The sequence below is a fragment of the Scyliorhinus canicula genome, chromosome 13 (assembly GCF_902713615.1).
Source record: "Scyliorhinus canicula chromosome 13, sScyCan1.1, whole genome shotgun sequence".
Classification (NCBI taxonomy): Eukaryota; Metazoa; Chordata; class Chondrichthyes; order Carcharhiniformes; family Scyliorhinidae; genus Scyliorhinus; species Scyliorhinus canicula.
Window position 1 is genome coordinate 83,266,149 of NC_052158.1, and position 121,930 is coordinate 83,388,078.

Sequence of the window (121,930 nt, forward strand, 5' to 3'; positions counted from 1 at the left end):
TTCTGGTTGACCGCCTCAAGGGTGGGTCAGGAGCCGCCTGTTCTGGAACGGGCTGGACTGTGTCAGACTCAGAGGGTGGCAGAGTGAAAGGGAGATCTGCAAAGTCCGTGATGGGGCCGTCGTGATGGCGAGGCAGGGCCTGATGATCTCGTGGTGAGCGAGGAAGGAGTCATAGTGCCTGCCTATTTCTGCGCAGAAGAGAGCCGTCCGGTAGATAAACCAAGAATGAAGGGGGGGGGGCACTTGTCTGAGCACCACAGCGGTGGCGGACCAGCCACCATCTGGAAGCTTTCCACGGACGTCGTCATTGGGAGCCAGATCAGGGAGATCCTTGGCACGGGGGTTGGAGGCCAATTTGTGTTGGGCCCGAGACAGCTGCATTCAGCGAAGGACCGGAACGTTGTCCAAGTCCGGGACATGAATGGCCGGCACCGTCGTCATTAGCATGCGATTCATGAGTAATTGAGCTGGTGACAGGCCGGTGGACAAAGTGGTGGAGTGGTAGGCAAGCAAGGCAAGGTAAAAATCAGAACCTGCATCGGCAGCCTTGCACAGGAGTCGTTTTCGATGTGCACCCCCTTTTCTGTTTTACCGTTGGATTGGGGGTAATGGGGACTGGACGTAACACGTGTGAAGTTGTACTGTTTGGCAAAATTGGACCACTCCTGACTGGCAAAACACGGGCCATTGTCGGACATGACCGTGAGCGGGATGCCACGTCGAGCGAAGGTTTCCTTACATGCACGAAAGACCGCTGTTGAAGTGAGGTTGTGCAACCTTACTACCTCCGGGTAGTTCGAGAAATAGTCCACAATGAGGACGTAGTCCCAGCCAAGCGCATGGAACAGGTCGATGCCCACTTTGGTCCGGGGGACGTGACCAGCTCATGGGGTTGCAAGGTTTTCCTTGGCTGAGCAGGCTGGAATCGCTGGCATGTTGGTCAGTTGAGCACGGCGTTAGCTATGTCCTTATTGATTCCAGGCCAGTACACTGCCTCACGGGCCTGTCGGAGGCATTTCTCCACTCCTAGGTGGCCCTCATGGAGCTGCTCAAGGACAAGGTTGCGCATGCTGTGCGGGATGACAATACGGTCCAGCTTGAGTAGGATTCCATCTACCACCGCCAGGTCATCTTTAACATTATAGAATTGAGGGCATTGGTCCTTGAGCCACCCATCTGTTAGGTGGCACATGGCACGTTGGAGCAGGGGATCGTTGGCAGTCTCACGACGAATCTGGATGAGTCGTTCATCCGTGGCGGGCAGATTGGATGCAGCGAATGCCACATGAGCATCAACCTGGCACAATAAGCCCGCTGGGTCACAGGGTGTGGTGACAGACCGGGAGAGGGCGTCAGCGACGATGAGCTCCTTGCCCAGGGTGTAGACAAGTTTGAAGTCGTAACGCCTGAGCTTAAGGAGAATGCGCTACAGGCGCGGCGTCATGTCGTTAAGGTCTTTTTGAATGATATTGACCAGCGGTCTGTGGTCTGTCTCGACTATGAACTTTGGGAGTCCATAGACATAGTCATGGAATTTAACGACTCTGGTAAGAAGGCCCAGGTGGGCGTCATTGCATGTGACGCGTATGCGACAGGAGCCCATGATGAGGCATCATCACGTTGAAGGAGCACTGCTCCAATGCCGGACTGACTGCCATCCGTGGAAACCTTTGTTTCTTTGGCCGGATCAAAAAATGCCAACACCGGGGCCTTGGTCAGATTCGCCCTGAGTTCCCGCCATTCTTGTTTGTGGGCGGGAGCCATTGGAACTCTGTTGTCTTCTTGACCAGGTACCTGAGAGCCGTGGTGTGGGAGGCGAGGTTAGGGATGAATTTCCCCAGAAAATTGACCATGCCCAAGAAACGGAGGACTGCCTTCTTGTCCTCCGGTGTCTTCATAGCCTTAATGGCAGATACCTCGTCAGCATCCGGCTGCTCGCCAAACTGTGAGATGTGGTCTCCGAGGAATTTAATTTCAGTTTGACCAAAGGAGCATTTGGCCCTGTTGAGGCGGAGGCCATGCTCATAGATTCATCAGAAGACGTGTTGGAGGCGATCAATGTGCTCCTGTGGGGTGGTAGACCAGACGATTATGTCGTCCACATAGACGCGAACCCCTTCGATAACTTCCATCATCTGTTTCATAATCCTGTGGAACACTTCCGATGCAGAGATGATGCCAAACGGCATCTGGTTATAACAATACCGACCAAATGGGGTGTTAAAGGTGCAGAGCTTCCGACTGGATGCGTCGAGTTGGATCTGCCAGAACCCCTTGGATGGGTCTAGCTTGGTGAAAAATTTGGCGCGAGCCATCTCACAGGTGAGTTCTTCGCTCTTTGGAACGGGATAGTGTTCCCTCATAATATTGCGGTTGAGGTCCTTGGGATCAATACTAATTCGTAATTCGCCAGATGGCTTTTTCACGCATACCATGGAGCTGACCCAGTCATTCGGTTCCGTAACTTTTGAAATTACGCCCTGGTCCTGGAGGTCCTGCAGCTGCTGCTTGAGGCGGTCCTTGAGGGGTGCTGGGACCCTGCGAGGTGCGTGCACCACAGGCGTGGCATTTGGTTTTAACAAGATTTTATAAGTGTATGGGAGTGTGCCCATGCCCTCGAATACACCGCGGTATCGGTTGATGATGGCGTTCAGCTGTGTCCTAAAGTCACCATCCTGAAATGCGGAAGCATCAGCGGGTGACAGGGAGTGAATCCTTTGGACAAGGTTTAGGAGTTTGCATGCTTGCACACCAAGCAGGGAGGCTTTAGAGGATCCCAATATTTCGAATGGCAGGTTAGCCTTTAACGCCCGGTGCGACACTTCAAGCTGGCAAGAGCCACTGGCAGCAATGGCATTACCATTATAGTCCAGAAGCTGGCAGGCTGATGGCAGAATGGTAGGCTTGACATGGAGGCTTTCGAGGTCAGACCGCGCAATGCGATTGGCTGAAGCGCCGGTGTCCAGGTCGAATCGGATGCGGGATCGGTTGACCGTGAGGGTGGCACACCATTCGTCGTCTGGATCAATGCTGAATATTGGGAGAGACTTGACTTTTGTCTTCGGGGGCATCTTGTGTTTGGTAATGATGCCCACCTGAGATGGTTCTGTAGGGTCCTCGGTGTCAAGGTCCGGAATCAGGTCAGAGTTGGACTCAGTGACTGGTGGCTGGATGGCTCGTACATCCCTGCGTGGCTGGTTGGAGCGACGAGAGGTAGTAGGTTCAGCAGACCTGCATAAGGCAGCATCGGGCCAAGCTTGCCACATTGGAGACAGCGTCGGCATTTTGCAGGACATTGCTGCTTTAAGTGGGCAGAGCCACAGTTGCCGCACATCGTGACGTCAGAACGCTCGGTGCGCCACCGCGCATTCGCGGTGCGGTCGTACATGGTGCGCGCCTGTGCAGTGCGATCTTCGGCATCGCCGTTCCCTCGGTCAGTGCGCGCATGCGCGGGAGCTCGTGAAAAGTGCGCAAGATGGCCGCCCTCATCCAGGCTGAGGCCCTGGAGTTGCTTGATTGCTTGCACCCGCTCTGCCTCGTGGGGACCTTGCCGCGCCGTTTCAGCCGGTTGAATGTGCGAGTATCGGTTAGTGGCGTGTTCATACAGAACGCAGGTCTCGATGGCTATCGCAAGGGTGAGCTGTTTAACCTTGAGGAGCTGCTGGCGTAGGGGGTCCGACTGTACATCGAAAATGATCTGGTCACGTATCATCGAGTTGGAGGTGGATCCGTAATTACAGGGCTGCGCAAGGATGTGAAGGTGGGTGAGAAAAGATTGAAAAGGTTCATCCTTACCCTGCAAACGCTGTTGGAAGACATAGTGCTCAAAACTTTCATTTACCTCGATGTCACAGTGACTGTCGAATTTGAGGAGGACCGTCTTGAATTTGGACTTGTCTTCACCTTCAGCAAAAATGAGAGAGTTGAAGATATGAATGGCGTGGTCCCCGGCCATGGAGAGGAAGAGAGCAATCTTCCTGGCATCTGAAGCAGCTTCCAGGTCTGTGGCTTCAAGGAAAGCTGGAATCGTTGTTTAAAGATTTTCCAGTTGGCACCGAGGTTGCCGGTGATGCGGAGCGGCAGTGGGGGGCGGACACTGTCCATACTGCAGGATGGCTGATTGCTGGCCGAAGGCAGATCACTTGAAGGTAGGTCTATTAAATTCTAACATCACGTACTGGTACCATGATGCGTTGGGTACTCTGGATCTGTGGAAACTGCATTTACCTTAGCAGTAACATAGACTTGCATTAGTACAACTCTATTTTATTAACTAAGAGCTGTTAAACATAGTTGCACTGTGGGTCGACACTATGTTAGATTAACTGAAGACCTATGCCTAACCTGACCAGTCTAAACTGTTAACCCATGGTGAAGGTTTGTGCTGCTGACTGCGGACTCTATCCATCTCAGAGGCTGCATCCCGAATGAGCAGGAAACCTAGTGCCCTCTGGCTTTATAGAGAGCGTGCCCTAACTGGTGATTGGCTGCTGTGTTGTGTGTGTTGATTGGTCTTGCAGTGTGTCAGTCAGTGGGTGTCTCTGCAACATCATATACTGATGTGTATATTATGACAGAGCCTATTTAAATTGAATAAATGGTGCTTAATTCCAGTTCATGGTGTACTGATACATGAGCAGAATTGAGTTGTGTACACGGGGAAAGCAGAGCACATGGACAACATGTTAGGAAGGTGCAATGGCACCACCTTGAAAGAATAGTATGACAAGCAAACATTCACTTGGATCTTAGTCAATGTTTCCTCTAAACACTGTAATCATTGGGCGTGCAGAAATTCAAATGTTCCCATGCAAGCAAAGTGAAGCATTACCATAAATGGTCCTAGAATGTGTTCAGCAATGACTATTGGAAACAAGACTTCCCGGGTCTTCCAAATATTAACTATATGTCACTATGTTCAGGGACAGATAAACATGAGGTTCCTTTGAGAACCATCTTTCTCTGAGTTCCACTGACATACGATCTGATATCACTGATGATGCACATTAGATTTTAACATAATAGCTATTGACCCTTTATACTACATCTCCCTAAAGTCTTTAATTCTATTCATTAATTTTTACACATCCTACATATACACCCATCCCTGCCCCTTCACAGTCTATTGTGCTTGTGGCATCAATCCCCAACCATGTTCTTCATTCCCTTAGAGGATGTGTAGATATATGTTCTTCATATTCTTCCTGGAATGCAACTAAATTAGTAGATAAACATTCCTGGGCAAAATGTTCTGTTGTGGGGACAATGTTCTCCCGTCGGAGCTAAATTACACCTGATTTGAGCTCCCGCTGATTGGGAGGGCTGGTGGGGTTGGAGTGGGAAGGTTTTGCATTGTGGGAGGGAGGGTAGTGGATGGTGGCCCTCAGATGGACTTTGTGAGAAACTACCTTAAAGATTTACTTCCTTGACTTCCACATGATCCCAGCCCAGAGGACCAGAGAATCACACAGGCCCGGAGAATATAGTGCCCGGCCCGCTGGAGTGAGGCGTGAACTTTGATTCCACGGTCAGCAGGGAGCCGGAGCATCGGAATCGGATAGGCACCCATCCCGTTTTCTTCACTAACGCGGCATTCTCCGCCTCACCTGGAACTCCGCTACCGGTGTCACATGGCGGAGAAATCTACCCCTGTTTCTTGGCAGCATGGTGGCACAGTGCTGTCTCGCAGCACCAGGGACACGGGTTCAATTCCAGCTTTGAGTGACTGTGTAAAGTCCGCACGTTCTCCCATGACTGTGTGGGATTCCTCTGGGTGCTCCGGTTTCTTCCCGCAGTCCAAAGATGTGCAGGTTAGGGGAATTAGCCATGCTAAATTCCTCCTTGGTATCCAAAAGGCTAGTTGGGGTTACGGGAAGTGGGCCTGGGTGGAGTGCTGTTTTGGAGGGTCAGTGCAGAATCGATGGGCCGAATGGCCTCCTTCTGCATTGCAGGTATTCTATGACTCTGGTGTTCACTGTATAAGTAATGAACAGATATTTTGTTTTGTACCCCAAATCTGCTAATTGCCATTTCTCAATGAAATGGGACTTGGTTAGCTTCTATTAAGGTTTGTAAAACTATAGTCAGTCTGCAATCTACTGATCCAAAAATGTCATTGCCATTGTAAAATCTTCCTTAAGTACAAAGAACAAAGAACAGTACAGCACAGGAACAGGCCCTTCGGTCCTCCAAGCCTGCGCCAATCACGTGTCCTACCTAGACCAACCGCTCAATGCTTTGAGTGTCTGTAATGTCAATGTCACAGTTAAAGACAAACAGAGGGAATGAAGACAATTCCCCAGTATTGTTAATGGTACTTTTATTAATGCTGTGCAGGTTTTTTTCCCCCTCCTGTTTATGAACCTTGACACCAGTGTGAGTGTGCTGTTGACAAGGTACTTGCATCTCGAGAGCCTCAGCGATCAAGGCAACATTTGGAATGGAGCTGAATGTCACCTCACGTTCATTAGGTTAGGTTATTGTTCTGTAGCCTCCTCCAGGTTCTGAGAATTTGCACTTCCTCGTACATCTGAAATGCGTGTGAGATCAATCGCTAGTATATTTGCAGTTTCAGTCACTTCCTCTTCAGCTTTGGCATCAGGGTTTGGGAAGTCAGTTTTGTGTTCTGCAATTGTCTCACTGGCCATTCTCAGAGCTCCTGTTCCTGGTTTCCCTTTCGAAACATCAGTGCCTGCACCGTGTTGTCCGATGCCACCGGTGCCCTTACCAGAATAGTCAGGTGGATTGGCATCCTGGTCATTAATGGTGTCTTGGTTATTGTCCTCATCCATTCACTTTTCCAAATCGTCGTGCAAGGTCCAGGATTCCCTCCTTTGGCTTGTCACCATTGTCAGTGGTGCTCCGGTCTCCTTCCTCATCCACCCCGTCCTTAAAGAGAAAGGCAATTTCCAGAATGCCCTCCTGTGGCTGCAGCTCTGGAGTTTCCCCTATGGAAACTAGTTCAAATAGATCTGGGCTGACTTAGTTGGTGCTGCAACTGGTGGGTAAATAAGCCACAAAGCTATACAAGCTTCTCCGCCTTAATAACATACAGTGCGGAAGTCCTCCTCCATTATATCAAAGTGCAGTACTTATCTGCCCTTGCGCCTTCAGTGGAATGCTCACTAGACTGTGGAGTTGAATTGAAAGTGGGCGGAGAAATTCAAGTTTTGGCCATCGCACCAGACAGGATTTCAGGTTCGATTCCCGGCTTGAGTCACTATCTGTGCGGAGTCTGCACATTCTCCCTATCTCTGTGTGGGTTTCCACTGGGTGCTCCGTTTTCGTCCCACAAGCCCTGAAAGACATGCTGTTAAGTAATTTGAACATTCTGAATTCTCCCTCCTTGTAACCGAACAGGAACCAGAATGTGGCGACTCGGGACTTTTAATAGTAACTTCATTGCAATGTTAATGTAAGCCTACTTGTGACAATAAAGATTATTATTATTATATAATAATTGAGACCCCTGCTCCTGTCTATAATTTAAAATTGATTTTGGGGCTATGGACTATGATGTTCACACTCCGAAAGGTCCTCTTGGATTTTGCAACTTCATCCAAAAAAGGCACTTCCTGTTCCTCTGTATCTTCTACTGCCTGGATACTGCTTGATCTGATTGGTCTCTGTTATATATTTGTCCCTTTTGGCTCACCATAGAGCCCTGCTGTAATGCAAGAAAGTGATCTGTTACAATGTGGAGTGAGAAACAGAGAGGCAGCAGTTATGAGAGAGAACACACCACAAAAAAGTTACATTTGAGAATTGAGTGTCCTTGAGTGTCATTCTCCAAACATACTACAAACTGACGACAGGATAATGGACATGTCCTTGCTAAACCACTCGGAACAAGAAGTTAAGCAAAGGAAATTCAGAAAAGGGGAAACTTCTCACATGTGCTTGCCACATTGCTGTCTATGGAGAACATCAGTTGGCTAGTGTGGATAGGAGTAAAGTTCCTTTTCTTTTTTTTTTCAGAAATATTTTTGCTCAAGGCATTTTTCATATATCCAAAAATACACAAACCAAACATTGGCAACAGGTAACAAAACTAACAATCCACCCTTCCCATCTCCCGCCCCCCCCCCCTCCCCCCCCCAATCCCCGGACCCTCCACCCCCTGTCACCCCAAGCCCACCTCCTTTTTTCCCTTCCCCTCATACCTCCCCCAAACAAAACAAAACCCCATAACTCCCCCTCTCCCCCCACTGATGCCTCAAATCACTTTAAGGAAATCGATAAATGGCTGCCACCTCAAGGTGAACCCCCCTTCCACTCTATATATGGAAAATGTAGCATTTTCCAGGTGCAGAAATTCTACCAGGTCACTCATCTATACCATCGCCTTTTGTGCCTTCAAATCCTTCCAACTCAACAAAATCCATCTCCTGGTAATCAGGGAGGCAAAGGCTAAGACATCGGCCTCTCTCCCAACCTGGATCTTCTAACACTCCAAATATCGCCACCTCGGGGTAGGAGCCTCCCCTACACCCAGAATTTTGGACATTACATCGAAAACCCCTTCCAAAACTATCTCAACCTCAGATACGCTCAGAATATATGCACATGTTCGCCAGCCTCCCAGCACACCACCCACACCAATCCTCCACTCCCGAAAAGAACCAGCTCATCCTTGAGACCATCATGTGGGCTCCTCTGTGCACCAACTTAAATTGGATGATACTTAACCTCGCAAATGACGAAGAAGCATTCATCCTCTTCAGGGATTCCCTTCACACCCAGGCCCCTAACTCCGCCCCCAGCTCTTCCTCCACTTGCGTCTGACCTCCTCCACAGGAGCGCCCTCCCTATTCGTCAGCTCTCCATATATATCCGCCACTCTCCCCTCCTCAATGTCTTCGGATATCAACTTGACATGCAGCACTGGAGCTGGCAGCTCTGGAAAGGATGGCACCTCTTTTCTAACAAAGTCTCTTACCTGCAGGCACCTGAACCTGTTTCCCTTAGGCAACTGATACGTCTTCTCAAGCTCCTCCAGGCCTGCAAACTTTTCTCCCACAAACAAATCCCTGAAGTACTCTATCCCCACCTACTGTTACCCCCAGAAAAAGTCGTGGAAGACCTTCCTGGAGATCACGTTTATGTCGATGACATAGTCATCTGGCCATCAAATATGGCAGAGCACAACAAAAGACTATGACAATTCATGCACAGGATTGAGCAGTACAGGCTCAAACTCAACAAAGACAAGTGTCAGTTTGGGGTCAAAGAGATCACCCTTTTTGGAGACAAATTATCAGCACAAGGAATACAGCCGGATCCTGAGAAGCTAAAAGCCATTGCCAGCATGCCTCGTCGGCATGACAAGAAAGCGGTACTACCTATGCTTGGAATGGTAATTTTTGTGGGAAAATTCATCCCCAACTTAGCTTCAAAATCAGTGCAGCTCGGGAATTTAATAAGGAAGTCTGTTCCTTTTGAATGGACTGACAGTCGTGAGACAGAGTAGTCTAACCTGAAAAATACTTTGACCACCACACCGCTTTTAGCGCTCTTTGACCCAGCAAAGAACACAAAGATATCGACTGATGCCAGCCAGAATGGGCAACGAGCAGTTTTGCTGCAAGAAAATGCTGACAAGATATGGCAGCCGGTTCCATACGCATCCAGGGCAATGACAGAAACCGAGAAGCGGTATTCCCAAATCGAGAAGGAATGTCTCGAACAAGTGGTGGGAATTGAGAAACTCCACAATTATGTTTATGGCCTGCCAATGTTCACTGTGGAGACCGATCATAGACCACTAGTATCCATTATTCTAAAGAACGAAAGTGAGATGTCAGCTTGAATCCAGAGATTAATCATGAAGCTACAGAGGTACAACTTCAATCTAGTGTATTTGCCGGGCAAATACATAATGGTTACGGATGTCAATTTTGAGAGCAACTGACAATAAGCAGCGACACACATCTCTGAAATATTACAAGGTCAGGTCGATCTAGTGATGGAAACCCTGCTTGTCCAAATCGATTAAGGCTGAGACAGAGAAAGATGAAACCTTGCAGAAGGTAGTCCAGCATATGAGACAGGGATGGCCCACTGACTCATACTCCAAGTTCTGGAATGTCAGGCACGAATTGAGCTACATCAATGGCTTTGTGCTCAGGAAAATCAGAATAGTTATTGCACAATCACTACGGAACATGATTCCCATGCAGATTCATGAAGGGCACTTGGGGAGTGAGAAGTGCAAGAGGCGGGCCAGAGAATCAGTTTATTGGTCAGGGATCATTCAGGACATTCAACGAACAGTGGAACACTGTGAAATATGCCAAAGTATCAGAATCATCAATGCAAGCAACCATGACTGAAAGTGAGCTAGTCAATAAATCATGGATGAAGGTGGGAATTGATCTTTTTAACCTGAATGACACTGAATACAGACTGATAATTGATTACTTCAACTATCCGGAGGTAATGAAATTACCGAATTCCAGCAGTGCCAGTGTGATCCGATGTGCAAACGAAGTTTCTGCACATCATGGCATACCGCGAATTGTCATGAGTGACAACTGTGTGCAGCACGGTGGCACAGTGGTTAGCACTGCAGCCTCACGACGCCGAGGTCCCAGGTTCGATCCCGGCCCTGGGTCACTGTCCATGTGCAGTTTGCACATTCTCCCCATGTTTGCGTGGGTTTCAAAGATATACAGGGTAGGTGGATTGGGACACGCTGTATTGCGACTTAATTGGCAAAAAATGAATTGGGTACTCCAAATTTTTTTTTAAATGAGTGACAACAGTGTCTGCTTTGACAGTTGGGAGTGGTAGGATTTCGCTAGGCGATATAATTTCAAGCACATCACCTCCAGTCCACACTACCCTCAACCCAATGGGCCAGCAAAAAAAGGAGTCCACATCACGAAGACTCTGCTCACAAAGGCCATTGCCATACAGAGACCCGTATCTAGCCCTGTTGGCGTATCGTACCACACCCCTGAGTGGTGGATGAGCTCAAAAACTACTAATGGGTAGGAAGCTGTGGACAACACTTCCCAGCATTCTTGAAGAAATCTGTAATAAGCCCACAATGCAAACAATCGCTGCTCAAAAGCAGAAACAAACACACTTCTACAACCGCTCCAGCAGAATGTTGGGACAGTTTGGGACCAGATGATACTGTCAGGATTGAAACACCACAAGGATGGTCCATGACAGCCAAAGTCCCAACTACTTTGTCGTTCTCACGGATCAAGGTTCAATATTGAGAAGCAATCGCAGAGCGTGGCTAAAGCTCAAGGCGAATCGCCTGTTTACTCTTCAATCAAGACTGGATGATGGGTTTGCTCCTCCTCGCATGCCTGAGACTATGTACACGGCCGTAGAAATGCCGAACATTGAAGCAATCAATGAGCAAGTTAGCTTACCGGAAAATAACCAGACTACCTTGTTTTCACCTCAAGCACTACGACGATATCAGGGTTCGAAGACAACCTGATAGACTTAATTTATGAACATCACCAGCCAGATTATTTGAATGTATTCAGAGTTATAGCAACACTTTCAATAAAAATGTAAATACTTCGTAAGACCATGAGACATAGGAGCAGAATTAGAGCACTCGGCCCATCGAGTCTGCTCTGCCATTCAACCATGGCTGATATTTTTCTTATCCCCATTCTCCTTCCTTCTCCCCATAACCCCTGATCCCCTTAATGATCAAAAACCTATCCATCTCTGTCTGAAAGACACTCAGTGATTTGGCCTCCACAGCCTTCTGTGGCAAAGAGTTCCACAGATTCACCGCCCTCAGGCTGAAGAAATTCCTCCTCATCTCTGTTTTAAAGGATCTTCCCTTTAGTCTGAGGTGGTGTCCTCTGGTTCTAGCTTTTCCTACAAGTGGAAACATCCTCTCCACGTCCACTCTATTCAGGCCTCGCAGTATCCTGTAAGTTTCAATAAGATCCTCCCTCATCCTTCTAAGCTCCAATAAGTACAGACGCAGAGTCCTCAACCGTTCCTCATATGACAAGCTCTTCATTCCAGGGATCATTCTTGTGAACCTCCTCTGGACCCTTTTCGAAGGCCAGCACATCCTTCCTTGGATACTTGGCCCAAAATTGCTCACAATACTCCAAATAGGCTCTGACCAGACCTTAATGTAGCCTCAGAAGTACATCCCTGGTCATGTATTCTAGCTCTCTAGACATGAATGCTAACATTACATTTACCTTCCTAACTGCCAACTGAACCTGCAGGTTAATCTTAAGAGAATCGTGAACAAGGACTCCCAAGTCCCATTGTACTTCTGATTTCCTAAGCATCTTCCCATTTAAAAAATTGTCTGTGCCTCCATTTCTCCTCCCAAAGTGCATAACCTCACACTTTTCCACATTGTATTCCATCAGCCTCTTATTTGCCCACTCTCTTAGCCTGTTCAGGTCCTTCTGCAGCCCGCCTGCTTCCTCAATACTACCTGCCCCTCTACAGATCTTTGTATCATCCGCAAACTTAGCAACAGTGCCTTCCTCCAGATCATTAATGTATATTGTGAAAAGTTGTGGTCCCAGCACCGACCCCTGAGGTACACCATTAGTCACCGGCTGCCATCCTGAAAAAGACCCCTGTATCCCCACTCTCTGCCTTCTGCCAGTTTGCCAATACTCTATCCATGCCAGGATCTTACCCTTAACACCATGGGCTCTTAACTTATTTAACAGTCCCTATGCGGCACCTTGTCAAAAGCCTTCTGGAAATCTAAGTAAATCATGTCCACTGGTTCTCCTTTGTCTAACTTCCTTGTTACTTCCTCAAAGAACTCTAACAGATTTGTCAGACATGAGCTCCCTTGACGAAACCGTGCTGACTCAGTCCTATTTTATCATGCACTTCCGCGTACTCCGCGATCTCATCGTTAATAGTGGACTCCAAAATCTTACCAATGACAAAAGTCAGGCTAACTGGCCTATAATTTCCTGTCTTCTGCCTCCCTCCCTTCTTAAACAGGGGTGTCACATTAGCCTCTTTCCAGTCCTCTGGGACCCCCGCCTGCCTCCAGTGATTCCTGAAAGATCATCGCCAATGCCTCCACCATTTCAAGAAAGCTGGTTTAGCTCAGTGGGAGAGACAGCTGGTTTGTGATGCAGAACAAGGCCAGCAGCGCAGGTTCAATTCCTGTACCAGCTTACCCGAACAGGTGCCAGAATGTGGCGACTAGGGGCTTTTCACAGTAACTTCATACTTGTGACAATATTAATCTCCTGAGCTATCTCTTTTAGAACCCTGGGGTGTAGTCCATCCAGTCCAGATGATTTATCCTCCTTCAGATCTTTCGGTTTCCCCAGAACCTTCTCCTTAGTAATGGTCACTGCATTCACCTCTGCCCTCTGGTTCTCCTGGAGCTCTAACATCCCACTGGTATCTTCCACCATGAAGACTGATGGAAAGTAACTAATCAGTTCATCTGCCATTTCTTTGTTTTCTATTATTACTTCTCCAGCCACATTTTCCAGTGGTCCAATGTCTATTTTTGCCACTCTCTTACCTTTTATTTATCGAAAAAAACTCTTCCTATCTTCCTTTATATTACTCGCTAGCTTGCACTCATATTTCATCTTCTCCCCCCTTATTGCTTTCTTAGTTGTCCTCTGCTCGATTTTAAAGGCATCCCAATCCTCTGGCTTCCCACGTCCTCACCACTTTGTATGCATTTTCTTTAGCTTTTATGCTGTCCTTGACTTCCCTCGTCAGCCATGGATGCCTTGCCTTGTGATGCTAAGTAGAGTGTCATCTGTATTATCATCTGTATGTAAATCATCTGTATGTAAATAATAAGATGTATTTAACTGTTGTACTGCCAGCATCCGACCACCAGAAGGAGTGATTATACAGACACGTGACCCGGACCCACCATGTGTTCCAGGAGAAGGTGTCAGTATGGAGTTTGTAGCAGTCACACATTAGAGTAGCTCTGTAGTATCTTGGTGTATGTTAGTATTAGACTATTATTTCCAACTGTATTAATCTTGACATTTTAGCAATTCATTAGTGTAGTGTTAGTAATAAATAACTTTGCTTATAAAACAAAATCTATTGTTCTTTGTTCACACTACAATATCAAGATTCAACATCAGCCAAATTAAAGAACATTACAGTTTGCGGAGATTCTCCAATGCCCATCCATGTCGTGATGAGGCGGGAGTCCCAACGCACGGACATGCGCGCTAAAAGCGTGCCACATTAAACTATCGCTCCGGTTTTTTCACTTGTTTTTCTTGATGCACTGCGCTGAATGAGCAGATTGAAAACTCAAGTGGCAGCACTAACCTGGCTGGCTTGCCCCAATATTAAGTACATTTGTACACTTTTTTATTTGCACTTTTTCTTTCAGTCCAGAATCATCGAGCAGGGGCAGGAGACATCGGAGACCGTTTTTTGGGTGAGTGGATGTTTTATAATATTATTGTTTATAAGTATGTTTGAAATGTACATAACATGAAAGAAAGATATACTTTGTAACATTATTTTTTCATGAGGCTGTTATCATGATCCTATTAAAAAGGTACTTTCCGAGGTGTGAGAGAGCCAAGCCGAGTGGAGAGGGGCCGCCGGTGCCGGGCACTGCGGGCAGGCACCATGAGTGTGTTCAGGAAGCTGTTCGGCAGCTCGGCCAAGGGGCCGAGTCCACTGGAGGCCATCCAGAAGCTGGGGGAGACGGAGGATATGCTGACAAAGAAGCAGGAATTCCTTGAAAAAAGATCGACCAGGAACTGCTCACAGCCCGGAAACACAGCACCAAAAACAAGAGAGCTGCGTTACAAGCTTTAAAGCACAAGAAGGGGTATGAAAAGCAGCTGGCACAGATCGATGGCACGCTGTCCACCATCACCAGAGAGAAGGATTGGAAAATGCAAACACTAACACAGAAGTTCTCAAAAACATGGGGCGAAATTCTCCGCACCCGCGGAAAGTCGCAAAACCGTCGTAAAAATCGGGACCGTTTTACGACGGTCGCGAAGGCTTCATTTCCCGACGGATTCACTTCCTGGAAATGGGCTAGTAGCGCGGCCGCGTCAATTACGTGCGTGATGACGACGGAACGCGACGACGACACAAACCCGCCCATGTGACGCCGCCCGACGCCGTAAAAAGGCGCGGGCGACCACAGAATCTGTCGGGCAGGATGTCGGAGCCGAGGAGAGCTGCTCCTCGCTTTGTAGATGCAGACGTCGAGGCGCTGCTCGATGCCGTGGAGCAGAGGAGGGGCATCATCCGCCCGTGGAGAGGGCATCGCCAACCTGCCAGCACGGTACGCCAGGCCTGGCGTGACGTGGCTGCTGCCGTCAGTGCTGTGGGGCAGACCCCTCGCTCAGCAGAGCAATGTAGGAAGAAGCTACACGACCTCACCAGGTCTGCCAGGGTAAGTGCCATGAGGGTGCCCCCTAGTCACAACCATCCCTCCCCCTTAACTGCCCGGGGGGGGGGGGGGGGGGGGGGGGGGGGGAAGAGGGATTGGGGCAGAGTTATTTGAGGGTGGTTCACAAAGTTGTCACAGACCCAGCGCTCTGGCCCCGAGGAGAGATGCAATCGTCTGATGACAACTTGCCCCCCCCAAACTGTGCCAGTATCTGAACGGACTGCTGATACCTACCGTTTTGTAATGATCTACCTATGTTCCCTCCCCCAACAGGCCAAGGCCGCTCATAACCACCGTGAGCGGCACAAGACTGGAGGGGGTTCGCCCAACATGCACCCCCTCAGCACCTTTGAACAGAGGGCAATGGACCTTGTTGGGGGGTCTGCCACCCGCGATATCACGCAATGCGAGGTTGGCAGAACTGCAGCAAGTGAGACAACCCTCCCTGACAAACACTCACCCCTCCCACATCCTCTGTCCCTTCACAAACCCTGCCCACTGGGACACCTCCCCCATCCTCTGTCCCTTCACACACCCTGCCCACTGGGACCGTCCAGTGGCCTGCCGAGCAAATCGAAATAACCTGTCTCATTCTCTTCCCTAGGACGTGATGCCGAACGACCAGGGCCGTCTGCCTCCAGACGGAGACAGGAATCTGCCGCCACCTCACCCGGGGCCTCACAACAGAGGGTGCCCGATCAGCGGGCAGCCCTATCCGCCCCAACCCAATCTGCGGACCAGGACGCACAGAGGGTTCGAAGTCCACCACCACCACCAGAAATGGCCAGGGACAACCCTCCTGTCGCTGAGCAGCCCCACACCATGGACAAGGCCCTAAGCATTGAGAGCGTCGGGCTTGCGGCACTGCTTTCTCCCACCACATCCATCATCCCAGAGATACACACCCGGGCGGGCCTATTTAGTGATGAGTCTCCTGGGGCACAGTCTGGTTGGCACATCACAGATGAGCAGGTACAGCAGGTGGAGGTCGGAGCAACAGAGGGCCCGGACTCGCGGAGGCCAGACCAGGCCCAGGATGCAGCTGGCTCCCAGACGTTTTCAGAGTTCCTGGAGTTTCTCAACCCACCCGCACAGCCGATGCCTCAGGAAACCCAGGGAAACAATGGCGGGAGGAGGGCAGCCTTCCTGGCTCTGCAGACGCTGTTAGAGGAGTCGAACCGCGTCCAAGAGCAGGGAGTGGTGCCGCTCATGGCAGAGACCCAGTCCGACACCGCACGGGTGGCATCCGCGGTGGAGGCAATGGGTCAGGTTATGCAAGACGTTGGGGTTAATGTGCACGCGTCATCCTCGGCCCTGGACAGGGTTGCCCTCTCACAGGCAGCAATGTGCCAGAGCCAAACCGACATTGCCGGCGCCCTGCGGGCCATGGCACAGTCCCAGCAGTCGGTCACGGAGACCATCAACCGCCTGACACATGTGCTGGATGGCGTCGTGCACACACAGGTTGAGATCGCACAGTCCCTGGCGGGAATGTCTAACTCCCTGGACTCCGTCTCTGCAAACCTTCGGATCCTGGTGGATACCGTTGCAGGCCTCCAGGACTGGCAGCGCCAGGTGTCGGTGGTGCGACGGGGAACCTCCCCGCTCGCACCTCTGTCCCAAAGTGAGGCCCGGGGGCCACCGGGCTCCCCGAGGGAGGAGGAGGTTTCGGGGCCCGTCCCATTAACTCCATCACGGGACGTCCCGGAATTCTCGGCCTCCCCCCGTCCCATCCCTGGCGCATCGGGTGGGCAGCAGGCAGAGCAGGGTGGCACAATGTCACCCGAGACGCCCGCAGAGCAGCCTGGCCCATCAAGGCCGGGTCGCCCCAGGAAACGCATAGCCAAGGAGAAACGAGTCGAGGGGGGCGATTCGCAGCAATCCTCCTCCACTCCTGCTGTATCATCTGGGGATTCACTTAGACGTAGTGGTAGGGCCCGTAAGGCAACTAAGATAGACACTGAGTAAGTTGGCACGGGTGAAGGGCACAGTTTAGTTGTAGGGGCTAGGGCACCTGTAAATAATTGTTAATATTAAACGCACTGTTCCACCTTACTTGTAATACCGTGTGATTGTTCCACAGCCACAGGAATCGTGATGGTGACCGAGTGTCGCTGGGGGTGACGGGTGGTGAAACCTCGGTGCCGGGTGTGCAGTCCCTGCCCCTACCCCCCTCCCACAGCTAGCCCACGCGGGCACGTGATGGAGTGTCAGTGACGAACTCAGCGGCCACCAAGGTGGATGGTTCAGCTATTGCCATGGGTCAGACTCTCTCTAACGATTCTGAGCTCACAGCTCTTCGCAGAGCGGGCTGTCATCATTCCACATGGCACTGATCACACCCGCTGACACAGCCATCAATGTTCAGCCATTCGGTCTGTACACAGTGATAAGCGTCATGTCGAAGTGGAGCCGTGTACACTGAGGGGGGGGGGGGGGTGTTGTGGTGGTGGCAGTTGTGTGGTGACCCTCTGCATGACTAGCGATGCAGGTGGTGGTTTGGTGTTCATCGGGGACGTCACATGCGATGCGTGAACCGTGCTGCCACCAGGGCGTCGCGTGCCCGCCGTCCTTGCCGGGTCCGTCGTGCCGCCTCCTGGACATCACCAGCACCTGGGTCGTGTCTGCGTGCTGCGCCCGCCACTCCGCCAGCGTCCTCCTCCTCCTCCTCCTCCTCCTCCTCCTCCTCCTCCTCCTCCTCCTCTGTGCTGGCACCACTGCCACTAGCTTCTCCCTCCGCCTCCTGCAACAGGTCATCTCCCCTTTGCATCGCCATGTTGTGCAGCGCACAGCAGACCACTACAATGCGAGCGACCCTGTCGGCCTGGTACTGCAGGGCCCCTCCGGAGCGGTCCAGGCACCTGAATCTCATCTTCAGGAGGCCAAGGCAGCGCTCCACCACACCCCTGGTTGCTGCATGGGCCTCGTTGTATCGTGTTTCCGCATTGGTCTGAGGCCTCCATATAGGCGTCATCAGCCAAGACCTCAGCGGATAACCCCTGTCACCTAGCAACCAGCCCCTCAGCCGGGGGGGACTTCCCTCAAACATCGCAGGGATGAACGACTGCGCTAGTATGTAGGAGTCATGCACACTCCCTGGGAACCTTGCACAGACGTTCATGAACCTCATGTGGGGGTCGCATACCACCTGGACATTAATGGAGTATGTCCCCCTCCTGTTTGTGAACACTTCCTTGTCCACAGCAGGCGGGCGCATGGGGACGTGAACACAGTCGATTGACCCCTGAACCCTCGGTATCCCGGCCACACTGGCAAATCCACGGGCTCGTGAGTCTTGACTTGCTTGGTCCTCGGGAAAGGTGATGTAGCGATCGGCGATGGCATAGAGGGCGTCGGTCACATCCCGGATGCACCTGTGCACCGATGACTGGGAGATCCCAGAGACGTCCCCGCTCGGAGACTGGAAGGAGCCGGTAGCATAGAAGTTCAGAGCGACCGTCACCTTGATGGCTACCGGGATCGCGTGTCCTCCCCCCGTTCCACGTGGGGCGAGGTGCGACAGGAGTTCGCAGATATGTATCACCGTCTGCCTACTCAGCCGGAGTCTTCTCCTGCAGGTGATGTCCGGCATTGTTAGGAAAGAGACCCGGACACGGTACACCCTCGGCTTTGGTCGTCGCCTCTGACGCCGTGGCTGCACCCTCACTCTCTCCTTTTCCTCTTCCTCCTCCTCCTCCTCCTCCTCCCCCCCCCCCCCCCCATGCTGCTCGACGACTGGCAACTCCTCGGCCCTTCCCTCTGCTGCTGCAGCTGGCCCTGCAGCCACTGCGGGTTGTGGGTGTGGATGCTGCTGCATCTCCAAATCCAGTCGAGTGGCCCCAACCACTGCGCAGAACATAGCCGTTCTGTTCCCATGCATTGTGCTAACCTACAGAAGGGTGGTGGGAGGCAGAGAAACGGGACATGTTAGACGGAGGTTAGTCGACACCTCGGCAGCCGCCAGCCATGGGATACCAGTGTGTCCCGGTGGCCTGGTCGCGCTGCTGACACGCGGTCAGCCTAACCCCTGGTCACTTTCTGCATCCAACGGCCAGTAAACTATGGCCTCCTCACGGGTGCGTCAGTGGCCTGTGGCCGGAAGCCACAGGGGAACCAGCGGCCGTGTCCTCGTCACCGGCACACCATGGCATGCTGGCAGACATTTTGTTACGGGGTTGGACGGCTCACTCTCTACCTAACCCCCCCCCCTCCGTCGCCCCCTACTGCCTCCCCCGTCTCCCCCACTGCCCCCTCCGTCGCCCCCACTGCCCCCTCCGTCTCCCCCACTGCCTCCCCCGTCTCCCCCACTGCCTCCCCTTCTCCCCCACTGCCTCCCCCGTCTCCCCCACTGCCTCCCCCGTCTCCCCCCCACTGCCCCCGCTCTGGACCCCCTCCCGTTCCCAGGGATGCCTTCCCCGTTGTGGCCAGACTCGAGCGGTGCGCTGAGCGGTGCGCTGAGCGGTGCGCAGAGTGGTGCCCTGACCTCCTCCAAGCAGTCGTCAGCCAGGCCGACTGGTTGACGAATTTAAAAAGCAGGTGTGTTTCACGACGTCCAAACAGGGCGCCATGACGTCGGGACTTCGGCCCATCCGGGCCGGTGAATAGCAGGGGGGCTATCAGTGGCGATTCTGGTCGTGTCAGGGGCGGGAAGGAGGCGTTTGTCGGGAAACGCGACTCCGACATTTTGCGGGGTTCGGAGAATAGCGGGAGGGCGTCGGAACAGCGTCGCCGTAAAAATTTCCGACGCCCGCTATTCTCCGAACCGTCGTGAGTCCGGAGATTCGCGCCCATGGGCTTTGCCACCAAGGCCATGAAATCTGCTCATGAGAACATGGACACTGACAAAGTGGATGAACTAATGCAGCAGATCACCGAGCAACAGGAATTGGCACAGGAAATCTCTGATACAATTTCCAAACCAGTCGAGTTTGGCAAAGATTGCGATAAGGATGAGCTAATGGCTGAGTTGGAAGAGTTAGAACCGGAAGAGCTGTATAATAACCTGCTGGAAATTGGAGGATCAGAGAATGTGCCACTTCCCAATGTTCCTTCCACCTCCCTCCCAGCCACACCAGCCAAGAAGAAGGAAGAGGAAGATTCTGACATGCGGGAACTGGAGAACTGGCCGAATGCTGCTGCTATGTGAAGACGAGGGGCATTTTGTAAAGTACGAACTATGTTATATGTCGCAGTTGTGGGTGTTTTGTTGTGTAGTGGAAGTCGTGAGCAGGGCACATGTCTGAATCGCCACCTGGAATGCATTTTGGGGAGGGGGTGGGAAGATGGATTGGGGTGTGCAATGTGAATTTTAGCGTACTTGTACAGGAGGACAGAGAGGGAGGGGGAAAAGCATACTCAGTGGTACTTCTGTCCCAGCTTTCATTGAATTTTCACTTGTGTTGATGATTACAAGCTTCATGCTCACCTGGAGTTGACTCTGTTTCCTCTTCCATTCTGATTCATTCTTAAAACCAGTTCTTGATCACAGGCCCACCTTGAAAAACATCTGGAGGAGGCTCTTGACTTATAAAGTTTGTTAATGACATTCTTCCCCCCTCCCCCTGAATATTTAAACTGTTTAAAATTGTATTTTAATCAAGTATAGACCAGTAATTTACTGAGTCTGATGGCTCACCCAGTGCCTGATTTTTTACAAAATTAGCATTTTAAATTATTTTTCTTTGGAGGAGATGGGTATTGTTTTTTAAAAAGTGCTGGGTGTTGGTGAGGGGACAAAGTGAGGTTTGTTTCGATTCTCCTTACTGGGTGCAATTTCAGGACGTTTTCTTTTCTATGCCATGTGATTTACATGGAAGCCAATAAGGTGCTTCTAGATGCTTCTTTTGCTCGAAGCTGCATTTCTCCTCCTCACCCCTACCTCCGAACACAGACTGTACACAGCACAAAGTTGCCGCTATGGGACTCATCAAATTACCTAACCCTACTTAAACCTGCTGTAAATATGTTAAGAGAAAAAATAAATAAAAGTTCCTTTTAATGTGAAAAAAAATGTACTTTCCTGTATAAAGTGAGTTTGGAGTCACAGAAATGAAATTTCTTTTTAAACATTGGTTTGTCATGAGGATGTTAATTCCATTAAATGAATTATAATGAATGGAATGAGTTTGGAGTGTACATAATATTCAACAATCACGCGCTAACATAAGTGTTCATAAGTGTTCATCTAAGATACTCCGTGTTACGGGTCATGGGTTCTGTGCGTTGTGTGGCTGATGAGCCTGATTCTTGAGCTGCATCTTTGACCGCACATTGGGCAGGTGTTTTCAGAAGGTGGGATCACCCCTTGCATTCTACATTGCAGGTATTCCTTTCTCAGGCTCCTTTTCCGGGCCTCCTCTTGCTGTCGGGTACCCTTGAAGAATTGTCCCCCTTCAATCAAGAACTTTCTCCAAGTAGGTCTCTTCTGAGTAAGGGTGTCCGAGGCGTCCATGTTGTATTTCTTGTGGTAAGCCTTCAGGCTATCTTTGAAGTGATTTCTTTGTCCTTCTCTGGTTCGGATGCCTTCCTTGAGCTGGGCGAAGAAGATTCACTTTGGCATTCGTGACTTTGACATCGAAGCACATTGCAAGCCCAGTGGAGTTGGTATTCGATGATCATGGCCTTGATATGGTGCTCTTGACTCCTTCAAAGTCACTAATGTTAGCATGCCTGAGGCAGAGCTGTAGTACGTTTGGATTTTGCAATGTATTTTAAGCTACATTGTTTAGTTTTTTAAAAATATTTTTTTATTCTCCTTTTTCACATTTTCTCCCAAATTTACACCCAACAATAAACAATGATCAGTAACAAATGTAATGTCAATCCCCATATCAATACAATGATCCCATCCTCCCAGCAAACCCCCAAACATTAGCCCGCATGTTCACGAAAACAAATGACCAAGAAGAATCAGGAATCACCCACAGTCACCATTAGCACATACACTCCCCCCTCCCCCCCCAACCCTCCCAGCCCCCTCCCCACTAATGTTCGATGTGATCCAATTCTCGAAAGTGCAGAATGAATAATGCCCATGAATTGTAGAATCCTTTCATCCTTCCACTCAGTTCAAATTTGACTGTTTCAAGCGTCAAGAATTCCAGCAGTCCCCCCGCCACGCCAGGGCTCAGGGTGGAGAGGTTGATCTCCACCCTGACAGGATCCGCCTTCGGGTGATCAACGAGGCGAAAGCTACAACAACTGCCTCTGCGCCCGTTTCCAACCCCGGCTTGTACGATATCCCGAATATGGCCTCCCAAGGGCCCGGGCCCAGTCTCATGTGCACCACTTTAGAGATTACCCGAAGCACCTCCTTCCAGTAATCCTCCAGCTTTGGACAGGATCAAAACATATGAACGTGGTTTGCGCCCGCTCCCCCCCGTAACGTTCACATACATCTGCCCCCTCAAAGAGCCGGCTCATCCTCGCCCTTGTAAAATGGGCTCTATACACCACCTTCAGCCGTATCAGCCCCAACCTCGCACACAAGATGGAGGTGTTCACCCTCTGGAGCACCTCACACCAGAACCCCTCCTCCATAACCTCTCCCAAATCTTCCTTCCACTTTGCCTTGATCCCTTCTTGCGGCGCCTTTTCCTCCTCCAAAATAGTTCCATAAACCGCTGAAACCACCCCCTTCTCCAGTCCCCCTGTGGTCAGCACCTCCTCCAGCAATGTGGAAACCGGCTCTAGTGGGAAGCTCTGTATCTGTTTTCTGGCAAAGTCTCGAACCTGCATGTATATAAATATTTCCCCCTGCTCCAACCCATACTTCGCTCCCAGCTCCTTCAATCCTGTAAAACAACCCCCAAGAAACAAATCTTTTGGTGTCCTAATTCCTTTCTCCTCCCATCTCTGAAAATTTCCATCCCACTTCCCTGGCTAAAATCTATGGTTCCCCCGAATCGGCATTTGCCTTGACCCTGCCCCCAACCCAAAGTGCTGTCGAAAGTCCCTCCAAATTCTCAACAAAGCTACAGTATTACTTTTTTTTTAAATAAATGTTTTTATTGGGTTTTTGAACAAGGTATAATTACCGTTATGTACACAAGATAAGAAACATATATATATATATATATATATATATACGCATATATAGAAGAGAAGGGCACACCCCAACATACCAAAGAGAAGAAAATAATACATAGTAAAAAAAATATACAATAAAAAATGAAATAGAATAACTGGTAGGGTATTGTGCACCAGCTTGACAGCGGCAGCTCTGTACACCTGGCAAAAATTATTTACACCATGTAAGTAGACGACTGTTCGCGGGGGAGGGTGTGGGAGGTGGGGGGGGGGGGAGGATAGGAGAGGGGGGGGGGAAGCGGGAGGCAAATATACATTTGGGTGCCGGGGAGATAATTACAGTGTGCGATACGTGGCTGTGTTTCATGTTGTTGTCGCCTGCTTCTCCCTGACAGATCTCGCTGCCGTCTCGTGCTCGCCTCCGATTCTGCTACTCCTCCCGTCCTCTGTTTTTATTTTCCTCGTTCCCCGCTCCAGGAGATGTCATGCATATTTTGGTATCCCGTGCCTTCCTTCCGGCTCCCGTTTCCCTGCCGTCTCCCCCCCCCCCCCCCCCCCCCCCCCCCCCCCCCCGCTGCTTCTCCTCTCTTGTCGGCCCCCCCGCCTCCCGTGGTTCACCTTTCTTACCTCAGGTTTAGCTGTCCCCCCCCCCCCCCTCCCTCCCTCCCTCCCAGTCTATCTCTCCCTTTCATGCCTTGGCTACTTTCCCCTGATTCTTGACTACTTTCCCCTGATTTTTGGCTACCTGGCTATTCTTCCTCTTGCTCGTTGGCCACAAACAGGTCCCGGAACAGTCGCGTGAATGGCTCCCACGTTCTGTGGAAGCCGTTGTCTGACCCTCAGATAGCGAATTTGATTTTCTCCATTTGGAGTGATTCCGAGAGGTTGGACAGCCAGCCTGCCCTCCTCCCCAGGAATAGATCTGGCTGGTCCGAGACCCCGAAGACCGCCACTTTCGGGCATGGCTCCACCCTCACCCCCACCACTTTGGACATGGCCTCAAAGAAGGCTCCACAAGTCTGGGGCAAGACCAGAACATGTGGGCATGGTTGGCTGGGCCTACTTGGCACCATTCACATCTCCCTTTCCTTACCGTACCGCAGCACGGTAGCATGGTGGTTAGCATAAATGCTTCACAGCTCCAGGGTCCCAGGTTCGGTTCCCGGCTGGGTCACTGTCTGTGCGGAGTCTGCACGTCCTCCCCGTGTGTGCGTGGGTTTCCTCAGGGTGCTCCGGTTTCCTCCCACAGTCCAAAGATGTGCGGGTTAGGTGGATTGGCCATGCTAAATTGCCCGTAGTGTCCTAAAAAGTAAGGTGGGGGGGGGGGGGGGAGGGGAGTTGGGTTACGGGTATAGGGTGGATATGTGGGTTTGAGTAGGATCATTGTCCGGCACAACATCGAGGGCCGAAGGGCCTGTTCTGTGCTGTACTGTTCTATTTTCTATGTTCTATCCTCCACCTCCGGGAAGAACCTACTCATTCGGGTTCTTGTTAAGTGGGCTCTATGTACCACTTTTAGTTGCGTCAGGCTGAGCCTTGCGCACGTGGCGGTGGAGTTGACCCTATGCAGTGCTTCGCTCCAGAGTCCCCACCCTATCTCAATCCCCAGGTCATCCTCCCATTTCTTTCTTGTCGCATCCAGTACGGTGTCGGCCCTTTCTGTCAGTCGGTCATATATGTCACTACAGTTTCCTTTGTCTAGTATGCTTGCGTCTCGTAGTTCTTCCAGTAGTGTCTGTCGCGGCGGTTGTGGGTACGTCCTTGTCTCCTTTCGTAGGAAGTTTTTAAGCTGCAGATACCTTAGCTCGTTCCCCCTGGCTAGCTGAAATTTCTCTGTCAGTTCGTCCAGTGTTGCGATCCTGCCATCCGTGTATAGGTCCCTAACTGTCAGTGTCCCTCCGTCCTGCCCCCACCTTTTGAAGGTGGCGTCAGTCAGTGCTGGTGTGAACCTATGGTTGTTGCAGATGGGAGCTTTTTCCGACATTGTGGTCAGGCCAAATTGCTGCCACAGTTGGTTCCAGGATTGGAGGGTGGCTACCACCACCGGGCTGCTGGAGTGTTTTTGGGGTGGGGATGGGAGTGCTGCCATGGCGAGGGCCCGGAGGGAGATCCCCACGCAGGAGGCCTCCTCTGCGCGCACCCACTCGGCCTTTGTCTCCTGGATCCATCCCCTTATTCGCTCGGCCATCGTCGCCCAGTGGTAGCATTGTAGGTTCGGGAGGGCTAGCCCCCCCCCCCCCCCCCCGATTTTGTTTTTTGTAGGACCTTCTTTGGGATCCTAGCATTCCCCCCCCCCCCCCCCCCCCCCTCCCCCCATACGAACGCCATGATTGGTTTGTCCAGAGCTTTGAAAAAGGCCTTGGGGATGTAGATTGGAATGGATCCAAACAGGAAGAGGAACCTGGGCAGTACGTTCATTTTGATCGTCTGGACTCTCCCCGCGAGGGAGAGTGGGAGTGTGTTCCATCTTTGCAGGTCCTTTTTTACTTCCTCCGTCAGACTGGTGAGGTTCCATTTGTGGATCCCTTTCCAGTATGGGCTATTTGGATCCCCAGGTAGCGGAATTTGTGTCGGGCTTGTTTAAATGGCAGCCACTTTAGTGCTGCCCCCCCACTTGCGGGTGTACTGGGAAGATCTCGCTTTTGTTCATGTTGAGTTTGTAGCCCGAGAAGGCTCCAAACTCTTTCAGGAGCGCAATGATTCCGTCCATGCTGCTCTGTGGGTCCGAAATGTGGAGGAGCAGGTCATCTGCATAGAGTGAGACTCTGTGCTCTCTGCCTCCCCTTTGGATCCCCCTCCAGCTTTTTGCTGCTCTGAGCACAATTGCTAGTGGTTTGATCGCTAGGGCGAACAGCAGCGGGGACAGTGGGCATCCTTGTCTGATGCCCCTGTGCAGTTGGAAGTATTGGGAGTTGGTATTGTTGGTCCGTATGCTCGCCATGGGAGCGTTGTATAGGAGCTTTACCCAGGAGGTGAACCCTGTTCCATGCCCGAACCGCTCCAGTACCTCTATGAGGTGTTTCCATTCAACTCTGTCGAAGGCCTTTTCTGCGTCCAGGGAGACGATCACCTCTTGTGTTCTCTCCCCGGAGGGGGTCATTATCACGTTCAGCAGGCGCCTGATGTTTGAGGTAAGCTGCCTATCTTTGACGAAGCCCGTCTGGTCCTCTGTGACCACCCCAGGTACACAGTCTTCTAGCCTTTTGGCTAGGATTTTGGCCAGTATTTTGGCGTCTGCGTTCAGCAGTGAGATGGGTCTGTATGGCACACATTCCGTTGGGTCTTTGTCTTTCTTAGGTATCAGCGAGATTGAGGCCTGTGCTAGCGTGGGTGGCAGTGTGCCCCTAGCTAGCGAGTCTGTGAACATCTCCCGCAGGTGCGGGGCCAGCGGTGTCACAAATTTTTTGTTGATGTCTGCCGGGACCCCGTCTGGTCCCGGCGCCTTCCCCGCCTGCATGGAGCTAATGCTGTCCATGATCTCTCCCAGTGCTAGTGGTGCTTCCAAGCCCCATTTTCTGCCCTCCCCCACGACTGGTATGTCCAGTCCATCAAGGAACCGGTTCATCCCAGCCTTACCCCTTGGGGCTCTGAGGTGTACAGCTCTTGGTAGAAGGCCTTGAAGGTTTTGTTAACCTTTTCCGGTTCTGTTTCTAACGTGCCTCTGGTACCCCTGAGTTGTGCAATTTATCTGGTGGCTGCCTGCTTTCTCAGCTGGTGTGCCAACATGCGGCTGGCTTTGTCTCTGTGTTCGTACAGGGTCCCACGCGCCTGGCGGAGTTGGTGCACTGCTTTCCTGGTGGAGAGCAGGTCAAAGTTCCTTTGTAGCTCTTTCCTCTCCACCAGGAGCTCTACGGTCGGGGCCTCGGAGTATTTACGGTGTACCTCCAGTATAGAGTCAACCAGCTGCTGCCTAGTCACCCTTCCCTCCATATCTCTTTGCGCTTTGAAAGCGATGATTTCCCCTCTTAGTACGGCCTTTAGTGCTTCCCAGAACGTGGAGGGTGAGACCTCCCCGTTCTGGTTGTTCTCCGTGTACTCTGCTGTGGCCCACGCTATCCTTTCGTTGAAGGCCTTGTCGGCTAGTAAGGCACCGTCCAACCTCCATGTGGGGCGTTGGGCCCTGCCCGTCTCTAGTCGCACGTCCATGTAGTGTGGGGCGTGGTCTGATATCACAATTGTGGAGTATTCCACTTTGTCTATCCCTGGAAGCACCGTTTTCCCCACCACAAAGAAGTCAATTCTGGTGTATATGCTGTGTACTGGGGAGAAGAAGGAGAATTCCTTCTCCCCCGGGTGGGCGAACCTCCAGGGGTCCACCGCTCCCATCTGCTCCATAAAGTGACTGAGTTCCCTTGCCATGCTTGAGGTTTCCCCCGTTTTAGGGTTTGATCTGTCTGTCTTTGGATCCTGTACACAGTTGAAGTCACCCCCCCCCCCCCCCCCCCCCCCCCCATGATTAGTCGATGCGTCGCTATGTCCGGGATTTCTGCCATGGTCTTCGTCCCAGTTGGGTGCGTACACGTTGACTAGTACCACCGGTGCCCCATCCAGGGCCCCACTGACCATGACGTACCGTCCCCCTGGGTCCGGAACCGTCTTTGTCACCCTAAACATCGTCCTCTTGCCGATCAATATCGCCACCCCCCTGGCCCTTGTCCAAAGCTATTACTTTTAAGCTATATTGTTTACGAGTCTCCTTGATGTAATGTTGATCCTTACAGGCCTCAGAAACCACTTCAAATGCTTTAGCAAAGTTTAATGCCTTAGTTGATGTATGCAAGCTTCCTGTAAGCTAATGTGAACTATTTCTGACAGGTATTGCAGAATACAGCATGGACTCAAAATCTGCAGTCATGCTTCACCTCTGCTGGGGCATTACACTTAAAGCTTGGCTTCTTAAAATCCTTGAACTTCTTTTGAGGCTTCACCGTATGTGCAGGGATCTTGAAAGAAGAGTGAAGCATCATCTTCATCTGTTGAGGAAGTGATTACTCACCCCGAAGAGTGTTGTGTGCCAGGAGACTGCGCTTCAGCAAGGAGGCAATGGGACCCCTTTGTGAAATATTGAAGACCTGAAGCTGAAGTCTAGCTGCCATGCTACCTTAACAGTGGAAGTGAAACTCACGACAGCACTGGGTTTTTTTGTGACCGGGTCCACAGAATATTGCTCTGACTGCATTCACCAGGTAATGAATGGAATTCAGGAGCAGCATGGTGGAGTAGTTGTTAGCACTGCTGTCTCATGGCGCCGAGGTCCCAGGTTCGTTCCCAGCCCTGGGTCATTGTCTGTGTGGAGTTTGCACATTCTCCCCGTGTTTGCTTGGGTTTCACCCCACAACCCAAAGATGTGCAGGGTAGGTGGATTGGCCACGCTAAATTGCCCCTTAATTGAAAAAAATGAATTGGGTACTCTAAATTAAATAAATAAATGTAATTCATTATAGGGCTTTGGAGCTTATTATCTTTTCCACATCACTTGAGAAGAGGAAGGAGACTTTCATTGCATTTTACAGTATTGCTGGTTTCCCAAAAGAAATTGGGACTGTCGGTGAAACACATTGCATTGAAGACACCAAGAAATGACACTGTTTCATTTATCAAGAGGAAGAGCTTCCTTTTTTTAAATGTGATGATAGTGTGTGATGCACAAATGAGTATCTTCACTGTGAAGTTCCCATGGCTCATATGTCCTTGAAAGCTCAATGTTACACCGGTCCATGACAACACCAGCAGGAATTAAAGGATGGTTACTAGACGATAAGGGATATCCATTAAGAACATGGCTTATGACACCATTCCAGAGGACCAACAACGTGGCACAGGAACACCACAACCGTGCGCATATAGCAGCACGTCAGGTAGTGGAGAGGACAATTACTGTTTTAAAATCATGTTTTTGATGTCTGGACAGGTCAGGGGGCACATTATAGTACGCACCGGAAATAAGAACATAAGAACATAAGAACTAGGAGCAGGAATAGGCCATGTGGCCCCTCGAGCCTGCTCCACCATTCAATGGGATTAGGCTGATCTTTTGTGGACTCAGCTCCACTTTCCGGCCCGAACACCATAACCCTTAATCCCTTTATTCTTCAAAAGCTATCTATCTTTATCTTAAAAAACATTTAATGAAGGAGCCTCAACTGCTTCACCGGGCAAGGAATTCCATAGATTCACAACCCTTTGGGTGAAGAAGTTCCTCCTAATCTCAGTCCTAAATCTACTTACCCTTATTTTGAGGCTAGTTCTGCTGTCACCCGCCAGTGGAAACAACCTGTCCACATCTATCCTATCTATTCCCTTCATAATTTTATATGTTTCTATAAGATCCCCTCGCATCCTTCTAAATTCCAACGAGTACAGTCCCAGTGTACTCAAACTCTCCTCGTAATCCAACCCCTTCAACTCTGGGATTAACCTAGTGAATTTCCTGTGCAGACCCTCCAGCACCAGTACGTCATTTCTCAGGTAAGACAAAAACGGAACACAATACTCCAGGTGTGGACTCGCTAACACCTTATACAATTGCAGCATAACCTCCCTAGTCTTAAACTCCATCCCTCTAGCAATGAAGGACAAAATTCCATTTGCCTTCTTAATCACCTGTTGCACCTGTAAACCAACCTTTTGTGACTCATGCACGAGCACACCCAGGTCTCTCTGCACAGCAGCATGTTTTAATATTTTATCATTTAAATAATAATCCCTTTTGCTGTTATTCCTACCAAAATGGATAACCTCACATTTGTCAACATTGTATTCCATCTGCCAGACCCTAGCCCATTCATTTAACCTATCCAAATCTCTCTGCAGACTTCCGGTAGCCTCTGCACTTTTTGCTTTACCACTCATCTTAGTGGCGGCTGCAAACTTGGACACATTGCACATTGCAATAGTTTCGAAGATTGTTGTAGTGTGTTGTGCATTGCACAGCTTTGCCATTTAACGTGGACAGAGCATTTGCCCCGAAGATGTTTTACCACAAGAAATGGACAAGCTGGCGGAAAGTAAAATGGAGCCTGATGGAAGCATACCTCCTGGTGCAGGTGTGCAAGCCCAGGCTCCAGACGATACAAGGGTCGTTTGAGGTCACTTAGCAACTGCTGCTGTCGAACATTAAGCTTGTAAGATTAACAAATGGGCAGCACGGTAGCACAAGTGGCTGGCACTGTGGCTTCATAGCACCAGGGTCCCAGGTTCTATTCCCTGCTGGGTCACTGTCTGTGCGGAGTCTGCACGTTCTCCCCATGTCTGCGGGGTTTCCTCCGGGTACTCCGGTTTCCTTCCACAAGTCCAAAGATGTGCAGGTTAGGTGGATTGGCCATGATAAATTGCTCTTAGTGTCCAAAAAGGTTAGGAGGGGTTGTTGGGTTGCAGGGATGGGGTGGAAGTGAGGGCGCCTGTCAGAATGCCATGCTCCGGTGACTCAACAGCGGAGTCAGTGCATGCTGCTCTGCACGTAAGCATATCATTCGTGGGCCTGACCCGGTATTCTCCAGGCCTCCGCAATACTCTGCCAGGAGGAATTACCGACGGAGTGTTTCACTTGTGATTTTAAAAACCGGGAAACAGGCGCTGTGGCAGGCGAGGGAGAGAGAGGAGGATAAGCAGAGGAACGACAGTGGGCTGCTGGTCCTGCCATTAGCAGGGTAGACTGGGTGGGGGGATATGTCTGCCTAGCCCGGGGGTGACAGTGGGGCTGACGAGGGGATGGGCCGTGTGGTTGGGGTGACTGTCCACAGGACTGGGGTGTCCAGGCATGGACCGCCATTGTCGCGGCTTGCAAGTCGGCCATCTTGTTGTGCACTCCACTGACCGCCCACTGTGGCCCGTCGTTGCTCAGAGTGACACTGGCTTTATGGATGCGCCCATCCCTCCCCCTCCCCCAACTGGCTGCCGACCACTGGCGGGGCAGCGCTTGGGCCACCCAAGGACAGCGGCCACAGTAGCCTCTACATGATGGCACCAGACAGGGGCCACAGAACGTACCGCTAGCATGGGAAGCACCAGCCACCAGTACTCCAAGCAGCAGGGTGGATGCCAGGGTCAGAGGCCCCCACAGTGCCAGGCACTAACAGAGGCTGGGGTGTGGATGGCAGAGTGCCAGGCAGAATGGCCGGATGTGAATATGGGGATTGAGAAGGAGGGTGGTGGGGGGAGGGGTGAAGAGAGGCTGGACATCAGAGGGCAGGATATGCACTGCCTGTTATTCAAGGACCTACCAGACCAGGCATGCCGTCGAAGACTCCGGTTGACCAAGGGGACAGTGCAACACACCTGCCAGATCATGGCATACCTGGCACCACAGGGGTATGGGGGAGCACCCCCCACTCCCGGTGACTTCAAGGTGATGGGTGACCTGAGCTTTTACTCAATGGAGTTCTTCCAGATGCCAAGTGGGGATCTGTCCAGAATCTCACAGACCTCGGCAGTAAGCCTCACTGAGGCTTTATGATTCGCCTCAGAGACCTTGGGCAAGCGCAGTTCATCCCGAGTCCCCACAACGGAAACCAGGTGGAACGGCACTCATTGGGGTCTCCCAGGTGATCAGAGGCCCCCAGCTACTTGCCCTTTGGGCAGCATGCTGCCCTTCAGTGCTGGTGCAACCTGGGAACCTTTGCAGTGCCAGCCTGGCACCTTTGTGGTATTGTGTGAAGCAAATAATGGCATGATGGGAAAACTAGTCAAGTCTTCTTGGTACAAGTGAATTTAAACTGATTTTCATATAACCTAAGGCCCAGAATACAGAGACAGCCGAGGTCAGCATGTCTTGGGAACTGGGTGACTCTGAGAGTCTAGATAAGGCTTGGAGCTAGAAGTAGTCTTAATACATAACAAGCTGAACAACTGTGTCTTCCTGTATGTAAACAACTTCTTCCCTTTCTTAAAACAAAGACAAGATAATGATATGAAACTCAAGTCCCCTAAAGGTCAGAAGGTGACGCCATTGTAACGATTATTACTTATGTTTTACTTTCAATCAAATTCCTGACCAAGCTGTATTCATGTTATCTTGATCCTATAATGTATAAGAATCGCCTTCTTTTCCTGTACTATCGCAGACTTGGGACGGACTCCGCAGTTTGTAATTGACTGCCTTCCGACTTTCCAAGTTTCTGCCATTTCTGCTAGCAGTTCTAATTAGTGAATAAAGTTCAGTTTTGCTTATCTAATGAATGCTGTTTGAATTTCTCTATCACAGTCAAGACGCGGGGAAAATATAAAATACAACACCTTGACTGCCACCTAGGCACTGCCAAGGTGCCACTGTTAGCTGGCAAGGGCACTGCCAGGTTAGCATTGCCAAGATGCCAGGTGGCATTGTTTGCACGTGCATGATCGGACTGGGGGAGCCCGACCTGGGTGTTTTTTGGGGGGTGCGGGGAATCATGGGCTAAACATGCACGCTAGGGGACTTTCTTCCTTTTTGGGATTATCACGCCTATATCGCACATTACTTCTTCCTGCAATATTTTGTCTCCATTGCCTCCCAGGCGAGAGATTACCTGCCGTTTCAGTCAATATGCTACACATAGTTCAAACAGATGACTGATGCACCTATTCCCTGCACTGAATAACAAAAGTAACTAATGTCACTGCACTGCTGCATTTTCCAAAAGTAACAAGATCATCATTGGCAGATTTGTGGCCATCCTGAAACACATCCTTTGTTTCAGTATGTAACCATGAATCATGTAGGTGAGCTTTTACAAAGATTTTACATGCACAGTCTTTTGGAATCATAGAATTTATAGTACAGAAGGAGGCCATTTGGCCTATCAAGTGTGTGCTGGGCCTTGCAAAGAGCACCCCACTCAAGCCTATGCCGCCACCCTATCCCCGTAAGTCAGTAATCCCACCTAGCCTTTTTTTTGGACACTAAGGGCAATTTATCATGGCCAATCCACCTAACCTGCACATCTTTGGACTGTGGGAGGAAACCGGAGCACCCGGAGGAAACCCACGCACACAGGGGGAGAAAGTGCAGACTTCGCACAGACAGTGACCCAAGCTGTGAATCAAACCTGGGACCCTGGAGCTGTGAAGCAACTGTGCTAACCACTGTGCTACCGTGCCACCCTGTGTACATATCCCTTCTCATTTTGGACGAAATAGTAATTGAACTGAAACTTGTGAGTTATGCTGTGACATACATACTCCTAATTTGGATGTTAAACAGAACATAAGGTTTTCAATTGTAAGTGACAGCTTAAGTGTGTCTCCTTCCTGCTGGTATATGGGCATGATGAGAAATGCAGAAGGAAAATGAATGATGTGCCTGTTCTTTGGAACATCAACATCAACATACTGTGTGCTCAGTATGGTTCACTGGAGTGTTTTGGATGGTTTGGCACGGTAGGGCTGAACAGGAAAAATCTCTCCAAGAATGTGACAATGGACATTGCTTCCACAGCATGTCTGACAGAGTGTCCCAGTCTGCAGTAAAGAAACAGAGACACAGATGGAGGCATGAAGAAGAATTTGAGTCTACTTTTGATTCAGCAATTTTATTCTTTCAAGCATATCATTTACTTCTATGCTACATTTGCAACATAAATATGCGCAACAGTCATTTTTGGCTCAGGTGCACATTTCTCTTTTCTCATTTTGGTCGAAATGTTAATTTTGTTACTTCTGTCTTTTCAACTAAAACTTGTGAAATATGCTGTGAAGTACATACTCCTAATTTGGATGTTTGACAGATACAGCCATGCAGTGTTAAGAGGTGGGAGAGAGGTTACCCTTTCTGCTCTGAATGATTCGTCAGCAGCATAAAGGCTGTTGGATTGCAAAAAGCAACTAATGCAATGTTAAAATGCAACTTTAACCACTTCATTACAGGATTGCAGAGTCATCACAAAGACATGAACAAGAGTGTAGGAAACTAATATATCGTTGATCTTGTGTGCAAGAATAACTGCAAGCAGCTGTGCCTTGAATAACATAGATACTGTAAGCTTCGTGACTTCAGTCCCTTTCGCAGATGGATGTTTCAACCACAAATACATTTACAAAGTGTCGTATGCGTTGGCAGTGCTTGACGTCACGCTTTTCGATAGCTGGAACAGAAAGAGAAACCGTAACTGGTCCATTCTGTAAATGCATATGTCCGACAACTGTTCAACGTGGAGAGGAAGGTTTTTCATTTATTGAACATTAATTTTGCACTATCGTCAACCTTTCCCATACCTATGAGTCACTCCGAGGCAAAGCAGGCTTACTTGGCAGGGGTTGTTTAGATCAGGGAATGCAGATACAATTCAGTCCCCACTTAAAAATCCAACATTCTCTCCACATATTTCTATTTCTATTATAAATTTGTATGTCCACTTTTATAACGGAAGCAGCCTGTGCACAATTTATTAATGTCACCAGCAATGGTGCTAGGGAAGAGTTTAAGAATTTTCCATGATAAACTTGGACAGAAACATTTACGAGGGAACAAATTACCAGGAAGTGAAGAGTTACCAGGTGAACCTAATATTTTACTGCTTCCATATTTTTAAATAAGCAATCAAGATTGCTTTTCCATAGTAAGAAATGCATTTCCTGTTTAAACATCTAAATTTGTTTTTGCACATGTTCATTTTGCAATTGTCATGACTATATTTTATATAATTATTTCTGTATAATTGATTTAAAGGAACACTGTCAACATATTAGATTTTCTTTTGAGGTGGTTTATCACAGCTTTTATAATGATATAATTAACCAAAAACATTATTATCTACTCTTACAGAACATTGTGTTGAAGCTGCACCAGATTTCATGGGCTGGATTCTCCGATTGTGAGGCTATGTCCTCACGCCGGCGTGAAAACAGAGGTGTTTTACGCCTGAAAATTCGGCGCAAAACAGCCACCGATCCTGTGTGTGGTTGGGGGCTAGCATGCCGGCAGCGTAGAGCACCCGGCTCTATCTGCCGATACGGCCCGGAGAATTGCTGCGTCCGTGGCCACGCAGGCGCACGGCGGCCGCCTGCAGTGGCCGCACCATGCAAAATGGCCGCCGCCAGTCACGGACCCAGCTTGCAAAATAGTGCCACCCCCTTTGGCCGGCTCACACCCCCGAACAGTGGGTGGGGGGTGTGAGCTCCGGACCACCCCCCAACAGTGTCCCCAACACCTGGTAAAGTCCCCCTTGCCTGCGGATCGGCCATCCCCCGACTGTGGCGGCGCTCGACTGAGTCTGCACCTGCCACGCCGAGTCCCCGACGGATGATAGCACACGAAACTGACGCCATCGGGAACTCGGCTGGTCGGGGGCGGAGCACCGGGGGGGGGCCTCAGGCAATATCCTGAGGTCGTCGATACGCCGCTCTGGAGGGGGAGTAGCATCGCAAAAGCAGTGACGTCCCTGGTTTGGTCAGGAACTTTGAATATCCGGCCGATTGCCAAACGCAATTTCGCCGTCGGTGACCGGAGAATCCAGCCCCATAAGTTTCTGTCTGGTCAGAGCAACATGAGGATTTGATAATGCAAACTAGACCAATAACTATTTTTACTTGCGAGACCTTGCTGCTGGATAACACAATCTCTTTATATTGCCTTTTCATAAAATTTCTTACTTTTCTCTTAGAACTGTGAATTCAGCCTTAAGTAATGGCTTTTCCTGCTTCACTTGATAAGTGTCAGCTTCTTTCAGTGTAATTACAAGAATGATATTTACTCACTTGGGGGCTCAAACCAGTCTGACTGATTAGTATTTTTAGGTCACAGTGAGACACGGTGTGTCAGCTCACAAGTATCGTACTGTCCCTATTAGGTACAGTCAAGCTCCAATCAGTTTCACTTCTCTACTGCTCATTATTTCCAATTCTGGGGGTTTCATTGTGGAGTTTGACTCTAAGGTTTCAGTCAAATTGCACCTCTTTTCGGTCACAGCCTTGTAATCAGACATTGAATCAGTGGTGGATGGTACTGTTGACTGTATTTGAATGGGTTTCAGCAGATTTCGCAATTACAGTCTCACATAATAGTGGAGCTATTACTATTGCAGAGAAAAGGGCTAAGATTAAATTGCACTTAGCTCCTTAAAGAAATTCTGTTGTCAGGTGAGATCAGTTCAGCACTCGTGTCTCAGATGAACACCATTCATGTTGGATCAGATGGAAAATTCACATACAGAGCTTACCTCTCTTTACATTCCTGCGTTTCAGCTTGTATATTTCCTTTCCATTGCACAACCGGTGGATAAAGGTACCCAGTTGCTGCATGTTGCTGACCTGTTCTGTGACTTCCATCTCCTCCTGAATAACATATGTCTGTGGCAGGTAGGTCCCCTTCTGCAAGGATTAATAATGTGATTGTTAACTCAGATTTTCAAAGATCTGCACATTAGGACAGTTTGTTCTCCAGTTAGTACATGGTTTTGCATTTTATTTTTTTTAAATAAATTTAGAGTACCCAATTCATTTTTTCCAATAAAGGGGCAATTTAAGCGTGACCAATCAACCTGCACATCTTTGGGTTGCAGCGGTGAAACCCAAGCAAACACGGGGGGAATGTGCAAAGAGCCAGGATCGAACTGGGCCCTCAGTGCCGTGATGCATCAGTGCTAACAAATGCGCCACCGTGCTGCCCCCATGGTTTTGCATTTTCGAGGGAGAAATTTCCTTCACCATTGTATTTTGATGCAGTCTCTCATCCTGTGTTTGTCTCCACATAGGAGACGTTGACAAGAAACCTCGTCATAAGCATCATTCACTAGAAGGGCCGAAGAACCATAACAGATAAGGCAAGGAGTGAAATAATCTGAGAGTTAAAATTGCATTTAAAATAAGCAGGTCAATACCATTGTTAAAGTAATAAACAAAGGAATTTCAATCAAATGTATTAACATTTTGTGCTACAAATCACATGGTACGCTTTTAATCCTTGGATCTTCTGCAGATTTTCAATTTACAGCCCAATGTAAAACTGCCATTGTAGATCAGCTATCTATTATCAAAAGCGCTCATTTAAAGTTCCACGCACTAAGTTGAAAATCTATTCTATTATTACAAAACAGAATATTTCCTATTCATACAGCATTCCATTTAATCTGTTAGTAAATCTTAAAAGGACAAAAGATGATTTACCTTCACGTTGACCAGCAGTTCCCAGAGATTGCGAGGGGGCATTACAATGGTGGTGTTCAGTTCAATTACGTAGCATTTATCCAGAGAGATGTCATGGTAAGCAGTCAGCCTCTGCAAACAAAAACAAATGTAGTTCCTACTGTGAAAATAATCTCTCCTTTTCCCCGCATGGAAATCTGGACTCCACTTCGGATTCTAAAAAGCACCCTCCCAGCGCAGAACTTAATTATTGGACAGAAAATCCATCCAGTGTTACCACACACTTAAGTGCTCCTGAGATTCAATAGTCAGCAACACAAACCAAGGTAAGTGGGCAACTACAAATAGCACCTGTTTTTTGTATTGTCAAGGAGGGAGTAACAAATCCTCGCAGTTTCACTTTAATTAGTTTTCGGCCTCAACTTGTGTTTTTCTCCACACAGGAAATATCAAGAAGGGGCTTCACCGCAAGCCTCAGTTACTAACAAGGCTGAAGAACAATAACAGGCCAGTCAGCAAAGTGGTGTCCCCTGAATGATGATCTGAAACCAGCTTCTGTTAGGTTCTCTGGAGCAAGCTAACTCTTTGATTTTTTTTCCCTTCCTCCTATGAGGAATCACCTGACATTATGAGGGGCCAAAGGGTCGAAAATGGTATGGGCGCATCTGTATCTTTCCACTAAGTCACAGAGTACTCAAAGTACCATTAATAACCCTAGCATAATAGAACATAGAACATACAGTGCAGAAGAAGGCCATTCGGCCCATCGAGTCTGCACCGACCCACTTAAGCCCTCACTTCCACCCTATCCCCATAACCCAATAACCGGTCCCAACCTTTTTTGTATACTAAGGGCAATTTATCATGGCCAATCCGCCTAACCTGCACATCTTTGGACTGTGGGAGGAAACCTGAGCCTGGAAGAAAACCACGCAGACACTGGGAGAATGTGCAGACTCTGCACAGACAGTGACCCAGCAGGGAATCGAACCTGGGACCCTGGCATTGTGAAGCTGCAGTGCTAATCACTTGTGCTACCGTGCTGGCCAAATGATCAGAGAGTGGACAGAATTTTACCAAAATTTGTTAGAGTGTTAGGCTCTGACTGAAAACCGGAGAGCTTCTCTGCTGATGCACAGCTGAGTTTTCACACCAGGGGCTGGATTCTCCCCTACCCGGCGTGACGGAGGGTGCCGGCGTAGGGGAGTGGCGCCAACCACTCAGGGGTCGCGCCTCCCCAAAGGTGGGGAATTCTCCCCACCTTTGGGGGCCAGCCCCGCGCCGGAGCAGTTTGCACCAGAAGACTGGCGCAAACACCCGGCGCAGTCGGAAGCGGGGCTGGCCGAAAGGCTTTCGGCGGTCGGCGCATGCGCCGGCAGTGACGTCAGCGGCAGCTGGCCGCTGACGTCACTGCCGGCGCATGCGTGATGCGGGGTTCTCCTCCGCGTCCGCCATGGCGGAGGCCATGGCGGCGCGGAAGGAGAAAGAGTGCCCCCACGGCACTGCCCCGCGGAGTGAGCGGGGGGCCCCGATCGTGGGCCAGGCCTCCGTGGGGGCACCCCCCCGGGTCCGATCGCCCCCCGCCCCCCCAGGACCCCGGGGGCCTGCTCGCGCCACTGAGCCCGCCGTTCCAGAGGTGGTTTAAACCTCGGCGGCGGGAGAAGGCCTCCCAGCGGCGGGACTTCGGCCCATCCGGGCCGGAGATTTGAGGTAAGTTTAAAAAAAATGAAATCCCGCCGGCGCCAGCTGTTTTCACAGGCTGCCGGCGGGATTTGCACAACGCCGGTTTATGACCGGCGGGAGAATTCAAAAACCTGCGGGAGCGGAAAGAACGGCGCTTCATGCCTATTCTCCGACCCTGCGTGGGGTCGGAGAATTTCGCCCCAGATTTGGTGCAAAGAAATATGGGGCGTGGTTTATGCGCTGAGTCTGGTGGGGCGGGGCCTGATAGAGCCAGCAAGGCTGACTCCACATCTTTAGAGTGTGCACCGGTTTACACTAAATATAAATTCTTCCTCCCCCTCCCACAGACATAGAGGACCCTCCCCCCACACAAAAGCATCTCTTCCCATCCTCCCCACCTCAGAGGTATCAGGGGCTCTCTTCCCCACCCCACCACACAATTATTGGGGGCCGTTTCCCCCAACCCCACACCACTGCACCTGTATCAGGGACAATTCCCCCCTTCACAGGCACCAGCAGCCCCACAACTCAAATAAGGGACCCCACCACACAATGGGACTCCCCAGAGGACCCATCCTTGGCACTGCCCCCAGTACTGCCAGGATGGCATTGTCAGGGATGCATTGCAAACCTGTATTAAGGACAGGACTAGGGAGGCAGTGCCTGGGTATTTCACCCCCCCCCCCCCCCCTCTCAAACCGGCCACACCCACCCCCAGCGACTGAATACTGTTTTTAAAGACCTGCAGCGTAATTCTCGGTCAGCTGTATCCTCCGCACCGCCGGCAGCACACCCATGCCAGTGAGTTTCCCGATGGCGTGGGGTGGCCACAATGCGAAATCCCATTGGCCCGCTGCTGGTACAGAGGATCCCGCTGCCAAGCGAGGGCACACCACGCAGGAAAACATGGCTGGCACACCAGGGAATCCCACCCCTGTTGTATGAATATTCAGTGAGACGGGATCACATGGTGAAATATATGGATATGTTTGTTCTGCCACCAGTGAAGAGCAGGGAAAATTGGGAAACGAGACATTGCCGGTGAGATCTCGTTTCCTGACTCTAATGAGATTTTGCGCCCATATCGTCGTTTGCGCCCGTGGCGAATATGGCCACAAAATTACAAAAGTGTGTTTGAATTCAAGCAAGTCACATCATACACTACCTAAGTAATAATTTAACTTTTGTTTTCTTATTGAATTTTCAAAACATTTTTTAATACTCATTCACTTACAATTTGTAACTAGCTTAGTAACTCACCCGCTGGAAGTCATGGATGATATCAGCAGCGTCCCCTCCTCTGAACTGGGGCACCGGGACATTGATCAACTCAACCTGTTCATCCAGGTAAATTTTTACATCCTCTTCCAGTTGCATCCCGGTTCGGAATGGGGCGTAGACCGAATCTTCATCATACAGGACACTGCAGTGAAACATATTCTCTTGCGGGTGCTATTTAAAGAGAGGAAATGATTAAAGGCTTCAATATTGTTAGCTGCCATGAATATTGCAAATATTCACTTCGGAGTGTCTGTCATTTGCTCTCAAAACAAATACTGTGAAGGCAATATATCATATAACCTTCACCTAATTTTCTAAGTAGTGTAAATGTTCAAACATTAGTAGACTGACACATTATGCACCTTGCTGCTTTTCAAATGAGCATGGTGCTAGGTTGAGAAAGGCCCGATCCCAATTTCCACATGGGCCCTCCTGAGAGTAAGACACTTTTAAACCATTATCTCGAGGGAAATTTGGGCTCATTACATTTTTAAATTTAAAAGGCAACTTCATCCACTCAAAGGAAGAGTGATATTACTGCAGGGAACATTTTTTATCAGCAAAGAGCAACAGAAGCAAACTCTAATGGTAATGGAAATCGAGAGGAGTGTAAAACGTGTGGCTGATCAGAGTTTAGTTTCCCATTAGTTTCCCATCAGACAGGTTGGGGCAAAATTATCCCCAATGTGTTAGCAAATCAACAAATACAGAAAATTATTGAAGACAGAAATCACGAGTCTTACAGCCTAGTCAGCTACAGGTGCCAGAGACCAGCTGACTTCACAGATGTTCTTCAATAAGCTCATGAATCCCACAAGGGCCACAAACCACAACTGAAAGCCCGTGCAATAAATCAAATGTCCCGTCTTACCCCAATATTTAGGAAATAATCCTTCTTAGTGCAAAACTGCTCATAGTCCAGTAACAATCAGCAGCAATTCGCCCATCTCGCCTTGCGGTATCACAAAGATAACTCGTGTAGGAGTTGGAAATGTCACACTGGTGCAACACAAGGGTACATCTAAGTCTGAAGGAGTAAGAGTTTTGCGTGTTCCTATTTATTAATGCAATTCTAAACATAGTGAAAACATTCCAAAAGAATGGTCCTACGATCTTGGTAGGAATGGCTAAAATAATAAAATCTTCCCACTCTTTCGATATGTTCCTCCATCAATATCACTATAGTGTAGAAACTTTATGTGAACAAATTGGCTGTTGCAAATACAAGCATTTATTTTCATTTTATTTACCCACCAATTCGTAGCAACAGGGATAAGACAGCATGCTGTAACTAACCAAGGAATTTTAATAGCTGACACTGTTACCAAGAAGTAGAGAAGTTTCTTGATGTTCGTATATGCATATCTCCACGAGTACGGAAAGCAACTCGGCAGAGTCCTGCTGGATAGAGTACTGAACTTGGGAATTTGATGAGTGAAGTTATTTGGTGCAGTGAGAGAAGAGATGCTTACCTGGATTCACTGCCGTCTGCAGCCGGTAGCGGTATTCTGATGCGGGCATCAGGGGTAAAAACCGGATCAGCGCCGATGCTCCAGCCCCTCGCTGACAGCGGATCGTGGTTTGCGCCCATGCGCCAGTGAGAGGATGCAGATAGATGCAAATGGGTCCTAATGACCCATTCGTGTCCACTTAGTGAGCCGGGCCCCTGAAACTCCCTGCCCGCTTGATTCTCCAGTCCTCTGGGCCGAGAATCACGTGGCCGGGGATAACTACTGGTTTTACCAGTATTGTCCTACATGGTGGACCTTGCCGTACGACAAGAGGGTGACTCCTTAAGGGAATTGTCCCCAATGTCCACCCAAGGACCTCCTCCCCCCACCCCCCCCATAATGCCAGACCTGCCCACCCCACCCCCAACAGACCCCCCATGCCCCTCCAGAGACCTCCTAATAAAGTGACCCCCTGATAGACCCCCTAAATAGGGGCCCCCCCAGAAAACCCCTGAATATAGGGATCCACCATATAAACCTTCTAAATAAAGGGATCCCCCACAAACCAGGAAGCTAAAGAGCAGTCCAGACAAGGGTAAGTGAGAAAGATTACTGTTGTAACATTCATCTGGGTTCAGACACAGTTGATATCACGTGTCAACACCTGGAAAGAGTAAACCAGTGATCTGTGTTTAAACCCCTCAGATGCTTGAGCTGCAAGCCATTCATTAATTTTCCGTAGTGGGTTCTGATTACCAGCTTCCAAAACATAGTTGTCAGCCTTGCTTCATTCTCCTTTTTCATGGTTCAATATCTCTGAAGTGCTCTGACCACAATGTTCATAAACATCAACCACTTCAAAGAGTTAAGTGCTGTCAATTTCCAGCTGAGCACTTCAAAATCACTCAAGTGTGAAGGGGGCAGGTGACTGGAATGCACTTAACTCTCTTTGAAATGGTCAAATGGTTGATAGGGGGCACCCCGGTACTTAGGAGAGCGGGGATCCAGAAAATCCAGGGGTGGGGAACTGATTCATGATGCAATTAGAGTGGGGGGGGGGGGGGGGGTGCGTGGTGGGGAGCTGCTTTTGATGAAGGGGGGATCGGTGGCCAATCATGGGACCTGACATCGAGATTCCCTCGTGAATCCCTCATAAATTTGCATGGCAAGGGATAATTAATTGTTTTCTGATTTTGCTACCAGCAGGACAAATCAGTTCCAATTTATTTCCAGTGGGAGAACATGGAGCTGGATTCTCTGTTTCAGTGGCTAAATGCTGGCTGAAACGGAGATTTTCCAGATGTTTTACAATGCCAAAAGCGGCGCTGAACACTCACCGCTCCCGTGCCAAAGATGGGCTGCTCCCTGGTCGTGCATGCGTACAACGATGACCTGCAGTGGTCACGCCGTACAACATGGTGCCAGCCGTGCGCGTACCCGACCTGCCAAAGACGGCCCCACAGGCCATCCCCCACCAGTCCTCGCGAAAACCCATCCGGCCAGTGCCACGGCTCCCGGCCGAGTGTGACGGCGCTGGACACAGCCCGCTGCCACCTGTTACAATATCGGCACCGGGCAACGGAGAATCCCGCCCATAGTCTCCTAAATGGAGAATCCTGGCCAGGTGCTTTGGTCCTTTACAGAATAAGTCTTCCAAGAAAGAGAGAGACAGCAAGACCTGGGAGCTGAAGTCTCAGAGACATTGGCCCATAACCTCTGAGCACTGTGATGTGGGGAGTTACCTCAAAGGTGTTCTGGGAAAGTTCACCCACCAACTCCAGCCCCTTACCCTGCCACCAGTATCCTGGAAATTCCTTGTAATGATTGCACAGCAATCAGCCTGGAACTTCAAGCTTCCCTTTGGCAATTGACCTGCAATGAGAACCATCCAATAATGCTGTTCAAATTTCTATCTTTGGATGGTCCCGACTGTCTTACATCAATAATTACCCAGAAAAAGTTAGGAGAATTAAAACCACTTTGAACTTCTGGGAATTATTATATTGATCCACCCTGACGCCCAGCTCCCATTCCCCACACTCAGGAGATTCCCCAACCCCATGGGACACTCTCCCCTCTACCCCCCCCAAATCCCCCAACTACCCCACCCCTGGCGAACCATATGACATCCCCCCCCCCCCCACTAACCACTCACGCACCTTCCACTGAGTATCCAACTCAACCACCCACTGACCACACAACACTCCCACTACCACCTGACCCATCCTCCCATTGACGACTTAACCTACTTCCCCCACTAACCATTACATACGCACCTTCTTCCTGGCTTCTCAAAGTGGTTGGACCTTTCAACTAAAAGCTAAAAAAGAGGCGCACAGCTTACTTACCTTCGACTGCGCCTCCTCAATTGTAGGCTTCAGGAACCCGCTGCGCTGCACAGAATTCATCGGCTTGTGTTGGACAGTAAGGTGAAATAGGAGTGGCTAGATTTGCAGGTGAAAAAGTACAATTGGAATGACAATCTGACTCAATTGCCACTACAATGGAAGTTATAGTTCATAAGCAGGGAAGTGTTTGTTTGGGGATTTTTAATGTTCCTTTTTCTCGAAACCAGTGTTTTTCAAACTTTTTTTCACGGAACCCACTTTTACCAATCGGCCGACCTTTGTGACCCATCCCGGCCCACCTTTGTCAAACACCATTTTTGCTCACCTTTAATGTGACAGGTGAGCCTGCTTCGTCCTCATGATCTCACTCCAATCAGGTTCACAGATAATGTGCATATCAGGTGCAGAGTTCAGCTGGTTCCTTTGTGCTGTCTTCATCTTTGTGAGGACGGAAATTCCAACCTCACACATGTAGGTCGTTGTGAAGGGCAATTGCAACAGAATGCTTTTTTTACTCAGCCTGGTTACTCCTCGGAGGTACTACTCCAGAATGCTGACAGCCTCATGGCCTTGTGGCGTGTTTTTAATGTGCTGTCGCAGGTGAGGCACAGACGTTTAGTCTCTTCATTTGAACTTAGCTGTGTTAATAATTGACTCTGGGGTCTCAAACGCAACAGGTTTTTTACCCCATCTCTTCTCGGTGATTTGGACATTCTGAATTCTCCCTCTGTGTACACGGACAGGCAACTGAGTCAGATTGTCATTCCAACTGTACTTACACTGTGGCGACTACAGGATTTTCACTGTGACCACTAAAGGATTTCCACAGTAACTTCATTGCAGTGTTAATGCAAGCCTACTTGTGGCACTAAAAAAGATTGTTCTTATCAATCTCAAACTTCTCCTCTGAGAAGTAGCAACAAAAACTGCTGATCAGCATAGGCAGATGGATCTGAATACGGCTCAACAGTCTATTGCCAGTTCCCTTACTAACACTGTTTTATTTGATGTGTCATGGCAGCATGGGGAAGATGTCATAGAGTCATCGATGTTTGCTGTAGTAGTTTTGGCTTGTGCACATACTTGCCAAACTTTCGATGACTTTTAGAAAGCATCTGTTTCTTCAGTATCAAAAATAATCATCATCCTTCCCTTGCAATTTGAGGTTCAGTTTGTTTAGAATTGAAAAGATGTCTGCAAGGTAAGATATAGTTAGCATCCAACTCTCATTTGCCAGTACTTCCCTCCATATAACACACATGGGCTTTGCATCCTAATTTGCATTGGCACAATTAACAAAGTCACACCTCAAAAAATTATCTTGATATTGCTTTGTTCCTGATTTCAGTTTATTCTTACTGGGTTAGTCATCAGAGGCCCTGGAGTTCTGTACACAACTCACACCAGCACTGCTCTGTCTCCTGAACAGTTCTCTTCAGCGGATTCAGTTGTGAGATCCTGGTCTGTTTGTGTCTCCAGCCCTCTCTTCCTTATTACAAAATTACCCATCTTCATCTCTTTGCAGCCCTGTTGCTCGCTTGCGGGTAGCTGCAAAATGGAGGAATCTCTCCTCCATGATTTTGCGCCCAAAGCATGGACGTACATGGCTCGTGACATCAATGTACGTGCCAAGCACGTGACCGGCCATTGCTTCTGGCGGGAAGACTCCAGAATTTGCATTTAAAGGCTGGTGGCAGACAGCATTCTCAGCTTAAAAGGTGGTCGCTGCCGGTATTCCGAAAAACTGATCACGGATGTCGGCCGCTTCTCTCGAGATCGGGAATGCCGCAACCAACCATTCGGCGACCCTGCCAACATCCGCCCGCGACCCACCGCAAGTCTTGAACCCCAGTTTGAAAAACCTTGGTTTAAACTACTACTAGGCAGCTATTAACAATGTATTAAATCCATTGCTTACCTTTTAAAACCACTTAATGCAACTGTAATTTGTCATTGTGTGGTATTCCTAAACTTGAATACTTTCTTTATCTGACAAAGATCAGTTCAATCGAAACTTAATAATATATCACTCCCTTTGGAATATATTTCAGAACTCTAGTTTCCTTGTCTCTTAGAAGCCTATTGTATTTAAATTAAAAAATAAACAAATCCAAAAAATATTGCTTAACTACTGCAGCCTAGCAACAAAATGATTAAACTGCCGGTTTGCAAATATGCCTCGCAAAAGTGAGACAATGTGTAAGTTCTGCTGTCAGCTTAATGAAGCAACTATAAATAACCACCTCTGTATCAATCCATCTTCTTTACACGCGATTAGCTGCTGTTGTTGTGTAGCCATGCTGGCCACGCAAAATGGACACTGAGCCAAACTAAAATGGAAGGCTGCTGGGAAACAGACAGTTCAGCCAGAACAGCAGTCTGCAAAGAGCAGTTTGCATTCTGCAGTAGCAGAAACCAGTTTGGGCTCAGGTGAAGAGACCTTAGCTAGGTGCAAATGGCAAAACGCTTTGCATGCTAATGAGGCCATCAGACTTGAACACCCACACAATAGATACATTTGGTTCTGAATGGACACATTCCAATCAAGACCCAGACATCGAGGCACCAGAAACCTCCGAACAAAAGGACATAAGAAACGCCCCCTCCATCACGGAGACCCCCTCGCATTGGGGAATTAATCCAGTATCGATAAGAAATTGATCCAATAGGTAGAGCCCGCCCGAGAAGAGGGAAGGACAACGGAACCCCTATAAAAGATAGGGACCTCGTGTTGTCCGGTCTGTTAAACCTGTGCTCCGGCCCCGACTGACACCTGGTATCCTGACTCCAGCCGTTGAGCACCAGCCGCCGAAACCGTAAGTTCAACGCTCGCTACGCGATCCAAGCCCACTAGACTCCCAAGTGCCAGAACGCTTGCTGAAGGCTGCAGACAAAACCAGGACGAAGGCCTCGTTCTCTGACCTTGCCTGTTCCTGTTAGATAAGTATTCTGTTTGCTTATGTTTAGTTGTAGCTTAGTCTCTTAGTGTGTGTGCATGAGTATTTATTATTAACGGTATAATAAATATTGATCGTTTGAACTTGACTAATCGGTGTATCGTCTTTATTACTTTGAATTTGACCTTGGAATACTTGTGACGTTGCCTATACGGCAGCTGGCGACTCCAGAGCTTAAATAATTACATAGAACAGAGCCTAGCAGTGTTAAGCACACGTCGAACTCGGAGGCGTGTTAATACACTCCAATAAACGCGTTTTACGCCCATAGTAAAACGTGCAACATTTAGTGGCGACATCCGCCGGGACCCTGTTGTAAGTGGAAACACCACAGTGTCCAGGACCCTGAAATTTGAATTAGAACTCCAAATTGCAGAGAAATAAAGAGATCACAAGTATTCAAGGTGTTCAAAATAATAAGCGAAATTCGGAAGTGTGTTTTAGTGCATGCGTACTAACAGGGCTGTAAGGTAAAACTGAAAGCTTTTTGTTGCGACAAACTTTCGGTAGTTTTGTGATCGGAAAATAGCGTAAGCCGTACCCTTTTTACGAAACACCACCCCAGCAACCCCCTGTTCCAAATTATAAAAAGAGAGTCAGAGGAAATGGCCATGCAGGCAATGGAACGTCTGATGGATCCAGCAAAGTTTGTGGTCGCAGCGACCAGCAGCAGTAGCAGAGTAGGCCAGTGTCCCACGTGGGAGCTGGAACTCCGCAAATATTTACAAGGAAAGGGATGGCCCCTTTGGAAAGAGTTTTGTGCAAATGAGGAGACAGGTCCCGGAAGTATAGGTCATACTTGGTGGGAGAACCTCTCTCAGATACACAAAAAGAGTTTAAGTAAAGCACGCAAGCCGATGGCGATTGTGTCCTGCTTGGCACAGTTGCGAGGCGCAGAGGAGGTTATCAGGACGCTCCGGGCAGATTTAGAGGAAAGGAACCGAATGAGTAAGGTCGATGTCAGGGACATCGAGAAAGAAAACCTGGATCTTAAAGGGAAGTTGGCAGAGAAGGGTAGAGAGGTGGATGATGCCAAGAGGGCTCACCAGTCTTGTCTAGCTCATCTGAACAGCTCCCAGACCCAGTATGAGAAAGCCTATCAGGACGTGCAACGTGCCGTTCTGATAAGACAGGAATCGGAGAAGCAGGTGGAGGCATTGCAGAGGCAATGTTCGGATCTCAAAGCAGCTTTGAGAGCACTCCACGCTGCAACGACCGAACAAAGACAAAGCACAGTTGACCACGCGAAATGCAGGAAACAGATTGCGGAACTGCAATCTCTGCTTTCGGTGCAGAATGGCTTCCAAAGCACCTTTGGAGCTCAGTTAGATGGGGAAAACGCCCCAGATTGGCAGGAATTAAGCGAGACAGCGCAGCGTTATGTTCAGGGAACATGTGCGCCCGCAGCTCAGCAGAAACGACAGGCACCCCAACCCCCCACAGCTCAGATCATAACCGCACCCATGAATCCCGTAACCACACAGAGGAAAGCCGAATCAGAAGGCGCCCCAGACATAACTTACACCACCCCTTTAACAGTAACCCAGCTAAGGGACGCTTGTGAAAAGATCACTCCGTTCCTCCCCACCGCAGACCCCCACCAGTTCTTCGCTAAAGTAAAACAGCAGGCTACCATGTACGGCCTGGTTGAGAGAGAGCAGGTTAAGCTCACCGTGTTGAGCTTAGACCAGAGTGTAGTGGCAGCCCTCCCCGACCCACAAAACGTGGCAGGAGGCAGCCTAGAGGAGATGCACACTGCTATTTTAGATGCCATCGGGTACAATAGAGGTGACCCCGTAGAAGGCTTGAATAAGTGCAGGCAGAAGAGATCTGAACACCCCACAGCATTCGCAGGAAGGCTGTGGATTCACTTCAGCGCAGTTTTCGGACAGCTAGATAGAGCGCATTTAACCCGCGAAAACATGGTTAAGTGGACGCGCACAATTATCTCACACGCAACAGAGGCAGGACAGAGCGCTTGCAATAATTACGACCCCTCAGAAGAGGCCCATAACGAAAAATGGGTCCTCAAAAGATTGTCCCGCGCTTGGGAGCAATCGCTTCAGGCAAAAGCAAAGGTTAGATCCCCAGAAGAGGCTCAGGCTGCTGCAGATATCCAAGCAGTCAGAGAGCACCAGAAGCCCGCATGGGTAAATGAAGGCAAGAGCAGCCCTCAACAGAAAGGACAGGAATGCTATAACTGTGGACAGTTAGGGCATTGGGCAAAAGAGTGTAATGCACCCCAGCGATCTCAGAGAGGCCAGCAGACAGGCACTCTGAACCGCAACAAGGCAAAACCCATCCACAATGTAACAGTACAGTCAGGACCCACCAATGTGGACGAGACGAACTGACGGTGTTCGGGCTCCCCCACTTGGGTCTGTGACACACTATGGGACTCATCAGGGAGACCCGTAGTCACGGCAAAAGTCAAAGGGAAGCCCATAGAGTTATTGTGGGACACAGGAGGATCCCGCACCACCATTAACTCCACAACCACGGCACACGCAGACACGTGGCCGACCACCTCCACCATCACACTTAGCGGGTTCACCGGACACTCGCAGCAGGGACATATCACAGCACCCGTAGCGATCCAGCTAGGGAACATTTCCACAAGACACCCCGTAGTTTAGTAAATCTTCCCCGGACAGCAGAGCACATCCTGGGGATAGATTTTATGAACGCTCACAGCTTGTCGTTCGACCCAGTGAACCAGTGTGTCTGGCGAATGGCGAGATCAGACAGAGCCCCAGCCACCCTCACAGTAGGAGACTACGCTAATCGGATTAGCGCAGTGGGAGAGTACACATTCGACCTGACTACACTCCACACCGACCGACAAATTAAGGCCCTACTAAACAAACACAGGACAGCATTTGCAAGTCACCGTCATGACTGTGGTAGAATGACTGGACAAGTTCATGTTACCGGACAGGACCCCCGACCGCAAAAGCAGTATAGATTTCCCCTCGAGGCAGAGGTGGAAATAGAAAAAGTTATAGGCAGCTTGTTGGACCAAGGTGTACTGAGAACGGTAGCCTCCACCAACAATGCCCCTATTTGGCCAGTGAGGAAGCCCGATGGATCATGGCGTCTGACCATCGATTATCGGGAACTCAACAAAGTAACCCCCGCAGTAGCCCCAACGGTAGCTACTAGTCCCGAGACCATGCTCAAGCAGGGTCTCAACGCCAAGTACTTCACGGTATTGGACATCAGTAATGGATTCTGGTCAATACCATTGGCAAAAGCGTGCCAATACAAATTCGCATTCACTTTTAAAACGCAGCAGTACACGTGGACATGCCTCCCACAGGGATTCCACAATTCACCCTCCATTTTCCACCGACAGCTGGCAAGTGGATTAGAAAAATTTTCCCGACCCGAATGTCTGGTACAGTATGTAGACGACCTACTACTGCAGACAGACACAAAGGCAGAGCACATTTCGCTTCTGGCCGAACTCCTGGAACTCTTAACTGAAATTGGCTGTAAAGTTAACCCGAAAAAGGCCCAAATATTGGAAAGTAAAGTGATGTATTTGGGATCAGTCATCACGCACGGCAAACGCGAGATCGAATTCAAAAGAATTGATTCGATTGTCAAATTGCCCCTTCCCCAGAATGTATCAGCCCTCCGGTCGTTTTTAGGACTGGTTGGCTATTGTCGGAACCACATCGACGGATTCGCGACAAAAGCCGCCCCACTTTCAGACCTCCTTAAGAAAGGAGCCCCCTGGGAATGGCTTCCGCAGCATACAGGCGCTGTGGAAGAGTTGAAACGAGCCCTTAGTGCAGCACCCGCGCTGCTAGTCCCCGACCAACTTTCACCGTACGCAATAGAGGTAGCGAGCACCGATCTGACCCTCTCGGCCGTGTTGCTTCAGGAACGGCACGAGCAGCTAAGACCAGTGGCTTATGCCTCCCGACTGTTAGACCCGGTAGAACAAGGATTTTCAGCCTGTGAGAGGCACCTCCTTGCTGTCTTCTGGGCAGTGCAGTATTTCTCATACATCACCGGACTCAACCCCATCACCATTCTAACCGAACACACACCCACACAGCTACTACTAGACGGTCGACTGAAGGACGGTTCAGTTAGCCAGATTAGGGCAGCTAGGTGGACCCTACTTTTACAAGGACGGGACATTACTGTAAAACGGACACGCACCCACACATACTTAGCCGACAACCTCCAATACCCCGGACAGCCCCATGACTGTGAAATTGTAGCTCCCCTGCATAACACAGGACCCTTTTTAGCCAAAACACCCCCCAGGAAGATAGGGGACCCGAAACAAAGCCCCCAGCCCACAGACACGTGTGGACCCTTGAGGATTTATGTAGACGGTTCCTCCACAGTTCTAAATGGTGAGCGTATCACAGGATGCGGCATCTATGTAGAGGACGCGCAGGGGCGCGCTCTCGAAGAGATAGCTCTTAAATTACCAGGTCACTTAGGCGCGCAGGCAGCAGAGCTAGCAGCCATAGCGTACATAGTGGACCACCCCGATTCTTTCCCCAGCCCTGCAGACATATATTCAGACAGCCTATATGTATGCAATAGCCTAACAGATTTTCTGCCCCTGTGGAGGACACGAGGTTTTGTCTCCGCAGACGGAAAACCCCTTCCATCAGCCCCCTTACTCCAGCATATCCTAGAGAAAGCGAAGGACAGGACCTTCGGCATAATAAAAGTAAGAAGTCACCATAGGTCATCACCCCCTGGGAATGTAAAAGCCGACGCGTTGGCTAAGGCAGGTTCCAGGAGAGGACACTTATGGACCCCCCCAGCTAGCGCACCAGCTAGCGCCCCTGTGAGCGCAGTCCAAGTCTCACAGACTGATATTAAAGATCTCGTGGCAGCACAAAAACAGGACGGAGACCTCAGGGAGGTTTTCAAGGGAAACTTTGTGCCTGCTTACGAGCACTTTAAACACGCACTGACCACACATGAGGGTGTGATCATTAAGGACCGACTTTATGTGGTCCCACAGCAGGACAGGAATCAGATGATTGCCTTGTTCCATGACGGACACGGGCATCAGGGAATTGATGCAACAACGAGGCACCTCAGGCAACTCTGTTGGTGGCCTAATCTCAGGACTGATGTAACGCACTACATAGAGAATTGCCTGATTTGTGCTCAGAATAACCCGGAGAGGTATTCTAAGAAGGCACAACTTCGGCATACTCGCCCAGTTAACGGCCCTTGGACAAACCTCCAGATCGACTTTATAGGTCCATTGCCCCCTTGTCGGAATGGCTATAAATACGTTCTGGTGGTGATAGATACCTTTACCAAGTGGGTAGAGGCATTTCCCTCACGAACAAATACAGCAAAGACAGCTGCAAAGATCCTGACCCACCACATCTTCACGAGATGGGGTTTACCCCGAAGTATCGATTCGGACCAGGGATCTCACTTTACAGGACGGGTCATGAGGAACGTCCTGACAATATTCGGAATCAAACAGAACTTCCACATTGCGTATCATCCACAGTCCAGCGGGATTGTGGAGCGCATGAATCGGACCCTAAAAACTACCCTTAGGAAAATGGTTCAAGAGAACAATTCCACATGGGATTCAGTGCTCCCATTTGCACTTATGTTCATAAGGAACACTGTCTCCACATCGACAGGATACACACCACACACACTCATGACCGGACGCCCTATGAAAGGTACAGAATTCCTTTTAGGACTGGACATGACAAGCCCCGAAGTGACGGCCCTCACACATGAAAAGGCAGTTAGAGATCTAGTTGAGACTGTGAGGTCTGCACAGCTCGCAGCCGCAGTCCAGCTAGGGAAACGCCGACAGCAACGGACTGCCTGTTTCAATAAGACCGTACACACCACAGAACTCCAGGTTGGGCAACAGGTAATGTTATCTGTTTATAACCCCAGCAGTTTTTTGGCTCCAAAATATTCCGGTCCCTACTCAATTTCGGACAAAATTAGCCCCTCCGTATACAGGATCAAATATCCTAATGGGAAGACCGCGTGGTTCCATATAAACCAGTTAAAGGCTTATGGAACACAGGCCAACCATGCTCACCATGTCCTGCTGGATGCAGCAGAACACTTCACCCCGCCCACCAGAGACACTTTTCCACCATCCCCCTCACAGACCAGTTCATCCACGGACTCGCCCACGACTCCGCCCACAGACCACTACAGACCACGCCCCGACACGCCCACAAGCTGCCACAGCAGAGACAGTAGGACAGACACTGACTCTGAAGACAGCGACAGCACACAGCCATACAGCCCACACTGCACCACCTACGACCCCGACTCCAGTGACCCCATGGAAGTCACTTACCTCAAAAACCCCGACCCACCACCCGACCCCGACTACCCCGACAACACACTCGACGCTACACAATGGCACAGGGACAATTCCTACAGACTTGTCCGCAATGACGAGAGTGACCCCCGGTCACACAACTCCAAAATAGCATGCCTGATCCACACAAGGGTGTGGGATCCGGGAGAGCAGGACGACACGGTGTCTGACTCCCGACACGGCAACCCCTTTGTGACCCTGTTCACAGAGGCAGAATCAAAGTGAGGTGTCCAGATGATGTAAGATAGGAATCGTTTGAGGGAAACGATGTCCTTTCTGATGGAACCTGCACGTATGTTTGTCTTCGTTTTATGTTTGTTTTCAGGAATGTACATTGTTCAGCTGGAGGATGGACATCTTCTTTTCAGCTGAAAAGATTGTGACCACCTCACATACACGTTAGCTTGTCTGCCGAAACTTTTGAAAACTTCGGTTTGATTGGAGATCCTTTCCAAAGTTGTAAGGCCACACGCCAAATAGCTTGTCCGCAGATATCTCTGAGAACTTCAGGGATGTCCTCAGTTGGAGCATCTTGGCTCCCTTGGTTTTTTAGGTGCCCCTCTATTCGGCGAAATAGAGGCTGCAAGTCATGGTCAACACATTCGTACCCGTTTCCTCCAGGTTACTCAGGCAGTGGACAAACGGCACTGAGGACCCGCCCTGTCTGAGAACCAACCCTTGGTCAGCCAAGCTCGGGTATGGCACAGCACGCCCTACCCGGGGATCCCATCCAACTCATACCCGTAGCGGCCCATACGCAACTCATTCGGATGTTTGTTTCCAAATTTGTTTTCATTTTACGTTAGGTAGCCCTTCGGCCACCATCCCACATGCTATTTACATCCGGGAACATTCGGATGGTAAATCAGCAAAGCCTGCGAGACGGCTCGCAGAAGGAAGGATTGTTAGGTGTATGCTGGTCTTTAAATTCGCTTTTTGAAAAAAAAATGAGGGGAGTCACAGGGTGTGACTTAGCCAGTCATTTTTAAGGGTCAATTGGGTTTTGAAAGACAGATGCACTAACAAGTAAAGGTCTTAAACTGTGTATTGACAGATACTGTGCTTGATCCCAAAGGTTTCAAAGGACGAGACAGAGGTCGAAGCCAGGATTGTCAATACCGGAGGAAGAAGGAAGAGAAAGAAGAAGAACAGCAAAATGATGGAAGCCCACTTATTACTATTTAATGTCATATGTATATGTGTGGAAACAAGACACGTTTCCCCCACAACCCCCACCGTAAATGTTAGTACAGCAAACCCCCAGTGCTCAGCTCTGATCAGCGAGGTTCAGACCTGGTGTACTAAATTCATGACGTGGTACTCCATGTCCTACATAATCGAATCACTGTTGGTGATTGCGATCCTCACCATCCTAGTGCAGACCCTCAGGTTGAGGAAATGGAAGAGGAGAGCCTCTCGTTCCAGCACCTCACCCATCTATAGAGTGCAATCCCCCATCTTCGGATTCCACCAAACCCCTCAACCCCTCACTGATTACAACACTCTGTAAATAAAATTCAGCCATGTATTATATTGTTCCATACTCGACTGCCGAGTTGGGAAGTGTGATGTTGTGGTGTGAATGGTTAAGGTTTAGAGTGATTAAATGTTTAAGTTAAGGTTAATAGTGATAGGTAGAGGTTCCCAATTGTAGTAATGCATGTCCCTTTGACATAGGGCCAAGTAGAAATGTTAGTTAAATTTTTTTTCTCTTCTTCCCATAGTTTAGAACAGAGTAGAACAGGAACCGGCAAGAGGTCAGAACACAAGGAGGCAAAGCACATAGGTGATCCTTCACAATAGTATGATTGTGAGGATCACAAGGAGGGAATGTAGCCATGCTGGCCACGCAAAATGGACACTGAGCCAAACTAAAATGGAAGGCTGCTGGGAAACAGACAGTTCAGCCAGAACAGCAGTCTGCAAAGAGCAGTTTGCATTCTGCAGTAGCAGAAACCAGTTTGGGCTCAGGTGAAGAGACCTTAGCTAGGTGCAAATGGCAAAACGCTTTGCATGCTAATGAGGCCATCAGACTTGAACACCCACACAATAGATACATTTGGTTCTGAATGGACACATTCCAATCAAGACCCAGACATCGAGGCACCAGAAACCTCCGAACAAAAGGACATAAGAAACGCCCCCTCCATCACGGAGACCCCCTCGCATTGGGGAATTAATCCAGTATCGATAAGAAATTGATCCAATAGGTAGAGCCCGCCCGAGAAGAGGGAAGGACAACGGAACCCCTATAAAAGATAGGGACCTCGTGTTGTCCGGTCTGTTAAACCTGTGCTCCGGCCCCGACTGACACCTGGTATCCTGACTCCAGCCGTTGAGCACCAGCCGCCGAAACCGTAAGTTCAACGCTCGCTACGCGATCCAAGCCCACTAGACTCCCAAGTGCCAGAACGCTTGCTGAAGGCTGCAGACAAAACCAGGACGAAGGCCTCGTTCTCTGACCTTGCCTGTTCCTGTTAGATAAGTATTCTGTTTGCTTATGTTTAGTTGTAGCTTAGTCTCTTAGTGTGTGTGCATGAGTATTTATTATTAACGGTATAATAAATATTGATCGTTTGAACTTGACTAATCGGTGTATCGTCTTTATTACTTTGAATTTGACCTTGGAATACTTGTGACGTTGCCTATACGGCAGCTGGCGACTCCAGAGCTTAAATAATTACATAGAACAGAGCCTAGCAGTGTTAAGCACACGTCGAACTCGGAGGCGTGTTAATACACTCCAATAAACGCGTTTTACGCCCATAGTAAAACGTGCAACAGTTGGTTTTGATTAAATCAACCCAAGGAGGGCAGCACGGTGGTGTAGTGGTTTGCGCTGCTGCCTCACAGCGCTGAGGACCCGGGTTCGATCCCAGTCCTGGGTAACTGTCCGTGTGCTGTTTGCACATTCACCCCGTGTCTGTGTGGGTCTCACCACCGACAACTCAAAGATGTTCAGGGTAGGTGGATTGTCCACGTCAAATTACCCCTTTAAAAAAATCGACCCAAGGTGGCCCTGTGCATTAATCACAGGCAACACTGCATTATAATCACAGTTTGGTATCTCCAAGATTGAAGTGGTTAGTTCCGAAGCAATCTGGACTCAAATCACATTCATACCCTTCATCCGCAGTGACTTAAGTGGTGAAACCCCACTGTTTGTAAACATTGCCCATGTCAAAAAGATGAAAGTGCACTAAGTGCATTCCAATCACGCATGCGTGTGATTTCACTGCACTTACCCATGTACGATGCCGGGAAGGTGGGGGGGGGGGGGAGATGCCAGCCGTGGGACTCAACTACTGGGTCACCCACTCAAGATGGTGCATGGCATGGAACACTGAATTGCATCCCACTTTACGACCACAAAGGAATTGCTAATGCAATTCAACTCCGGCAGGAGAACATAGGGCTGGATTCCCCGATTCTGAAGCCAAGTGCCGACGCCAATGGAGGATCCATGGTGTTTCAAGACGGTAAAACCGGCGCAAAACCCTCACCTTTTCCAATACTGGTGAGGGCCTCGCCCCAGTGCCGCGTGAAACACCCACAGAATGTGCAGAAAACGGTCGGAGAATTGCCGGATCCTGGGCCGTACATGCATAGGGCTGACAAGCTGCAACCACACACGGCTACAACCCCACACATGCACCGGTCACACCAGAAAAATGGCACCGGCCAGGCTGGACTGTTTACCCGCCCATCCCGACCACCTGGCCACCCCCCACCACTCCCCCCAGCCCCAGTAGAAGCCCCCCGGCACGGATCTGGGCCGAGTGTGACAGCGCTGGACACTGTCGGGTGGACCGGCTTATGAAGTACCAACGGCATGGCTGTTGCGCGCGGTACACATCCTGATGACATCGATTTGAAGGAGCGTAGCATCGCGAACCAGTGTCAAATCGGCGCCTGCCCTGATTTCGCCGTCAGGAGTCATTCTCCGCCCGATCGCCGTCCTTGATTTCAGCATCAGACTACAGAGAATCCCGCCCACAGTCTCTCAAATGGTGAATCCCGCCCTTTGTTTTAGAATGGCCCATTCAATCTTGATAATACCCTTTGGATTAGTTTCAGGAAAGAGCATCAATTCACATCAGTCTGTTCACTGATTCACAGAGGAGTGGTTTTAATCCGCAAAGATGTCAAGTGACCTTTGGACGGCCATATGTTTGACCTAAGATATAAAAATGAGTTTCAAATTCAGAACAGGGCATGCAGGTAGTGGACATGACATCCCCGATCACCTCTATGCTCATTGTCCTACACTGGCTCCCAGCCAAGCAACGTCTTGATTTTAAAATTCTCATCCTTGTTTTGAAGCTCTCCATGATCTTGTCGCTCCCTGTCTCTGTAATCTCCTCCGATCCCACTCCTCTTATTCTGCCATCTTGTGCATGCCCGGATACAATTGCTCCACCATTTGTGGTTGCGCCTTTATTAGCCTAGGCCCCAAAATCTGGGATTCCCTCCCTACCCTCATCTACCTCTATTGTCGCTTTCCTTCTTTTGGACACTTCGTGAAGCCTACCTCTTTCACCACACATTTCAGCATCTGGTTTAATATTTACTTGTGTGGCTTGATGCCATTCTTTGTTTTATAATGCTCCTGTGAAGTGCCTTGGGAAGTTGCATTGCATTGAAATGTAGAAGTTGTGATTGTTGCTGCTGTTCAGGAAACACTGGCCCAGATCCCTGCAAAGTAGCAATCATTTTGGATTACAGCTCCACTGAAGCTTTTCCACAACTGGATGATGCTCCACATTTCTCAGCAGCTCTTCCAAGCCCAAATTCTTCAGAAATGCGGAGTACAGCATTCCTCGAAGAACTCTGCAACGCTGGGGGCCAGTGAGGGTAGAAGGGAAAGGAGGAGAGGGGTGGGGGTAGGGCGTGAATCCAGACACACCCATATTTTCCAGCACTAGCAGCTCTTAGACATGATTAAATGTCCAGTGTGAAGATTAGTGAATGGGTGAGTGGATGACTAGATGCGTGGGTTGGATGGTAGAGTGGGTAGATGGGTGAATAGATAGATGGATAGAAGGCAGGTTGGTAAGGTGCCAGGTTGGTAGGGTCACAAGTGGCTGAGGTGGCAAGTGAGTAGGCGGGCAGTTGGAGAAAGCGGGTAATGTGGTAATTGGATTAGTTGTAGGTGAGTAGGGTGGTAGGTGGGTGGAGTGGCCGGTGGATTGGGCAGAAGGTGGATGAGTCGGTAGGTGGGATCAGGGGTAGTTAGATTGGGTCAAGAGGGGTAATCGAGTCAGGGGTTCGTCAAGTGGTGGGGGGTATTCAGGACTGGTTGGAGGGATATTGGATGATCAGGTCCAGCAGGTAATTGGGGCTATAGTTAGGTTGGGTTGGGGGTCATTGGTGAGCCCAAGGGTTTAATTTGGGGAGTCAGGGGTTAAGCTGTGGTTCAAGGGGGGAAGTTGTGGTTCAAGGGGGGAAGACAGGGGGGGGATGTCAGTGCTGTAGTTACCCAGGAGTTGAACTAGGTTTTGGTCTATCTAAAATTTCCTGGATAACTATTCAGGTAAGCCCCAAGGGACTGTCTGAAATCTCTGGCTCTAAATTAGAATTTTGTGGAGGATCCAAGGGAGGACGGGAATTTCCCGTTGGAAATTCAAACTACCTGGGAAATTCCTACAGTGGTCATTGTGTTAGGACTTCTGTGGAGTTCTAGCATGCAACTTGTGTTGTACATCTAGTCTCTGACATCTGGAGGATGAAGATCTGGGCCAATGATTTATTATTGGCTCCATCAAGCAGCAGGACAGGTTAAATTCTGTAACAGGATAATCACAACTTGCAAAATGTCACAATCACGGTGGCTCCAGTGCGACAAGTAATGATTAAATGATATATTTGCACCAAAGAGCAGAGATTGAAGAAAATCAATAAATCTATTTTTTTCTTTATCTCGGTATCAGTCTTAACTTGTGAATTACACTATTCCTTGTCATTTCTAATGTCTTCTTGTATTGTTACAGTTTGGAATACCTTTAATACCGCACATGATGGCTTGTGCGTTATATAAATCACTATCTTGTGTTACATTTCATTTGTCATGCAAGTAAGTAACAAAGCAGATCATGTTTGCTTTTCCAAATACTTTTTTTTCACAAACTTAGAGTACCCAATTATTTTTTTTCCAATTAAGGGGCAATTTGGCTTAGCCAATCCACCTACCCTGCACATCTTTGGGTTGTGGGGGTGAAACCCATGCAGACACAGGGAGAATGTGCAAACTCCACACGGACACTGACCCGGGGCCGGGATCAAACCCGGGTCCTCAGCGCCGTGAGGCAGCAGTGCTAACCACTACACCACCGTGCCGCCAGCTTTTCCAAATACAATGTGTCATTAGAGTTTAACTTGTTTTCCTCTAAAGGATTTTTTATCTTAATTGTATTAATTAACTATCCACATCACATTCTTCTGAAAATTTGATTGGATATCTAAGAAAAAAAACCCCAGTGCCCTTCAGATTAGTAAATGTCTTGCATGCATTGACTGGTAAGGCTCCAATCACTGTTATCTAATTTACATCTACTATTGTAATGCTTCATAGTACAGACAGAGAAGTTCATTAGCCATGCTGCAGTTCTTATTTTCTTTATTTATGCCTACATTCTTCTCCCCAGCATGCCTTTTGACAGAGCCTTTTATCTCCAATTGGTCCACTTGAAACGAGAAGTTGGAAAATTCCGAGGCCTAGGAAACCTGTTATCAACTGATTAACTGATCCCCAAATGGTAACAGACCTGCTGTTTATCTAGCATTTTCTGTATTTGATCAGCTGATTTATCTGCAGTAGGCCAGCCCGTGAGTCTTTTTATTGTTTTGCCTCTAGGCGTTTTGCCTAGCAGACTGAAGGCCTGATGAATCATTGCATTCTGGTCAGAAAGATTGGAGTCAGACTAATTTGGAAGCAAACACTTCGGTCTCTGATTGTGGAAATTATGTAAGGTTGCCTTCTATTAATGCACTGGGACATTCCGGGAAAAGGGGGAACTTCGTTATGTCAAATATTTAAAGGGGAATGCCATTTTATTCATTTCAGAATTAATTCTTCTCTTATAAGTACAATATAACGCATATATAAAATTTTGGTACTATTGAATTCTCTTTCAAGTATGAAGTTATGAAGAGAGGTTAGATAGGCTTGGGTTGTTTTCGTTGGAGCAGAAAAGACTGAGGGGCAACCTGATCGAGGTGTACAAGCTTACGAAGGGAAAGGACAGGGTGGATAGGGAGCAGCTGTTTCCCTTAGTTGAAGGGTCAGTTACAAGGGGACACAAGTTTAAGGTGAGGGGCAGGACATTTTGGGGGGGGGGGGGTTGTGAGGGAAAACTTTTTTCAGGCGGCACATTGGCACAGTAGTTAGCACTGCTGCCTCACAGCTCCAAGGACCCAGATTCAATTCTGACCTCGGGTGACTGTGTGGAGTTTGCACTTTTTCCCCCATGTCTGCGTGGGTTTCCTCCGGGTGCTCCAGTTTCCTACTACAGTCCAAAGATGTGCAGGTCAGTTGGATTGGCCATGCTAAATTGCCCCTTTCTGTCTAAAAGGTTAGGTGGGGTTACTGGGTTTTGGGAATAGGGTGGAGGCATGGATGCTCTTTCTAAGAGACGGTGCAGACTCAATGGGACGAATGGCCTCCTTCCGCACTATTGGGATTCTATAATTCAGAGGATGATGACAGTCTGAAATGCACTTCCTGGGAGGGTGGCAGTGGTGGATTGCCTCACGTCCTTTGCAAAGTACCTGGATGAGCACCTGGCATGTTATACCATTCGAGGCTATGGGCCAAATTGGATTAGGTAGGCTGGTCAGGTATTTTTCATGTGTCAGTGCAGACTTGATGGGACTAAGGGCCTCTTCTGCACTGTGTATTTCTGTGATTATGTGAAGAAAACAATCAACTGGAAGCTTCCAAGAGAAATATAGGGAATAGGATCAGGCAAAAGCTATTCAATCTCTGAGCCTGCTCCATCATTCAGCTGGTTCAAGACTGATCTTCCACCTCAACATCGTGGGCTGGATTCTCTGGTCCCCCAGTTTCTTGGCAGGGTGCCGTTTACCCCCCACTTGTCAGTGAGATTTCCCATTGTAGCCACCCCATGCTGCTGGAAAACCCATAGGCGGGGGCGCACTGGTGTCGGGAATGCAGAATTTCAGTGGCCTGAGAATTCTGGCCCATTTTTCCATACTATCCCCAAATCCCTTTATATCTTTATTATCTAGAAATCTATCGATCTCTGTCTTGACTATATTCAATGATTGAGCCTTCCCTCTCGGACAGAGAATTTCAAAGATTCACCCACCCTCTGAGAGAAAGAAAATCCTCTCATCTCAGTCTGAAATAGTCCACCTCTTATTCTGAGACTGTGTGCCTCTGGTTCTGGGCCTCACAGCTGGGGGAAACATCCTTCCTGCATCTATCAGCCCGTTAAGAATTGTGCATTTAATTGAAGTCATACCTCATTCTTCGAAACTACACAGAATATAGGTTTGGTCTTTTCAATCTATCCTCATAGGGCATTTCTGCCATTCCCGGGATCAGACTGGTGATCCTTTGTTGCACACCCTCTATGGCAGGTATATCATTGCTTAAGTAAGGAGACCAGAACTGTATACAATACACCAGGTGCCATTTCAGCAAGGCTTTATACAATTGCAGTACACTTTACTTTTGCAATATAAGCCAACATAACATTCGCCTTCCTTATTGCCTGTTGCACCTGCATGTTAGCATTCAGTGACTTATGAACAAGGACACCTAGGCCCCTTTGGATATCAACACTTCCCAATCTCTCACTATTTAGGAAATACATTTCTGTTTCTCCTCCCAAAGTGGATTTTCCAGTCCTGTCCACAGTGGGAATTGTTGCGGGCAAGACGGAAAATTTGACAGACCAGTTGACTCTGGGCTTGAATTTTATGGTTCTGTGGTGGACAGGACCAGAAAATCCTAGCCACTGCTTCATCTCGGGACATCTCAATGAACAGAAGAACAATTGAAAGATATGAGTCTGATGAATAAAGAATCACATCTGGTATTTTGTGCATTTCTTTATGAAAAAGCATTACATGCTTTAGGAAAATTTTGGAGAGTCTCAAGTGATTTCAAATAAAAGAAAATTAATATAATGGGCATCATTATAGAGACCTTTAGTTAAAGGTTTATCATTTTGGTGTTACACAATATGTGTGAAATTGATGTCAATAGGTTATTCGTGAAAAAATCATTGTTAACCATTTTCTATTGAAATTCTTGAATCATAACCGCATGCTGGAGTGGGGCTAACTTCAGATGAAAACATATTGGAATTATTTCAATAGCTTTTCACATGCAGCGCTATTAAATTGCCGAGTGACCTCATCAGCAATAATCAAAGCCCTGGATATTCATTGTGGGAACCAAGCCACTCTTTTCGAATGGTTTAAGACTCATTGAACTGTATTCAATTCTCAAAGCGCTAATCACAACCTGCGAGGTACTGAAACCGTACTGTTTCTGAGGTTGCAATGGACTCCAGTCTTCAAATTATTTTTGTTTGTAATTGTGTTTTCAATTGATCAATTTGCTGGATTTACATTTTCATTAACTGGCAGAATTTACTGAATCCAGCAGAGTAGAAAAAAAGCACGCTGTGGACAGTATCAAAGCTCCAAAACCTAGGACTTGGCTCTCCACTCTGCAACTGGATCCTCGACTTTCTGATCAACAGATCACAATCAGTAAGAATGAACACCAACACCTCCTCCACAATAGTCCTCAATACCGGGCCTCGTAAGGCTGTGTACTTAGCCCCCAACTCTACTCCCTGTACACACACGACTGCGTGGCAAAACTTGGTTCCAACACCATCTACAAGTTTGCTGACGATACGACCATAGTGGGCCGGATCTCGAATAACGACGAGTCAGAATACAGGAGGTAGATAGTGAACCTAGTGGAGTGGTGTAACGACAAAAATCTCTCCCTCAACGCCGGCAAAACTAAAGAGCTGGTCATTGACTTCAGGAAGCAAAGTACTGTACACACCCCTGTCAGAATCAATGGGGCCAAGGTGGAGATGATTAACACTTTCAAATTCCTAGGGGTGCACATCTCCAAAAATCTGTCCTGGTCCACTCACGTCGACACTATCACCAAGAAAGCACAACAGCGCCTATACTTCCTCAGGAAACTAAGGAAATTCGGCATGTCCACATTAACCCTTACCAACTTTTACAGATGCACCATAGAAAGCATCCTATCAGGCTACATCACAGCCTGGCATGGCAACTGCTCGGCCCAGGACTGCAAGAAACTTCAGAGAGTCGTAAATACCGCCCAGTCCATCACATGAACCTGCCTCCCATCCATTTACTCCATCTACACCTCCCGCTGCCTGGGGAAAGTGGGCAGCATAATCAAAGATCCCTCCCACCCGGCTTACTCACTCTTCCAACTTCTTCCATTGGGCAGGAGATACAGAAGTCTGAGAACACGCACGAACAGACTCAAAAACAGCTTCTTCCCCCCTCTCACCAGACTCCTAAATGACCCTCTTATTGACTGACCTCATTAACACTACACCCTGTATGCTTCATCCGATGCCAGTGCTTATGTAGTTACATTGTATATCTTGTGTTGCCCTATTATGTATTTTCTTTTATTCCCTTTTCTTCCCATGTACTTAATGATCTGTTGAGCTGCTCGCAGAAAAATACTTTTCACTGTACCTCAGTACACGTGACAGTGAACAAATCCAATCCAAGAGCCATTATCCTCTGTCGGTGTAGTTATTGACCAAATTGGTAGATCAGTGTTGAAAATCAAAGAAACCAAAAAGTAATAGGTACATGATTTAAATTAACAGTTAGCACAAATTGAAAGCTTTTAACTTCTGTTCTACTTAATATTTAAACACATTTAAAAATTGAGAAATAGCATCAAGACATTGACTTGGTTGGCCAACAATTCCTTTCCAAATGCGCTAGCACTGAATTAAGAACTGAAGATTCAAACGTCTAAATGAAAGGTGCCAATTTGATGATCAAAAATTATGTCACCCATATATAAGGAAATAAAAAAAACACTGAGTCAAAATAAATAGTCAAAATCAAGCAAGAAAGTTTTAAAATGTAAAATGCAAAAACAAATCAGTGTTTTTCTAAATAATTAATGACAAGCAAATGGTATTCTGGGCATATTCAGTTCTGAAATACGATTTCCAAAAAAGAGGTGTGCCTCTCTTACCTTAAGGGAAATTTCAACACAAACATTGCCCATTAATTGTGTTTTACTAAGGGAAAGTCTGAGGTACAGATGTAGATAATAATTACAAGAGGGCATAAGCATTTTAAATGAAAGCGTATTAGGGGAGGATGGAATGAGTATATATAGCACCAGTTAACTGGATCATTATTAAACTTGCATTTGACTAGATGGCGGCAATTTTCAACTCAAGGAGTGAGCGAGTATTACGCTCTGCCTGCCCAACTTCACCAGTGGGAGGCCCCAACCATTTTCATAGGTGGGCTTCGTCTGTGTGATTTTGGGGAGGAGCCTGTACGAGTACTGGCAGATATCTTGTGGATTGAGAGGAGTTAAAACTAGCAACTCATCTGTGATTCTCAGCCGGAAATGCACAGAAGAATGAATAGGCAATGCTATTGAGGTTGGGTAAGAAGAATATAAAAGAACAGACAGTGGGCTCCTCTTACTATACAAAAATCAGAGGCAAAAAGATTATTGTTGGGTATTTGAGAGCAGGTTCGAGCAAATCGTTTAGGGACCATTGGTTTCTATATAGGTGTTCTATATATTCAGTACCAATGGACATCTGAAAATGTAATTAAAGCACTCATCTGTTTTTGGGTGATACTACTGGCACCCATTTTAGAGTCTACTTTACAACCATTCTGACAGGGTAAAGGGCAGGGCCTCAGGTGCCTGTGGGAAATTGAAATATAATCGGCCTACTGCTCTGTTTATCAGCATGAATGCAATGGAAGGAAAATGAAAATTAACAGCCGTATATCCTGTCAATCAATGTCACACAGTGGCAATGTTGAATCCTTTCTAAGGTTTTATTTCATTCTATTCAAACATTGCTTCCATACTTTAAGAAACATTTGTTTCACGTATTTTCACACACACACACATAATGTGGGGACGTGGTGAAAGGACTCCCCAGCTGATTATCAGCCTGTTGAACCGTGTTATGAACATTCCTTCCATGGCCAACAAGCCCTGGTGTTGGAATTGAGCCCAGAGCTTCTGGTCCGGAGTTAGGGACGTACCACTGCGCCGCAGGACTTCCATCTAGAAACATTATACTTTCAGTCAACAAAATATATACTGTACCCGAGTAACAAAGTAGTGCTTGTAGACATAGACTGCTCCCAAGATAAGTCCAGATAGCAGAATAACCAATCCAAGTGTCAGACACCAGAAGCCACTAATGGTAGACCTGCGAGTTCTTGTCGGCAGAGTGTCCACATCCTGAAAAGAGAGGAGTGAATTATTAGTTTCTTCACCTTTCGATGGCACATGCATTTACCATGGAGCCTTGTCGGTCACATGTAAAGTTATATTACATATTCCAACTAAATCGCTCATATCTCAAGCTGCTACTTGTAACTAGTCCTGTTCAAATTTGGAATTTACCTACCAGCCAGGCAACAGTGTTGGCAGCAGTTCTTTCCAGACCAGTCACAAATTCAAACAGCAAAATCCACCAGTTAAGAACAATAGGGTAACATTTCTACTGGCTCCTCCAGTTTTCACATTAACTTCAGTGGATGATCAGTGAAACCCCTGCAGAAAATGGTAACTATTCACACTGTTTCTCCAAACTTTCCATCAATTTCTCACTGAGAAATTGTGTATGAAATGAAATGAATGAAAATGTCTTGTTATATTAATTATGCTAATTAATTATAAGCATATAAATGCAAATACAATGAATTATCTTTCTTGGCTTCGATTGCTAGGGGTGGGTGGGAGCATAGTGGTGGTGGACAGAGACATCACATAGCTCATTAGCCTGAGTTTAAGCTTCCTGTTCAAGAGAATTTTCTATTTAAGAAAGTGTACTAGATTGCATGACAGCCCCAGTGTCCTAATGGATAAGGCACTAGCTCCGAAGCCAGGGATTGTGGGTTCAAGCCCCATCTGGGGTGAAGCATTTAAAAAAATAAAAGGCTGCAATGTGCAGCACTGACAGTGCACATTCTCCCTGTGTTTACATGGGTTTCACCCCACAACCCAAAAGATGTGCAGGGTAGGCCACAATAAATTACCCCTTAATAGGAAAAAATTTATTGGGTACTCTGAATTTATTTTGAAAAAAGATTGTGTACAAGGCAGACTGATGATGGTGCCACAGGTGGTGTATGATGTGATGTTGCTTGTATCAAAAATTGTCTGCAACAGTGCTATTTACAGTAAAATCTACCTGATTTGCATTTTATCTACTTACAGATATAATCATTTTATTTAGTTTGCACTCTATTAGGGCACAGTAGAGGGTACAAGTTAGAACTACCACAACACCCTGGGCTAGTGCACAGTCAATTCCAGCCCTACTTGACCCAGAGTCACAAAACACTAAAAATTAGATTTTAATTAATATGTCCAAGGTCCTTGGCTGAGTCCAATAAACTGCAGTCACCAGGTTTGCAACTTTAACACAAGTAACCTTTTATTATGCACAGTATTATAATTGAACTGACAGAAACATGGACCTGTCTACCTAATACCCCTTTCCCAACCCCCCCTCCCTTTCCTAACTATCTTTCACTCTCTACAACATTCAACCCAATTATTCTGCTCCACCATTCAATAAGTTGATAGTTGATCTGCTGAGGCTGTAACTCTACTTTTTCACCTGTCCCCCATAGCCCTCAACACCCTGTAGATAAAAAATCTGATTAACTGAGCCTTGAATTTATAACATGACCTAACCTCCCATCCTCTCTGGGGAAGAAAATTCCAAAGACTAACAACCTTCTGAGAGAATACATCGCACCAGTCTTAAATGGGAGATCCCATGGGCGGGATTCAACCTTGCCCGGCGAGGCGGGCCGTACCGGCGCCGAGGAGTGACGTGAACCACTCCGGCGTCGGGCTGCCCAGAAGGTGCGGATTCCTCCACACCTTCAGGGGCTAGGCCGGCGCTGGCAGGTTTGACGCCACGCCAACTGGCACCGAAGGGCCTCCGCCGTCTGGCGAGAGTTGCCGCATGCGCGGGAGCACCAGCGTCCGCTGGCGTCATCCCAGCGCATGCGCAGGAAGGTTCTTCTCCACGCCGGCCATGGCAGAGGTTGACAGCAACTGGCGCGGAGGGAAAGAATGCCCCCACGGCACAGGCCCGCCACGGATCGGTGGGCCCCGATTGCGGGCCAGGCCACCGCAGGGGCACCCCCCCGGGGTCAGATTCCCTCGCACCCCCCCCCATCCCCGAGGACTCTGCAGGCCACTCGTAGAGCCAGTTCCTGCCAGTACATACCTGGTTTGTTTTACGCTGGCAGGACCGGCTGAAAATGGGCGGCCGCTCGGCACATCGCAGGCCGGAGAATCGTCGGGGGGGCCGAAGCCAAGGGCCGACGACCGGCAAGGCGCGATTCCCGCCCCCGCCAAAACCCCGGCGCCGGAGAATTCGGCAGCCGGTATCAGGGCAGCAGGATGGGATTCACGCGGCCCCCCCGGTGATTCTCCAACCCGGCGGGAGGTCGGAGAATCCCGTCCTATATTTTTAAACCGTGCATCCTGGTTCTAGATTTCCCCAAAGGGAAACATCCTCTCAGCATCTACCCGGTCAGGCCCCTTCAGAGTCTTGTATGTTTTCATAAGATTACCTCTCATTCTTCTGAACTCCAATGAGTATAGGCCCAACCTGCTCAACCTTCCTCATAAAACAACCCTTTCATCCTGGAATCAGCCTAGTGAACCTTCTCTGAACTGTCTCCAATGTCAGTATGTCCTTCCTTAAGTAGAGATCAAAACTGTGCAGAGTAATTCAGGTGTGCTCTCAGCAATATCCTGAACTGTTGTATAAAAGCTTTCCTACATTAAAGCTCTGTATCCCTCGCAATAAAGGTCAATATTACCTTTCTAATTTCTTGCTGTACCTGCATGCTATCTTTTTGTCATTCATATACAAGGACATCCAGATTCCTCTGTACTGCAGCATTCTGTAGTCTCTCTCCATTTAAAAAGATCCTGTTCTTTTATTCGTCCTGCCAAAATGGACATCACATTTTCCCACACTAGCCTCCAATTGCCAAAACACTTAACCTAGCTGTATCTCTTTGCAGATTCCTCACAACTGGTGTTCCTGCTTAACTTTGTATCAGCAGGAAGGTCAGTTGCAGTACACTCTGCCACTTCATCCAAGTCATTAAAGCAGATCGAAAATAGTTCAGGCCCTGGCATTGATCCCTAGGGCACTCCATTAGTTACAGTTTGCCAACCTGAAAATGATCCATTTCCAGATTCTCTGTTTCCTGTTAGTTAATCAATCTGATGTTTTTCTAAATACCTGTTGCTAACTCCTTAATAATGGATTCTAGTGTTTTCCAACTGACAGGTTTGACTAACTAGCCTGTAGTTTCATGATTTTTGTTTGCCTCATTTCTTGATTAGTGATGTTAAATTTGTGACTTTGCAATCCACAGGGGCTGTTTCAAAATCTAAGGAATTTTGGACAATTACAACCAACGAATCACTATCTCTGCAGCCCATTCTTTTAAGACATTAGAATGCAGGCCATCAGGCCAGGGACGTGTTAGCTTTTAGTCCTATTAGTTTGCCTGGTATCTTTTCTCTAGTGATCCTGATTGTTTAAAGTCTTCTCTCTTTTGTCCCATGCTTTTTAAAATTATTGTTGATGCTTTTTATGTATTCTACCAAAGAAAATGGATACAAAACACTTGTTCAAAGTGCCTGCCATTTCCTTGTTTCCAACTATTATTCCCCAGCCTCACCCCAAAGGACCATTGCTCCCTTTAGCTACTCTTTTCCTTTTTATATACTTGTAGAACAGGGGTGGGCAAACTACGGCCCGCGGGCCGCATGCGGCCCGCCAAAGGTATTTCTGCGGCCCACCAAGTCATTAAAAAAAAAAAAAAAAAAAAATTATTTAAAAAAAAAAATTTTTTTTTTTTTTTAAATTTTTTTTTAAGGTTAATGAGGGGGGGCTGTTGGGTTACTTACTGGTATAGGGTGGATACGTTGACTTGAGTAGGGTGATCATTGCTCGGCACAACGTCGAGGGCCGAAGGGCCTGTTCTGTGCTGTACTGTTCTATGTTCTATATGAGGCGCCCAGAATCATAACCGGGTGAAGTAATTATTCTACTTAATATACTATGCGGCCCTTTGTGAATTGTGAATTTCTGAATGTGGCCCTTGCACGGAAAAGTTTGCCCACCCCTGTTGTAGAAGCTCCTTCAGTCTGTTATTATACTTCTTGCTAGTTTGCTCTCAATCTCCAATCTCTCCCTCTGTTATTTATTTAGACATTCTTTGCTAGTTTCTAAAATGTTCCCAATTTTCTGGCTTGCTGTGAAAAAAGGATATTATTTTAATATTTGGGGGATTCAGTGTGTTTTGTTGGGATCCCTGCATGTGACTATGATTGTGATTCTCCATGTATCTACATGTGTAACTTATTTAATTAAGCTGGGAACTGAGGACTAAAAAGCTGAGGACATCAAGGAGCTAGGTGTGAAAGACAGGCACTTGAAATATATCTGGCCAAGTCGGATGCTCTACTGGGCAGCACGGTGGTGCAATAGTTAGCACTGCTGCCTCATGGCGCCGAAGAACCGGGTTCGGCCCCGACCCCGGGTCACTGTCCCTGTGCAATTTGCACATTTTCCCTGTGGCTGCATGGGGCTCACTCCCACAACCCAAAGATGTACAGGATAGGTGAATTGGCCATGCTAAATTGCCCCTTAATCTGAAAAAAAAATGGATACTTGAAAATTATAAAACAAAAAAAAGTTGGATGCTCTACAAGTAAATAAGGCATGGGTAGAAATTTGCATTAGAAGATAAAGAAGTTTTGTTGTGTTCAGTTGTTAAATTTCAACGGTAAGTAAAAATGGTTTACAATTTGGAAACAATCATAAATAAATAAGATAAGGTTAAATTTTATTTTGCCCAGGAGAACATAAAATATTTCTATATTCTGGGAAACATAAATTTCAAAGAAATTTCAAACAACTGACTCAAACATGAAAAGAGGCAAAAGAATATTTAAAAAGAGGGATTAGGAGCTGTGTTGAGGAATGGCTATGCAAGACCTCCTGGAGTGTGCTCAGTGCTTGGGACAGACCTGTGAAGCAGCAAAATGAAGCAGTCTCCAGCAACACAGAAAAATGCCTGTTTCTACAGAAGGATTTTGTTTAAAGTTCCACAGGAGAGTGGGAGTGAGAAAGAAGCCCTGTGAAAAATTTCCCCAACAGTAACTGTGGGTTTGCCTTGTGGTAATATTACTGGATTTTTTATATATAGATTCAAGTTTGGTATGGGATTGTTGCTGAAAGTGGTGTATATTTGTGAATCTAATCAAGTAGGAATCTTTTGGGGGGAAAGTTCTGAAAAACTAATTTTAACTGTGTAAATGTAATCAGAGATGCTTAAGTTTTATTTTCTTTTGTTAATAAATGTTTTAATTTAATATTTAAAATCTCCAAGGGTTACTGGAATTTGTGGCTCCTGGCTTCAGTTATGTATCTTCTTGCAGTAAAAATACAAGTAGAATAGAGTTGTGATAGCTTGCTAAGTTTCCCTTTGGATTTTGGTTTGCACAGCATTTATCACCTGCCGGTTCATAACACCATCATTAATTATTTTCTTTCGATTTGATACAATCTGCTTAACTTCCTTAGTTAGCCATGAATTTGTGTCCTTCTCATTGAGTTTATCTTTCTTATTGGAAAGCATCTTCGTTGAGAGTTTTGAAATATCTCTTACCTGCCATTGTTTCTCCCACCATCTTGCCTTTTAATCTATTTGCCCAGTCCGCTTTAGCCAAGGGTCATCATACCCTCGCAACTGCCTTTATTTAGTTTTAAGATTGGTGTCATAAATTGTACTTATACTATTGTGGATTTGTGTAATAAATTGTTAAAAAAGTCACATGGCTCATTGTGTGAATTCAACTGCAATCAGTCGGAAATGAGAATTAGGCTGTGCTTATCTCAAGGGTCACAAAAGACATTTGAATTTCAAAAACCCTGAATGGACAATGGGGTTATTTAATGTTGTGAAAACTCATAACTCCTTTGACATCAGCAGGAAGTATTTCTTCCAAGCAGGAAGCACTTCTTCAAAGGACTACAATTTAATTCACTTCTTTGCTTTGCATTATATATCAGCCATGTTTGTGTTTTGGAATGGTATAAAAGAAGCTGGAAGTATGACTGTGTGGGTGGCAATACAAGTATACAGCATCAGCTAAAACAGCCATGACCACATCTGAAAACATGCAAACATGCACCCACACGAGCCAAAGCCAAATTTGAAAAGCTGGAATTTAATCCATTGTGAAAAGAGCCTGCTTTTGAACTGCAAAGACATTGGAACAACATAATACAGTGCAGAAGGAGTTCATTCGGCCCATTGAGTCTGCACCGACCCACTTAAGCTCTCACTCCCACCCTATCCCCGCAACCCAATAACCCCTCTTAACTGTGGGAGGAAACCGGAGCACCCGGAGGAAACCCACGCAGACACGCGGAGAACGTGCAGACTCCGCACAGTGACCCAGCGAGGAATCAAACCTGGGACCCTGGCGCTGTGAAGCCACAGTGCTATCCACTTGGGCTACCGTGCTGCCCTATGTGGAAGTCGAAAAGAATCCAAATTGTTGGAAACCAAACTAGGAGCTACAGCAGCAAACTTTGTTTTGTAAGAAGCACTAGTAAAAAGTTAAGATGTCAACTTTTAATGCTCAAGAGTTAATCGATCGGAGGGTTAAACTGGCAAAAGGTAAATCAGAGTACTTAGGTATGGAGCAACTAAAAGCCATGGGCAAGTAGGTAATGTCCAGTCAAACAAAGTATTACAATCCCAGATCAGACCCTAACATTTGTTTTAATGTCAGACAGAAACCCCAATATTTTATTTAATTTGTAAGACTGTGAGGAAAGGACACTTCGCTCCAGGAGTGACTCCACACACAAAATGGATATGGTGTATTAAAACAAACTTCATTATTCACACAGTATTAAAATAACTTTAACATCATCCAGGAAATAGCTTACAATTATCAATTAAACAATGCTTGACAATGAAATTTAAAAACTCCTAACTGCTATCTTTTTATCTCCAATCCAGCAAACCCCATCTCAGGTCAAAACCCTCTTTTAAATTCAGGTAGTAAACACAGAAATACTTGCTGTATAGAGATGGCTTGGAGAAACTTCTTAATAATAATAATCTTTATTAGTGTCACAAGAAGGCTTATGTTAACACTGCAATAAATTCATGTGAAAATCCCCTAGTCGCCACACTCCGGCACCTGTTCAGGTACACTGAGGAAGAATTCAGAATGTCCAATTCACCTAACAAGTACATCTTTCGGAACTTGTGGGAGGAAACTGGAGCACCCGATGGAAACCCACGCAGACACAGGAAGAACGTGTAGACTCCACATAGGCAGTGACCCAAGCCTTGAATCGAACCGGGTCTCTGGCGCTGTGAAGCAACAGTGCTAACCATTGTGCGACTGTGCCGCCCCTTTAAGGCAGAGAGATTGTTCAGGAAACAGCCTGCAGAATCTTGGCTGTGTCAAACTACTGTTTAACTTCCCAGCATTTAACAAAGAGCTCCTGTTCTATCCACAGCAAAACTGAAAATGAAACTCAAAACCTGACTGCTTCAACCTCTGGCTCTTTCCATTAATTACATCATCTCATTCCATATTATGACCATATTACTAAGGCTAACCACAATCCCACAATTATCTAAACTCCAGGCATGCGTATTTTCATAAACAAAATTCCATTAGCCCTATTTATGTAAACATTATACATGGTTGGAATGAATGATGATCTCATTTTTATGATGCATTAATTATCCCTGTGTCTGCTTGCCTTTTAAACCATGATTTGTAAAACCCTTGCTTCAATAGAGACATAAACACACTAATCCAGGTCATTAACCAGATACATATAATACAATGTCATTCTGAAATTCATCACAAAAGAGACAGGACCCCTGAAAAGGTTAATGAAGTGTTTGAGACCTTCTATTGTGGGTTGTTTGAGTCAGAGCCTCCGGAGGAGGGTTCATCAATTAAGACATTTTTAGATGGGTTGACCTTCCCAGAGGTGGAGCAGGAGAGGAGGCAAAGTTTGAGATGCCGATAGAGCTGGAGGAGATTATGAGCTGTATTCAGTCAATGAAGATGGGTAGAGCACCATGGGTTTCCCATTGAATTTTACAAACAGTTTGCTGGTCAGTTTGTCCCACTTCTGCTGGATATGTTTAATGATTACGTGTCCCGGGGGATTTGCCAGCCACACTGGCACTGGCATCAATTTCCTTGATCCTGAAGAAGAACAAGAAACCCATGGAATGTGGGTCATATCGGCCTATTCCGATGTTAAATGTTGATGCTATGTTGTTGGCTAAAGTGTTGGCAATGCGTTTGACGCCCTGCCTACCTGTGGTGATCTCAGAGGAGCAGACTGGATTTGTTAAGGGCCGGCAGTTGTTAGCCATCGTTAGGAGGTTGTTAAATGTTGTGTTGTCGCCCTCTTTAGGGACCGAGTCAGAGGTGATTATTTCGATGGATGTGGAGAAAACGTTCCGATAGAAGTGAGTGGGTGTACCTTTTTGAGATCCTTGGGCGGTTTTGCTTTGAGCCAAAGTTTACTTAAGGAATTAGCTTTTATAGGTGGCACCCACAGCCAGTGTATGTAGTAATGCTCTGAGCTCAGTTTATTTTCAACTGAGCAGGGGTACAAGGTAGGGGTGTCTGTTGTCTCCGTTTTTGTTTGCCTTAGCGATTGAGCAGCTGGCCATTGCTTTGAAGCCGTCTACCAGGTGGAGAGGGATAGATCATGCGGGGAGGAAGCACAGAGTGTCCTTACATGCAGACGATTTGTCATACATCACGGATCCATTCTCCAATGTGGGGGTGTTAATGGAACTTTTTAATTTGACAACTTTTCGGGGTACAAGCTAAAGCTGGGCAACAGTGAATATTTTCCAGTGAGCCTCCCGGGCAGGGGAGCTCATCTGGGGAGACTGCCGTTTTGTCCGCCCAGGACTAGCTTTCAGTATCTGGGAATTCAGGTGGCGCTTCATAAACTTTACTTTTCTAGTCTGGTGGATGGGGTGAAGGCCTAATTGAAAAGGTGGGGTGCCCTCCCTCTGACCTTAGCAGGAAGGGTACAGATGGTGAAGATGAATATTCTCCCAAAGTTTTTGGGAGAATATTCTCTCTTCTTTCTTCCTCAGGTTTTCTTTTGCAGGGTTAATAAATTAATGTCTACTTTTATTTGGGATAAAGCCCCTTGGGTTCATAGGACATTTCTGCAAAGGGTTAGGCAGTCAGGGGTTTCGCACTAATCTGCTGTGTTACCACTGAGCTGCAAATATTGATAAGATGCGGGGTGGTTCAAGGACCTGGACTCTAAATGGGGGCAGATGGAGGAGGTTTTGTGCTTCGGGTCAGGTTTGAGTGCACTGATTACTGCACCAATCCTGTTTTCCACTGCCCGATTCTCTTCGAGACCAGTGGTGATTGCCACTTTGAGATTTTGGAATCAGTTTAGGCAGCATTATAAACTAGGTTCCATGTCACTGCTGGCTCTGATTTACAACGACCAACGTTCAGCCCGTTGGTAGCCATTTTTGTAGTTTCAGACTCGCCGGTGCTGCAGACGGCGATGAGGGCAGACGTTTTAGCCTTCGCCTTCCTAATTGTCTGGAGACAAGTTCTGCTTGGATGGAGGTCCCCAGTGCTGCAATGGGCCTTGGTGTCATTGCGGACCTGATGGAAGTTTTGCAAATTGAGACGGTCAAGTAGGCAATGAGGGGGTCAGTGGAAGGGTTCTATTTGAGCTGAACCCCTTCATCTCTTTTTATCAGGGAGCTGGTTACCGTCAGTTGTTAGGGATGGGGGGGGGGGGGGGCGATGGCTGCGGTTTGTCTCTGTAGCTTGATCATGGTTTTGTTTTCTTTGAGGGGTGTGGGGTGTTGTATTCTTGTTGTTGGTGTTATTATGAAAATCTTGTTTGAATAAAAATATATTTTTTTAATTTGAAAAATTTCAAGACATGAACTCCTCAAAATGTTGGCTGAATATTTTGAATTTAGCCTTGAGTCAGAAGCGATAGAAGCTGAATCAGAACTAGACTGGGTTACTTCAATCAAACCAGAGCTGGAAAAGATGAAAATTGAGCTGGAGTTAAAAGTCCAAGAGAAAGAAAAAGCACTCAAGCTTCGAGCTCAAAAAGAAAGGCCAGCTGGTAAAAGGGAGCTAGAGATACAGAGGAATTGCCAGTTCCAGAAGTTGGAATTGAAGTCGTAAGCACAAAGACATAGAGGCCAAAGGCAGCTTGCATCTGCTCCGGGAAGTCACACTCCACCGAATGACAACCCAAATCTCTGCCTCTCCGAACTAGGATTCGAAGGTCAAAAATTCTCCAGATGTATTTCTAAATTCAAAGAATCCTTCTTGACTGCTTTCAGAAAAGTAGCAGATCAGCGACATTGACCCCAGGAAGTCTGCACACTGATGATCCAGGATCAGTTAACAGAAAGCTTCTCCAAACTGGCCCCTGAAGTGACTGCTCATTACAAACAGACTAAGGATGCAATCCTGAATATCTATGAACTCATGCCAGAAGCATATCATTAGCAATTCAGAAATTCACATAAGAAGCCCACACAAACGCATGTAGAATTTGAAAGAGTCATAAACATTGCTTTTTGCTGATGTGTGTACGTTTTAAAGATAGAGGGCTGGATTCACCGCAGCCCTCCACCGAAATCGCATTTGGCGCGGGGGCGGAGAATCCACTTTCAAGCCGAAATTGGGCCCGGCGATTCTCCAGGAGCCGAGAATCGGCATGTTCGCGGAGCGCTCCGCGCAGCTGGGGGAGGGGGGGGGGGACATTGCCAGATGGCCCAGCGATCCTCTCCTCCCGACCAGCCGAGTTCCTGACGGCGAGTTTCTAACCACCTATCGCAATCCGGGAAGCTCGTGTGGCGGCTGCAGACTCAGTCCGCGGCTGCCCTGGTTTGGGGGGGGGGGGGGACCAGGGGGATCGGACACGGGGGGGGACCAGGGGGATCGGACACGGGGGGGTGGGGGTCCTTATGGGCGGCCGGGGGACAGATTGGGGCGGTCGGATCTTCGGGCGTGCAGCCGATCTGGGGGACCTACATTCCGCGTCTGCTTCCGCGGTCAGAGTCCATCATGGTGCTCAGCGCAGCCGCTGGAGGCCGCTGCCATGCGCACGCGCGGACTCAAAACCGGAAGTGCGGGGGCCCGTATCCGTTGCTAAAGCTGTGTGAATCATTCTGGGTCCCTGCTAGCCCCCTGCAGGTGAGTGAATTGGCTGATCTTTTTAAATAGGAAACTCCACAGTAAAACGCTAGCGTTTTTATGCCGGCGTGGGCACATAGTCCCATCTTGGGAGAATCCAGCCCAGAGTGTACTTAAGATGGAATAAGGGGTGTGGGTAGGAGAGGGGAAGGTGTCTGACATCTATAAGGTAATGCAGGAGGTGGAGGAGTCGTCAGTGGAGGAGCTGAAGGCTAAATGGGAGGAGGAACTCGGCGAGCAGATAGAGGATGGGACTTGGGCGGAGGCCTTGGAGAGAGTCAACTCCTCCTCCTCATGTGCGAGGCTTAGTCTCATCCAATTTAAGGTGCTGCACCGGGCCCATATGTCCGGGACTAGGATGAGTAGGTTCTTCGGGGGTGAGGACAGGTGCACCAGATGTTCGGGGAGTCCTGCGAACCACGCCCATATGTTCTGGGCATGCCCAGCACTGGAAGGGGGTGGCGGGGACGGTGTCGAGGGTGGTTGGATCCAGGGTCAAACCAGGGTGGGGACTCGCGATTTTTGGGGTTGGGGTGGAGCCGGGAGTGCAGGAGGCGAAAGAGGCCGGTGTCCTGGCCTTTGCGTCCCTAGTAGCCCGTCGAAGGATTCTGTTACAATGGAAGGATGCAAGGCCCCCAAGCGTGGAGACCTGGATCAGTGACATGGCGGGATTTATAAAATTGGAAAAGGTCAAATTTGCCCTGAGAGCATCAATACAAGGGTTCTATAAACGATGGCAGCCTTTTCTGGACTTCCTGGCTCAGAGATAGGTAACTGGGTCAATAGCAGCAGCAACCCCGGGGGGGGGGTGCATTATTGTAGTGTTTATTCTGTAACTTTATAGTGTGTTAATTTGCGTTGTTGTTAAAATGCTGGGTTGTTCATGGGGATGGGGCGAATGTATATGATTGTTAATATTATTGTTATTTTCGGTATTTTACTAAGGTGCGTTATTGTTGTATAAAATCAAAATTTCTCAATAAAAATTATTTTTAAAAAAAGATGGAATAAGGGAATTACTGTAGTTGGAGTTCAAAATTTCCTCTATTCCAATATAAAAATGTACCTCAAGGAACAAATATTACCTCAGCAAGGGCAGTGCCCATGAAGGCGGAGGATTATGAATTGACTCACAGACATTGCTTAACCAGGAGCTATTGTATGTCAGTGAACACAGGGGGTGATTTTGCAAATGCTACTTAGTGCGAGTAAGGACACAGGCAGCAGAGCTTTGGATGACTTCAAGTTTACCAAGGGTTCAATGTTGGAGGCTGGTCAGCACTGAGTTGGAATAGTCAATTCTAGATGTAGCAAACGGATGGATGAGGGTTTCAGCAACCGGTGAGCAGAGACAGGACCAGAGTCAGGCAATGATTTGGAGATGGAAATAGTCGCTCTTACTGATGGTGCAGACATGTGGTCAAAAGCATATCTCAGGGTTAAATCTCACACTGAAGTTGTGAACACTGCTGTTCCGACTCAGAAAGTTGCCAGGGATAGGGCGTTAAGTCATTTGCAAGGAAATGGAGTTCATAACAGGGACAGAAACCAATGACTTTGTTCTTCCCAGTGCTTAATTGGAGAGAATTTCTGATCAAATACTGGAAGTCAGAAAGCAAGTCTGACAATTTAGACTGAGGACAAACTGAAACAGGTGGGGGTGAGGTTTGATGTAAATTATTTTTTTTTTAAACGAGAAATTCAATGTTTCTCACACTGCACACACTAATGTGATTATGTTGGACTGCTGTCTGTTTAAGGTTGATTATTAAAATGAAGACAAATAAATCAAATTTTGCATGTTAGCAAATGGATCCTGGGTTGTTAGGGCAACAGATGAGTCACCTATGGATTGGAATTTGTTGTTATTTTGAATGTTGAGATTTCAGATGTTTCCCTGTGCTTGATGCCTTCCTTGGAAGATGGAATTCACACTCGTGCATCACAGTACTTCATTGAAGGATTGTTTTACTTATAGCAGTAGTTAAAATTGAATTCCTTAAAATATCACCATGCAAAAATATACTTTAAAAACATTAGAAAAAGAGCAAGTGGCACCATGTTAAGAAAACAAAGGTAGTTTTCAGGGATTTATAATTTGTATTGGGAAACATTAGAAATAAGGTACAGTTTTAGGTAGGTTTAATGTAATGTTTCCGTGCCTGGAAGGGACGTATAGATAGATTCATGCTGGACATAGGTGTTTGTATGTGCGGGGGTTGGTTATGGTCCAACTTGGTTTCTATTGTACGTTGAGGGCTATGGCATGAAGAGTAATTAGATATGCCAGCAGAGGTATACAATGTTGCTTAGTAACTGGAGGTCCTTGTCAGGTAAAAAGCTTTTAAGTTTTAGTCAAGTTAATTTGAGAGGAGTTGCAGACAGATCACTGATGAGTGAATAGCTCTTAACTCTGCCAGAAGAGCTGGACAGCCCAAGGGATTTTCAATAGTTGAAGTTTCCTAAGGAACAGTCCAGATAACCAGGGAATTGGGACAGAAATAATTTCTTAAGAAGGCTGCAATTAAACAAAACTGGCCTCTTTCCAAATGGCAGGCAGTGACTAGTGGGATACCGCAGGGATCAGAACATAGCAAACTGGAAACAGAAACAGATTACAGTTCAGTAAAGTTCAGAGAGTTGAAAGGGCATTGGATCATGAGAGGCCAGAAAAATATCTGCAGGGAGAGGCCAGAAAAATATCTGCAGTCATGCTAATGTTTCTGAGACATTACTATAGTTCATGAGATTATTTGAAATAATCGAGTAAATCAGTGTCTGGATCTCAGTGTTTGTCTAGAATCCTTTAAGACAAAAAATTCCTGAAAGGGGTTGGTGTAAAATCTTGGACAGGATTAGCTGTAAAAGTGAAGCACAACCTCTGTTCACAAGAGTCCTTTGGAAAATGTGGACCAGATTTTGGAATACAAACCGCTACTGGAACGCATGATTATGAGATAAGATTTTAAAGCGTGTTTTGGGAGAGGAATTTGGAAATGCTCATATGACAATCATCCGGGGAGGGAGGATTCTGAGGAGGCATCCACAGGCATTCACCTGGGGTTTCAGAATGGAGCCTGAGTTTGACCACAAGCATTTTGTGTGTGTCAAAGGGAGATTTATATGTTAATGAACCAATTGTAACTTCAGATGTATTTTGGCATCCGTGTTAATCTTAAAATTGGTGTGTATTTGTTAAGCCAAGGTGGGAGCAAAGGGGTATTGTATTGTAATCAATTTTTTCATGTTTAATAAATGGTTTTTTTCTTGCTGTTAAAACTAATTAGCGGTCCTGTGACTCTGTTCCTCCATGTTTTATATAAAAAAGTAAACATTACGGCCTTTTGAGCAAGGGTTCCATTCTGAGATCTTCCTATCCAGTTATAACATCAACTGGGATCGTGCAAACCACAATACATTGCAAGCTGGCAATTTATATTAAAGCTTATTGGTTTATTCAGAAAGTGTGAATTTAGCACAGAACCATTGATACAGAAGACATATTCTGAAATATGCAGCTAAATTGACAAAACTGTTATCGCCCGCTGTCATTAATGTGTAAAACTGACAGTAAGCTCTTTCATCCACACATGCACAGTTAAATGTGGAAATTCCGAGGTTGTTGCCATTGATGTCCAATCCTCCATAGGGTGTGCTACTGTAGATTTTGCAGATCCTATTAATGTAGAATCAGTGATTTGATCGTCAACCATTCTTGCTGGAAGTACCATTGCTGAACTACCATTGAAAATGCAATGCCTTGTTGAATGAGATGTAATTGAGAGTTTAAAAGAGCACAAAATCAACTGAACCTCCCCCCGTGTCTGGAAAAGGTGCGGACTGTCATTCACACATAATACAATTTAGAAATGCCATGGTTTCGAAGATAACAAAAATATTTTATTTAACTTTCTGATATTTTATTATCTATCTTGATTCCATATGTATATTTCAGTAGTAATTTTGTTTTTTGTAAAATAATTTTAAAACAAATTGCAATCCATGCTTTTTAATTCATGGTTTGCTCTCTGTGAGAATTCTTCAACCGGATTGGCTGAGCCACTGGCTTGATCACTCCACTGGTGCTGGATATTACTGGCAGAATTCTCCCATGCCCACGTTCAACAGTGGGCGGGGAGGAAGAATTCAGTGGAAGGGCCAAAAACTGGCTTTAAGCCGGCGTGAACTTCCCGTAGGATCTTCCTCTGATACTCACCATGCTGGTTTGGGAAACCTTTTGGAGGCCAGTGTGAAACTCGTTTCATTCCAATAATGGGAAAGCGCCAGCAAGAAAACACAATGCTCCAAAATATGTGATGTGCAGATGTCTGGACTCACCAAAACAATGCCTGGGGCTCCTTCTGGAGTTTGGGATGAAGGCTGACAGCATCCTGTAATGCCACAACATTAGATGGGGTGAGCATCAACAAGTGGACCTTCTAGATTCCGAGTCCTGGAGGGAGACTGTCTTCCAGCCTCACTGTTCCTGGAGATCCATTTTCTTTCTCAGGAGATCCATCTTCCAGTCTTAGACTGCTCACAGAGATCCATCATCATTTTCGGGAAGTCCACCTTCTTTCTTCAATATTGGTTTTGTGATAATAGGCACCTTTTCAATATGACACCCAAATAGGATGAAGGACTATACGTCATCTGACCTGTCCCGCCATGGAAAACGGTGCAAAACCCCGGGTGCTTAATTATTGAGGTCAGGGCCAGAAGATTTGGTGCGTTCTCCGCCTGGAAACCATTCCATGTTCCTGCCCTGGCGTGGGAATTAGTCCCAGGAAAGGAGAATTCCGCCCTACAGACCCCATGTAGATGGTCGCAGATCCGCCTAATTTTTGTGCTCAGCTTTTCTCAAGGTCAGTGGACAAGCACTATACCTTCACCACGGACTGCAAGTTCCAGATCATGAGTATTGCACCAAGAATCGCTCATTTCTAGGGTTTAATGTGAACTGTATCTGATAAGAAACAATGCAAAACTTTCAATGAATCTCATTAAAGGTTGCAGAAATTATCTCCAGGAATGTTGTCATCGTAACTGTGACTTCAGCAGGATCTTTGTTACCATGCAAAACAGGATGCCAGTCAAAGATGAGGTCTTGGAGTAAGACAAGCTTCGAGAAAATCCGATCCTAATGTGTTTATAAGATGTTCAAGCTGATGGTTATGCAAGCAACTGCCTTTGAAGGACAATAAATAAATTGGACAGGAGCCGAGTAGCTTCACAAGAAAAAGTGTGTCATTGTTATTGAAGCCAATGTGTTTCAGCTTCTGATCTGACTGCCATCTGTTCAAGCATCCGACCAGCTTGTAGGCAATGGGAAACTAACAGTATGGAGTGAAGTTTGTTGGCAACTTCTAACACCCTACCCTGAAATACTGTATAGCAGCAAAATGACTGCACATCTATTTATTTCACCATGATGAAATAAATACGCTGTTATTAATCACTGGACTAACATAAATACAGTTTTCTATTCAGGCAGAATATTTTTCAAGTCCACATTAACTGCTCAGATACTGGCATTATTGTTACATTCTAACATTGAGCCATGAAGTCATTGCAGTGTAGGAAGCCACCATTCTGTCCATCGAGCTAATGCTGCCTCTCTATAGAACAATTTCTCTATCCCTGTAGCTCTGCAAGTATATTTCCTTCAAGTGCCAATCCTATTTCCTAATTGTCAATCATTGTATCCACTTCTAGCACTCACGGACAATGAGTTCCAGGTCATTATCACTTGCTGCGTAAAAATGTTCTTGTTCCCTTGCCATTACATGTTCCATTGTGTCCCCGGGTCTTTGTGACATTAGTGAAGAGGACCAACTTTTTTTTTTCCCTACCTTTCTGTACTTGTCATAATCTTGTACATCTCTATGAAACCTCCCCTCAACCTCCAAGGAGGACAATTCCAGCTTCTCTAACATAACTTTGTAACCACAATCCCTCATCCCTCGAATCACTCTCGTAAATCACCTCTGCACCTACTCAAGCACCCTCATATTCTTTCCAGAACCGGATGCAATATCCTAACAGTGGCCTAACCATAGTTTTATAAACAGTCAGCCTCACGTGAGGATGTGACGCTGCGTGTAAGAGGATGTGAGACTGTGTATGTGAGGATGTGAGTGTGTATGTGCGTGTATGAGGATGTGAGAGTGTGAGTGCGGATGTGAGAGCGTGTGTGTGAAGATATGAGGACGTGTATGTGAGTGTGTGTCTGAGTGTGTGCAGATGTGAAAGAAAGGGGCATGAGCATGTTTGTGAGACTGAGAGAGAGACCTGAGCATATGTGAGACTGTGACAGAGAGGGACATGAGCGTATGTGCGAATTTGAGAGAGACGTGTGTGAATGCGAGAGAATGATGTGTATGTGTGAATGTGTGTGAGAGACGTGAGCGTTTGTGTGATTGTGAGAGAGTGATGCGAGTGTGTGAATGTGACAGAGACAGGTGTTTGTGAATGTGAGAGAGTGTGAGAGGGAGACATGAGCGTGTGTGTGTGTGTACGTGAATGTGACAGACATGAGTATGTGAGTGCATGTGAGAATATGATTATAAAAAAAGGCACTTGGTAGGTCACTAAGGGTTCTGTGGTTTGCAATGTTTGGGAAACCCTGCTATAGTCTATCACTTGATTCTTGATGAACTGCACAAAACTGCAATACTATCAACTATATTTTATACATCTACCTTTGAAAACATCGTGTCAGAAAGGACTGAAGAATTAGACAATGCTAAAGCAGCATAATTAAATGTGCAGTCTTCAAGCTTAGCAGTAAGGGTAGTGATTTCTCTTCCTTGCTTAGACAAACAAAAATTATTGATTGTTTAGCTAACCTGTTAACTTAACTCCTCAAAGAATGACACATCATCTGCCTTTTGTTGTGAAGATGTGTTGTATCAAATATTAATTTATGCCATCAGCGGATATACATATGTCTTGAATTCTTTTGAAAAGCACCCTTTTCCTGAACAAAGGATATTGACCAAAGCAGCTACTGTGTTCGATTTGTGAAGGACACAATCTTCATTTATTGAGATATAGAACACTGAGAGGGAGGTCACATGAAATGAAAAAGTGAAATGAAAATTGCTTATTGTCACAAGTAGGCTTCAAATGAAGTTACTGTGAAAAGCCCCTAGTCGCCACATTTTGGCGCCTGTTCGGTGAGGCTGGTACGGGAATTGAACCCGCGCTACTAGCCTGCTTCAAAAACCAGCTATTTAGCCCTGTGCTAAACCAGCCCCATGATCTAGCTCTTGATTTTTTAAAAATACACTGGATTTTTGAATATACAGAGCGATTGTCACAAGGGCCTTACCCCATCTTTCCTTCTTATGAAACCTCTCTTGTCAAAGCATACCTGTTTGTGATTTGAAAAATCCACTAGAAGACCTCATTGCTACAGATTTGCAAATTGGGAACTTTTCACAATAACTTCATTGCAGTGTTAATGTAAGCCTACTTGTGACAATAAGATTATTATTATTAGAAATTAACATCACTGTCTCCAGTGTAAGAGCCCAAGAACCAGTAGCTACTGTGGAAGGGGGCCCTTCAGCTGTAAATAAGCACCTGGACACTTGGTGAATATTTTTTTTCTGAATGTACTTGTTACTTGGCCAAGTTTTTAACATATGATATTCTGTACAATTTTATGTCTTCTTTTTGCATGCTTGGGAAGGGGGGGGGAGGATTACATTCTGTGTATGTTATTTTTGCACTAGTGGGAAGTTGGACCGATTTGTACATTTTAAACCTTTTGTTAATAATTTCAGACTCTTGAGTGAGTTGTAGCAATAAAACAAACTCTTTACTTGTTAACTTTCTTTTTTTAATTTCAAGTACCCAATAATTTTTTTTTTCCAATTAAGGGGCAACTTAGCGTGGCCAATCCCCCTAACCAGCACATCTTTGGGTTGTGGGGATGAAACCCACACAGACAAGGGAAGAATGTGCAAACTCCACATGGACAGTGACCTGGGGACGGGTCCTCAGCGCTGTAGTCCCAGTGCTAACCACTGCGCCACATGTCGCCCTTTTACTTGTTAACTCAAGGAACCTGGCAGGCTTATTTTTTGCACCGAGCTACACACAGGTAAATACATATTAAATTGTCAATACCACCTCCCTTGTAAATTCAAGTTCTGCTTATAACCAACTCAGGAGCGAGACAAAGAGAGGAGTTAGTTCACCCCTGCTGATTGGTTTGTTAAGTGCTGGAGTTAGATGTCCTTGTGTGAAAAGTACAACACTCCTCGCTTCCAGCAGCAGATGGCGTGTCAGTGGAGAACTCCTCGTCACTAATTTGGCAAAACATTTTCTTGGCAAACACAATACAAAATCCAACACGGATGATTTCAGTGTGGTGATCACAAGTTAACTAGATGCAATACAACTGAGCAAACACTAGAGGGGGCACGGGAGAGCCATATAAATAGACGGGGACAGGAAGTGAGGACACACTTCACAGAGGGCAGAACTTGGAGCAGGACACAAACACACCAGTAGAAACACTTGAGGTAGCCGTAGGTAGCAGCTCTGAAGAGAGAACGAATTCACAATAAAGCATCTTCTCCACATTTGAGACTACGAGCTTTATTAAGTCACGAGGAACAACACATGGTACCCAGGAGTGGCTTCAGACGCTTACTACAGGACAACTCAGTGGCAGACACAGAAAGAACAAAATGGCATGGAAATCTCCTACTGGACATTCGACTTGGGAAGACATCGCTGATGGGAGGAAGTGCCTTGGATTCACACTTCAGCTGGACACGACTGGAAATGTAAAAAGTGTCTGGGAAAGGTTTAAACAATGGTTCGGTTACGGTATCATAGCATATGATGCAGAAGCAGCCTCAGACAAAATTAAAATAGCAATTCTCATCGAAGGACATGAAGCTACGAAAGTTTATAATGGATTTAAATACTCAAAAGGTGAAGACAGAAACAGCTTACAAACGGTACTAAACAAATTTGAAGAGTACTGTAAGGAATTTACACAGCAAGGCATGCTCAGAGACCAAACTGCACAGAGACTGAGTGATGCAAAACTTAAAAAATCACGAAAAGAACAAGAAATCGCGAATGAAAAGTACAGATCAAAAAGAAGAAATAACACGAATTTCTCACAAAGCCAAAACGCTGAAACCCAGTCCAGATCGGGAAGAGAAGGTAACTTACAACTTTTAGAAATCCAGTCCAGATGGGACAGAAAAATCGCTGAAATCCGCGAAAAAATGGCGTCGGAGCACATTTTGCAGAGATAATGCATCACATTAAGCAAAGAACTACAAATTGCGTCTGCGCATGGGCCGGAACCGGAACCGGAAGCCGCGCATGCGCAGTTTAAAAAATATCGCGGTGCCGATCGTTATGCGCATGCGCAAGCCGCGCATGCGCAATGGAAACAAAACCGCACAGTGAAGGAGGAAGGCCGATTTGCGCATGCGCAATGCATTCCTGCGCGTGACGTCATGACGTCTGAGCATCCCGACCACGCCCACTTAAAAGGGAAATGCCCGAAAATTGAAAACAAGACACTTAAAGTGGTAAACACAAATTTTCTTGCCTCAGAACACAGAAAAACGCCTGAACTTAAACCAACAGTTAAAAACAACTTGCACAACACCCTGAAAAAAGCAGTCTGCACCACCCAAAGTGAAGAGAACAAAAAGAATTCCGAAACAACAAAAGATGATTTGTTTTTCGAAGATTACCTCTCAGACATGGCTGAGTCAGTCGGATATGCTTATCACAGCATCAGCGACACGGTCGCAAAGCACAACATGAACCAACTCGTGGTAGATGAATCCAACCAAGATGATTTGGTTTTCAAAGAATACTACTCAGACATGGCTGAGTCAGTCGGATATGCTTATCACAGCATCAGCGACACGGTCGCAAAGTTCAACACGAATCAACTCGTGGTAGAAGAATTCAACCAGGATGATTTGGTTTTCGAAGAATACTACTCAGACACAGCTGAGTCAGTCGGATATGCTTATCACAGCATCAGCGACACGGTCGCAAAGTTCAACACGAATCAACTCGTGGTAGAAGAAGCCAACGAAGATGAAATGGGTTTCAAAGAATACTACTCAGACATGGAGGAGTTATTTGGACATGCTGATCACAGCATCAGCGACACCGTTGCAAAGCTCAACACCACTCTACTCATGGTAGATGAATCCAACACCATGATGCCATGGCAGCTCGTCGATACATTGGATGACAGCAATACCCTAGACAAAGACGACACCACACAGAGAGCACAGGAAGACTCCACAGAGCGAGCGATGACAGGCTCCACAGTGCGAGTGATGAAAGACTCCAAAAGGGATGCAAGCAAACACTCCCTGGCGAACACCATGCATGAACAAGACCATGAAGGTAAACCCGCTGTATCTGAGCAACCGCAAGCAGACTATGAAAGTCTACCAAGCTCACAGGAACAAGAAGAAGACAACGTGCATCTAACCACTGACACCATGCATGCACAAGACCATGAAGGTCAACCTGCCGTATCTGAGCAACCACAAGCAGACTATGAAAGTCTAACAAGCTCACATGAACAAGAAGACGACAATGCACCTCTACCCACTGCATGCAAAGACAGTGACAAGGTGATCACACTCGACGTACAGGATCACAGCGAGACTGACAGTTCTCAGCTTGTCTGTACCGAAGCACAGAGCGAAAACAGTAACAAGGTGATCGCACTCGACGTACAGGATCACAGCGAGACTGACAGTTCTCAGCTTGTCTGTACAGAAGCACAGAGTCGGGCCACCCAACAGTCCAGAGAGACGATGCCGAAAGAAAACATGCAGATTTTGACTCCAGAAGAGGAGCACCTGGAGTCCAGAGAGACCAAGCCAAAAGAAACCATGCAGATTTTGACTCCAGAAGAGGAGCACCTGGAGTCCAGTGAGACAACATCAACAGAAATCATGAAGATTTCAACTCCAGAAGTGGAGCACCAAGCGTCTAGAGAGACCACGTCAAGTGAAATCATGCAGATTTGGACTCCAGAAGAGGAGCGCCAAGAGTCCGGAGACACCACGTCAACTGAAATCATGCAGATTTGGACTCCAGAAGAGGAGCGCCAGAAGTCCACAGACACCACGTCAATTGTAATCATGGAGGTTTTGACTCCAGAAGAGGAGCGCCAAGAATCCAGAGACACCGCGTCAAATGAAATAGAGAAGAATTTGACTCCGGAAGAGGAGCACCAAGAAAGCAAAGATGAGGAATCCAATTCTCCACAAATGATTGATGTCACCTGCACCGATGCAACATCAGATCATTCGCACCACTCTCGAGACGAAATGCTCAATGACTCAAATTATCCACTCGGGACACGAATAGAGTATAACAAGAAAAACAAAAGTCAAAAGAAGCACAGCAGAAACGGGACAAACAACAGCAAGAACAAAAGCAACATGAAGCGCGACAAGACCAACAACAATAGCAAGAAGCACAGCAGAAACGAGAACGACAACAGAAAGAACAAAAGCAACATGAAGCGCGACAAGACAAACAACAAAGTCAGGCACAAAGATAACGACAATGACAGAGACAGAAACAACAAGAACGGCAACGAAAACAACAAAGTCAGGAACAAAGATAGCGACAACACCAAAGACAGAAACGACAAAAACAGCAACACGAACGGCAACGAAAACAACAAAGTCAGGAACAACGACAGTGCCAACACCAAAGACAGAAACGACAAAAACAGCAACAAGTACGGCAACAAAAACAGGAACGACAGAAACAACAGCAATGAAACAACAACTTGTACACAATGGTACTACTCGGCACATGAAGGACAATGCCACAGCACACTGCAAAACGATGACAAGACTACAAACATGTCATGGGATGACAACGAATCGCACAAACTCACGTCTGCTCCAGAACGAGCAAGCACACCAGCATCCAAGGCGGATGAGACAATAAATCAATACCACAAGCACAGAAAAATGTCCATGCCAGTCAACATCAGTGAGGTGACCATGCAAACACCTCGGGATGATGCATTGGGTACTTAAAATAACAAGGAACACCAACAACATTCACAGCGGACTTGCAATATCAATATCACCACGTCATCAACAACAAAAAGAAAAAAAGCTCTGAACAAATTCATCAAGTTTGGACTCATAAATGTTTTTATTAAGATTGGACATATAACTACATTGGCTTTGTAAAATATGCAATAGCACCATCACCTGTATAGATACGCATATCATAAGTAACTGTTTTCTATAATTTTCTTTAACGATGTACAGCAAATATGTAAAGAGAAAAAGGGGGATGTGGTGATCGTAGATTGACTAGATACAAAACAACTGAGCAAACACCAGAGGGAGAGCTATAAATACACCGGGACAGGATGTACAATTTTCTTTAACGATGTACAGAAAATATGTAAAGAGAAAAAGGGGGATGTGGTGATCACAAGTTAACTAGATGCAATACAACTGAGCAAACACTAGAGGGGGCACGGGAGAGCCATATAAATAGACGGGGAGAGGAAGTGAGGACACACTTCACAGAGGGCAGAACTTGGAGCAGGACACAAACACACCAGTAGAAACACTTGAGGTAGCCGTAGGTAGCAGCTCTGAAGAGAGAACGAATTCACAATAAAGCATCTTCTCCACATTTGAGACTACGAGCTTTATTAAGTCACGAGGAACAACACAAAAATCCAACACGGATGATTTCAGCACAGTGATAAAATCCTAAAACAAGTGCACCTGAAGTCATGCGATAGGAAGAAAGCAAGCATGAGGCTTTGTCAGTAACTATAATCTCTTTTTCCACAGAACATGCTTAAATGGTAAGCGTGGACTGCATCAAATGTAACTTCAAGGAAAATTCCTTTAACCTTGTATTGTGTTCTGATGCGATGTTCTTCCCTTCAAGCCACACTGCATGCTGTGTAAAGTAATTATTACTAAGAAACAACTATCCTCTTATTTTATTGCCCAGGGCCCTGCTAAGATATATATTCAGAGGCTAATTGGCACACAAGAGACACAGATTGATCGTATAAGCAAAGTGATTTACTGAGCAGCTATGATGCTGAACCATCATTCCTCTGCCATCCCTACCTGCAAGTCCTTGATAAAATGATTGGCAGGCATCCAAAACTAAATTAGCACATATAAACAGTTAAAGAAAATAGCATCTACAGTCCAGATATATACTGGAGCAGAAGTGGCCACAGCAAGCTTCACAACTGACAAATTTGTTTGCAAGCAGTCACCTTCAGAATACCATGATACATTAATTAATTTGAAAGAAGTTAGTTCCCCCATGTGCATAATACCTGCATTGTTAGGTTACCAATCCTCCAGTGGGGTCGTAAAGTGCAAGATTTGCTTCAGGATAGTATACAAGATGGAACAGGCTAAAATAATTTTTCCAAAAGCACCATGGTTCTCAAATGAGGTCCTCTTAAAGTAAATGGATGTCAAGAAGGCAGCTAGCTGCCTTTGCACCAAAGGTCATGGTTCCCATAATGGTCTAAAACACAGTGGAGAAGGTGGCAAGCCAGGTCAATGAATATAGTTAACCCCACAGGTCATGATTTTAAGTATGTTAGAAGTTATGACATCTCAATCAGTCTTTTCAACCTTCAGAGTGTGTGACGAGAACTCGTTTTGCATGAGATTACTCATAAACAGTTTTTATTTCCTTTTCCTGGGTGTAGGATAGGAACAATTTCACTGGGCCAATATCCCAAATTTACCAGATAATTCATAACAGCATAACTCAGTCCCAGCTACCCCAGCAGTCATTGGATGCTAGCATGTAGAGACTGAGGGAAATGGTGGCCTTTATTGCCAATGGCAATATCATGCCTAAAATGAAGCATTGGTGGAGGTCTGCATGTGGTCTACCTATGTCACAACCTCTCTAGAAAAACTGAACCTTCTAGGATAATGTGCCTCAAACAAATTGAGGTATAATCACGTCAGACATATGTGTCTTGGAGGGGAGTTGATGGTGTGATAACTGTACCATTGATGTAACCTGAGCAGATGATATCCCTCTTTACTCCTCTTGTTCTCCCTCTATGAAGCATAAAAACGCACACACAAGTACTATTTCCAAACTCAGTCAGGTAGTTTGAGTGTGAGTGGAGTAATCAGGTCCAAATTTCACAATAACCCCGACTGGCACCTACAGGGCACATAAATGAGTAGTACACATTTTCACATCTCTTCAAATTATCCTATTTTCTGTGAGCATTCCTCCGGTGCAAATCTTGATGCATTTCTGCCCCCTCAACAACTCATTATAATACGAAAAACAGCATTTTACTGGTATCCAGCAAAGGCTGCTGAGTGCTGATGATCTGCCTTGTTGGAATTGGTCAGATTGTACAAAATGTGGAGGGAATCACCATTCCCAATTTCGCTGCCCATACTTTTGGGTTTGATTCCGGATTTTATGCTGCCACGCATGACAAAAAGAAAAAGATTTTGCTACTTCTGTTTAAAACTAGATACCAGTATACATTATACACATTGAAAAATTAACTATTGATTTGAAGCAGACCCTGCTTTGCTACTGCAATATTTTTTGCATTCTGACTGTAAGTGGAGCTGAACAAACCTTAATTGCACATTCCACTTTGGCTTCATTTCCGACCACGTGACGTATATCGTCAGAAATGGCAATTTGTCATTCCAAATATCCCAAAGGGATATGGAATTATCTGAACGAATGGGTCTCGTATCCAAAAATCAAATTGAAAAGCTGATATTAGTCTGGCCTCACAAACCAAATAAGGTGCATTGTTAGCTGATTCGACACTTGCCCACGTCGTAAGATTTAAGGAAGTATTTTATGTTTTAACTAAATATCTCCTGGTTGACAGCAGCTGTAACTTACTGAAACTGCGAGGATCGGGCAGCAATGGGTGATGGCGAATCAGCAGTCCCTTGAGCTCCCCCTCCATTAAAGTCAATGAGAAAGAAAAATCAGTGAGTGCAAAACAGGCTTCCTTCCCATTAGCTATCAACCGTTCTGCATTATTGTTCAACACCGATTTCAGCCCCAGCATGCTGTCCACATGCTGCCAGCAATTAAACTCCAATTTGTCACCAGTTGGCATTAGATAATAAAATATGGACAACAGATTTTACGTGTGTAATGTGCTCAAAACCTCATAACTGTCATTCCTGAAACCACTGCATGTCAATGCAAAGATATCCAGCTCCAAACAGCCGAACAAAAATACATGCGAGGACCCTGGGGCAAGAGCACTGAGCCTCTCAAAGGCAGTGATTTATGTTGAATTTAGCTTCGGGTATTCCCAAAGTATGCGCACAGGATGCTGCTGACTGGATTTACTTCTCATGGCATAAATATATTGCACATCATAGCACCACAAAACATCAATTATTAGTCCATTAGGATTGATTTCAATCCTGCTAAGGAAGACTCATTTTTCTTACACCAAATTAATATGAGAGTTTTGCTTGCAGGCACACATTGAAACTCATAGTGAGCACAGGCCATCACATCATCCCTGGCCACCAGGTGCTAATTCATAAGAGAGTCAAAGGTTATGCGGGCAAGCAGGAAAATTGAGTTAAGGCCACTGTCAGATCAACCATGATCTTATTGAATGGCAGAGCGGACTCAAGAAGCCAAGTGGCTCCTATTTATTATGTTATGAACTGAAAGTTACTAAAAGCAGGCTCTCACAACAAGCCTTGCTGAGTTACAAACCTGTTAAATTGTGATTTCAGAGTTTGCAGGGAGCAGGGCCACAGTAGTAGATGATCATCTCAACTGCGATCTGGACAGGAGGTCATGCCCCATTGTGCTCACTCAAAGTGCAGCATTTGAGTTTAACAGTCCTAAATCGACAGCCACGTCTGCAGAGAACCATGCAAACTGGCTGGCTTCCAAGCATTCTTTGAAATTTGACGGAGGGCATCATGCCATGACTGCAACTACCCCTCATTTCCCTGGATGCCAACATGGATTTGGCATTGCCACAATTTTAAACAGGAAAATATAGACAGTTACTCAAAGGATTGACTGAAAGTTACCGACAAACATAAAAATGCCAATGTCATATGACAGTATATTTGTTGACATGCTTTCACTGGGACTTTATAAACAGCCAAGTTGTGTGAATGACTAGGCCATTTCTTGAGTTAATCCTGTCTATAATTAGTTCCCTATTATTGTATTTTGCATGGGACCACTGTTGAATAATTGTTTTTTTCTCATATTATTTAGGATTTAACAGCAAGTATCCAGGTTAATCAGGCTCTTCAACGATTCAACAATTCAAGAATCTAACTAGATGTGTATGTATAAATATTGACCTTAGCCACTGTTGTATCTGGTAAAAAAAAATTCTACCAAATTTATTCCTCCTTTCCTTTATTCTTTTACAATTGACTATCTCATCTCCGTAACCTTTGAAAGTGAAGAGAGGTGCCAGCACAAGACAGCAGAAGAGAAGTTATTTTGTGAGTAGTAATGTGTAGGAGGAGAAAGAGTTAGAAGAGGGCCCAAAACATACTGAGGAAAATAGGAGCAGTGGGCTTGGTCCAATGTAGCATAGAGGATGCACACACAACTAACTAGACGCAGATGTAAACTGAGTTACATAAACATGACAGAAGTCAATATGTGGGAGGAATAAGTTTTAGACTGAAGACAAAGAGGAGGGAAAATAATCAGTCCAAGTCTGAGAGTCAGATCGAAGAGTTGCAATGGAAGCCAAAAATGGGGAAGATAATATGTCAAGAGTTGTCTTGGAGCAGAGTACCAATCAAAGTGTTAGTGGAAGTTGATCCAAAAAGGTCAGTGGATTCAGGAATGGACAGAGAATCAGGAGTCAGGAGTCAGTGGAGGTGGGTGCAGAGAAATGGTGAAGGAGGAAATACCTGCGAAATATCAACAGAGGAGCAGAGTCAAGACCAGAAACCAGGAGCACTTCTTGGTAGAAGAATAGAACCTGAAAGTGGAATGAAGCTTAGGTTGGAAGGAAAGAACATGAGAGATTTGGGCAAAAGACATTATCATGAGTATTTGTAACATTTTAAACTATTTTTTTCTTTTTATTTAGTTCTTTAATATTACATTTTTCTTTTTTTCTATCTCTTTCTATCATGGTGGTGCAGTGGTTATCACTGCAGCCCCATGGCACCGAGACCCAAGGTTCGATCCCAGCCGGGGTCACTGTCTGTATGCATTTTGCATTCTCCCTGTGTCTGCATGGGTCTCACCCCAAGAACCCAAAGATGTGCAGGGTAGGTGGATTGGCCACACTAAATTCAGGGATCAGCTCGGACTTTTGCTCTTTGTAGTATATATAAATGATTTGGAGGAAAATGTAACTGGTCTGATTAGTAAATTTGCAGATGACACAAAGATTGGTGGAATTGGGGATAGCGATGAGGACTGTCAGGGGATACAGCAGGATATAGATCAGTTGGAGACTTGGGCAGAGAGATGGGAGATGGAGTTTAATCTGGACAAATGTGAGGTAATGCATTTTGGAAGGTATAATACAGGTGGGAAATATACAGTAAATGGCAGATCTGTTCCGAGTATTAACAGACAGAGGGATCTGGATGTACAGGTCCACAGGTCCCTGAAAGTGGCAAAGCAGGTGGAGAGGTATTCAAGAAGGCATACGGCATGCTTGCCTTCATCGGTCAAGACACTAAGTGTAAAAATTGACAAGTCGCTGCAGTTATATAGAACCTTAGATGACCACACTTAGAATATTGTGTTCAATTCTGGTCACCACACTACCGGAAGGATGTGGAGGCTTTGGAGAGGGTAAAGAAGAGGTTTACCAGGATGTTGCCTGATATGGAGGGCGTTAGCTGTGAGGAGAGGTTGGATAAACACGGTTTGTTCTCACTGGAATGATGGGGATTGAGGGGCGACCTGATAGAAGTTTACAAAATTATGAGGGATATGGACAGAGTGGATAGTCAGAAGCTTTTTCCCAGGATGGAAGAACCAATTACGAGGGGGTTATAGGTTTAAGGTGCGAGGAGTAAAGTTTAGAGGAGATGTGTGAGGGAAGTTTTTTTTACAGAGGGCAGTGGGTGTCTGGAACTCGCTGCCAGAGGAGGTGGTGGAAGCAGGTATGTTAGTGACTTTTAAGGGGCGTCTTGACAAATACATGAATAGGATGGGAATAGAGGGATATGGATCCCAAAAGTGTAGAAGGCTTTAGGTAGATGGGCAGCATGGTCGGCACAGGCTTGAAGGCCGAAAGGCCTGTCCCTGAGGGATTGGTTTAGCTCAGTGGGCTAGACAGCTGGTTTGTGATGCAGAACAAGGCCAGCAGCGTGGGTTCAATTCCCGGACCAGCTGAGAATTCTGAATTCTCCCTCTGGGTACCCAAACAGGCTCCAGAATGTGGTGACTCGGGGCTTTTCACAGTAATTTTACTGCAGTGTTAATGTAAGCCTACTTGTAACAATAAAGGTTTATTTTTCCTTTGTTCTTTTGTACTTTGTTCTCTCTCGTTCTCTCGGTAAATGCAAACTATGTCCTAGTGCTGAGCGGAGTACATCTTGAGAATGAACTCGTGAGGAAAAGAAAATCACCTTTTAAAATAAGGAAGAGCTCAGCATGAATGGACCAAGACACTGGGTCTCAGGGAAACAACTAAACTTTGGGGCCCTGATGCAATATTAGTCCATGGTAAAATCTTATTTTTCCCTTTAAAAATTAAGTTTCTGATTAGCGAACATAGAGTGTCAGCTTTTACAGATACAAACACAGATCACAGTTTGTTAGAAATAGACTGGGACAGCTTGAGTAGAGCCGAAATGAGATTCCCACAGTCACAATCCTCAGTGACAGCAATAAAACACTGAGCTCAAACAAAAATCGCCAAGAACAGCTTTAAATAAGAGCAATTCAGCAGACCAAAAACAATGGTAGTTGTGACTTGGGACCTCCTTGTTGCTGAGATGACATCTTGAAGATCCTGCAGCACAGTAAAAGAATACTGACTTCTCAGAAATATTTTTTCACAATTAAAGTCCCGACACTGTTGCAGTGCTTGGCAATAGCTTCTGTATCTTGGACTACATCAGCTTAATGAATAGCTCTAGAATAAGAAAAAAAAATCATGGACCCCATTCAGAATAAAGCAAAGGAACTGAAGACGATAGGCTGCCAGCCTGATTATTTGAAGTGATGAAGGTACAAATATTTTTTTTTTAATAAGGTACTGATGAAATTAATCAAAATCATCTCGGGCAGCCCTGAGTGACACGACCGGGTTCAATTCTGGCCTTTGGTGACTGTGTGGAGTTTGCACATTCACCCTGTGTCTGTGTGGGTTTCCTCGGAGTCCTCTGGTTATCTCCCATGGTCCAAAGATGTGCAGGTTAGGTCAAGGGGTTATTGGGATAAGGGGCAGGAAAGTGGGCTTGGTTGGAGTGCTTTGTCAGAAGGTCGGTGCAGACTCAATGGGCTGAATGGCCTCCTTCTGAACTGATTCTATAATCGCAGCCACTGGCTGCAGGAGTTATGACTAAGAATTCCATTGTCCTAGACAGAAAGATTACAAATGGCTGGCTATTTATCTTCAACTTGCTTTAATTACCAGATCAGGCAACATGACCTGGTTGATTCAAATAATTTGTTTCTGGCTTCACCTTCCAAAGAATAGAGTGAAAAAAAAATTATACTTCACAGAACATGCCCACTTTTAATATAAAGATTGGGAATAATAAAATGTGCGCCCATGCACTGTAAGTAACTTTATCCACTGTACCATTGACAAGCCAACCACAGAATCTGTGACCTTCTGAAGAATGCAATTCTGCACCATAATGAAAAATATAGTACAAGATTATTTCAGCTTTGTAAAGACTATAATCAGTAAAGAAACGTTCTTTGCTTTAATTATACAGTCACTCGGCTAGGTGGGTGGTAAAACTGCAGCAGGGAGATCTTTTTAGTTCTTACTGAAAAGAGGATATCTTGGAATCATAAGCAACTCTTTGCCAAGAGATTATCACCAAGGAATCGGGTTATTCACAACTGTCCCTTTTCCATTTACTAAATCTAATATAACCTCCTTCCATTTGACAAAAGAAATTTCAAAACAATATTGATCAGCCTGCTCAAATCGCTCTGCAGACCCCTTCTCCGGGCGAGGTACTGTGAAAAATATGATGGTGAGCTGTTTGCACATCGCTGCTTGAAATAGACTCTGGCAGTGTCTCGATTCTGTCAAGTTCAAACGGGTGACCGTGGCGAGGCAGCTGTAGTAATTGGATTTTTAAATTGTAATGTTGGTATTAATTGTTACTGACCGAATTAAATAGGGGCGAGGGTGGTGGAGTGGTAATGTCATTAGATTAGTCATCAAAAGCCTAGGCCAGTGCCCTGGCCACATAGGTTCAAATCCCACGGTTGCCACTGGTGAAATTTGAATTCAGTTAGTAAAACTAATCACAGTAAAAGTGACCGTGACACCAATAACTGATTGTTGCAAAAACCCATCTGAATCACAAATGTCTTTGAGGTATGGAAATCTGCGGTCCTTATGTGGTATGGCCTATATGTGACTCCAGACCCACTTGCTAGACTTAAATGGTTCAGCAAGTCACTCAGTTCAAGGGCAATAGGGATGGACAACAAATTCTAGCAATGCCTACATACCCTGAAATATATATTTTTTAAATTAGCAAATATGCCAATGAAGACACATTCAACACTCTGAATATTTAACAGCATGCACATCCTCCAACTCTCAGAAGACGCCATAGACTCAAAATGTTAACTCTGTTTTTCTCTCTCTGATGCTGTCAGATTGGCCGAGATTTTCTGTAACAGCATTTTCTGTTGTATTTCAGATTTCCAGCATCCACAATATTTTGCTTTTATTAAGAAGTTGGAGGATGGCACAGGCTCAAAAAGAGTAGCTCCTTGTTCATACTAACAGAAAAAGTTCCGCAAAGGAGGAGCATGTTCAGCCTATCGTTTCTATGCCAGCCAAAAAGGAGATATGCAGCCTAATCCCACTTTCCATTTTGGTCCATAGCCCTACAGCTTACTGCGCTTCAAGGGCATATCCAAATATTTGTTTTTAACTGTGATGAGGGTTTCTGCCTCTAGCACCCTTTCAGACAACATATTCCAGCAGATGGTGAAATTTGAATTCAATAAAAATCTGGAATCAAAATGAAAACATTGCTGATTGTCATGAAAACAAATCTGGTTTACTAACGTCCTTTCGGAAAGGAAATCTGCTGTCCTTACCTAGTCTGGCCGACATGTGACTCCAGATCCACAGCAATATGGCTGACTCATAACTGCCCCCTGAAGGGCAATTGGGATGGGCAATAAATGCTGGCACAGCCTGCGACGCCCACGTCTCATGAACGAATAAAAAAAAGACACAACAATGGTCATTTTTTAGTTTTAGATTTTTATTTGAATTCAAATTTCACCATCTGACAGAGTGGGATGTGGCCCGGGTCCCCAAAGCATCATCCTGGGTCTCTGCATTATTAGTCCAGTGACACCATCGCTTCCCCCAAAATAGCCTTTTGTTGATGTTTTTATTCTGGTGCTCACATCTTCCTTCCATACTCAAGTGCTTACAACACAACAGTGAAATCATAGGTTGATTGCATCATCACCAAGATCTTAGGAAACAACCTTTGTTGTGCAATTGCAGCTATTTATACAGATATGGAAATACTCTGTACATGTACTGTACAAAGAATTCAATGAAATTTACTGAAGAATCAGAATGGAATCTTTCAACTAACCCATTTCTTTTAAATGTTTAACTCTGGTTCAAATCGAAACTGCACGTCAGTGCTTGGAACAGGTTCAGCAATGATTTGGTGATTTTTTTCCCCCCTTAATTTTCCTATGTTCGGTTTCCATTCACCAAATGCATCCGAATTTTAACCAGAGCAAGTTAATCTTTAAAGCGAATAAAATATGGATTTTTTTTCATACATGAGGGGCAAGGCAGTGGGATGGAGAGGAAGAGCAGCATTTGATGAAGCTTCAGGTGCAGGAAAGAAATTATTGGGAAAACAGCAAGGCACCAGCAAAACAAGGAGGATTACTCATCCCTGGTGCTTTGTTTATTGAGTATGTATGTTTTCAAATACAAGCTTTTTCTTCCCCAAAATGGGCGAAAACAGTAGCTGAGAACCATTACTGGTGGGAACATGTTTAATGATAACTGAGACATTTCCAAGCTTTATTAGGGTGGCACGGTGGCACTGTGGTTAGCACTGCTGGCTCACCCGGATTCAATTCCAGGTGAGTTGGATCCGGGTTCAATTCCAGCCTCGGGTGATTGTCTGTGCGGAGTTTGCATGTTCTCCCCATGTCGACATAGGTTCCGTCCGGGTGCGTTGGTTTCCACTCAATGTCCAAAGATGTTCAGGTGAGGTGGATTGGCCATGCTAAATTGGCCCTTAGTGTCCAAAAGGTTAGGTGGGAATAGGGTAGGGGCCTGGGTAGTGTGCTCTTTCCAAAGGTCGGTGGAGACTTGATGGGCTAAATGGCCTGAACATCCTGAACAATACAAGAGCTATATTATAACTTGTGTACAGATATGACTAAAGGATTCTTGCGCACCCAACGTCTGAACAGGATTCCAATAAAGTGTTTGGCCTCTCAATAAGATTAAAGTTAATTAGGGCAGCGCAGTGGCTAGCATTGCTGCCTCATTGCGCCGAGGTCCCAGGTTCGATCCCGGCTCTTGTCACTGTCCGTGTGAAGTTTGCTCATTCTCCCCGTGTTTGCGTGGGTTTCACCCCCACAACCCAAAGATGTGCAGGGTAGATGGATTGCCCCCCCCCACCCAGGTTCTCCATCATTCTGCCAATGGGAACAGTTTCTCCCTGACCAATATGTGTCTTTAAGATGCTGAAGAGATGATGTTATGTCCACTCAATGTTCCAGGGAGAATGATGCCCATTGTACATGCATATCTATATTATACAATTGTTACTGATGTTCCTGCTCCATGTTTCGCAAAATAATTTCATCGGATACAAAATGAGTCTGAAAGTGATGGTTTGTTGCTTGAAAACCAGAGTGAGATTCTGTGGCAGTATAGATCATGTAGTTAAAATGTAACCATCAAACTTTGATGTTTGAAGCTGAAGGCTCAACGCTCTCAACTGCTGTAACTTTCCATGAAATCTAAGCTAGAAGACCCCAAGTAGTTTCTGGTTAGAAAAGTCATCTAAGCTTAACGTGGATCCAAACTGTAGTACACATTATGCACTTACAATGGCTACAATCAACAGAACTGAACTGAAAAGGCAACACCAATACATGGAGAAGAATAGCAGCTCTGTAACACTAGATATAAAATAATGTACTTGCTAAATCTGATGGAACGTTTGAATTATCCAATAAAATTTAACACTTTCCCATTGCAATTTTTCAGTGCTCTAATGCCTGTTACTCCGTGCAAACCTCCATCACTGTCAATGACAAGCACATAAAACCTTCCAAGGGCTCTTAGTTTAATAATCAGCTGGAAGGCCATAATTTTACAATGTCAAAATGCTGAAAAGTCTACATTATTCTAAGACACATTTAGTGCCGAGTGCTACAAGGTAAAAGATAAAGTGTACTGAACATCATCTGGAACTACTGCAGATAACCCTTCTATGCGCATTCACAGTAGTAGCTTATATTCTTATATTTCTGTAATAACCCTTACGAGGACTACGGTCTCCCCGTGGGGCTGGTGGAGTACGGGTTCCGATGGTAACTGGGACTTGTTATCGAGCCCTTTAAATGCTGCTCCCAGACCTGGACCAGAGTTTCAATACTCCAGGCTGGGACATTTGTGTTGTACGCTGCGTTAGAAGCTTTATCTTTTGAGTTAAAATAAACCTGTTTGGCCTTCTTCTTTGTGTCTCCTGGATTCCTACAATTTAAGTAGCATCTTTGACATAATAAGACACCCCAGGATGCTTCCTGAGAGCATTATAAAACTTGCCACCACACCACAAAGAAATATTAGGTCAGCTGACCAAAGTTGGTAAAGGAAGTAGGCTTTAGGGAGTTCCACAAAGGAAGAAAGAGAAGCAGAGAGGTGTAGGGAGGGCATTCCAGAGCTTGAGCCTACCCAACTGAAGCTATCAACAGTGTAGCAGTTGAAAATCAGGGATGCTCAAGAGACCATAGTTCGAGGCATGTGTTGGAATTGTCAAGTTTAGAGGTAATAGATGTGGATTTCAGCCACAGATGAACTGAGACGGGAGGAGGTTGGGCGATGTTACAGAGGTGGAAGTAGGTGGTCGTAGTAACGGTGTGAACATAAGATTGGAAGCCCATCTCAGACTCAATTGTGACACCAAGGTTGCAAACAGACTGACAATCTCAGAAGAGGGCTGGAATCAGTAGCTCGGAAACCATGTTTTAAGCAGGGCTGGAAACAATTAGCGCGATTTAATGGAAATGTTTCTAAGTGTCATTTTGGGCGGGTTTTGCTGGAAGTTTCTCCCTGGCGAGTTTCCCACCGCTATCTAACCACACAGTCATTTTTTTGGGGGCCCTGGGGAATTCATTCTGGGCGTGAACCGAGGGGTCATTCCCGGCAAAGCCTCGGGTAGATCAGACAAGCATATATTTGAGTGCTCACTCTAATATGCAGATTTGCCAAATACTGATCCCACCTGCAGTGCAGGAAGATATTGAATAAATCCACACAAGTGGGCAGGTCAGTAGACAGAATCACCATATCAAGGTGAGTTCGGAGGTTAGGGTGTCATTTGATCAAGTTGGAGGGTGCAGACTGGGAACCCTGCTATCATCCTGACTCTTGCCTGCCAGGTCAAGCCCAAAGTGGGAAAGGTAGGGGAGCTCCTTAAGGGCCTAACCCTGCCATCACTAGTATTCAACCAGTGGCAGGCAGATGTCCACCATCTTCGGAGGCCACCCAGCAATCCCTGTCAACGGGTACTCTGTGACTGATTGAGATACTCAAGGTCAGGAAGCGGCATCGCCCCAATGGAAACAGTCCACATCCTTGCTTTGATACTCTCTTTCATTGCTCTCCACCCCCACCTCTCAGTCACTGTGATTCCCACTCACACTCACTGGTGAAGATGCAGAATCCATTTTCCCTGGGTTTTCCTCTTGGCTAGCTGAGCTTCTCATTTCTGCTCGTCTCTTCCAATGCCTTTCCAAACAGCCACCTGAGGTCGCACATTTCAGCGACTACCTCCCAGTTGTCAGATTCAATGTCTGCCATCTTTATATCTTGCTTGCAGGTATCTTTGCAGTGGAAGAATTGACACCCAGGAGATCATGATACAGAGGCCTGTTCATGTACAGAGGCTAATGTGGAACAGCAGCCTGACTGAGAACACCAAACTGCCAGTCTACAAGCCTGCGTCCTCAGCAAACTCCTACCTTGTGGGGCCTGATCAACATATGCCAGGCTGGAGCAAAGACTGAACAGTTTCCACCTTCGCCATCTCAGACATATCCTTTGCATCTCATGGCAGGACAAGGTCACCAACTGACAGACTCAATACTAAGCCAATGACAGCTCCGCTGACTCATTGGATGATGGCTGAATACCCAAAGGCCTTTGAATGGTGAATTAGCCAATCGGTCATGAACTCCTGAGTGTCCATACCTCTGCTACAAGGACAGGTGCAAGTGAGAAATGAAAATGCAGGATATTGGCAAAGATCTTGGGTATCTTTTCAGGTACCCAAGTGCCACCGCATGGCCAGGTACTGTTGTGGGAGTGTGAAGTCCAACAGTAAAAACAGAGACTGAAAATGAAGATATATTGTCATTTGATGTCTCACTCGTGGTCAACAGCTCAGGTACTGACACTGTGCGTACTGCAGAGGGTCGGGTAGAGGTTGGATCTGCACGTAACGAGTCGCCGCGCCCAAGTAGCCTGAAACCTGGGCAGGAGCAAGGGCCCTGCAGAAGGCAGTTCATAGAAGGGCGAGATTGCACATGTTGAACTCCAGAGGACACGGTCGAGGAATTTGATGAGGCAGTGTACAGTAAAATGCTGATATGCATGCACATTGAGATGCTTGGTGTATTAAGAATTCGGCCAGAAAGCTTGTTGCTATTCTCAAGGAGCATGGAGTACTGATACGCCAACTTGGCACAGGGCTTTGCATAGAGCATGGAGACCATCCTTTTCAACGTGGAATGAATGTATTGTTTGTCTCTTCTGGTCATCTGCTCCTCCTTTTCAGTGACCTAGTCATATGTCCGGTTGCAATGTGTCTTCTTAGCGGTGAGGACGTGTGTGAGTCAGCAGACCATGATGAATTGTGACATACCCACCAGTCAGAATTTCAGGACTCATCCAAAGCAGTTCACGTCGAAGAAGCAATGCCTCAGCACCACAAAAGTCTGCTCTACGATATTTTGTGTGGCAGCTTGGCTCTCGTTAGATGCACACTACCCACGTGTGGTTGGGTTGTGTACTGGATCCACATGCCTCTCAGTCAGTGGATAGCTGTTGTGAGCCATTAGCAATTCCCTGATTTGACATGATGGTACAAATACTGGTGGTACAGAGGACTAACGCAAAATAAAGGCATGGTATGGCAACCATTATGCCAGGTATTCACCTGCATTATATGCTGAGCCTGGTGGCACACCAACTGCATATTCATGGCGAGGAACCCTTTATGGTTGGGGCACATTTATTTATTTATTTAAATAAATTGAAAGTGTCCAACTTTTTTTTCCAATTAAGGGGCAATTTAGCGTGGCCAGTCCACCTACCCTTCAAATCATTGGGCTACATAGAACATAGAATATCCAGTGCAGAAGGAGGCCATTCGACCCATCGAGTCTGCACCGACACACTTACGCCCTCACTTCCACCCTATCCCCATAACCCAATAACCCCTCCTAACCTTTTTGGTCACAAAGGGCTATTTATCATGTTGAATCCACCTAACCTGCACGTCTTTGGACTGTGGGAGGAAACCGGAGCACCCGGAGGAAACCCACGCAGTCACAGGGAGAACGTACAGACTCCGCACAGACAGTGGCCCAGCAGGGGATCAAACCTGGGACACTGGCACTGTGAAGCCACAGTGCTAACAACTTGTGCTACCGTGCTGCCCCATGGCTTGTGGGGGTGAAACCCACGCAGACACAGGGAGAATGTGCAAGTTCCACACTGTCAGCGACCTAGGGTCGGGATTGACCATGGGTCCTCGGCGCCGTGAGACAGAGTGCTAACCACTGCGCCACTATGCCACCCACCCACCCCCTACTGCATTTAGAAGCAGTGCATTCGATGCACCCTATACCATGGGGAGGCTCTGCTGGCTCCACCTGCTTAGGGTCATAGAGTAAATAACAAACTCCCCTCTTCTAACATAAAGAAGACCAGTCATCTCCCTTATGCATCAGTGGATGACAAACCGGCAGATGTTACAGATGTCTCCTGCTTCAATTTGAAAGCAAATAAATTCATTGCTCAGGTCACCTTCTAAGCCACTGGGAATACCAGTCTTTCATTGCTCTGAGGTTACAGATCGATTTCAGTGAGCATCCTCTTTATAAAATGGAGACACTTGCACACTACTTTTGGCTCAAATTAAGGTAAGAGTAATGCTCTCTTTGAAGACTGAGGCACCTTAATGCCCCAACCCCCATCTTCCTCCTTCTGCATGCAGCTTGTCCTCTGCTGTGCTGTTTCTGTCCATCTCTCTGTCATGTTACAGGTCAAGGGGGTGGTGCCTACAGGACCCACAACTGGAAATAAGTAGTTAGATTAGAATCCCCAGAAGCCAGAACCATGTGCGACTTCACCGACTCTGAACAGCACTGGAAAACTGGTAGCACGACTACAAACACTGACAGGGCCAGAACAAATAAATCAGCAGCTAATCTGAGAGTGCCAGTTGATCCCTGTAAATAGTGCTCGGAGGATCAAGCGTGTGTGTGGGTTGGGTGGAGGGAGAGGGCGGGGAACACTGATTCCTACTGCTGAGTGCAAGGTCCAGCTTTGTATGCTAAGGGAGGGCAGTGAGGTCAGAAATGGTAGCGCTGCAGTTAAATCAGCGCTGATTTAACGCTGGCAAGTGTCATAAACGTCCTACTCTGCATACTTCTGCTCCAATAAGCAACACCAAAATATTGTCAGAGGTGTGCTCGCACAGCACAATGCTATTATGGTACCAAAGTGGCACCCACAGCACTGAAACTACAAGCGCTACAAGAGCTAAATTTTACAGTCCTATTTGGCTGCGCAACTAACTGTCTGTTTAATATTTATAGATTTTAATTCAACATATTAAAAAAGGTCAGACTCAGTCAACATCTTAAGCAGTAAGCTCCATTTGCTTGACTCAGAAGATTATAACGCAGGAGAGTAATTAAAAGTTAATTTGTTTAAGTGAAGCAATATGATCCACTGTTGTAAGCAATGCGAAGCTATTCATTATTTTGTACATGAAGACAAGTTGAACTGTTTGAATTCAATGAAGCTAATTTTAACCACAGATTAGCATGTCTTCTTGCTGTGAAATAAACAGTTTAACAATCCCACTCTGGCCTCATCTTGTTTGCTCCAGAAACTTGCAAACGATTGCTTTGTACGGATGGGGGCATATGTGAAATCTGGATCCTCGGTGGATACTGTTGTTATGCCACCCATGGCCTATGCTATTTGATAGTTGGACATGGGTAATATGGACACTCTTAAATATAAGATGCTCAGATCACTCAGAAGTAATTAGCAGCCCCTATGTTCGAGATGAAAACCGAAACTTTTAACAGTACCCCTCACCTGAACTGCAAACTAGCTGCTGGCTGACCTAATGCATATTTGCCACATTTTCTGTCTATAATTCCCCATTCTTATCCTGTTTATTTCCTATGAGGTCTGGTCTGTTCCATCCTTCATTTTCTTTGCCTTTTCTACCTTCCTTACGATACTTCGTTAAAAACCCCTCTGTAAGCATTTGGTCTTCTGTCCTTAAGTGGCTGTGTGTGAAATCTTGTCTGGTCACATTCCTTTGAAGTATTTGGGGATTTTTTTTTCTTTCTAATTTGTCCTTGGAAATGTGAGCATTGCGGCGAGGCCAATATTTTTTGACCACCCTAAACGGCCTTGTGCAGGCCTTGGTGGGCTGCTGCCTACAGCGGAATGGTTTGTTCGGCCATTTTAGAGGGCGGTTAAGAGCCAAATACATTGACTTGGTTGTGGAGTCGCAGATGGGCCCGATCAAGTAAGGATGCCAGATTTCCTCCCCCGAGGTGCCGTCAACCAGATGGGTTCTTGCAACAATTCAGTGGTTTCATAGTTTTTCAATCCAGGTTAACTAATTAAATTTAAAATCCTCCAGGGTTGGATTGTCTCCGGAGTATTACTCCAGGTTCTGGATTATTAGTCCAGTAACAATACCACAATGCTGCTTTCCCCCATTACATTGTGCTACGTTAAAGATGCCATAGAAATGCAAGTTGTTGTTAATGATGTACGTTGTAGGTTTATACACATTATTAAACAGTGTGGGCGCACTGAAATCTCTTAATACAGTTCTGCAGAGAGAAACCTTCCAGAAAGTGGTTTGTTATACAACACTTTTAACCACACTGCACTTCACCTTTAGAAGATGTAGGAAACAGATAAGGTCTGTACTTAACAAATGGACATCAGAAAAGTACATGAAAGTAGAGGCATTATCTAGATGAAGAATCAAAGGCTACAATGCATCTGTTTTACAGTAAAGGCAAAAGAATGATAAATACAGTTATTATGTGGTGGTTGCACAGGAATACTGTATTGGATACACCCGCTTCTTAGTCATGGCTGTTAGTAATTCAGTCTGACCTTTAGGTGAAACAGAACATTTTTTTGTGATAAAGTGTGCACCTTAATAACAAGGACAGTAATTAAAACAGGTAAATTAGAAACCTACTTGTGTGCAAACTGACATGAATCTGCAGCACTGATGTATTAACTGAGGATAAATGGTAGAGAATTATTGAGGCTGATTGTACGTCAGATAAAAACTCCTGTTTCTTCTACAAAGCTGCCTAATAACAAAGAATATTTTATTGTCACAAGTAGGCTTACATTAACACTGTAATGAAGTTACTGTGAAAAGCCCCTAGTCGCCTGTTCCGGCGCCTGTTCGGGTACACGGAGGGAGAATTCAGAATGTCCAATCCACCCAACGGCACGTCTTTCGGGACTTGTGGAAGGAAATTGGAGTACCCGGAGGAAACCAACGTAGACACAGGGAGAAGGGGCAGACTCCACACATACAGTGACCCAAGCTGGGAATCGAACCTGGGGCTGTGAAGCAGCAGAGCTAACCACTGTGTTACTGTGCCGCCCACGAACCAGATCTCCAGTAGGCATCATGAATCATACGTAGCACAAAGGGACGATAGTTGGAGGTCAATCATTTCAGCTCCAGGACATCACTGTGGGAGTTCCTCCGGGTAGTGTCCTAGGCCCAACCATCTTCAGCTGCTTCATTAATGGCCTCCCTTCCATCAAAGGGTCAGAAGTGGGGATGTTTGCAGATGAATGCACAATGTTCAGCACCATTCACGACTCCTCAGGCACTGAAGCAGTCCATGTCCAAATGCAACAAGACCTGGACAATATCCAGGCTGGGCTGACAAGGGGAAAGTTACATTCACACCACTCACGTGTCAGGCAATGAGCATCTCCAACAAGAGAGGATCTAACCACCGCCCCTTGGCATTCAGTGGCATTACCATAGCTGAATCCCCCACAATCAATATCCTGGGGAGGGGGTACCATTGATCAGAAACTGAACTGGACTAGCTATGCAAATACTGTGACTATCAGAGCAGGTCAAAGACTAGGAACGCTGCAATGAACTGACCCCCTCATAGCCTGTCCATCATCTACAATGCACAAGTCAGGAGTGTAATGGAAAACTCACCACTTTCCTGGATGAGTGCAACTCCAACAGAATACAGATACTCGACAAAGTAACCCACTTGACTGCTACCCCTTCCACAAATATTCAATCCCTCCACCACAAACAGTGGCAGCCATAATGCACAACAGCATTCACTGTAGGAACTCAAAGTTCCTTCGGCAGTACCTTCCAAACCCATGCCCACTATCATCTAGGACAAGAGCAGCAGATACCTGGGAATGCCACCACTCTACAAGTCACTCACCATCCTGACTTGGAAATGTATCACCGTTCCTTTATTGCCGCTGGATTAAAATCCTGGAACTCCATCCCTAACAGCACAGTGGGTGTACCTGCACCTTGGGACTGCAGAGATTCAACAAGGTAACTCACCACCACCATCTGAAGGGCAACTAGGAATAGGCAATAAATGCTAGTCTAGCCAGCAATGCCCACATCCTGTAGATGAATGAAAAGAGAAAGCTCCTATTAGGGATTGGTCATTCAATCGAGGCTTGTTACCTTCAGACTTAAATATATATTTGGAATCTTCTATTATGAAAGCTTACTGTAAAAAGCAGAACAGACCTGTCTACAGTATCGCACTGATCACCTGAAACTATAATAAAATAATGGAAATGAGCATGAAAGAAGGAAAGGCCATTTAGCACAGAAAAAGGATTCCTCCAAGTAATCTTAAACCATCAATCCTACGCTATCAAACTTTCTTAATCTGTATGATCTTTTCATATAAAATCATTCCCCCACACTCAAAACTGAACTTTGTCAGACTCAAAGCTTTACTCTTACTTCTTGATGATCATTTCACTTTACCCATCTGTAGTTGGCAAGAATGACAGATTATCCCCTGCCGTTAAGATTCATAAAGTATGCTTGGAAAACACACTGACACCAACACGGGCCTTTAAATCTTGTTTGTCCATGTTAATTATGTACACTCCCTTTTAGCCAGCATCATGTGATCACAAACAAGCTATGAACCCAACCATCTTTGAATATTGAAGCATTTTCCTTTGTCGGTCCAAAGCTTTTGTTTTACTCACTGGGTACATTTCCGAGGGTGGTGGTCACACTTTGGTACCCCAACCACGTGGCTATTTTTCAAACATACATCTTTTGACTGAGTTCTAGCACATTATCCACTTACAGAGGACTTCACAGCTGGGCCTGACCTTGTTCTTGCTTGACATTTACAGATATGTACTTTCGATAGCAGCCAGTGGTTGATGATTAGTAGCAGGCATCCTGGACAATTTTCCCCTCCCAACACAAGGATACCATCACCCATTTGTTTCACTATTCTTTCCCCCACAGATGGTACTGTAAGTTTTTACATAGGTTTAACGCTGCAGTGGCATTTGGCACATGGTGGTTGCACATTTTATATGCATCTGTACTGGTTGGTACAAAATATGGTGTGTTCATAGAACCCCCATAGTGCAGAAGGAGGCGATTCAGCCCATCGAGTCTCATCGACTCTTGGAAAGAGCACCCCACCCAGACCCATGCCCCCACCCTAACCCAGTAACTCCACCTAACCTTTTGGACACTAAGGCAAAATTTAGCATGGTCAATCCACCTAACCTGCACATCTTTAGACTGTGGGAGGAAACCAGAGCACCCGGAGGATACCCATGCAAAGGGAGAAATTGTAAACTCCACACAGACAGTCACCCAAGCCAGAATGGAACGCAGGTCCCTGGCACTGTGAGACAGCAGTGCTAACCACTGTACCATCATGCCACCCTTCTGTCATCGTTTCTGAAACCGTTCGTCAATCCGACATGACTCTGACCATGATAATCATTCCACCCTTGCCCTCCTCGAACATTCGTCAGCTGTTGACATAATTGACACTCCATCCTTCTCCAACATTTCTCCTTATTCATCCAGCTTTGTGAGACTGCTTTCATCCAGATTCTATTCTTATTAATCTATCAGAAATCTCCCCCAAGTAAATATATGGAAACCCAAAGACATTTTCTTTAGTCCCCAACACAAACTCTATTCGCTAGCCACCGACTACTACCCTCTCCCTGGCAACTTTTGAGGCTGAAGCAGGCTGTTCACAACCTAGGTATTATATTGAGGCAACACGGTGACACAAAAAGATTTGTACAAAATCTAGGCTGACACTTCAGTTTAATACTGAGGGAATGTTGCACAGAACTTACTTTCAGATGAGATGCTAAACTAAGACCCGTGTGATTTTTCAGGTGAATATGAAACATCCCATGATGCCATTCAATGAAGAACAGGGAAGTTTAGAACATAGAACATACAGCGCAGAAGGAGGCCATTCGGCCCATTGAGTCTGCACCGACCCACTTAAGCCCTCACTTCCACACTATCCCCGCAACCCAATAATCCCACCTAACCGTTTTGGTCACTAAGGGCAATTTATCATGGCCAGTCCATCTAACCTGCACGTCTTTGGACTGTGGGAGGAAACCAGAGCACCCAGAGGAAACCCACTCAGACACCAGGAGAACGCGCAGACTCCGCACAGACAGTGACCCAGCAGGGAATCGAACCTTGGACACTGGCGCTGTGAAGCCACAGTGCTATCCACTTGTGCTACCATGCTGCCCATAAGTTCTCTTGGGTGTCCCAGCCAATATTTGTCCCTCAACAATAACGCCATTAAAACATGATTCTAGGGCAGCACGGTGGCGCAGTGGTTAGTACAGCTGCCACACAGCGCCGCGGTCCCAGGTTCGATCCCAGCTCTGGGTCACTGTCGTGTGGAGCTTGCATATTCTCCCCGTGTTTGCCTGGGTTTCGCCCCCACAACCCAAAGATGTGCAGGGTAGGTGGATTGGGCATGCTAAATTGCCCCATAATTGGAAAAAATGAATTGGGTACTCTAAATTTATTTATTTAAAAAGATTCTGATGGAAGGTCATTAACCTGAAATATTGGGTGGGATGGCCCGCCAGTGGAAATTTCTGGTCCCACCGTTGTCAATGGATTTCCCGTTCACTGCACCCCTCGTCACTGGGAAACCCGTGCGCCGGTGGGACCATAATATCCTGCTGGCGTGAAAAGTCGGTAAATTCTGCCCATTATCTCTATTTTGTCTCCACGGATGCTGCTTGACCTTCTGAATATTTTCCAGCAGTTTCTGTTTTTATTTTGCTAAAATAACCTGTCCATTGCCTTTTGTGGGACTTTGTTGTGTAATAAATTGGGTATCATGTTTCCAACAACTCTTCTATTGCCAAATTAGGGGCTGGTTTAGCACAGTGGGCTAAACAGCTGGCTTGTAATGCAGAACAATGCTAGCAGTGAGGGTTCAATTCCCGTACTGGCCTCCCAGAACAGGCGCCGGAATATGGCGACTACGGGCTTTTCACAGTAACTTCATTGAAGCCTACTCGTGACAATAAGCGATTATTAATATTATAAATTGTCCTGTCCTAACAGCACTGTGGGTGCCCCAATAACACAGGGACTGCAGCGGTTCAAGAAGGCAGCATCAGACCACCACCTTCTCAAGGGCAATTAGGGATGGGCAACAGATGCTGGCCTAGCCAGCGACCTCCATATCCTATGAATTATTAAAATAATTAAGTTTATTATGTGCATTCAACCAGTACAATAAATTCCTACATTATCACCATAAAAGGGCAATATTTACAACAGTCAACTTGAGGTCAGTGCAAACCCGATGGGCTGAATGGCCTCCTTCTGCATTGTAGGGATACTGTGGATTCTATGGAACTCACTTTCAGAGAAATCAATTCGCATGGGGATTTGCCTACTGGAATGCATTGGAATCACAGCGAAATTGAGGTTGGATTTTCCTCCACAGGAATGAATTCCTTCTAGTCACTTATCAGTACATCGCCTTATACAGCAATAAAGACAACTCCACGACTGAGTGGATTAAAAAAACATTTTCAATATTTTGATTTGATTTATTATTGTCACATGTATTAGTATACAGTGAAAAGTATTGTTCCTTGCATGCTGTACAAACAATGCATACCGTACATAGGGAAGGAAGGAGAGACTGCAGAATATAATGTTACAGTTATAGCAAGGTATAGAGAAAAGATCAACTTAATATGAGGTAGGTCCACTCAAAAGTCTACTGGCAGCAGGGAAGAAGCTGAGTCGGTTGGTACGTGACTTCAAACTTGGTATCTTTTTCCTGACGGAAGAAGGTGGAAGAGCGTATGTCTGGGATACGTGAGGTCCTTAATTATGCTGGCTGCCTTTCCAAGGCAGCGGGAATTGTAGACAGAGTCAATGGATGGGAGGCTGGCCTGCGTGATGGACTGGGCTACGTCCACAACCTTTTGTAGTTTCCTGCGGTCTTGGGCAGAGCAGGCTCCATACCAAGCTGTGATACAACCAGAAAGAATGCTTTCTATGGTGCATCTGTAGAAGTTGGTGAGAGTCGTAGCTGACATGCCAAATTTCCTTAGTCTTCTGAGAAAATAGAGTCATTGGTGGGCTTTATTAACTATAGTGTTGGCATGAGGGGACCAGGACAAGTTGTTGGCGATCTGTACACCTAAAAACTTGAAACTCTCGGCCCTTTCTACTTTGTTTCCATTGATGTAGACAGGGGCATGTTCTCCACTACGCTTCCTGAAGTCGATGACAATCTCCTTCGTCTTGTTGACATTGAGGGAGAGATTACTGTCATCGCACAAGTTCACCAGATTCTCTATCTCATGCCTGTACTCTGTCTCGTCATTGTTTGAAATCCGGCCCACTACGGTGGTGTCATCAGCAAATTTGAAAATCGAGTTGGAGGTGAATTTGGCCACAGTCATAGGTGTATAAGAAATATAGTAGAGGGCTTAGGACACAGCCTTGTGGGGCACCGTGTTGAGGATGATCGTGGAGGAGGTGTTGTTGCCTATCTGTACTGATTATGGCCTGTTGGTTAGAAAGTTCAGGATCCAGTCGCAGAGGGAGGAGCCGAGGCCAAGGCCATGGAGTGTGGAGATGAGTTTCGTAGGAATGATGGTGTTGAAGGCTGAGCTGTAGTTGATGAATAGGAGTCTGACATAGGTGTCTTTGGTATCTAGGTGTTCCAGGGTAGAGTGCAGGGCCACGGAGATGGCGTCTGCTGTGGACCTGTTGCAGCGGTAGGCGAACTGTAGTGGATCAAGGCAATTCGGGAGGCTGGAGTTGATTCGTGCCATGACTAACCTTTCGAAGCACTTCATGATGATGAATGTCAGAGCCACTAGATGATAGTCATTAAGGCACACTGCATGGCTCTTTTTTGGTACAGGGATGATGGGTGTCTTCTTGAAGCAGATAGGGATCTCAGATTGTTGTAAAGAGAGGTTGAAGATGTCTGCAACTACCCCCGCCAGCTGATCCGAGCAAGACCTGAGGGCCTGTCTGGGTACCCAATCCAGGTCAGTGGCTTTCCGAGGGTTGACCTTCGAGAAGGCTGCTAATCGTCTGCAATGGTGATCTCAGATACAAGTTCATCTGCGGCTTCTGGGGTGAAGGGCTCGCTCTCGCTGACCTCTTGCTCAAAGCGTGCATAGAATGCATTGAGCTCATCAGGGAGGGGTGCATTGGAGCCAGCGACTTTACATGCCTTCATCTTGTAGCCCATTATGTCTTGCAGAACTTGCCAGAGACGGAGAGGTCCGTGTGGCTAGCCTTGGAATTGAGCTTGGTCCGGTATTTTCTTTTGGCATCTTTGATGGATTTCTTTATATCATATCTGGCTTTCTTGTATAGGTCAGGGTTGCCTGACTTAAACGCCTCAGACCTAGACTTCAGCAAGCAGTGGATATTCCTGTTCATCCAGGGTTTCTGGTTGGGAAACACGCAGATTTGCTTCTTTGGCACACAGTCTTCTACACACTTACTAATGAAGTCAGTTACTGTAGTAGTGTATTCGTTCAGACTGGTGGCAGAGTTTTTAAGTACTGACCAGTCTATATATACAGTCTATAGACAGTGTTCAAGCTTGTCACGTAAGTATAATTCGGCCAATCAGGCTTGTGCCAGCTCACTGAAAGAGCCGTTTAGCTAGTCCCACTCCCCTGCACTTTTCATGTGGTTTGCATTTTATTTTTATCTTCAGATGCTTATTCAATACCTTTTTTTAAAACCATGACTGAGACTGTCTCCACCACACTCTCAGGCCATCCAATCCCAACTTCCAGCCATTCGCTGGGTAAAAAGATTTTCCTCATGTGACGAGTGTCAGAAACGTTCATATTTTAAAGTTTGTATAACCCATAACACACATATCACCTTTGATTCTTTTTACCAATCATCCCAAACCAGTGTTCTCCAATTCTCAATCCTTCCGCAATAGGATTGGTTTCTCTCTATCTATTTTGTCTGGACTTTTTATGATTTTGAACTCCTCAATTAAATCTCCTCTCAACATTCCCTTCTCTAAAGCGAACACTCCCAACTTCTCCAGTTTACCCAATTGCTGTCCCATTCTCATAAAACCCTTTTTGGTGTCCCCCCTAAAGTATTCACATCCTTCCTAAAGTATAGTGCCTCAAAGCTGGACACAATAATTTGGCCGGGGCCAAACCAATGTTTTATCAAGGTTCATCGTAACTTGTGTGAAGTACTGGAAGTGATTGCCCTTTGGGTTTCATTAATTCCTTTGAAAAATCAAGACAATATCTGAACAGCGCAGCAAGAATAGATTAAATGCAGATATCTGAATCTTAGTGCATCCGGTTTGCAGGATGTGATACTTGGATTTCAATAAAATGAAGAAAGATATGATCAGTTGGCTGGACGGTTGTTTTGTGTTGCAGAGCGAGGCCAGCAGCAAGGGTCCAATTCCCGTACCTGCTGATGTTATTCATGAAGGCGCCGCCTGCACAATCTTGCCCCTCACCTGAGGTGCGATGATCCGCAGATTAAATCACTACCAGTCAGCTCTCCCTCTCAAAGGGGAGCCTATGGCCATCTGGGACTATGGTGACTTTACTTCCTATTGTCAAATTGGAAATCTCTTTCATAAGTGGCAATCACCAAATCTGCAATTCATCACTATTTTTTAACATCAATAATTCCCATTGTCTAGCTTTTTAAACCTGAAATTAGCAACTGAACATGTTTAAAAACAAAACAAAGGAGCAATAGTTTTGTGTTTTGGTTAGATTTTGAATTTAAATGTTATATATTGCATTTGTGAGAATGGGATGAAAGGTAAATAGTCTGACAGGATAGTCAACACCAGAATGATCACAAAATGTATTTATTTTAAGTTTGAAACTAGCTGTTAACTTAAGATGTGACATGTTGAAAAAGGCAGAGATGAACATTATTGCAAAAGTACTGTGCATCGTGCACCCAAGGCGCTGGATTTGGTGGCGTGTATCTCGAAAGTGAACGCCTCTTCTAACATGAACGATGTTGCGGCTGCAATTCCCAAGACTGTGGATCCGAGGGCTTCCCATCGGAGACCTCCTGCATCACCATCTCCAAGTCCGAGCAGGCAGCCTCAGTCACCTTGGCGTCTTGACCCCTCAGGGTTCCACTGTCGGCTGACCAGGCAGCAGATGGATTATAGAAGAGGTTTTCGAGGATGAGGAATCTTCCGAAGAAGCGGTCGCAGGGCCTAATATGGTCAATGTGCTTTCGCATAGTACAACCCTGGACTTGCACAAGGTAAGAAACATGGAAAAGGATAACGGCGGAAATCCACTGGGCACCTTCAGCAAAGTTTCGAACAAACACCACGTCACCTTGTACAAAGAATGTCTCCTCCTCGCGTCAGCACTGACCCAGGAGCAGAATTCCTTTAACGCACACACAGTATTGTTTTAAATTAATGGAGACTTCGTGCCTGGAGTGGCGGCAAAAATCAGGTCATGCACCCCAATCACTGACATCCTCTGTTCTGGGCGGGAGAGAGATTATGCATTTTGCAGTTGCCAGCAGTGATGGGTGGACTCCAGGGCCTCTGGTGAACATCCCATGAAGAAGAAACTGGAAACAGCAGCAAAGCAGCATCAAGATGATTAATTGAGGTTTGCGTTATAAATTGTGTCACTGCAAATCTGGATTCAAAGTTCATGTGTGTTATATGCAAGCAAGTATTAGTAAATGAAATATTAAAACCTTCAAACTTCTAAGGCATTTCAAGACTAAGCATAGAAAGATTGTGGACATACCCCTTGATTGTTTCAATGATGCAGTGAAATCTTGAATCATCAGCAATGTAACGTTGAATAACAAAACAAGTGAGATTGTGAAGACCAAGCTGTCACATTAAAGGTAAGAGAAAATGGAGGGCCACGAAGGTCAGCTGGCATGGGTTGTGAAGGTTAACTGGCATGGGTCGTGAAGGTCGGCCGGAGTGGGTCCTGAAGGATGGACGATTGGTAAAAATGTGTCCCGGGCGAAAAGTTTGAAAAACACCGCCCTAGGGCGTTCACTTCCATTCCCAGTATCTCCTGCACCCCTTACTACACTTTTCCAGGACAGTGGATTTTGGATGGTCTATTGCAAGGTCAGTGAAGGCTCTAGCAGTTTCTTCTGAGAAACCGCATTGTTAATGCTGCAAATAGTCACGCAGGATGCTACGGATTTCAGATAGTGCAGCATCATATTGACACAATTCTGCGATTTTACTAATCTCAACAAAAACTGAGGGACTCACACGGTGTCCTTTCGGCAGTATTAAACCAGTACTGTTGCAATATAACAGATGTGATCAGGTTAAAATGCAGCCCCACTAACGCCACAAGTTCATTGAAAGTTTTAGTGTGTGGGACCACTGGATATGTAAGGCTCGTATCGCTCTGAACGTATGCGCACCCCAGGCAGCTAGCAAGGTGACTACTTGGCAGTCGCTCTCTGCGATATTGTTGGCTTGTAAAAGTAACATAACCTCTGTGCATACTGATTCCAATCTTCCAGTCCAGCATCAAACATGTCCAAACGTCATAAAAGAGGCATGAAGAAAGCAAATTTCCAATCTGTATCCAAGAGGAATGGGGCGGTGGCTCAGCCACATCAATAGCTATCCAGTTTTTATCCTCATTGCCAGTTTTGTAAGGGCAAGGTCCACACCGAGTAGGTCGAAACAAAATCTTACTTTATTTTACAATAAGTATTATATAAACATCTCCAGTAGTTCCCTGCTGGGTCTTCGCTAGTTGGTGCCTTAATAGCCGCCTCTATTTGCACAAACCCGAGTATTAAGGGTCCCCATCCCCTTATCTAATCATCCGTACCCCGTAAGACGAGTGGGTTATAACATTCTATGTGGGTTATAACATCATGCCTTTCGGCTCTTTTCGTACATAGTTTTGAACAGCTCCAACTATAAACATTGTTGTCACTCCTACCCAAAGTAATGTCAAGGGATTCCAGGTGAAATAATAACCCCATTAAGTACTCCAGGAGCGAAGGGGGATGGGGGGGGGGGGGGGGGTGAATGGGATGGAAATAATTAGTATTAAAAATAAAGTATTCAAAATTTATGTCTTGCTAAAACCAATACACCCAAAATGCGATTCGAAAATTAAAGATGCAGCAGAAATGTCCTCGAATAACCCAGTTCGCGGACTGCTTTTAACCGTGATATTTTGGCTGGAAATCGCAATTCACCATTTTGTGGGTTAAGTAAAATGCTACCCGTTGAATTTGTAAAAATACAAACCCCAAAGGCTGTATAGGTCCCCCAACCCCACATTAACCCAGAGAGTGCTCAATCTCTCCAGTTCACCCTGCTGTCAATATGCAGAGGCTGGACTCGGTGAGGTGCACTGACTGCCCATGCGATTGAGTCCCCCCCCCCCTGGCCACTTCACTGCCCCTCTCCTCCCCCCCCGGAGCCACCACTGCCCTCTCCTCCCCCCCCCCCCCCCGAGCCACCACTGCCCCTCTCCTCCCCCCACCCCCCCCCGGAGCCACCACTGCCCCTCTCCCCCCCCCCTCCGGAGCCACCACTGCCCCTCTCTCCTCCCCCCCCCCCCCCGGAGCCACCACTGCTCCTCCCTCCCCCCGGAGCCACACTGCCCCTCTCCCCCCCCCCCCCCCGGAGCCACCACTGCCCTTCTCTCCTCCCCCCCCCCCCCCCCGGAGCCACCACTGCCCCTCCTCCCCCCCCCCTCCGGAGCCACCACTTGCCCCTCTCTCCTCCCCCCCCCCCCCCGGAGCCACCACTGCTCCTCCCTCCCCCCCCCCCCCCCCGGAGCCACCACTGCTCCTCTCTCCCCCCCCCCCCCGGAGCCACCACGGCCCCTCTCTCCTCCCCCCCCCCCCCCCCCGGAGCCACCACTGCCCCTCTCTCCTCCCCCCCCCCCCCCCGGAGCCACCACTGCTCCTCCCTCCCCCCCCCCCCCCGAGCCACCACTGCTCCTCTTCCCCCCACCCCCCCCCCCCCCCCGGGCCACTTCACTGCCCCTCTCCCGGTCTGCAGCTAATTAAGGACACGGCTCGGAGCCGTCTGCCCGCCGAAACACCAGCCCGCCGGAGCCGGCTGAGGGATGTTTCCAGCTGTGAGGCTGTTGTCCAGTCACTGATCAAAAGCTGACTTACATCTTGGGGGATGAGGATCTCGGTTTTATCCGCTTCGCTCTCTGCCTTTTCCGGCTTCTGCCCCAGAGCCGCGGGGAGAGAGATTTTCACCATTTTTGTTTTCGGTCGAGAGGTGATATATTTAAACTCTCTGCCGTTCCTCAGATCGTAAATTAAAAACAAAAACAATCAGCACCGTCGTCGGCTGTGTGCGCTTCCTGCTTCCTGCTTCTGGTCTGCTCTTTCGGTTTACCTCCTGCTTTCCGGAAGTTTCAGGGTTGTGTGTGTGGAAGGGAGGGGAACGCCTTTTGTGTTCAGTTACTGAGGTGCCCATGAGCAATTGAAGGTACTGATGCCCAATGCCCACTTGCTCCCCCCCCCCCCCCCCCCCCGTCTTAGTGGCTTCCTTAGAATTTCAGCAGCATTAAAATATCTATTTTTTTTGTTGCGGATGTCACTTTGCCGCGATCCTCTATTTATTTCAGACAACATCAAGCACTACTAAATGTTAAAACACCTCTCTGTGCGCTGACCAAAGTGGAAGATGCGAATGGTGGGAAATAGATGTTCAAACAGAGCTGCCCACATTGTTGATATGAAAATACCTATTGCAGTTTGCAGCATTGGCACACTGTACCTGCAGTGTTGTTTCAATGGACTAACGTCCTGTTTGGATGCAATAGTGGATAAACGAAATATCAAAGCAATTTGTTGGCATGGGAAACACTACAGAGTTTAACTGTCCGAAGGATTATAATGTGGAGATGCCGGCGTTGGACTGGGGTGAGCACAGTAAGAAGTCTTACAACACCAGGTTAAAGTCCAACAGGTTTGTTTCAAACACGAGCTTTCGGAGCACGGCTCCTTCTTCAGGTGAAAGCAGCATTAAAATATCTATTTTTTTTGTTGCGGATGTCAGAGGGATTCATGTTGAGGAATGCACAGCTACAGACTGCCGGGGGAGGCTTAATATGTTTAATTTTAATGATAGCCTTTTGCTTTAAATTCAAAATTCTGCTTCTTATATTAACACCTGTAAGCTGCATCCATTCTTGTGATGCATTTTCCACTGTGATTTTTTTAAAAAACTTCCTTCCACTGATTCTCCCACCAGTCCAAAGTACTCATTTTCCTGTCGCCTAATGTGCAGGATGGAGGACTTCGCCGTCTCCTCCGCCCACCCGCCCATTACAAGACCCAATCACACTACTGTATGCCTGAACATTGAGTACCAATGGTAGACTGACCATCAGGCATATATCATTTGCTTGAGAGATATTAGTGATGCAGATTAATCTAGAGCAGTTAGACGTTCTAACAAGTCAGGACAGAGTTTCTGTGATGGGGTCACATGAACTGGTTAGACTAGCCAATATTTTTTCCTCAGGAGGCCTCTTTGAATGCTTTGGTGACCAATAATCCAGATTGGAGCTGGAGATAACTGGCCTACAAAGCAAAGCTGTGCTGAGCTCCAATTATCTCCAATGTTGTAAACAAACCAACATCTAATTAAGTCATTTTATGTACTCAAATACAATTGAATGATTCAGAGGTAAAAACATCAATTTCTACAAAAGGGCAGCACGGTGGCAGAAGTGGCTAGAACTGTGGCTTCACAGCGCCAGTGTCCCAGGTTCAATTCCTCACTGGGTCACTGTCTGTGAGGAGTCTGCACATTCTCCCCGTGTCTGCGTGGGTTTCCTCCGGGTGCTCCAGTTTCCTCCCACAGTCCAAAGACATGCAGGTTAGGTGGATTGCCATGCTAAATTGCCCTTAGTGTCCAAAAAGGTTATGAGGGGTTATTGGGCTATGTGGATAGGGTGGAAGTGAGGGCTTAAGTGGGTCAGTGCAGACTCGATGGGCCGAATGGCCTCCTTCTACACTATGTTCTATGTTCACTCATTAACTGTAGTTCAAAGATTAACCAGGATTTCAAACCAGAAGGCTACAAGCTACAAGAAATGGGGTCAAATTATACTGGAAAAATATTGGTGTTAACAATTCCCGGCTGGGTCACTGTCTGTGTGGAGTCTGCACGTCCTCCCCCTGTGTGCGTGGGTTTCCTCCGGGTGCTCCGGTTTCCTCCCACAGTCCAAAGATGTGCGGGTTAGGTGGATTGGCCATGCTAAATTGCCCTAATAAATGTAAGGTTAAGGGGGGGGTTGTTGGGTTACGGGTATAGGGTGGATGCGTGGGTTTGAGTGGGGTGATCATGGCTCGGCACAACATTGAGGGCCGAAGGGCCTGTTCTGTGCTGTACTGTTCTATAACACATGGATGCTAATATATAAAGCAAGGAGCAAATTCAGAGATAAAAGGTACAGAATGAATTTCGACACTCGGAGTCCAGATGCAACGTTCAAGTGGTTTTATTACCCCTGTGGCAGGGAGGGATGGCTGAGCAATCCAGGCGCTTCTCTATCGAAGTTCGAAACGAGCATTTTACATATGTTTTATCAGTGACAAGTAACAGCATTAGATAGACAAATGTCAATGAACAATGGCGTCCAGTGGGCTGATAATTGTGTTACTGCACAATCATATTCTGGTAATTGCATTACAGAAACTTGAAAAATGAAAATCGCTTATTGTCACAAGTAGGCTTCAAATGAAGTTACTGTGAAAAGCCCCTAGTCGCCACATTCCGGCGCAAGTTTGGGGAGACTGGTACGGGAATTGAACCGTGCTGCTGGCCTGCCTTGGTCTGCTTTAAAAGACAGCTATTTAGCCCTGTGCTAAACCAGCCCCACCTTGGTATTGTTTTTCCTGAGACAGCAAAGAATGTTTGTTTATTTTGCGTAAAAGGTATATGGATGCTGTTTGGGGCCATCAGGCAGTGTGACAGTGGTCCCCTCCATTTCTTTAGGAGGTTATCCTGTGTCATTGCTTGTGCTGTTGGAATGTATGACGTTAACCCCCCCCCCCCCACCACCACAACTTCTCACCACCACAACACCCCCCCACCACCACCACAACAACCCCCCCCCCACCACCACCACAACACACCCCCCCCCACACCACCACCACCACCACCCCCCCCCCCCCACTTCCTCTTTGTCCATTTGTTTAGAAAATGGGATATAGCAGGTTACTTTGAGCTTTTTGCACAATTCAAGCTCACTTGTAAAGCTGTGCGTGGCTGTGTATATTTCAGCACCCCAACTGCTGTTCCTAACTGGCACTCTAAAGCCAAAGTCTGCACCTTCAGGCACCGACAAGTATCAGTGGCCACCTTGCATTGTCAGGAAATGCAGCCATGCCATTAAATCTCTTACCCAGAATGCAACACAAATTCTTCTCAGAGATCTGAGAAAAAAATTATTTACCTTCTGTCTTCTTTTCCCTCAAAAAGAATTTGTTGTCAAAATATCAGTGGCCTAATG

At 46.6% G+C, this 121,930-nt stretch overlaps 1 protein-coding gene and 1 pseudogene across 1 annotated transcript; one reads left to right on the forward strand and one right to left on the reverse strand.

The window, feature by feature from the left end:
- The first annotated feature begins 14,595 nt into the window (after positions 1-14,595).
- Positions 14,596-20,538, forward strand: LOC119976258 (annotated as a pseudogene).
- Positions 20,539-33,885: 13,347 nt separating this feature from the next.
- Positions 33,886-118,822, reverse strand: LOC119975924 (integral membrane protein 2C-like). The gene is made up of 6 exons (XM_038815873.1): positions 118,569-118,822; positions 65,899-66,036; positions 40,406-40,597; positions 37,484-37,594; positions 36,538-36,688; positions 33,886-34,464 (listed from the first exon to the last, which is right to left on the reverse strand). Exons 1-6 carry the CDS (start codon positions 118,659-118,661, stop codon positions 34,373-34,375), a joined length of 777 nt encoding a protein of 258 aa, XP_038671801.1. The 5' UTR covers positions 118,662-118,822; the 3' UTR covers positions 33,886-34,372.
- Positions 118,823-121,930: the final 3,108 nt, after the last annotated feature.

Coding starts and splice junctions, on each gene's coding strand:
- LOC119975924 (XM_038815873.1), bottom strand. CDS start 118,661: ATGGTGAAAATCTCTCTCCCCGCGGCTCTGGGGCAGAAGCCGGAAAAG. Junction 66,037..118,568: donor AGATCCTCATCCCCCAAGAT/GTAAGTCAGCTT, acceptor CTCTCTTTTCAG/GATGTGGACACTCTGCCGAC. Junction 36,689..37,483: donor AACTGCTGGTCAACGTGAAG/GTAAATCATCTT, acceptor TAATCCTTGCAG/AAGGGGACCTACCTGCCACA.